Genomic DNA, 144179 nt, shown 5'->3' on the forward strand with positions numbered 1-144179 from the left:
CTTTTACCTCCTGCAGTAGTATGAATAGCAAGCTGGTTAATCAGCAGAGGAAATGCAAAGGAGCCCTATAAATTATTTAATTCAAAAGTGACAGGAAAAGATTATTAATGAGTGATACTTTCATATAATGTCCTCATGGTGAGACCACCTGTAGTTTAATGAATTAACATTGTTACCAGGATCTTTGCTTAAGACTTATACATTTAATTTGATTGTGTTAAACATGCCACTTATTTATCTTTATTAATGGGATTTCTATTTTTAGATACAGGACTCAACATGAGCAGTGGGACAATATAATCAAAAGTGGCTTCCATGATACATACTCTTTATGGAAAGAAGGCAGTTTTTTTCTCTGGGGATTCCTTTCATTCTTCAATTTTTCATCTGATCTTGCTGGAACTGCAAGTATAAACCATGACAGAATCACCATCTAAAGAGCAGAAGATTATAAAGACTAATTAGCTGATGCAGGAGGCTTGATCCTGTCAAGCAGCTTTTGCTTTAACTTCAGGTAATAATTTTTATTACAACCAGGGAAATGTTGTATTTAATTCCGAACCCTGCTCTGTGCAGTTATGTCTGGTTTTACCTACAGCTAATCCCATGCTTATAGCCACACAACAATATTGTCCTTTTCATTTCACTACTCTGATTTATTCCTGGTCTGTTCCTTCTACTTTCAAAAGTTTTGTCCATCTTTCAAAGAAATTATGGCACACCTGCAAAACATACAGAAATCGAGGCGTGAAGGAGATCTCTGCTCCTGCTGCCCTTCAAAAGCAAGGCTTCAGATTAGGTTGCCAAAGTCTCCATCAAGCCAAGGCTTGAGGAACTCATTTGTAGTGAGGGAGATGTCACCAATTCTCTGTGCACCCTCTTCCAATGTCTAACTTAATCTCATCATGATTTTTGTTTTCATGTATCCAAACAGAATTTCCCCAGAAGTAGCTTGTGTCTGTAGTGTCTTGTCCTGACTCCATCCATGCCTTTTTCCAGTTTATGGAGCATCAGATTATCAAGTACTGTAAATCAGCACAGTTCTGCTAGCCCTAACCACCTGCAAAGGCAATCCTGAGCATTCAGGATCTGTGCTTTCCCTACCCTGATGTGACATCAGAACAAGCATCCATGGGAGTCTCAGCTTGAGAGCCTGCAATCAGGGACCAGAGGCTACTACAGGTATCGAGCTGCCTGCCTCACTGACCTTCTGAACATCTCTGCAGATGATGTGCAGCAGGGCTACTTGGCCTGCAATGTTTGGGTTAGAGCCAGTCAGCCTGAAGACTAATCCATCTTCTGCAAAAGACACAGAAATGTCAGCAGGGTCCGACTGGAAGCCAAAGAAATTGTTCCAGCAGTCCATGACCCGCTGCCTCCCTTTCCTGAAGTACTGCAGCAGCCCTTCCTGCTACATCCAATCTCATGACCTCTTCCACATACTGCTCTTGTCAATTTTGTTCATGTGACAGAGCATGCTGGATTACACAGCAGAGAAACTGACAATGCATGGAGCCCACGAGACCTTCCACACAGCACCTCTCTTCAAAGCCAGCATATATTTCACCTGGCCCCTAGTTTATCCTAACCTTCCCCTAACTTATGTGACTGTTTAAAGAAATTTCCTGCTTGGGGTTTAGGGGGTTTAGAATTTGTGGGGGTTGGGGTTTTTGGTTAGTGGTGTTTTTTGGTTGGGTTTCTTGGGGTTTTTTTGCAGGGGCAGGGCAGGCAGTTCTTAACTAGATACTTAAAGCTTGGGTAAGGAATAAATACCTTTTTGATTATTGTTCAAATTCCAGCCAAACACAGCAAGACAACTAGAAAGGTCTTTTAGCAAACAAAAAGGAGGGGCTTTCCACAAGCAAAGAATCCAGAGAAGTAACCAGGAGGCAAAGGACCTGTCAGAGCAGTGAATGGTCACACTGTCAGCAGTGTCAGCAGTCCATCAAAGGCTGTGCTCGAACTGCGGAAGAAAACTGGAAATCAAGAAATGAAAAGGCTAGAAAAGACTCCTTTTGGAGACTCACCCACAAGTAACACAGTCCTTCCACACCCTCTCTCTTACCCTAGATGAGTGATTGATTACATGTGAGGTGCAACAGACAACTGGATATAGATTGCTGTTTCAATGAAGAAATGTGGCATGGATCTGATTCCCTTCAGCCAAGAGATGTGGAAACAAATGAGTTCAGCCCAGGCAACAGGAAGAGTTTATTAACACATAAAACTATACTTAAGACTAGTCTGAGGTCACATCAGTTGGGGTCACTCTTTGTTCATGGGTTTCCTGGGGGTACAGGGAAACACTGGCCAGAGGCCTGCTAAGTCACCTATGTTGTGATTTCTTCTACCCTCAGCTCACCCATGTGGCCATCATCCCAAAATTCCAGGTGTCTTCTTTTTTCCCTTGATTCTAACACTTTATCGTTGCATTTTTGCCATCTTGCAAATATTTTCATAAAACCTTGCACAAGACCTAATAGAAAATGTGAGCCCAACGAAATCTAAATGAAGATTTGCCCCAAACTGGAGAGTACCAACTTGAAAAAGTCCTATCTAATCTAGCAATTTAGAACAAAAATACATTTAAAAATAGTGTCTTCCATATTCCCCAGCAGAAAACATTAATTTAGACCACTTTTGAATACCAGTTTTGATGCAATTGGAATCAAAGAAGTTAAAAAAATACTGCACCATTTTCAATATTAAAAAATGTTGTAAAAAATGCTTAAAAAAAAGAAAAATCTTAACACCATTGAATCATTTACTCAAAACCCCATTAATTGGGAAAAGTTAGCTTTGAAAGTTTTTATCACTTTTCTTGCTGACTTGAACCCACAAAAATGACCTCACTTGTCTTACAAAAATGGTTGTTACCAAAACTGCCCTAATCTGAAAAAGAGCTAAATGTCAGGTAATTCAGGATCTAGAATGGCACTATGTTACAAATACAGATTAAGGTTTAGACACCTACAAATAATATTGAAATTATCTCCTGTCCAAATACCCAGATATTTTGATTCATTTGTCTTATTTCTTGAATTATGCTGAAGGCTTTCTTTTCCAACAAAGGATAGCAGGATCCTGAGGTGGAGTAAATGTTTTAATCCAAAAATAAAAGCAACATATTGTTCTATACACAAGAATGAGTAAGATGATCCACTCGTGGTCAAGCAAGTGCCTTTGGTAGATGTCCAGCCAATTTATTCAGGGCCTATTATCTTGTCTACAATATAAGACACAAAAAACCAAACCCTAAACATGGAAGATTTATCTTAAACAGTTTTTAGAATAGTTACATTCTTGCAAATAATTAACAAAGTCCCCACTACTCCAGTTAGGCATTCAAATCCACCTAGTGTCTTTGTTGACACCTCCCACATGTTCCCTAATGCAGCTGTGGATAAGATGGAGGATCCATACAGTTATTTTAGGAATATCTTCATCAGAGAACTGTTGCAAAATCTCACTAATGATGCAGAAATATACAACTGGAAATTTTGCAGACTGATGGTGGGGTTTACACTCCTTTTGCAAAAATCATCATGCAGTAGAAGTCAAATTTCAGGCACTCCTCTACACACACAGGGCATCCAACAAGTGCATGCCCTTATAACAGGCTGTCATTTATGTCAGTAACAAAAGAATGTGTCTGAAGCAAGTTTGTCATTTGAGAAAGCAGGTTCTATGATTTTGCTCTGATCTTCACTGTGTTCAAAAGGAGCACTAGATGCATTTTTGGGGCAGAAATTTGCTGCTCAGCTGCTGTAGAGGGGCAGTGGACACACAGGAATGGTTGGGAAAGGAGCTGTAGAGCTCCAAGGAGCCACAGTGACAGCAGAAGCCCCCCTTGAGGCACCCCCTGCTCTGGGTGCTGCCATCAGGGCAGCTCAGGGCCAGCACAGCCACACAGGATCTCCCATGCCCACGGGAGAACGTGGCCAGAACACAGCCTGGCCATCCTGGGCCGTGTTCCCACTTCCCCCACTGGGCCACATCCTGACCCTACTATGGACTAACACACTGTCCCAGCCCCAGGCTACCCCCAGAGATGTGCCTGGGGCCCAGGGCTGCCCAGTGTCCCCCAGGTGCTGGGCTCCTGGCTGGGCCAGTGGGTCCCCAGCTGGTTCCCCATGGCTTGGCCCCACACAGTCATTCTGGCTTTGACCCACAGCAGCAGCTGTGAGGCATTTTGTGTTCGGTTTGCACAGAACAACTTATGAGTTCAAGGCTAAAGAGCATCAGGCTTTGCATGAGAGATTCACCTTAACTGATTCTAAGGGCAGAAGCCACTCCTGAATGTGAGAGCCTGGTCCCACATGAGTCCCTTAGGCTCTGCCACCCAGCCTCCTGCACTGCTCCAGCAAGACACAGACTCCCCACAGCTCCTGCAGGATACCTCCAGCCCTTCCATAGAATGGGTCATCTCTCAACACCTCTGGAAAAGGAAACTACACTGAGCACTGGCTGTCTATATGGTAAAAGTGAAATTCCTCTTTGGTTTCAGACACTTAAATTTAGCTGTGACAGATGTTGCCATGGGAGACGAGTGTCTGAGCCTCCCATCACTGCCAGCAGACCTTCAATGAATACAGTCAGGGGAGGTAAAGGTCTGTCCAGGCAGAACTTGTTAACTCTTTGGTGGGCTAAATCACTACCTTGGGTGTCAGGGACCAGCAAGAGTGGGTCTGCTTTGGAAGGGGAGCTGGGATCCAAGGGTAGCAGCAGGATAGGCAGGGTGGAAGCCTTGCTGACACTGGGCACTTTTCTGGAGCATCCAGGAAAGAGGAGCTGAGTTGACATGGCAATGGAAACCAGGATTAGCCAAGAGCCCTGTGATCCCACAGGAATAACCACATCTAAGCTGGTTCTGAGCCCAGCCTGCCAAACCTGGATTCAGAGGGATTTGCCCACGTCCCTGGCAGTAAGCTGCACTGTGTGCTCTGATTAGGGGGTTGATTCCTCTGCCCAAGGATGGATATCTTGTTGTACATCAGTGTAGCCCTCCTGGTCAGCTGCTGCTTCAGAAGGGTTGGTGTCTCCTGCAGGTCCTATAGCATGTCTGCCAGCCCTGGGCAAGTGCATTTGATTCTCTGAGGGATTTCAAGTAGCTATATACAGGAGTTTGGGCACCAGGCAACACCACAGAGTGTCCTACTTGTAGGCACGCAGTTGTAATCACACCTAAATCCCACTCAAGGGAGTGCTCAGGTCACAGCTAACTGCCTGCACTCCCTCTGCCAGCAGTGGTGAGAGAAACGCTCCAGAGGCAGTTCAGCTCATTTCTGGTGAGTTGGACAAATGCCTCTGTAGAGGTGCCTTTCATCTTTAGTAGGGAAACCTAGATAGAATCACAGCATTGTGAAGGTTGGAAAAGCCCTCTGAAACCAGTGAGTCCAGCAGTTAACCCAGCACTGCCATCCAGCCTAAAGCTAAACCACGTCTCCATGTGCCATATTGAGACCTCCCCTGGCACAAATTGAGGACATTTCCTCTTGTCCTGTCACTTGCTACCTGGGAGAGGAGACCAACTCCTGCCTCACTACAAACTCCTTTCAGGTTGCTGAAGAGGGTTATGAGGTCCCCCAAACCTTCTTTTATTCAGATTAAACACCCCCAGCTTCCTCAGCTGCTCCTCATCAAATGTGCCCCAGACCCTTCACCAGCTCCACTGCCCTTCTCTGGAGATGCCCCAGCCCCTCAATGTCCTTTTTGTAGTGAGGTCCCCAAAACTGAACACAGCATTCAAGGTATGGTCTCACCACAGCCAAGTACAGGGGGACAATCACTGCCCTGGTCCTGCTGGCCACACTGTTCCTGGTATAAGCCAGGATGCAGTGGCCTTCTTGGCCACCTGGGCATATGCTGGCTGAGGTGCAGCTGCTACTGACCAGCACTTCCAGGTCCTTTTCCTCTGGGCAACCTTCCAGCCACTCTGCCCCAAACCTGTAGCACTGCATGGTGTTGTTGTGATCCACATGCAGGACCTTGCAGTTTACCTTGTTGAACCAAGACAGTTACCTAATAACCAGATAGGGTGGGATGGGATTGGTCCCAACCTTTGTTTTCAGAGATGTGGCTGTGCCAGAGATGACTAAAGACTAAAGCACATGATCCTAGTGCAAGTTCCTAGTGTAAGGACTAACTAACACTGAGGGCAGCTACACTGCACATACACCTGCAGTGTAAAAACCTGCATCTGGGTCTTCTCAGAAGTACCCCAACCATGGCAAAATTAATTCCCAGCGCCTTGGCTCCTGTCTGCATCCTCCTGGGAACTACAAACCAACAGCTCTCTGTTTTGTCTGCAACACTTGAATCATTCAAGAAGAAAGTCTCTGTGTGACCTAATACATAAAGGGCCCCACAAAAACAGAAAAGAAGAGCAATTTCCTCTTTTATTCCCAGTAATTTAGTTGAAGCAACCATCAGTCAGCAGGTGAGAGACTTTGGCTCAGTGACCCACTCTCAGCTCTACACACCATTTCTCTAAAGCCCTTTCCAAAAGCAGAGAGAAGAAAGTGCAGACAGAAAGAATACATGAGAGCATCTAATCAGCTGTGTAGAGTACTCACTTGAGAGAGGAGAAATTAGCACTTCAGTTTCTGCATCAGCTATTATTTATTTCATCAAATGGCTGCCTGATATAAACCACAAACATTAATTGGCACGGAGAGTTGTGGTATCAAAGTTCTTTGTTCTTGCTCTTATACCCCAAGTAACTATGGATTCCAGTGAAAAATTAGTAGAAATTACATAATTCATTTCCCTCTTTATATATCAACTCATCAAAAGCCTATTGAAATATTTCTTCCTGCTCTCTACATCACACACCCCCAGTAATCAGGCCTGGAAGTTTGTTAAGGTGACTAATACAACAATGCAGTATCTTGGCATGAAGTGAGGTAAAGGTGGAGGCTGTAACAAGGACAGAGAAAGACTCTTTTCAGTGGTGCCCAGTGCCAGAACCAGAGGCAATGACACAAACTGAAACACAGGATGCTGCCTTTGAACATCAGGAAAAACCTTTTCACTGTGAGAGTGACTAACCCTGGCACAGGTTGCCCAGGAAGGTTGTGGAGTCTTCATCCTTGCAGACACTCAAAAGCCATCATGACATGGTCCTGGGCAATATGGTGACCCTGCTTTGAACAGGTGTCCTCCAGGTCCCTTCCCACCTCAGCCGTTCTGTGAGCCTGGGCTTATTTCATTCTCTGGGTCTGGAGGAGCACCAGTTCTGTTGTCTCAATAGGGTTATTGAAGTGCTTCCAGGCTGTGACACGAGCTGTGACCAGCAGAACTCGGGCGCCAAAGTTTGGAGACTGCTGAAGATCCCCACAGAAGAGAGAATGTTGTAAAAAGAAAATAGATTACTTGGGCACATGACAAATTCTGCTTTGCCCCTGGGAAAACTACTGGAAAAGGTCACTGATTCAATTTATTTTTGACCCACTTTAAACTTTGTAAAAAGGACATTATTCTGTGAGCTCATTTACACTAGGCTGAAGAGCACAGTTAATATGCCTTGGGTGCTAATCATTTCAATTAACAAAAACTAATAATTTTGACTGAAAAATGTAAGCAGACTCATATTCTCCCTCACAGCCAAATGCACAGGGTCTCTATTAATTTCTGTCAACCCATGAAGTTTGTCTCCTCTCTTTGAGGCCAAACTCAGTGTTTGGCTGCAACCTGCCCTCTTCAAAGTCTCACCTGTCACTCAGCAGGAAATCCACAATCCTGGTAGTTGTTTCAGGACACAGTTTGTCCTTCCAACAAAGGGCATCCTGCTTTGCTTTGTTAGGCAGTCTTCCTTTCCTCAACAACAACAAAAGCCTTACATAATTAAAACTGTAGCTCTGTTTTAAGGTGTTTTTTAAAGGCATTCTGAAGGAATGCATTAACCGCATGGCACATAACAATGGGAGTGTAGAATTGTACACAGATTCTCCCTTAAACAGGGAGAAATGATGAGAAACAAATTGCTGTGCTATGAAAGCTGACTGTGAATCAGAAGCAAATTAAAGCAACCATTTTTCTGGAAAAGTAGAAACATAATCAATGGCATAAGTGCCAGAAACAGTTAATAGCAGAACTCTAAAAGGTTTGCGTTCTTATATAGCTCCCTCTAGCTTGGTAGCTGGACAAAAATATTTCTAAGTTTAGATCCATGATGATGAAAACTAAATATAGGATATAAAGCAACACTTTATGAAAACAAAAATCTAAAATTTTCAGCTGTGGGTGTCTTTGGTAAGATGTTCATTCTTTGGTGACTTGATGCAGATCTTAGTCATTTAAATGGGAGTTGTGGAACTAGGCATTTCTGAGCTCAAGGACATTTTATCCAGCTATGTCAGTGTGTGTGAAGATGTTCTGAACCTGCTTTTCATTTTCCCAAACCATTTTTAAAAATCTTCCTTCTTTTCTCTGCTTCCCAATTTAAACCTTTTTTCTCCCTGTTCTTATCCAACAAAGGCAGACTTGACTTTTGAATTCCACACATTTCCCATCTGGAAATTGTCTCCTCTTGCTACCATCCTCCTATATTTTATATGACCAGGAGGAATGATATTCTCCTCTAGGAACAGCAGAAAATACCACAAGGTGTTGCTCAGTGAAGTATTGAGTTTTTTGTTCCGTGTCATCTTCCAGTAGCACGTGGAATGTAAATTCACAAGTTGCAACAACAAAACAGGAGGAAACAAGCACTGCAAACAAACTCCTTCCAAAAGCTGGGGAAGTTATCACACAGCTCTGCCATCACAAGCTCCCCAGGAGGCAGAGGGCCAGCCTAGCTGTTATTTAGCTAAGTATGGCTTGCACATCTTTGAAGACCTCTCCTTCTCCAGCTGCAGCAGTTAAGCCTGTCCTTCAGAATTTATGTCATTGTTGGGGAGAGTCTGGTGGACATTATGTAGTGAGGAGAAGACACTTCATTATATGCATAAAGAGCAAAACTCCCCTAAAATTATTGGGATCATTCTATCATTATGGCCAAAGTCAGCCCCAAGTGCAGAAAGTGACAGTAATCACAGAACAAACACCACCCATACTGTTTCTGTCTCAAATCAAGAAGGTTCATTTCAAAGTTGTAGTGGTCACACTTTTCCATCTAAACTGTAACACTTTTTCATGAAACTTGACTCACTGGCAGCAGAATAAGAGCTATCCCTCTTTAGGAAAACAATACATGACTACTATTTCCTCCTATCAGTGACTAACCCCAATCAGAATTTACTCTTTTTATAAATATTCAGGTATCATTTGACGCAATGTGGAAGGAAGATGAATCTGAAACCATTTCTGGATGAGGAAGAATCACAAAGATGATCCAAAGGAGGCAAATGCACTCATCTGTTAGAAATGGGAAGTGAAAGCTCTACAAGGATGGAACACTCTCAAACTAGCTGTAGCATTTGATGGATCTTTTCCCACCCTCTGTGATTAATAGAATGCATAAGCTATTCAGTCTCCAAGCATTTTGCTTAAGGAAGCTTTGATTTGAAAAATGAGACAAGTGCTTCCAATGCTGTCATTGATAGGAAATTAGGTGATAGAAGAGAGCACATTTAAGCAGCTCTTAAATATTCATAATTAGAGCTGTCAAACTGCTATACAAGCTTCTCTTTCTCTTGCATTTACCCAAACGTTCTGTCAGGAGTAATGCAAACAGCAAAGCCAGGGGGATGTAACAATACTAAAGTTCTTCAGAAGTAATTGTGGGAGGAAAGAGTTAGGGGCTTGTTTTTTCTGGTCTGGACCACAGTACAGACATAACCATCAAGTCAGATAGATGTACCTAAATAATTTGCTATATTGTGAGGTTTTGAGTTGCTTTACCTTTGATGGATGGTGCCATCACAGTTCTGCTACTTCCCCTTTGTTTTGTGCAGTAACAGAGCATTTGACTCATCGACTTTTTGATTGTTTTCCTAGAAGTACATTCCAGGATGCTTCTTGTTGTGTCTCTGAAGCTAAAAAAATGAAATTTAAAAAAAAAAAAAAGAGAGATTAAAATATCAAAATAAAAATTATAGTTATTGTTTTCAAATAGATAATTTATTTGAATATTATGAAAATAATTTTTATTTATATAGATGTTTTGATTCTAAAGCCCCATACTGACAGAAAGGGCTCTCAAACCAGGATATCCCAAATACAAAAGCAGGCATACTCAAAAAAATGAGGGATTTAATTTGTTATGAACTTCACTAACTTCTGTTCTATAACTATTAATTTAGAAGAATTACAACTCAGCTCTGCTTTTCAGTAAGTTCTGTGCACAGTGTGACAAGAAGCTGCAGAGCTTCACCAGCAGGCATGAGATGTGCTTGAGCAGGCAGCAGCACGAGCAAAGCGGAGCCGTGGAGTTCAGGCTGTCCCTGACTGCACCGTGTCTCTGCCATCAACAGTCCCAGAAGAGCAGTGTCTCAGGGTGCAAAACCTCACCATTTGGTTCATGACTACAAAAACATCTTCTGTGAGCCCAGCTGCTCCTGCAGAAGGCACTCTTTGCTTCATTTATCTTATTTCATGCAGTTTGTTAAGGTATGAGTTGCTCCTGTGCTGGGAGGTGACACAAGAAAGCTACAGCTGCAGGAGCCCTGGTGCAGCTGAGGCCTTAACCTGATGTAAAGCACACTGCAGTGGCTTCCAGCTGCCTTCAGGGCCATTAGGCTGGCCCTTGAGGAGCAGAGAGGACAGATGGCCATTTGTCACCTCAGATATACAACCACTGCTGGGTCCATTTCTAAATTGAAAGAGAGTTATAAGGTGGACTTGAAACACACCTGGGAGGTAGAGAGCAGTACAAGGCAGTAATTGGTACACAGAAACATTGCCCTCCAGTTTTGGTACAGGAAATGAAGACAAATGGCTTTTGCAGTTGATGCTTCAGGAGGATGTATGCATAAAGAATGGAATTACTTCAAGACTTTTGGATAAGTCTGCATCCCTACACTAAAGAAATGAGACTAGCTTGTAAAAATTAAAGGGGTTGGCATCTCAATTCTGGGAGAGATCATACCTTTAAGGCTAGGGGAAAAATGACTGATTCACAAAACATATTGATATGGAAATTGATTTTGCAACAGGAAGGAATGAAAAATTTCAAATGTATGCAATTGTCCTGAAAGGGAGCAGAGTCAAGGACAGACTGTCCTGGTGGCAGATGTTGAGTGCCCCAGTGTGTCCAGCTGTGACATCCCCAGAAGGCAGACTGATTCACAGCTGCTCATCACAGACGTGTGAAATGGAAGATCTGGCAGACTCAAAGAAAGTGGCCCCTACTGAGGAACCAAGATCCAACCAAGCTGTTGGATCTTTATCCCAAAATGTGTGCACCCAGATCATGTCAGAAACTGGGCAAACAGAAAGGGGATTTGCAATGAAAGCAGGATGGGCTAAATGCATAGATAATGTTCATCCATGTCTGAAAACAGGTTGATTGAATGTGAAACTTGCAGGCAAGTATAATTTTCTATGTTTGTGATGGTCCACATCTTCAATGTTTTTGTGCTCAATCTACCATTTCAAAAGTCTTCCTTTAGAGTCAGAGGGAGGAAGTGTTTTCCCTTCAAACTGGACTGTCCTGTACCACCTTGCATCCTCCTCTACAACTCTGGGAAAACACAAGCCTTTTGACTTGCAAAACTGTAAATGACTCTAAAGAGGACTGGACTTTATGGCTTGTTAGGCTGGATCATTATGACATCATTTCTGAAACAAGCAAGACACTATTCCCTATCCCTTTGTTCAAGTGGTGGGTGAATACTGAAACATTTCTGCTGTCACTTTTTGATTTTATGTTATGTGGCTTCATGCTTATGAGCCTTAATTTGCTGATTTTTATAGCTGAAGTGTAAGGAAGACAGTCGAGCAAATGTCACTAGCCCCCCTCCCTCAAAAACAAAACAAAACGAAAAAAAAAGCAACCAAAAAAAGAACCCTGCTGCAAATACTGATTTGCATTTGTGAACAAATCCACTGGGATTACACTCCTAGTTTATCTTTGACAGCTAATCCAGTGAATTCTCCAAGGAGAAGCAACAGCAAATATGAGCAGGGAGCGTTGTGCTTCAGGCACGGGGCAGGCTCAGGTCTGCTGGGGAGAAGTGAAGAGGCTTTGGCCAACCCCTTAATACTGGACACACTTTCTCATCTATCCTGGCTGAGGTTGTGAGGGCACCAACACAACCTGACTTTTGCCAAGCCCAGGACTCCTTGCCCTCACACACACACCAGCAGCACAATATTGTTCAGGTAAGTCACACTGAGCTTCTGCCTCAAAGGATATTAGAAGAGAAAGTAAAAGCTACTGCAGACCTTTTTTTTGACCCCTACTTTCCCTTCATGGCTGGATCCAAAGAGCTGACCTACAGGTGTTTTAGGAATCACTCTTGAATTTCAGCAGTGAGAGCAGGAGCAGGGTGCAGCCTGGTGTTAAAACAATACATAAAGCACAGTTGTAGAAGTGCAGGGACACCCCTGATTTTAATGTTGTACTGAAATGTTTTACAGTGTCTTGGTCTTTGACCATGCAGAGTAAGCAGGAGAATACTGACAGTACTGTAGAAACACAGCAGCAGGGAAACAGCATGAAATCCAGAGCCACAGAAGACAACAGGAAATTTCTGACTGAGCTGACCTGGATCATTGGGTACTACCTGCTCACAGACATTTTCAAGATGTATATACTGCTTTTACACTGTCTCCCAGAGCACAGCGGTGCTGTACCTGAAAGCCCACAGCTTCAAAGAGAACAAAGAGCAGATATCTCCTCTTTCCCTCACAAGAAAAACTCATCCATTTTTTATGTGATTTTCTGCTGGTCCATTCTCTCAGCTGACTCATTCTGAGGTCAGACAAGTGCCACTGGCACATGGGAAGTGCAGAGTTCCACAGGTAGGGAGACAGGGCAGAAAACATCACCACCACCCTCTTTCAGCAGCCCCCAGCCCCTAAACCAGGGGAGGGTTTAGCTCTATCACCACTACACCCTGAAAGTCCCAGCCCATGAGTCTCCTGGCAGTGGATGGAATACATAATTCTGTCATGAGAAATTCCAGGTAGGACAGAAGATCACTTGGAGGAGGTCTGTGAGCATAGGGCACACTGGATAAGACCAATCTCACTGCTGTGCACAATCCCTTCTCCAGATCATAGGCTGGATGGCTGGATGACTGGCTGCATCTGGAACCTCCAGGTCAAGGACTGAAAATAGGTGACACACAGGTGGGGCAAGAGGGGAGCATTCAGCAAGGGCAGTCAAATCAGTCTGTCCAGTTTACTGGCCTGTTTTTTGCCTTTAACCCTCAGGAGATATGCAAATATTTTCAAGGAATTCCTTAAGTAACTTCATTGCCAAGCCCATTTATATAGATTCATCATCATCTCAAAGCACTGAATTGTAGCAGAAAAATAGACTATGAATACAAATTTTAAACAAGGGATGAAAAGAAAGAGGAAAAGAGTGTGGAGGAGAAAAAATAGCTTCCTCAGAAGAAATAAAAAGAAGGAAATGAGAAAAAAAGACTCTGGATAGGGAATATATTTCTCATACCTTGAATGGTCTCTACCTGTTGAGGTCCCACACAACAAAGACAGGATCATCTCACCTACCTGTGACACCTACTAATGAGGGCTATACTTGGGTTACTAAATTGTCACTAAGATTGCTGAAGAGAAACAAGCACTTCTAGGGCAAGCTTTGTCTTGCCTCAAAGAAGTTATCCGGAATATCTTGGTATATCTTGTTTCTCTCCACTGCCTCTACAAGAAGCCTGAACAACCAGCTCTGTGTGGCTTTCAAGAGTGTAAGCACCTAAAGCTAGTTGAGGTTACCAACACAGCAACATACCCCATGCTCCTGCATGGTCTCTTCTGCTTCTTGATGTTCCCAGGAACTCTTGAGTGCCACGTTTCCCACCTCCCAGAGAGAGGAGAAAGAAAAAGATGAAATGCTGCCAAGCTGAAGATCAGCTGAATGTTTTGGAAACCAGGACCTGGCATACCACAAGACACAAGACAGGCAGGCTTAGATGTCTCAGGGTATCACTGACACCTACTGCCAGTTTCTAACCATAAAGCCTGGCCAAGTAGAAACCAGTATATTCCTTCCAGTTTAAAAACTTTCAAAAATCATGTAGAAATAGAACTAACTATGCCACTTAAATTTGTAAAATACAGCTGCCTGTGGTAAACTGTCCTTCACGGGCTGAGTTCAGGTCTTGTGTAAATTCACCAAAAATCAGGGAGAAATTGTAACAGGAACAGAGCACAAGCCCTAGCAGAATGACAATAGCAGGCACATTAAGTAGCACGCTAATTCAGTTCACTAAACTGGGCTCTATCCCACTTTATTTAAATAATCAGAGCGAAAGAGACATTTATAGAATGACAAGTTTGGAACAAAGTTAGATTTAAACAAAACTGAATGAACTAAAAAGGTGCATATTCAGTTGGCAGAAAGAAATAGGCTATATTTGGATTTTGGTCAGAAATGCAAGGACTGTTTTTATCGCCTCTAAATATGGTAGCAGAACTCTGAGGTCCCCGGTACTGGAAGTGATTCTGGAGGCACATCCTCTTTGGAAGAAGATGAGGGTAATTTTCCACACATTTGTGTTTATTAATAGAGGGGGGGAAGAAAGACTCAAATGTCTCAGAATTGATGGAACCTTGTAAAAGCCTCAGAGACAGAAAAAGCTTCTCTTCTGAGCCTGTACTATACACTCTAGCAGGCATCTTGCATCAAAGCATTGCTGCCTTCAGCCATCCACCTCTTCATCCCAAGAGAAGTTGAAAAATCACCAGGAATCCCTAATGCATTTGAGAACATACTTCTGAATCTGTTTTCAGGCAGGTGTGAAGTAAAATGACATGGAGTTCAATTCCCAACTATTAGCTCAGCAAGAAACAGGGATGGTCCCAGTTTCTACCCATGGTGGCCTTCCAAAGGGTGCTAGCAGAACCCAGATTCCCTTGCTGAACAATTACATGGATCCATTATTTCCATGGGTTTGTTTTTTTTTTTTGTTCTTTTTTTCTTTTGTCTTCTTTTTTTCTTTTTTTTTGAGTTGACAGCCTGACTAATTGCTGGGTTTTGAGTTTTTTGGATGGATTTGAGCCAACAGCCAGGTGATCTTGAGCTCACCATGCTCTTCCAGCTGTTCCATGATGCTGTCTACCTACTTCTCACCTCCCTCCCCATTCCCACCTGCAGAGTGCAGGGGTATCAGCTCATCCCAGCAGAACACTCTTCTTGTTCCCTTCTATTCTGCATAGAAAGGTCTTCAGACAGACATGGCCACGGTTTTCAAGCTTATTGATTTCAGTGGAGTGACTTCAGCTCTACCTGCACAGCAGACAGAGTGAGGATGTGCACTGAGCACCACTGACGTGCCAGTGAGGAGCTCTGGGGTGACGTAGCTCTCTTATCACTTTTGTGCCACCTTGTGCCCTCCACAACATCTGTGACCTGAAGTTTCAGCAGGATGAGATACCTGCCAGGGCTGAAGAATCAGTGAAAATAGGAACATTGCCATGATCCAGAGGTGTGACTGCAGCACATACTTGAGTCACCTTCAGCTGCCAGCTCTGGTGCTGACAGCAATATTTCTGCACAGACTGTGCAAATCTGCCCAGGACCCTGGGTGAGCACTTGGCTGAGGATGTCCTCAGCATCACAGCTCCCTTGTTATTTGTACCCCAGCCAGGAAACTTCAGGTGCACTCAGGATGGAAAGCCAAGCCACAGTCCACCCCCTGAGCTGTACAACAGCAAAGGTGTAAACCAAAATGCATGGAACCTCCTGGAACTTTGGAGATCCAAATGCAGTTGTTGGCTTGCTGGATGGAAGGGATGCAAACAGCCTACACAACCTCCTGAAAACATCCTGTAGATCTACACATGCACCAACCCTCTGTGAAACAGTATCAGGTTAACTACATACATTCACAGAATCATTCAGAGGCTTTTAAACCTTGTGATCTTACTGGAAGAGGAGAGCTTAAAGCAGGGCATTTATTTATAATGAAGGCATTTACAGAAGACTCTTTTATCTGTTTACTGTGTGGTACCAAACGGAGGATTCTGCGAGCATGTGCATCGGATAACACTGAAAAATGTATCTACATTATTTTTGTTAAATATCTCACTAATGTGAAAGAAAGACTAAAGGTCATCTGTCAAATGTAGTTGTGAGGCAGGAAAAAAATCCTCTCATGTTTCATATCTTGAAACCTTTCAGCTCATGATATTTTTGTTGAACAGAGAAAATGTGATCAATGAATCATTCAGAGTCCTGTGCCTAATAATGGAAATCAAGAGTGCCTTTTGATGATGAGTTTAAGATGCTTTTATTAACCTGTCTCAAGATGGTTGATTGCTTCCTAATGTGATGAGATCCTCTCCGGCACTTGAATTTTAAATATTTAGAGATCTTTATTGTCAAATGCTTCCCAATAATACTTCCCAATAAATGAATTATTGTGCAAATTAAGCTCGAGGTAGTTTCTAATAAAACTCCAGTATTCTGTAAAGACTAATCATGTCCTACAAAGTACTTACTAAAATAAAGGTAACTAAAAAGAAGACACCTGGAAATTAATCAGGGATTAGGTAGATCTCATTTTCTTTTCAGAATAAGTTTCTGAGTATATAAATACTCTAATTTCTAATTCTAACTGCCTCCAGGCCTCCAGTTAAATTTTGGCTCACCATAAGAATGCATATGTAAGTAGAAATTAATTCATCTATGCTCAGGTCCTAAGGAGCAAAGCCATTTTCAGCCTTAATGCTTTCTGATACAAAATCTATTTTGCATCTCATTGACTATATAGATTACATTCACATTTGTTTCACAATTCTGTTACACAATTAGAGAAGTTCAAAGTGATGTCTTACTAAATGAGAATCAGGCCATTGCACATAAATTTTCACTCCTGTTTCAGGATGACAATTCCCATTTCATTTACACAAAAGTGAAAAACAAAGAAATCCATTTAAATCCACCGGACTGTACAAATGGGGAAACAGAGTAAGAAAATTTTAAATTAGATGAGATGAGGAGCAGTGTTCCACATTTAAATGGCTACATGCTTTGTAGAGTTAGAATAGACAGTATTTTGTTCGTACACACTTTTCAAAACTCTGACAGCTTAGGCCTTCTTCTTGAAAGACAGTTCCAGTACAAATTCTGAATTTATAAAAGGAACAGAGCACAGCTTCCCATTAGGGAAGCTTCCCAATAGCCCCAGCTATTCATGGTACAGGAGCTTCCCATACCCTGCTTTCACCTGGTGATATGTTAGAAGACAAACTATTAATTGAAAAATAGGCTGCTATCTGGTCAAATTCATTTGACTTTGCTTTATTGCACAGCTTTATGACATAGTGCTCAATTGTCTCATCTGCCATCTGCTTCGGTGTCAAGATGTGCTTTTTCCCAAGTGACATTCTGTTGTCAATTGCAGGATTCTTGACATTTCAAAATGTCTTTGTTGAGAGCTTTATGGTCTACTTCAGGTTTCCACAAAAAGCATTGTTGATCACCAATGCGGGACTTGCTGTTTGTGGCAGCCAAAGGGATTGGTCACCCTGCCTTTTCTAGGCAGCTCCCTAGAAAATTCTGAAGCTTTGCAGTCCTTTCTCCCAGTTCTTTGCCAGTTTCACAATTCCCTGCCAGTTTCACTTCTGAGTGAAGAATTCAGATGGGTTCACTCGGTCTGTTTGCTATTTTGCTCTTCACTTGAGCTACATGTTCAATATTCTTCTATTCATCTGTACAATGCAAGCACAATATCACAAATCAATGTTGGTTCCATTCCATGAGGCCTCAGTCATCTCCAGATAGGTCTGGACTGCAAGAGTTAATATGTTATTTAGATGCTCATCTTATTGTTCCCAAGATAATTTAATGTGGACTATATTTTACTGTGTATTGTATTATACTCTGAAGGGGGAACCTCTCACTAGGCAGCAGTTGTGCACAAAATAGTGTCATGAGACATGAGCTGAATATGAATCAAGCATGTGGTGCTGGAAAAAAGGGAAAAAAACCAAACCCAAACCATTCTTATCTTTTGGGGTACTAAAAGGAAGGCAGGACATTCATTGGCCATATTTGGGATGTATGTTACCGATTTTCATTTGGGGTATCAAAATCTAAGAAAGATGTAGGCACATTTGAGAGCTTTCAGGGGACAGAAAAAAGAATAAAAAGTCTGAGGAACCAACCACAAATGAGGATGGCTTAGAGGCACAATTATCATCACTGCAGCTTCTGGAGGTCCTTCCCTTTCACAGTGCTGCACACGTGTGATTTTTGAATTCTTGATGCAATCCTTCTAGCCCACAAACACCAATGTGTTCTCTTGGGAAAACTTTAAAAAAATCTCAGGAAATAGGTGGGAAAAGCTGCCTTCCTGTAGTCTCATTCACAGTTCCTGTGTGAGTATATAATGCAAGTTACAAGGATGTTACTAATTGTCTGGAGTATCTACATAATTTTTTTCCCCTTCCACACCCTTTTCAACACCTTAGCTTAATTGTACTCTCTGAGGGTACCTGCCTGTATCTTGCAGACACTCAGACAATTAGCAAGACCTTTGTACCTAACTCTGCCCTAACTGTACCCTCAGAAACAAAAAAAAAAAAACCCAGAGCAACTCTGGCCAGATGCTGTAAATCTGTGCATCTGTGCCCTTCTAATCAGTCTCACTGAGAGGCTGTGCACAACAGCAGGCTCGGGTAGCTGGCAAAGCTGATGTAACTCAAGGCAACACCAAGTCACACCTGTCAAGGCTCAGGCTGTAGACCTACAGTAGCAATGAGATAATTTGGCTTGTAAAAGCTTTCTGGATAAAAAATCCCACATAGCTTTCATAATGAATTTAAATAACCTCTCAAAAACTAGTTTGTACCGTACACAAAAAGGTCACAAGAGCACTTCTGCTTCCAGAAGTGGTAATTAACATATTATGGGGCCTTGTATTTTTTAATTCTTATAAAGTGACGTACATGGCCAGTGGTTATTTGAGGACTCTGTTGTACTAAGGTTAACAAAGAACAATTTTACTGAGAAACTCTATAAGGTGCATGAGTGGACTCATACTGAGAACAAATACACAAAGTGTCCATGCGAGGCGCTTCCCAAAAGTTGTACACATTGAAACATATCATACATCCAGCAATCTCTTTCAAATGTTCTGTTGGTAGCCATGCTCCTTCATGTTGATATCCTGGTGAGAATGCAGGGCTTTATGATTTTGTACTCAGTGATGTACACCACTGGAGAATTTTGCTTTCAAAACATGCAGTTAAACACAAACCTCACCTCAAACCCTTTAATCAGTAGGACTCATCATGTGGCTGAGTACCTTTTTGAATAAAGCTGCAAACAAGAGGAGTTTAGCTCCTGTTTTCCCCACCTAGTTTAGCTAAAGATGAAGCTGAAAGATGAACCAAGGTAGCAGTCAGAGTATTTTGATTTGTCTGAACAGCTCTCATCTACATTAGCTCTCATTATCTTGGCAAACCCCCTCACTGCCCACAGCATGTGGGAAACCTAGCCAAATTTTGCTCTTCTCTATCTAACGCAAGTCGTAATGTATAAGTGTGCTTTTAGTGCTACTACAGCAAAAGTTTGCTACAGATTTAATGTCAAAATGTGTTTTCTGGATCCTAGAAGCTCTATCATCCCCTCCATTTTCAGACAGAAGTATAATGTGATAGAAACTTTTCCTTGGAAACTGCTGTCGTGCCAGTCCCCTGAAAGACAGCAAAACAAAGAAGTATTTCAAGTCATTTCAGGGGCTTGTTCATCTTGGCTTTTTGCAAAGAGCAAGTTTGCAACAATCTGCTGAATTTTCCAAATTTACGATGAAACCAACACAGAAGCATAGCTTGTGTCCTGTTTGATCACATCTCAGCTAATCTGCAGATAAAGAAATGGGTGGGTTTCTAAAAAGAAGGATGCTCCAGTTCATAAAGCTCTTAAATTCATGCTTAATACAGTCTGCTTGGGCTAACATAAGTGGCTAACTTGGAAAACAAAACTAGCCAGCTGAAGGGAGGCAGGAAAACAGATTTGCAAGGATAAATTCTTTTTATATGTATGTAATTTTAAACTAGTGTAATTTACACAGAAAATGCAAACTTAAATGTGAAAGCATAAAAGCAAGATCCATTTTTTGCCCCAGAGGACAGCAATCAATACTGCAGTCAAAGTGCATTTTCCCTGTATGTAAAGAAAAGATTTCATGCCACCTCAAAAAACACTGCAGAATACATTGAGATGATGATCACAAATCTTTCAACTTCCAATCCAAACCCAGCCTTTTTCTCTAAATAGATGTTTGATAGTATCCATCTACTTTTCTTTTTGTTCAAATGGTTTGAGTTTAGAGGGTTTATTTAAAAGACAGGCTTTGTGTCAGATGTTTCCATCATAATAATCCATTGCCTGAACACAGTCTGTGAATATTCTCCATCCAGTCCTAAATCATTTACTGGGTTGTTTTTTTTCTTTCTCTAATCAGCAAAAACATAATGAGAATATTCTTTACTGGGAGCTGTTTTGCACAGCTTGAGTAAATTGGAATGAAGGAAAAGCTGTGATTATTCAAACCATTTATTTAAAGAGATGTTGCTCACCTCCTTCTTCCCTACTGATCTTCTAAGAGGCATTTATGAAGTATTTTTCCATGTAGCTTTCCTCTTCTTTCACCTGTAGAAGTCTGAGTGGAAAGCAATTGCTTTCCAATACACAACACTACCCACAGCAAACCTGCTGCTGGGATTTTCCATGATCCTGTAATTGACCAGTAACATCAATCAGGGTTGAGTCACAAGCTTAATTCACAACTCAACTATTTCTCAAACTTACCAGTACCTGTTTCTCACACTTACCACACCATTCACACTTATCCTGCATTTATATCAGGGTATTATAGGAAAGTTCAGCCTGCCTTACTCACACAATTTAGTAGGTACACTTGCTAAGTCCCCAAAAGTGCTCTGTAGACCTGCACCAAAAACTCATGCTGTGACACACCTGGACACTGAAAGTGCCTGCTCTGCCCACCAACAAAACAGTCCAGAGAGAGGATGCAGCAAGATTTCCTCACAGATCATGGGAATTCAAGCTTGGTGCATCACAGCAGTAATTGGAAACGCTAATGGGCATGATCAGGGTAGAGCACAGGCTATGGAGAGAAGCTTCAAATACAGAGGCAAGTAAGTAAATACAGTAGGGTCAACGGGCTTTGTAGATGGAATTGAAGATATCCCTGCTCGGTGCAGGCAGGAAGGACTAAGTGGGCTCTAAAGGTCCTTTCCAGCCCAAACTATCCTATGATCCTGCACATGCTTTAAAGCAGTGAAGAAGGAACAAGAGAATTGAATGAAAGTGATGAGAGGAAAACAAAGATCCAGGTGATTGTTTTTGTAGAGAATCCCCAAGGCACTCCAAAAGGCATATTCTGGAAGGAGCAAAGCAAGTATTTGAAAGCCCAGAGAGGAGGCAGGTATAGCATCATCTTCAAGAGAAAGGGAAGGTGTCCTTTGTCAGAGCCAGGGATATTTGGGCAGCTAGAGAATGTACATGCTTGGCTCTGTAAATGCTATAGAGAAAGGGGCAACAAGGAGCAACAATGCAGCTCAGCAAACATTTGTATTTCCATTCAGTACTGCACACTGACAGGAGTCCAAGAATCAAAGTTGTATGAGAAATCTGCAGGTTTTAAACCAACAGTTAACAGTGTTGTGGATTAAGTCATTCATGCACCCTTGGCTAAAGAAGCAAACCTTCTATTTTGTCCCTTTAATTTATCGTGTGAATATCTATATATTTATTTTCATTTTATTGCTCGCAACTACTGCTACACACAAATTTACCCTGCCCTGCTTTAACATTTCCTTAGTAACTCGAAAAATTACAGAATGACCAGTTCCCACAGTACCTGTAGGATTCTGGAAACTGAGAATCTATCCTGTTTTTTCCCCTATCATGTAGTGCAGTTGCTGAGGAGCAGAGGCATACTGCAGAAAACAAAAAAATAAAGATGCACTGTGCAGAACAGCTGATTAGGGTTTGTGGCAGTATGAGGGAGGCTCTGAGCAGCTCAGAGAGTCTCATCCCCTCCAAGGACTCAAGAGCCCTGACTGCAGATTAGAACAGGGATTTCCTGCCCCAGCTCTGAGGGTTCTGATTCAGCAGCAGCAGCAGCAGGGAGGTTTTGACCTTGTGATGGCCAACGTCAAACCACAAGGTTTTTGACCTTGTGATGGCCAACGTCATTGCTGCATCCAGTTATTCCCACTCCACCCATCTGAGATGTTCCCAAACCTTCTGCAGGAATGACTGAGCAGTCTGTGTAGCAACTTGTTTAGTTTATAGTATATTATAATAAGGTAACAGCAAATTGCTGCCATATTCCCTCAACACAGCAAGCTGTGAACTCTGCTACAGGAAGAGCTATGGGAGGTCTCTGCAGCTACAAGAGCAGTTAAGCCACCTTTACAAGACAGACTTCTTCAAGAAGAGGTTAGGTAGGATGCATAGGTACAAACCAGGATTGCTTCTCCAAGGAAAGCCATCCCTGACTGTGAGTCAAGCTGTGGCTGATTCCCTCAGGATAAAAAACTGTTTGAGAGATTGCTGTTCCCTCTCAAATGCCTAGCCTCGAATTCACACTCCCACCCCACCCCAGAAGCTATGCTGATTCAGCTACCCTGTGAGCATGGCCTGAAACGTGTGAATTGACTATGTTAATCTCCAGGACTTCTTTTTCACCATAAGAACTATTTTAACCAAATCTGTCGTCACTTGGTAATGATGTAGAGCCACAGCCCTAGGCTGTATGACATTCAAAATGAATAATACTTGTTTAACAGAATTTCTCCTAATTTACTCCAAGCCACAACATACATCCTAGGTAGAAGCTCACAGAAATTTACAGATGATTCTTGTCTTGCAAAATTCACCTGCAGTTACATGGGGTTGAAATCCTTCTTAATATCTTGGACTGAACTTTTAAAGTGCCCTATTTATGTGTACAAAAAATCCTAAACCAAGACTATTTTCCCATTTCATTAACAACTATCAACTGGAAATTATTAGCAAGACCTTGAAGTCTTTAATGTAGCTTTAAGAACAAAATGGTCTAAAACCACACTGAGGACAAAAGTCCATCCTGGCAGATCAGCCTTGCTGATGGATGGAAAAATGGAGGATAAAAAGTTACAAACCATGTTTGGGAAACCTTTCTCTTGCTGTCAAGTACTGCTGAGGTGTTGAAGACACCTTTGGCAAGCAGGACATCAGCAGGCACCTCCATGTCATCCAGCAAGGGCTGGGGGAAGATTCAGGCAGTTGAGGTCCATTAAATGGTTGTGGTGTGTGTATAAAATGATGCTCAGACCTATGTCTAGTCTCAGGTTCAAATTTCCCCAAAAGATTCCTGAAGATTCGTGGTCCTGAGTGCACTGTATTGTCTTGCTTTAAGATCAGGCCTCAGATTTTTTCCTTTACCAAAATCAATATTTGTACCTCTTGCCTATGTGAATGCTGTTATCTGCATAGGTTTAATCACATCCATGGGTATCTGTACATGCACATAAAAGGATTGGATTTTCTATTGAAAACACGTCCTAAGAAGGCCAGTGGCTGGGACAGGGATTATTTCTGACTCAAAAAAGCAAGAGAATATAGGGACTGGCATGGTCATTCCCAGCAGACATACATTTACCTTTCTCTCAGATTCATGGTATTGAACCTCTTGCTCCATTTACTTTGTCTTGTGTGCTTCTGTCAACAAAAATAAGTAATGACTATGGCCCATCTTTTATGTCATGGATGGAGACTTTCATGTTTCTCACTTCCAGTGTTGGAGATAATTCCAACCCAACCCAAGAACAGAGTAACTTGTTTTGTTCTTCTGTTTACAAGTGCAGACTTAGTCAAGGATAAATCTCTGAGCATGACAGATTTGTTCTAAAGAAGGAAATGTGTTCATTGGCTTTTTTTAACTTGTAGAAGTAATCTTATGCCAAAAAGTAGGTCTACTCTAGACAGATGATAAGAAGGACTGACCCTGGAACAGGAATGTGTTACTATGTTGCCATTCTTTCCATCACTGCCTGATAAAGTTCTCATTCTGTTCTTTAAATTATCCTAAAAAACGCCCAACAAAACCAAGCCACACCATTGCTGATATTTCCAATATTAAGACTGTGCTACAAGAAAACTTTCTCAAACAAAAATCAGGTCACAGTTAAGCTCATAAAAAAAGCAAACCACATCACAATCTGTTCTCAGTCTGATTCCCTAATGCATAGCAAGATAGGCATCAAGCACTTGGGAAGGCCTCAAATTAGCTTAGCTTTGTTTTGTTTACCCAAAATCAGTTCAGTGAAACCACACAGTCACAACCAGTCAAATGATGAAAATAGATTCTGGTCCACCCATCACCTTCCACAGTGCCTGCAGTCATCCAAATCTTCCTGCTATCTCAACAGCTATCTGTGTTCTGGCTTCTGCACCAAAAATCAGGCTCTGCTTAGTTATCCACTTGTAACTGCATTCCAAACTACCTAGTCGTAGGTTTTGGAACTAGAGCTATGGCCTTCTGACTTTCATCTGCACGGTTTTTGAGGGTTTTTTTCATAAATACAGCATTCTGCTATAATCACATGAAATCTTTGGACAGGAATTTAAACCTGCTCATTTACAAACTAACCAGAAATGTTTTGGAGTAAGCACGGATAATATCATCCCCATCAACACAACATGCTTAGAATTAAGCATGTCCCCTATGAGGTTCCTAGTAAGGCCTTACCATGGTGAAACCATGAGAAGGAATGGCCCTTTATCTCTAATGAGTAATATAATTCTTGTAATAAGAAAACTCTGACTACCAGATGGATTTTTGTTATACTGCTGAAGTCAACTGCCACATTTTATAAAAGAGGGTGCCCTAAATCTTTGTAGTTTTTTTTTTTATTCTTTACAGACAGTTTTTTTACATTATATGGACTAGTGACTAGGAAAGAGTCTGTTTAGCCAAATTTGCATTCCTCTGTTTTGTTATTTGGACTAAAAAGGCACTTATATGTCCCAGGAAATAGGACATATACTGAAATACATGAAATGTAAGTTACAGGGGTAAAAAAAAGGTATCAGGAAGCAGAACTGGGTCCATAAATTGTTGTACTTAAGATAGCTTCAGTGAGCAAACAACTTCTCCCTTTTACAAAAAAATCCTACAGCACAGATTTTTACTTCAAAATGTACCGAACAAAGTCAGTAGAAGGGAATTATTCGGAGAGAGTGTGGATATTTTAAGGGCACTTTCTACTATTTTCCAAAATTATCAGCACTTTGAGTTTGCCTGATAAAAGTGTTCTTCATAACAATCCTCACAGCAGGCTTATGAATTGATTGAATCATCTTGTAACTACATCTACTGCCATCCAGAGGTAATTGGCAAAAGTTTGAAGAGTAAATCTAAGTTAATGGTATCACTAACAGTGAGACATGAATCCTGTACATTAGAGCAGCTCCTATCAAACACAACCTTCAAGCTGCAGCCCAGCTGAACAGAAACTACAAAAATAAAAGTTAAGTAGAATAATTCATTATTCTTTCTCACAAGAAAAACAAACCTGATGGTATGTCACGTTGATGCTGTAGTTCTTTTGGTGCATCACATATATCTTGCATTATGCTTTCAAAAAATCTTTTGGACAAGTGTTTCTGTAAATTATACTCTGCCATATTATGTTTCTCATGCAGCTAAATTTTTCATGTGGTTAAAAAAAAAAAAAAAAAGACCCAAAACTCTACAGCCTTCTTCATCTCAAATAAAAACTGCACTTTGCAAGAGAATCCAAACCCTGCCTAGTCACCTCCCAGTAAAGAAAGCAAGAAAAGAGTACAGCATTAAGCACATATATGCACATACTGTGGCATGTATTTCTCTTGTTCATAGAGGTAAAGTACCTCAGAGAAATGGAGAGCAATGATTAAATTGCTTAATTATCTATGGATTGTCAAGCTCTGTAGCTGAGCACAACCAACAGGCAGTCTGTGAAATGTGATATTTGATATGCCAAAAGGAATACAGGAACCCCAGAACAGAGATGATCAAAATGAATAAACACTTCTAAAAAAATCATTCTGTTAAAAATTGCTGGGAAAGTCTTTTTAAAAAGCTGAATTAAACATGAGATAATAAAAACATTCATTTCCTAAAAGCTGTTTCTGTAACTGAACATTAGTATTACCCTTTCATCTTTTGGAAAGCCCAGATTTGCAGAAGCACACACGCATCTATTCCCTTGACAGAAACCATGTACCTGGTTGCAATCCCCAGCTCTAAACTGGGAGTACAAGTTCAAAGCATGGCTGTGATTACTGCAGTCAGGTCAGAAGCCCCTCCTCAGAATGGGACAGTTTCCCAAAATATCCATGACTATTTACAAATCTCTGTTTACAAATCTTTTCCAGTATTCTTCCAACCACCACTTCCCAACCACACTGTGAAATCACAAGCTGCAAACTCCAAAAGCAGGGTCATTCTCTGAATTGCAGATTCCTGGAATAAATAAAAAGGCTGGAATTCAAATCAACACAGCAGTTTCCAGAATGTAATTTTTACCTTCTAAGATTCCTCTACATGTTTTTAGGTAAAGAAAGAAGATCAATTCCTGGCATGCACTCCTGCTATTCCAGGAATAATCATTAACAGTTCAAGCAACTTTGGAAGTGCAAGAGATGATGTCCTCTCAGCCCAAAGCATCTACCTGAAGCATTCTGGACCTTGTACAAATACAGACCAAAAGAACTCTGAGAGTTAGCTGCATAAGGATCAAACTAGAGGGTGCCTGGATCAGTGTAAAGGTATTAACCAGACTTTAACAAAACAGTTGGCCTTGCAGTTCATAAGCTCAAATTTATGCCTAAATCTAGATAGTGCCTAAATCTAGAGAGTGCCTATGAACCTCTTCAAAGAACTGTCTTTAAAATTAGTTTTATCTGCAATTCCAGGTGAAAGTATGAGCTACCCAAGGCACAAAATATTATCCAATGCCATCTTGTGGTAAACAAGAAAATAGTCCATGCCAACCAGCTTGGATTTAAATGCATAGGGATTCTGTTGCTCCAAAGTACACAAATCATGCTCAAAACGGCAGACTTGAAGAAAAAAATTTCCTGGTTAGACTGTGGGTAAGTTGTCTTATGGTAACCATTAGAATTTGAGAATCATCTAATTGTCCTCACCTTGTTAACACAGCCTTTTGTTTCATTTCAACAGCACTGCTGTGGCATTACACTCAGAATCATTTCCATCACTCCAAAACTAATGTAAAGGCAAAGATGGGATAATAACTTGGAATAGAACTGTACCTTGTATAAAACCACCCATCATTGCCCTGCACTACAGCTAAGTGCTATCATGAGCTTGTTTTTAGGGCACCAGGGATCAGCTCAAAATATCATGGCCACACAAGAGCTATAAAAGGACTCTTCTGTAGCCCATTTGTTTAAAAATAGCATGGAGGTATCTCTGACCCAGCTGACCTTTAGGAGCACATCATATCACCTCACTTATAATTATGTCTGTTGAGACATCTGCCAGATGACACTGCTTCCCAAATGCTGCTCCTCCCTTCCCTTTTCTGTGGGGAGATTTACCCACAACACCTGTGTCAGTCTCCGTGGAGCTGCAATGCAGCACTTGAATTTTGATCCTGTGAGGAGCACTCAGTGGGACTGCTCTACAGCAAGGAGCATCAGAAAGAATCAGATGCTTAAAAAATTTATCAAAAGAAACCCCCCCCCCCCACACACACACAAAAGTTCTGTCACAGTCTCAGTCTCTGGATGCCACCACACATCCCTAGTGCAGGCAAAGGCAAGGGAAGCTGAAGGGCCCCATTGACTCTCTATGACGGTCCCACCACTCTGCTTTTGACATTTGCCTCCCCTCATGTCTTGAGTCTTTCCACATAAGTTCCACCTCAGCACCACTCATGGTGGCAGCAGGAGACAGATTTGGGGCCCCCCTGAACTCCACACAACCCCAGCCTGGGGGTCACTGGGGATTTCATCAGTATCATTGGTGATCATCAGTATCATAGGTGAAGGGTCCAGAAGGTGAAGTCCCATCAGAAGCAGACAAGGGAGCCAGGGGTATTTTGCCTGGGGAAGAGGCCCTGGGGTGATTTTATCCTTCCTTACAACTAGGCAAAAGGGGATTGTAGGCAGGTAGGGTTTGGCCTCTTCTGCCAGGCAACAGTGACAGGACAAGAGGATATAATCTTGAACTGCATCAGGGAAGATTCAGGTTGAGTATTGGAAATAATTTATTCACAGAAAGGGTGATTAATGGGTGGAATGGGCTGCCTAGCGGGGTGGTGGAGTCACTGTCCCTAAAGGTTTTTAATGAAAGACTGGACGTGGCATTCAGTTTCCTGGTCTAGTCGACATGGGGATGTCTGGTCACAGTTTGGACTTGATGTCCTCACAGTGCTTTTCGAGCCGAATTGATTCTGTGATTCTGTGACTGGAAGTGCATGCCCATAAGACTCGGCGGCGGGTCCCCTGGCAGACCAGGGCTCCTCTGGCAGACCAGGGCTCCTCTGGCACAACGCGGATGCGGCGGCCTCGGGCCGGGATGCGGGGAACCACGGCTCCCTCTGGCGGGCCGGCGCGACGGGACTACATTTCCCGGCAGGCCTTGCGCCCATCCCGCCCCCAGGGCCCGGCAGCTCGGGCCCGGCGGTTCCGGCGCGCTGACCCGGCGGAGCTTTGCCGCGCTCCGGGGCAGCGGCGCCGCCGCTCGCACGTGGAGCCGCTACCATGGCGGCCGTGCGGGTGGAGGCGGTGTTGGCGGCCGCCGAGGAGCAGGAGGCGGAGAAGCGGCGGAGCATCACGGTGGAAAAGGAGCTGGAGTTGGAGTACGACCTGGGCAATTTGCTGGCCGTGGACCGCAACCCCCCTCCGGCGGCGGCTCTGCGCGGGGCCGGCCCGCGGCGGGAGGAGCTGCTGCGGGCGCTGGCCCGCGACAACACGCAGCTGCTCGTGTCCCGGCTCTGGGAGCTGCCGGCCGAGCGCGCCGGCGGTGCCGGGGGCCCGCTGGTGGCGCAGCTGCCCGAGCCCACGTTCCGCCTGCCGCGGGAGAAGCCGCCGCCGAAGCCGCGGCCGCCGACGCGCTGGGAGCAATTCGCGCGGCTGAAGGGCATCCGCCGCAAGAAGAAAACCTCGCTGGTGTGGGACGAGCAGGCCAAGGAGTGGCGGCGGCGCTGGGGCTACCGTCGGGCGGGCGGAGACCCGTCCCGGGCCTGGCTGGCGGAGGTGCCGGCGGGCGCCGACCCCGAGGAAGACCAGTTCGCTCGGCTGCGGCGGGAGAAGCGGGAGCGGGTGGCTCGGAACGAGCTGAACCGGCTGCGCAACCTGGCCCGAGCCCACCGCGCCGGCAGTGCCGTGCCCGCCGCGCCCCTGCACCCCACCGGCCACCAGGACCGCGACGAGCTGCGGCGGGTGGCCCGCGTGGCCCGCGTCTCCACCGCCTCGCTCGGCCGCTTCCAGCCGCGCCTGCCGAAGGAGTCGGCGGAGCCGCCCTCCCGCAGCGGCGGCAAGAAGCGCCGCTTCGAGCCCCTGCTGGGCAACTTGGCAGCCGAGCGCAGCCGGCAGCTGGAGCTGCTGCGGGACATGGGCAGCAAGAAGCCGGTGCTCGACATCACCCGCGCCGTCAACAAGCAGCTGCGGCAGGAGGAAGCCGAGGCGGCCGCTGCCAACAAGGGCAAGAAGCAGTCCAAGCGCGGCAAGCGCGGCCGGCGGCAGCAGCGGCCCGGGCGCAGCAGCAAGAAGAGCGGAGCCCGGCGGCCGAAGCCGCAGCAGCCGAAGACTGCGGGCGGTGGCAGCGGCGGCGGCCGGAGAAAGAAGGCGTGAGGGACAGTGTGCGGCACGGGCTGGGGATGCCCACCGAGGCGTGGGAAGGGACTGTCGCTGCCAGCCTCCTGCCCGGTGCTCTGTACACACACGTATCTGTCAATAAATGCGTTCTGACCTTTCTAAAACATCCCGCGTTTGGCTCTTAGCTGATAGAGAAGGAGGGCTGTGTTCTCCATCCAAGGAAAATTGGTGTCCTGTGAAGGGAGAAGGGTGCCCAGGTTCCCCCCAGGCTGGGAGTGTCACAGTGACTTGTTTCACAGGTAATGTTTCACAGTTGGCCTGCAGCATTTCTGCCAGGACAAAAGCTGAGCAAAGCTCTTTTCAGGTAGCTGGGACTGGACTGCAGACATGGCCGGGAGTTTTGATGGAGTAGCAGCCACAGGTCCAGTTAAGGATGTGTATGCTGCTCTCTGCCTTGGGCAAGTGGCCTGACGGTGGGGCTCTTGCTCTGTAAATCAGCTTCTGCGGCTCAGCTCTGTGGTATTCAGGTTCAGTTACACAAGAAACATGGAAACTTACTGTAAAATTTATTGCAGGGCCTAAGAAATTGTACAGATTTTCTGCAGCATTTTGTTGATGAAAAAAGGTCAAAGCTTTCTGAGTTCAGCAGAAAAATGTTTGTATTGTACGGGTTAAAACCTAAATTTCTCCCTGTAGTAACAGTAATCCATCATTTTATAGAAATAATCTTACAGTATTTACCTAGCACTTTGAGAAATTCTCTCTTACTTCTTCCCATTACTCTTGAACTTTGTAGTGTCACATGTACACTTGAAATGTGTGGCTTAGCTGCAGGGAAGATGCTGTTCCCTGGTAAGAAAGTTAGTAAAACAAGTTTCAGTAATCTCAATTAAATTGGGTTTTCAAACTTTGAGGTTTTTAGTGGTTACTGATATTGTAATGTATTGCAAGTTTTTGAAAAAGCTGGGTGACTTAAGCAGTTTTCTTCTTGTTCTGTAGCACTTCAGTTAGGATGGCAGCTTCAGTAAAAACCATCAGAAAGCAAACCCTTTGTGCTGGGCAGCTGCTGAAGGCAGAAGGGCTTTGTACACCTTGGAGCTTGGATAGCATTGATGGACTGGCCCCTGCCCAGCCTATGGGCCTTGCACAAGCTGTTCTTTGCCTCTCTAGTGCTTCTTGCCTGTGTGCTGAGCTGTCTGCAGCACTGTAGGCTGCTTTGGACCTGTCAGTGGCATGAGTGGTCTTGTGGGCACAACCCTCTGTTATCAACAGAGGGACATGCCAGACCTCGGATCTTCCAGGCATTTCCATAGGGCACACCTTGGCCATGCTCAGCCAGAGAGAAGGGCTCTTTTCCTGTACAAATACACTCCTGATGAGAGTTCTGTGCTGCTCACAAGGCTGCTGGTCAAGTTTCTCCACCAAAATCCCATGAAGTGTGTTCATCTCCAGCAGCAAAGGGGTCACCTGAGCAGAGGTGCAGGTGCTTCACTGGTGTTGCCACTTTCTGGCTCTCACAAGTGAATGAAGGTTTTGTAGCTTCATTTAGGGGCCTGAGCAGGCCACTAACCTGCTTTTCCAAGCTCAGCACCTTGCAAAATCCTAAGTTTTAGGCTCATCTGGTCTGTTCATAGAATCATTGAATGGTGTGGGTTGGAAGGGACCTTAAAGATCATCTAGTAAAACACAAAGAGTATGCAAAGGCAAAATACTTTTATCTGTTACATTAGAAAAATGATGCTTTTTTGTCAGAATCCAATGTTTCCTTTGCTCAGTGCTGGTATAGGACTCTGCTGGCAGCTAAGCAACCTAGCTTACAGCTTAAAAATTTGGTTACAAAATTTTGATCCATCCTGCACTGTAATTTACCATGATTTCACAGAATTACAGAATTGTCATGATTGGAAGGGACCTCTGGAGATCATCTTGCCCGAGGCCCCTGCCAAGGCGGGGTTGCCTAGAGCAGGTAACAAAGGAACATGTCCAGGTGGGATTTGAATGTCTCCAGAGAGGGAGACTGTCACAATACGACATGAAATTAATGACACTCACACTCAGATGTCCAAGGCAAAAAAGGGGCAGTTTATTTCTGAACTTCGATATTTATAGAACTTCAAGAGTGACTATGGATTGGAGGATGAAATTGCCACCTCTCCAACCACACTGGTCAAACCAACAGTCCATCAATTCTCTCCTCCTCCAGAAAGGAATGTAAAACAATATTTATTTACATGAGAAGTGCATGAGAAACTCCATTACAAAAATGTAAACATCAGAAGGCTTAGAAGAACTTAGAAGAACAGAGTGACAGGAGACTCCACGACCTCCCTTGGCAGCCTGTTCAGTGCTCTGCCATCCCCAGTGTGAAGAAATTCCTCATGCTGAGGTGCAGCTTCTTGTGTTTTAGGTTAGACCATTCTCCTTGTCCTGTCACTGGGCACAACTGAAGAGTCAGAAAAGTATTTCACCTAATTTCAGAACCATAGGGTTTTTTTTATTATTTTCACTTTGCAATTCCATTACTTTCAATATTTTTCTGTGACAAGAACACAACAAGCACTCAGTCCTAATTAGTTTTTTGTCGCTCTTCACTGTCATTCTGTGCTGTCTGTTTTAGCAAACAGATTTTGCTTGCCTTAAAACAGGCGTGAGTTGGGTGTTGTCAACGCTGACCTCAGGGCCGTAGGCTGGGGGTGCTGAATGCGGACACTTGTCCCCTGACCCTGCGAGTCCCTCTTCGGGACAGTCGTGTGCCGGCTGCGGAGCCGGGCAGCGGCGCTGTCCCGGGAGGAGGCGCTGCCGCCGGCCCGGCCCCGTCCCGGGCCCCGTTCCCGTCTGTCCCCAGATCCGGGCGATGGCGGCGGGGCGGGCGCGGGTGTCCCGCCTGCTGCGGCAGCTGGAGCGGGCGGCGTGAGTGCGGCGGGACGGGGCGCGGGGGTCCCTCGGGGGTCCCTCCCCGGTTCCTCCCGGGTCCCTCCCGGGGCCGGCGGCGGTCCGGGGCCGCGGCTGGGAAGCGAAAAGCGGCGGCCGCGCCGCCCCTGCGAACCCTCCCGTGCCCGCTCCCGCTGCACACCAGCGGGCTCAGCTGCCGGCCCTTGGAAGGGGTGCTTACAGGAGACTTCTAGGACGTAAAGCTGTGGTTTTCTGCTTTAGTTTTCCCCCTTTAACCATACCTTTTTTTAACATTTTAACTAGTTGCCGGTGCCCGAGCCACGGCCACACTTATTCCCAAGGTAAGACTTAATTTGTTTCTCCAGAATAATTCGGTAGGAGGCCATGGCCCTGCAGAGGGCTGTATGTATCCATGCAGCCTGGTCAGAGGGTGCAGGTAACAGCTGGGAAGGAACAATCTAAAGGAGAAGATAAATAACCTGTTATTTTGGAGCTGTACAGTGCTAGTGGTTATTGTTGGAGAGAGTCACTGCTCCCACATAAACCACAGTTACTGCCTCCTGTCCTCTCCCTCCCCATATTGTGGGGCCAGCCCTTTGACCTGAACTTTGCTCTGGCTGTCATCACCTGAACCATCTCAACTTTAGATCTGCTTTTAGATACACAAGCGTTGCACCAGAAAAGAAACAGGAAGCGATGTGGATAAAAAGTAGCCTTTCACAAAGGTGTGTGTTGGCCTAGAGAATAAAATCTCCACAGGTTTTTTATACAGTCAGTCCCAAGAACTCAGCTCGCTTAGGCCAGGATTGTGGACTGTGAGCAGGGGAGCTGCGCTGACTTACCCAGCTCACCCTAGGAGGAGCTTCTGTTTGCATGGGCTGTAGGGAGGCTAGGAGAATAATTATCTGTCAGTCTCCAGATTGTTGCTAAGTCTCCAGATCCATTAAATATCAGTGGTTTGAGCCATAATTTTGGTAATGTGTAACTCTAAGTAGCATGGTGTCACATGCTTAGAACACTTCCTAAAGAATTGACATTGTCATTTTACATATAGAAAAGCTATTTATATGTTCAGATAACTGTTTTGCCCAAGACCATCCATACAGCAAGACAATAGTGCAGCTGAGAAATAGAATTTCATTATTTTGCTTGTCTTCTTGATGACCTACTCAGTCAATTCAAACGAAGCTCTTGCTAAACTGAAGCCTGAGTGAAGAACCCTCTCTGAAAGTTTTAGGCAGCTATAGAGTCTATAGCGTAGCAAGATGGTATCAGTTCAGTAAATCTCTAAATAAAAGGAATTGATTGAACTGTGACTATAGCTGAAAAAAACTCCAAACTTCTTTGTGTTTCTTGACAGTGTTCAAGGAAATTGTACAATTTTTGAACTCAGTAAAATTCACTCTGAAAGTTAAGTTTGATTCAAGAATGTAACAGCAGGGTGTCTATTATACTATCAGAAAGCAAGAGAGTAAATGGTTTGGACATGTCCTTAGCCTGTCAAATTAATGACTGAAAGTACAGCAGACTCCAGCTCCAGGAGAGGTCAAACATGTACAGCCTGGCAAGAGGTGGCAATGAAAGAGCTGATAGCAGCTGGCCTGTGCTTGAATAGAAAGTACATAAAGGGTTTCAATACATCTATCTGTTACTGTTGTGGGTCAGTGCTTCAGTGCCCCCCAGCGTGTCTGTAAGCCTCATTATCATGGTTTCACTCATTGGATCGGAATCCAAATTGCGTATTTTCAATTAATATAGCAGACGTAAGGCATGAGTGCAGCGGGAAGAGCAGAGTGCTTTGCCTGGTGTTTTCTGGGAGAAGAATGGGCAATTTCAGTTCATGCAGTTTGCTTTGCTCTATGGCAAAATCTGAATATGCCAGAAATTGAGTTTTGTGACAATTCATGCAAAAATGACATGGCAGAGATAAGCTATGACTGAAATACTGTCCTTATAAATATCTTCTAATTAAAGTTAATATTAACACAGTGATTCTTATTTATTATTAGCAGTGCACGCAGTAATTTTCTAGCAAATAGTTCTGTTTCACCTGCACATTCAGGACTAGGTAGAAGTAAAAAGAAGTGTAAATAACACCCGTTAGTATTGCTCCCATGCATACATAAGGTGTTCTCTATCCAGGTGCATAAAGAGGACATCTCATGAATTTGTCTTAAACATTGTTCCAAAGGTTGTCATGTAGCCCCTAAGCATTTCTAGCACCTCTCAGCTTGTATGAGTGCTCTACACATACTCAGTCCTACTTTTTTGTGTGCTGTTCTGGTCTTTGTAGACTGCAGACAAACTCTCATGCAACCTTCCTGCTAATCGGTTCAGTTTTTATAAAAAATTCTTGAAAGAACTTCAAAATCTCACTTGTTTTGTTGAATTATATGAGTCAGATCAAGTACTCGGATTATTTAATCTCAAGAACAGCAAGGGAAGAAATGGGTAACTGTTATCCAGACAAGCTGAGATGACCTGTGGAAATATGTTAGTGATTCTAAAAACAAAGGAATTGTCAGCTCTAGAGCTGAGAAACAGATTGAAATAATTTATTTTTTCCTAATTCTACTGTTTTATTTCCATTCCAGTTCCTGAACGGCCCACCCTGGGGAATACAGACTATGCATTTGAGGTAGATTTAATAATAACATATGTTTCCTTTGAAAGTCATGCAGACAATACCTCTTGACAAATATGGCACTTAACAAATATTTACATTATCAAATATTCCTATTTCACTTTGAATGAGTCAGATGCCATTTCTGTTGAGAAAAAGAAATGTTCTTTTTTTTATAGATGGCCATTTCAAACATCCGATATGGAGAAGGAGTTACAAAAGAGATTGGCATGGTAAGCTGCTATGGTGCGAGTCCATCACTGGTAAAAAGTTATTTTCTGAAGGGCTGCCAGTGCTATCAATCCACTTAATAAAGGAAAGCTTATATATGGTGTGGTCCAATGTATCAGCACAAAAAGGTCAGAGAAAACTTGGTTGAAGAACAGGAGCCTGGAGCATCAGTGGTCCAGTGGTATATGAAATGCAGCTCAGGGGATAATTGGGTCATTGATACTTTGCTACAAGTATGCACCAATGTTTTTCTCTGACAGGATATTTAATTCAGAAAATTTTGAATCCTGCTGACTCACCAGGATTTTCTCAAGATTGTTTTCATCTTTCTAGAGCTCATTAACTCAATCAGAGACTTTCTATTAAATTAGCTCAATATTTATTCAGCTCTCAGCTTGCCCTGTGTAAATGTAGAATTTTTGTTTCAGAAGTGTGAGATGGTTCACCTGAGTACATTGTTCCAGTGTGCTTTTATCACTGCCTTTTTTCATTAATCATTTTTCTCCTTTTTGGCATTTCTAGCATTAATAGATCTCTTTTTTATTTGAAAATTTGTGAAGTAAGATTATAGTCAGACAGTAAATGAAATTAGACAGAAACTGTCTTTAAACAGCACTAGAATAATTTATATGTATTGTATAGCTATTGTGACAACTTAGCAAAAGTTAGGATGTAGCATTGTTTTTCTTCTTTTTGCAGCCTCATTTTGATTTTTCATTAATAAATAAATATCCAGTATTACATTTTCAGTATTTTAATGCTGTGCTTTGGTAGGCAGTTAATGAAGACAGTCTGTGAAAAGGCCTTTTTTATTCTCACAGGAACTTAGGAAAAATATTTTAAAAAATTTTTTTATATTTTACTGTAGTTTAAAGTGTTCCATATGGTTCAACAACTTTAGTTTTCTTCTATCTTAAGACTTCAATGATATAAATTTGGCAGCTTTAAATTTTATTCTGCTTCTGTATTCTACATGTATGTGGTTAATGCTCTTTTTCTGCAGCTGTTATGGTCTTAAAATTTTTGCAATAACCAACTGTTTTTAAGTCAGGAGTTTATTATTATAATACAATGGTTCAGTTGATTTGGATTAGTGTTTAAATATGATGTGTATGATTTTATACCAGCTGTTTGGTTTTTTGATTCATTATTGTAGGACCTGCAGAATCTTGGTGCTAGAAGAGTTTGTTTGATGACAGATAAAAACCTCTCCAAACTCCCTCCTGTAAATGCAGCGTTGGATTCCTTGGCAAAATATGGTATAAACTTTCAAATATATGATAATGTCCGTGTGGAGCCAACAGACCAAAGGTACAAATTCCTTCTGACAGGGCATTTCTCCAAGTAGTGCCTAGGCCTTTACAGGATTCCATATGGCTTTTTAAACACCTCCTTGTGACCTGCATGCTGGTCTTAATAGTTAGTTTCCCTTGGTACTAGTTTTATCCTGACTAATTGGAAAATCTTTCTTGTGTCCTAAGTTTCCTGGATGCCATCCAATTTGCTAAAAAGGGAGAGTTTGATGCCTATGTTGCCGTTGGAGGTGGGTCTGTAATGGACACCTGCAAAGCTGCCAACCTGTATGCAGCCAGCCCTTCATCAGAATTCCTGGATTATGTCAATGCTCCTATCGGGAAAGGGAAGCCTGTCACTGTGCCCCTCAAGCCACTTATTGCAGGTAAAGCATGAGGAGAGTGTGTGGAGAGTTGGGGCAAGGGGAGGGTGAGTTATTCTACACTCCCTGATATTTCTACTGAAATCAGTTTACTGTGGCTGTTTCAGCTTCCTTTGGGCTAACTTCTCCTCTTGTTGTATTCAGTAGTCATTTGCTGTTTAATTCAGTGGAGGTAAAATCAGAGGTTTTATCCTGACTTTGTCTTGTTTAGCTCAGCTAGACTCCTTTACTGAGAAAAGATATCAAAGTAGCAGTTTCCCTTTGATCTGTTGGCTTTGGATCAGGGATACCTCCAAGATTTCCCGGGCCCTGTATTTTGGGTGTGGTTTTATTCTTTGAATCGCATTATTATATATTGTTTTATTTTTTGAATTGCATTATTATTATATTGTGGTTTTATTCTTTGAATTGCATTATTATATATTTCTTATAATTTGTTGTTACCCCCATTCTTCCTTTTAAGTTCCTACTACATCTGGCACTGGAAGTGAAACCACTGGTGTTGCCATTTTTGACTTCAAAGAACTCAAAGTTAAAACCGGTGAGGTTTTGGTGCTTTGTTTTGGGGTTGTTTTGTTTGTTTTGAGGGGGTTTTTGTGTGTTACTCAAGACAATTGCTTTTCCCATGTCTTTGTTATTTCCCTGCCTTGAAAAGAAAGGATACTGCATGTCATTTCAGGTGTCTTTTTTTTTTGATTCAACAGCCACAGGCAAATTTTAAAAGCTTAAAGGTTTCCTCCTTGAATTAAATTTATATCATATTAACATAATGAAATACCTATGGAATACAGTGGATTATAGTTTGAAGGCAAAACAGGAAACTAAAATCTTTCAAGTCTTTAAATGGCAGAAAATGTTAATTGCAAAGGAAATTTCTACTTATATTCAGGGTCAACCAACTGTTCCTTATTTCCTCTGTATTTTTCTTTCTACTTTTAAGACTTCTGTTTCTTTGTTGTGTAATTGCAACCAAATGTTCCTTTTCCTGACTTTGGAAACCTCAGGCCTGGGATGCTGTGCAAGTGAGGGACACTGTCTTCCTTTGGCCTTTTCATCCCTGGCAAATAAAGATTAAGGCTAAAATGTCATCTTGAGCTTCACAGCTGTTTAGGGTTTTGCTTCTAAGCATGTGGATTTTATACACCACACAGTTTGCAGAACTTGAGACCCAGATGGGTGTGCTAAGGAGGTCTGACAATAGCTCAAGAGTTTTCTAGTCCATATGTAGTCAGTCAGTCAGTCAGTCTGTCTCTCTCAGAGCTACATCTTTGCGACATGGTTATTACAGATGCTGAAGACAGCAATTGCCAATAACGATTGATTGCAGGTACAAACCAGTTTTGCCTTCTGCCTGTCCACAGAAGATACAAATCTAAGAATACTGCAGATGCCACAGACATTTTGCAAGGCTGCTCAGGGAGAGTTGCAGACAGAGAGAGAACGTTGTCTGGTATAATCCACTTTAGGCAAAAGTCTCAAGTCATGTAACTCTTTTAGAGAGACTTCCTCATCAGTTTACATTTATAAATAATCTCAACCCTCCCCTCTCTCTTTGCTTTCATGTTCAGACTTTCAAATAAAACATCTTTAACTGATTTTCCTCCCTTTGCACATTGCAGGTATTGCTTCAAGAGCCATTAAGCCCACATTAGGCATCATTGATCCTTTGCACACACTGTCTATGCCTGAACGAATAGTGGCCAACAGTGGCTTTGATGTGCTTTGGTGAGCTTTCTGCATAGGCTGATACTTGAATTTATTTAAATGTTGTATTTTTACTATGGTGTTTGTAGAAAAATATATTTTGAGAGCACAAGAGGATGATCTTTTTTTCTCTGTTTGCTGTTCTTGTTTAGCTGAGCTCTGTCAGACTTTCCTCTTCCTTAGTTTCACTGCCTCCCTCAGAATGTATGGAAACAAATCCTGCATTTGCAGAAATTTGAATGTTTTTGCAGTGCACTGGAGAAATTGTTTGCTTCCAGAATAGCTGTTGTCAGGGAAGAGAGTCCAGGAGTCCCTTTTTAAGGGATCATGGAGATAGATGATTAATCACAATTGTAATAGCATTTATCATGAATCACAGACAGAGCAGGGAATAGAGAATAAGAATTTTCTAACAAAAGCCATGATGTGTCAATAAAAATTCTTTAAGCTTGTGAGATACTAGCAGGTCTTCACCCAGCTATGGTCATCTTCAGAACCAATCTCAGTTTGCTTTTTATTTCGCACAAAATTTTATTAATCTCAAACCAACAGCTTAACTGTACAAAATACATTGACATTTGTTTTTGGAGAGAGCCAGAGCTTCCTTTGCTTCTGGGTGCTATGTATATTAAAGTATTAGATATGTAATGAAACTGTGACTTCTCAAGCAGGGTGAAGGACCTTGGCCTGCAATGTCTGTAATGGAAAAAAGGCATTTGTTCATCAATGAAAATGGTTTGTCTGTAGTTTTGTTCATCTTAATAGAGCCATATAGGCAGTGCCCCTTTTTTATGTGGTCAGATTCATGAATGAGACTATTGGCAGTTCCACTTAGCTTAAATATCACCCATAATTTTTTTAAGGTCAGTACTTCTGAAAGAAAAGTACCCTATGAAGTTTCCAGTGCTAAAGTCTCTTATGGTTCCTGTCCTACAGAAAGGAAAAGCACTTATTGCAGATGCACAGCCCTCTTCAGTGCAAAACACTACAGGTACTGGTGCATCCAACCAGGCTTTCAGCAGGTGTGAGTTGATAGAAAGGGACTGCGTTTAGATTGCCTTCTCTCTGTGTGTGAGAGGAAGGGCTCTGGAGGTGCTGGCCCAGCATTTTTCCCCTGTCTGTGGGATTGTATTTCTTGTTTCAGCAACCACTGGACGCCAGAAATAAAAAAGAACCTGCATTCAGAGGACAGCAGGGCAGGAAAGGGAGCTCTCCCCGTTAAGTAATTGATTTCTCCATCTTTCTGTTAGCCATGCCCTGGAGTCGTACACTGCTCTCCCTTACAACCAGCGCAGCCCCTGCCCCTCCAACCCCATCGAGCGCCCAGCCTACCAAGGCAGCAACCCCGTCAGCGACGTCTGGGCTCTGCACGCTCTGAGAATTGTCGCTAAGTACCTGAAAAGGTAACACACTTAACAGCCATGCCCCCTGCAGGGTGCTCAGTACACAGTGCCCCAAAAGGGGTGCCTGCAAGAATGGAAATTTTAGGCTAGAATGAGGCAAGCTGCAACATTAAGCTTCTGTTTTCCACCCTAGATTTTTATTAAATAAAGCAAGATAGTTTTCAGATATAAATCAAAATTTCAGATAAAATTGGCATTAGTAGTTTGTCTTGAGGAGGTAGCTTTTTAATGCCTCTGTGAATCTATTCTTGAAGTCCTCAGTTAAAGGTATTTCAAGCTGCTCAGTTCATATGGGAGAAGCATTTACATATTTTTTCAAGAACCTCCTTTCTATGACAGTATAAGGGAAATATGTAACAAACTGAATAAAATGCTGCTGATGTTACTTCTGTGGCCTTCAGTGTAAATTATGATAGTTGCACATCCATCAAGAAGGTAATAACATGCACTTATGAATGTGCAAGAGTATGCATTTATTGCAAACCTGCTGATTCTTAGAAGGCCTTCAGTTTAGAATAGGTATTGCCTTATCTGGGAATTGGTGTTGATCTCTGTCAATAAAGTTTTAGCCTCTTTACAGCTTTTGCATACCATGTGCGCTTCTATTGAAGATCAGTGTGGAGTTTTTTTGAAAGAACTTTTCACAGTACCTAGTGAGTCCAAATAGTTGGTTTTTGTTCCTTTGGAATCTATTCATGAGACATTTTTCTCCTTACTGTCAAACTGCACAAGGATTCTGAGGCATAGGAAGGCAGGGAATACTGTCTTCTTCCCACACAAGTGGTGGGGTCTAGAGCACCACCTAATGAGATGGTGAGAAAGCTGGAGTGATCCTGGAGCCACACACGGAATTTACCAAAGATTCTAACTAGAATATTTTAATTCACCACTGAATTGAATATGGTTAAATCCACTCTATTTACTTGGTTTATGGAAAAGTGAAAGGAAGTTTGCCCTTCACTGAACCAGTATGATCTACATAAGTGATCCACATGCAGGTTTGTTCTTTTACCAAAGCGTGGCTTGATTCCATTTCCACCAATTTAATCTCAGCTTATCTTTTAGATTTTTTGTGTATCTGTCCATAAAGAAGCCCTCTCTCCTTTCTCCTTCCTGAATCACCAATCTCTTTGTGAATTCATTGGTACCATTTGCCTCCATGGTGCACAGAGCCATCAGAAACCCCGAAGACCGCGAAGCAAGAGCCAACATGCACCTGGCAAGTGCTTTTGCTGGTATTGGCTTTGGCAATGCTGGTGTCCATCTCTGGTGAGTACAGAAAAATAGTCACCCCATCTGAGGTCAGCTTAGAGCTAGTGCTTGTTTCAGATTGTCAAAGACATTGCTGCCCTTATTGCTGAATGCAGAGTAAGGGATTGTAGCCTGGCCTGTGATGCTGAAGGACCTGTGTTTTGTGACAAACTGAAGGGCTCTTGTCATTTATGTGTGTAAGGATTGTGTGTTCTTGGGTTGTGATACTCAAAACCAGTTGCGTGAAAATTACAAAACACAGCCTTCTTTACCTTTCTTGGTAGTAAAAACAAGAGTAAGAAACTTCAATGACATTTAAAATGTTAGATTCCATGCCAGCTGTTCTGCAGTGACACAGCAGTGATGTAATCTTGAGTTTTTCCTGAACTGATGCAATTATCTGTAAGTTTGTCTGTGGGATAGGCAATCAGCAGTCTGAAATGAGCTGTAATTAATATTGCAAGGCAATATAGTTTCATTTGGATGAAAATATCACAGAAGCAAAGCCTAGAAGTGAATTGTGAGCAGAAGTTATTAGCAGTCATTCTCTTCAGAGACCTTCCTTTCATTCCTTTTCTTTGAGCAAGTCTACTTTTATAATTATATCTTAAAATTAAAGTTTCTTTTTCTCAGACAGTGTGAACCCATAGGTATGCAGACTATGATATTTTTGGCATATTTACATTACTTTAGGAACTGAACATCTTTCAGTTCAGTCAGTGAAGTAATATAACTTCACCCTCACAAAGTAAGGAGGTACTGTTTTTTACAGCTAGGTCCCTGAGGTGCAGAGGGATGAGGGCTGTCTGTACCTAATATCCACATCATACCTGTCCATACCTTCTGAGTATCTGTACTGAAGAGACTTGCATACTGAAAACTGACCACAGAAGGGACTGAACACAAATTTTCCACATACTGGGAGAGCTGCCCTAACCACTCTCTCTCTCTGCTCTCTGTTCCAGCCATGGAATGTCTTACCCTATTTCTGGTTTGGTGAAAACTTACAAACCAAAGGATTATAATGTGGATCACTCTTTAGTGGTAAAACTTGTTTATTTTCGGGGTTTTAATATACATTTCAAATATCTGTTATCTGTCATTAATGAGCATTAAAGTCCATTGAAGTTAAAAGTGTATGTCCTGTTGATGTGTTTTATTCTTTTTTCTTTTTTTTTTTTTTTCCCAGCCTCATGGCCTTTCTGTGGTGCTAACATCCCCAGCAGTGTTTGCTTTCACAGCACAGATACATCCTGAAAGGCATTTAGAAGCTGCAGAGATTCTAGGTAGGAACCTCTGTGGGTACAGTTCTTGTGTACAAATGGGAGTCTTTCCAAAATGACATTTTGGGATTGAAAAACACTGTGTGCAAGCAATTGTCATTGGTTGTTGGGAGGGGTTTAAGTTTAGAAAAAAAGATTCTGGAATTCGATGTCATGCAAATTAGGTAGAATAATGCTGAATTTTGATATTGTATGATGTGATTAGAGGAGCAAGCTGGAGAAATCTGATCCTTGGCTAGAAAAGTGGGCAGCTGAAATTAACTGGAGGTCTGTTGCAAATCAAACAAGAGTAGCTGTGATTGTCACAACTCTTGTCACTTTATGAAGAGTGTTACCACAAAGTCAACCAGTACTTTTGTTAGCTAAAAGGAAGTATTTTCCCTAACTGTATTTTCCTTTTGTTAGCTAAAAGGAAGTATTTTCCCTATTTCCCTTCCCTGCTGTAGCAGTGATTTAGAACAGTGATATTTTGAATCACTCCTGCTATTTTTTCCATGGCACACAGCTGTGGGTTTTGGTCTTTCTAATGTAGGCCTAAGCTTGTTTGTAGGTGTTGGAATTTCTCAGTGGCTGATGCCAAGGAAACCTTTTCCTGGAGTAGCTCATCGGTGGACACATATGTAATGGCTAAAAAGAGACTAATGAACAAAATGTTCTTTTCTGCTTTTTAGCAGAATAAAAGTGAATGCTGCAAGCTGACAGCTCATTTAAAGTTTATTTTGTCATACAGTGCCATGTTATGTGTGCAGCCCATCACCAAAGGGTGTCCTAAGAGAAAGGATAGCTCTTTATTATACCTCCAGCATGACCGTGTGCAATAAACCAGCTTCCAGTGATGTAGTCTCAGAGCTGTTAGCAGTCTAGCTGTGACAGCATGGCTCTGCACTGAGCTGATTTATTTGTCTAAGGTCAGGGGCTTTGCCTGCACTGAGTTTTGTGTCGTGGCTACACTGCTGCTAATACCCATGCTGGCTAAGGAGCAGTCACAGCTACATGCACAGCAGTGCAGGGAGTGGAGAAAAAGTGGTTAGGTCAACTCTCCTGGTATTTGGAAAATTTGTGTTCAGTCCCTTGTATGGTCAGCCTTCTGTAAGCAAGTCACAGCAGTCCAGTCACATGTATGACTTGCTTGTGTAAGTAATCTCAAAGCATTGGAGATCTCAAGAAGAATGGGACTTTATTATATACATTTTATAGTATTATATATATAGTGTAAATATTTTATATATGCTATATTATTTTATAGTATTTTATAGAGGGTGTAAAACAACATGGTCAGAAAAACTACATTGAGTGAAAGTTCTGTGTGTTTCATAAACAGTCTGTGAGGTTGTTCAGGCTTCCTCTAAAGTATGCTGTCCTGCCTATGGTCAAAACCAAAACACAAACTTAGCTGGAGTCATATACTAAGCTAATAAATATCTGTGTTCCTACAGCAATTACCCACAACTAAAATTAGTTGAACAAAATGTGTCTGGATAGCTGGTCAGTACAGCATATCAGAAATTTTCAGCTCTGGCTCTTGTTTTAAAACAAGTGACTGAAAAGCTGTTCCCTTAGGATTTGTGGTATTAACTTCTGCCATAAATTCTGTCTCTAAAAGTTCAGTTAATTTTCTCAGTAGAAATTTTAACTATTGTGTGCCTTGTTGGAAAGGGGTTCTGCTGAAAATATGTCATGTGGGATTGAATTTATTAATTTCCATCTGGGGTGTTTACTTCTGAGTGCACTCCAGAAGCTAACTGACTACAGTAGCTGATTCAAATCTGTCATGTTGCCAAATGCAATGACTAAGAAGGTATTTTATGACATGAAGCAGATCACTAAATAGTTATGTTGTGTGTATGTACAGCTGTGAATTTGGGTACAGCCAGAAAAAGCCTAATACCTCCCTGGATGGATTCTTAAACAGTTGAAATAGGTGTGCATGTGGCCAGAGATTTTCTAAGAGCAATTAAAGACTGATGTATCTTTTAAGTTGAGCAAAAAGAAAGTACTAGAACTATAGTAATATTTTAAAACTGCCAACCACATTTACTGTCATATTTTATCCTCCTCCCTTTCCCTTTTACTTTACTATCTGAAGATAGTGTGTTTATGTCTTAGTTACCCCTCCACAGTAAAACCCAGGATAAACTCATGGCACAGCCCCAATATCACAAGACTTTGTACAAGACTCTCTCATACGTTATTTATCAGTTTTTCCCAGACATTATTTACTACATTACTGCCAACCTTACTACCTGAATATCTGAGCTCTTCAAGTGAGCTTGTAGGTCTCCTGTTCACTTAACTCCCTTTGAATGTTACACTGAGCTGTGTGAGGATCACAGAAGATATTTTTCCTATATATTGGAAGCTATGTATTGCTCTTACTCATCTCTCAGTGTGGCACTTGGACCTAACATAGTTCTGGTGTAACATCACTGGGGTTACACAGAGAACCAATTTAGCTCGGGTTACTTTGAAACTTGGGTCTCCTGTTTAGACATACTTTTACAATTACTTTTAAGTAAGTCCTGAACATTCATTGAAGAAGGGAACACGAGCTATTCTGTAAGAAATATTTGTAATCTTTCGTTTTGTATTGGTGTTTTCATTACTGTTCAGTAGATGTTTCAAAGAGAGCAGTTCCTCCTCTTCAGTTCTACAGTACCCTACACAAGTCAGCACATATTCAAACAGCAATAAATTTAGAATTTACTCAACGTGCTGAACACTGCCCTGCTGTCTCCTGCCTTTTTCAGCCCACATGCTGTAGTCCTCTCTGTCAATGTGTAATTGAACAGAACAGTCCTCTAGATGTCAGCAAACCCAAGGCCTTAAAATGAAGTTAGCATTTGGCACGCTGTCCATACAAATAAATACCACTGATGTTCATGCTTTAGCTGCTTTCCTCCCAGCAGTTAGTCAGACTAAAAAGTGCTTCTCCCTGTAAGCACAGAGGGAAAGGAAGTTAACCTCATGTGGCAGTTAGTCTTTCTGGCAGCAGTTAACGTGCCTCTGATCTTGTTTTATTTCACCTTTCACAAACCATTCCAACTATAAAACGAGGACTGATTCCTCTTTTTACTTTATGTTGCTTTTAGGGCAGTGGCTGTTATGTATGGATATGTATTCAGCTGATATTATGATTAAATTAAGTCCAGGACAGGCTTCCTCTGCTCTCTCCACCCTACAGTCAAGGCATTATGTCTTATTTTAGGAGCTGACATCCGCACTGCCAGAATCAAAGATGCTGGGCTTATTTTGGCAGACACACTCCGGAAATTCCTATTTGATCTGAATGTTGATGATGGCTTGGCTGCAATTGGTTATTCCAAAGCAGACATCCCTGCATTAGTCAAAGGCACTCTGCCTCAGGTAAGACAGAGAGCAAAACAGTTTTTCTTGTCAAATAAAACAGAACAGATTTTGGAAAAAAAACCAGAAGTGCTTCTTTTACAGCAAGTTTTATTTCTATTCCTGCATGAAAACTATTTAAATGGAGAAAATTATGGATAATCAACTGTATATTGTTTCACTCCACAGCTAAAGTTTTTCTTTTCAGTGGGATGGAGTGCATGCTGCAGTTTTCACATGGATACAGAAAAAAAGGGCTAAGTTTTTAGTTTGGTTTTTTTTTTTTAATGTTACAGTTTTTAAAAAGAGGATGTTTCTCATAGGCCTGTGATATTTGTAGTAGATACTTCTTTTTCATAACTACCTCTCTTAATTATGTGTGCAGGTGGTCTATAGATAAAGCCTTAATACCAAGTGCTATCTGGTAAGAATGATCAAACTCACTTTGCATTAAACTTTCCATATTGAGAAGTTGCATTTTTCTTCGCAGATGGCTTTTTTGTTCCATTGACCCCCATCAGAATTTGAAATAAGGTCCCCCGGGATGATATAGATTAAACTTGTAATACCCTTTGTTGTTTCAGTGCCCACAAAGACACTGCAAAAAGCAACACACCACTCTTAAAGCAAAATCCAGAGTCTTCTTTGTAAAAAGGCAGTTTGATTCATATGCTATGGACCTAGGATTTATTCCCACCAAGTCGCAAGGGAAACATATACTATGGAGAAAGTAAAAATTTTTTAGGCCAAAATGTTATTCACTTTTTACAGCAGATCCTGTATAGTTCTTCTCACTCATAAATCTCAGAGCATCTTAGAACAGTTACATTAACATTAAATATTAATATTTCTATTTTATACCTGAGCAAGTGACACAAAGGTGCAACTATTTAGGATCACACACAACAGAGCAGTGACAAAGTCAGGAAGAAAACTAAGGTCTCTGAGCACCCATGAAGTAGGTTATGCATGTGCATTGTTATGGGCATTTGGAGCGTTTGTTTTGATAAACATATTTCTTTAAAACAAACATTGAATGCAAGTTTTGGTTAGCTGGGGAAGGGTTCTTCACCAAAAGATGTAGAAGGGTTTTTCTGTCTCCTTATGGCATTGGTGATTCATTGTACTATGTAAAATGAGATGACCTAATAGTTTCTCAGCCCTTATTTTTTTGTATGAGATGTAACATGATGCAAATGTATCAGTGTTCCTTAACAATCTGTTAGTAACCACGGGTTAGTCCATACAGTTTCTTTTTTGGTATAATTTTTTTGCTTTTCATCTTGCAATAGGTTTTCCTGATGTGAATGGGCCATTGCTTTGTAATACAGCAATGGCCCATTCACATCAGGAAAACAATGTGGTGCAGTGGTGATAGCATTAAAAAATTTGCCAAGTATATTCCATGCCATGAAGTGCAGGCTGCAGGGAAAAGTGTAATCTGACTGCTGGAATTTGGGGTGGGAGCTCTGTTGGGACAGACATTGAAGTTAAAACAGAATTTTATTTCCCTTCCTAAGCGAGGCTGTTGAAATTGATCTTGTTGTTCTAGCAGCAGCTGTTCTAGCAAAGAAGATGCAGTCTCAAAGTTCAAGGTGGCTGGGTGGTGGTGTTTGAGAGGAGATGGGGGCACTGAAAATAAGAGATTGTGGAAGGGGTGTTCTCTGTCCACTCACCCCCTGCTGATGTCCCGGAGGCAGCTACAGTGGGGCTGAGCCAGTGATGAGTCCAGAGCTGCTGGGTTTGGCACAGGACCAGAATGCACTGAGTCAGACTGAGGGGGCCAGGGCCTCACAAATACCAGCAAGCTTGTGCAGAGGTAGTGATGGTGCCTCTGTGTCCAGGCATACGGGAGGAGCACCCGTTTGCAGCCTTCTGTCGATAGAGCTGGGAAATGCTCCAGTCTGTCAGGCTGTCAGGCTGGCTGTCTCCTGTCATCCAGTGTGATTTTACAGATAAATCCAGACATCTCAGTGCACAGAGCTGCAAAACTGGCTTTGGCCCAGATGGTCCTAATATGATGAATTTATGAATGCTTGAGCACTGTGTTGTTATATTTTGCATATTATGAGTCTGAAAAAAATAACACGCTATTGCCCTAGTGCTGTTTGAATTTTCCATTTGGTTTCAAAACTGCATAGAAGAATCTTAGTCTTCTCTTTGTTTGGATCTCTGTGTGTAGTAGCACTGGTGTCAGCAATGGGGAGAGAGGTATCTTTTGATTGCTACTTATGCACCAGTAAAGCTTCTTCTGCAGGTAGAATTATGCACACAGAGCTGCACTTTTCAGACTCCTCACAAGCTGTGCTAACCACGATTATGAGCTGTGAATACCTCACAGCTGACTTCTCACCACTGTTTCACGTTTATTTTGCAGTGTGGTGGCCTGGCTTGCGTGTGCCCACATCCATCCTGCCCACAGTCACATCCCACGGGCCGGGGGAAGCACGCGGCTGCACCCCTGTGCTGCGGCATCGCCCTGGGCATGGGGTGGGCTCTGCTCCCAGGGGCTCAGGCAGGGCACTGGGGAGCCCCTTCCCCTGCATCCCACTCCCTGCCTCAGGCAAGGACCTCAGCAAATGATATCCACTCTCCACATGTGAAAAAAGGGGGAACTGTAAAGCTGGAGGGCAGCATCTTCCACAAGGGAGATGTTGAAGCAGGTTGCACCAGAAGAAACTCTTTCTTGCCAAAACACACCTCATCTAAAGATAATGTGTTCCTAGTGTGGGCCTGGACTCTGTCTTTGCAGACATCTCTAACTCTCCCCAGTATTTCAGTAAAAGTTAAAATCATTGCTTGTTGAAAACATCAAAGTTCTAATCATAACCAGCATGAGCACACTGATGTTGGGCCCTTTCAGCTGAGTGTTCCTGCAGTAACTGGGTACCTACACTAATGCAGTTCCTCATCCTCAGTAGCATGGAGCTTTTCTGAATTGCAGCTCCTGCCCTTGTGGTTATTTTGTCAAGCAGAGCACTAAATCACATACCTGAGTTTCACTGCAGTCACTGGGGCTTTAGCACCTGAACATTCTGTTGAATCAGTGTCCAAATGAAGATCAACCACAATTCCTTTGTATTCTGACTCTGAGGTGTGGGGCTGTTTATTAAGCAGTTTCATACTTTTCCTTTGCTGTGTCTCTTTTTCAGAGTCTGACTTACAGGTGCTGTTTTTTCTCCCCATTTACAGCAGACCCTGGGCCTTGAGAGGTGTAGTATTTGAGAGTCTTGGTCCCTAAAACTCCAGCTCCTAGTTCAGTGCTGGCAAACTAATTTTAAAATCCATATTCTCAGGATAATGTCCCCCAGTGTACTGACATCTGCAATGGAGAAGGCCCCTGTTTGCTGTGCTTGACTCAAAAACTGAACATCATTCTGATCTTGCTTTTGTATATTTATTACAGGGAATTTTAGCTTATCTATGTTCTTGAAAGTACTATACTGTTGATGATGCTTCAATTTAATTACTTGAATACTTATTTTGCAAAACTTTGTTATTCTCTCTGAAGGATATTAGTGTACAGAGACACATAGCTCACCTACTGTTTGATTGTTTTTATTGGTATCCATTTATAATCCAGTTTTTCTTTCATCTTGCAGGAGAGAGTGACTAAACTATCTCCACGTCCCCAAACAGAAGAAGACTTATCTGCTCTCTTTGAGGCTTCCATGAAACTTTATTAGCTTAAACATGTTCTGGAAAGTGTGGTCTATTCTAACACAGAGGTAGTTTCTCATAGATACGGGACTGAATTTGTTCAGAGCATGGAAGAATTTGGGTAACTTTAACTTCTGTTCCATTGTACACTGCCAAAAGGTCACGTAATTCATCTTTAACTAAACACTGCTTTGAAGTGAGGACTTGACTGTGGTTTCTTTCTTGCTCAGTTGTCAGTGACATTGACTTGCATAACAGTTGGAGCACATTTCTTGCATTACTGAAGGCTGTTTTGTGCTTCAGAGGTGGTCAAAGGTGGAAAAATGTTCTAAGGGATATTTCAAGCCATTTTGAAAGTTATGCTTCTATTTAAATTATCCATATTTTGTTTTAAAAAGTCATGCTAGCTAAGAAATAATGAAGGTCATTTTTAATTAGGGAGGGGAAGTCCCCTGCAGAAAATGTCAGCTTACTGTATTCTGTTCTGCTTTATCATCTTTCTACCATCTGTCTTTGCTAAGAAGCCTGTTGAACTGGGGTGCTTTTTCATTGTTTGATTAGGGAAAATCTGCACCCTTCATAGCTGTCTGTAAAAGACTGCTTGGAAATTTGGTTTGGGTTAAAATTCTGACAGATAGTTTCATATATTTATCTTTCCTCTTATAATCTCTCTAATTGTCATATATTTATCTTTCCTTTTATGCTCTATATGAGGTGCTCACTAGAGGAGCAAAACCAGAGTAAAGCATGGTCACACACTCAACAGGAGCCATGTAATAGCAAGACAGCATCCATCATGGTCATTCTGTCTGTCTGGAGGCAACATCCCCCCTTTCTTGCTGTGTTCTGTGGAAGGAAGCTCTCAGCTGTATCTTGCTTTGCTGAGCATCAATTGCTCCTGCTGAGCTCCTGCAGGTGCTGTCCCTCAGAGTGCAGTCACCAGCTTGAGGAAGTGGCTGTGTGCTGTGGTTCAATATTAAAAAGAGGTGGTGAAGCATTTGGCTGCACAGTGCCCCACGGGGAGCACTGGTTAAATGTGGGAATGAGCATGCACCTCTGAGCAGTTAACCAGCTGGTTGGCTGTCAACTGAGAAAGGGAAGTGGGGCAGGGAGAAAGGAAACTAACATTTTAATATTATTTTCCTTTATTTAAAAAGTCCACGTGGTTGTGTGTACAGTTTGTTTAAATCGGTTTCTGCTTCATGTTGGACTTTCAGAATTTGATTCATGCTGCTACCACAGCACAAGACAAATGAGAGAAGAGCCCTGTGACTTCTGGTGTTCTGCTGGGGAGGGAGCACTTTTCAGTCACCCTGTTGAAGAAGGAGGCTCTATGCTTGCACCTTTGTATTTGTGTATTTGTCTGATCAAACTAGTGCTGTCCTAGCATCTGAGGACAGATGTGTACTGGATATTGACACTGGATCCATTTCAGGGCTGTTAAAGCAGGTGGATGGACACTGGTTGTTTTTAGCATCGGAGTGGGTTTGGCAGCCATGGGACTGCACTGCCACTGTGTGATACACATGTGATTTCCATGTCCTTCTGAACCTTCCCCTCTGCTGAAATTGCCCACAAGTACTTCTGTCATGAAGGCTGATGTTGTAATAGCAAGGGATTTATTTCATTGTATTGTGCAAAGCTGAAATATTCAGAAAAAAAAATTGTCAGAACCTTTTGTCCAACCCTGTTGTTCAAAGTCAGGCTGGATGAGGCTCTGAACCCAGCCTAGTAAAAGATGTTCTTGCCCGTGGCAGGGAGGTTAGAGTTAGATCTTTAAGGTCTCTTCCAGCCCAAACCATTCTATGGTTCTGTATAAACTTTTGGCCGGTTTTGTCTTTCCACTCCTGTCTTTCTCCGGTCTGTGGTAGCAATACAGACTCTTGAAGAGACAATCTTTTTGTCCAGGAGCCTAATTCATGTCAGTCCTGCTGTGTTTGGGGGGAATGTACTGTCTGGAGAACTGAGCAGCATGTGATTTCATCACTGCAGCAGATCCCATCACTTTGATGGGAATGCTTTGGGAAGTTGGATAACTTCTTCCAGCACACTTTTTATCCTCCTTTTATGCCAGTATGGCAGTTATTGGCAGGCTGCATTGTCAACTGAAAGAACCTCACACTTAACTTCCTACACCAGGTAACTGCAGCCCCTGATGGTTCGTAAAATAAACCTCATACCCCCCTTGATACCCATATTTTACAGATGAGACAAAGAGGGTTATGTTACAACATAAGCAGATGGTGCTGTAAGAGGGGACATTTCTGTTTTCCTCACCTCTTTGGCTGCACCAAGGTCTTCAACTGCCTTAAACTGGTTGTGAAATCTCTCCCACGGATGTCAGCTACATGTGAAAATCTGTCTTCACCACCAATTATTAGTTACTAGTAGGGATTTTCTGAGGAAAAATCAAGAGAGCTCAAGTTGCCCCAGAATGCTGGATGTGAGTGATGATGTGACAGGGTGTCACATCCTGGCTCCTGGGCACTGGTAGTTTTATTCACAACTGAAGAGCTACATGGGGTTTTTCATGTATTATCTCACCAAATTACTCTGTACTGGTATTTCTGTGGGGAGCTGGGGTAACACTGTAATTGTGAGTGTCCAGTGGTGGTTGGCTTGTTCTTGTGTTACTGCTGTGCTACTCAAACCCTCTGTGATGGATCTGTTAGTTTAGATTGGGCTGAAATGCAAATAACAAAAATAAAGCTTGTTTGAGAGCAGCTTTTAAATCTGTATTCTCTGAGCTCTGTGCAGGTAAAGACAACCCAAAACCTGGCCCTTGTGATCACTCACTCAGTGCATTTACATTGATTAGATTAGCTTTGGGGTGCAAGTATGAACAAGTGCACATGTAGTGCTGGTGAAAATAGTTTACCAGCAGGTATAGTTTTATCTGGAGTACCAAATGAAAAACTCACTCACTTCATAAGTAGAGCCTGCAGGATTGCTGCCTGGGATTTATAGTAGGTACAGTAGTTGGTCCATCCCCTCATTTGCCTCACCTCTTTCCATAACAGTGCTGGTTTTCTCAGCAGTTAAAACGTGAATAAAGCAAAAAATATGTACTTAACATGCCTAAATCTTCAAAAACTCTCACCATAATCCTGTGTGAATAAACTTGGAAGAAACTACAGGTAGGTCAGGCTGCATGATCATTCCTCTTGCACTGTCTTGTGCCACGGCTGTCATCTTCTGTCTTGTGGTTGGCTTTCCATCTCCCTGAGACCTGAAAAAATGGAGTTAAGGGACACAGCCAAGCTCTGTCTAGGCCCTTTCCATAACCCCTGAGTAAATCTGCTTAGGCATCACTGTGCTCCAGGACACGTGCAGTGTGCTGGGATTCCACAGCTCCAACCAAATAAATCCATTTCCACATTAAACATCTCTGGGTAGAGAACTTAAAGGTAGAGTCTCCATTTTTCCTCCAATCATCCCTGAGGGCCTCCTAAAAAAAAATGAAGTTGATTTAAATCCAAGCACCATCTAGTGAATGCAGAAAGTGGTGCCACCATTTTCCTGATGTCTCCAGCAGCCCTGGCTCACATTGCACAAGCTGCCTGTCAGCTGCAGTGAGGAGAGGGTCTCCCACACCTAGCCATCTCTGCTAATCCTGCCTCAAGATCTGTGTTAATCTTTGACACACCACCTGGCCACCTGTAGGAGAAGAGATTCCTCTGAACAGTGGTGTTGTGAGACTGTCAGTGACCAAGTTTGCAGAGGTCTCAGCTCTCTTTGCACATGCCTATTTTTCAGCCTTTCTGTTTACCTGCAGTGTATGTATGAGAAATCACACAGGGTCAGTGGGTCAAAAAATGCTTAGTGCAGAATTTTCAGGTGTAGTGGTCCATGAGAATAAGCAGAATCTTCTGCTGTTTGCTCTGAATTTCTGAAAGAAAGTGAGACGAGAAAAAAAAAAAAAACTCCACACCTGGGTTATCATTAGGAAGGCTGCAGTTACCTTAGATGCAATATTTCTGAATGCAGTTTTATGCTTGCCAGATCCAGTCTTCCATGAACCCACTAAAATGCCATTCAGTTTCTTTTTTTCCCCATAGTACTGAAACAGCTGCCAGAAGTGAGTGGGTAGAAAATGTTGTCCAGCCAAAAAAAAAGAGGAAGAACATTCCAGCTCAATAGAATGTTAATCAGGTTCCTAAGTTAACTGCTTTGCTAGTAATAGGGAAGAGGATGAAAAAAATGCTCTCAGACTTTGGTTTCTATTGAAAAATCACATGTATCCCATTTTCAGAGAACTCTTAAGTACAACAAATGGCAGCAGATATTTTCCTTATTTCTCTGAACATAGGAACTAAAGGTGAAAATTAGTTTACATCCATGTGGTGGCATAGTTAAGTGAAGGCAGAGGAAATGAGACTTCTGTCCTCTGGAGCTAATTCACGTGTTAATTTGTGTCACTCAGTAGAGCCACACAGCTTGGTTCCTCAGCCACAAACACTGGCAGCACATACACCACCAAGGTCAACTGAGCAGCAAAGGAATATTGGGTGTGCTGACACTGTAGTCTGAGCTCCCATTAAATGTTTAATTTAACCTAATATTACTTCATCATGAAATATATATCTCATAGCCCAGAATGGTTTCTTGAAGGGGACCCTTTCCCCCATGTTCCCTAAATTGCAGTGACTTTGACCTACTTTAACAGTGCACTTGTGCTTTTTCTGGGTGTTTGACCATACAGCCTTAAATTAGCAAGTTGACATTGAAATGCTGATTTACACCTGCAGTCAAATGGATAACACATGTTAAAGACTGATTGTCAGCAGCTCCCATACGCTATCACTTCGTTCTCTGGCATTGTTTCTTCCTTTATGGGATTTAAGGACAACATTGGGTGGCATTGTTGTTATGGCTGTGGACACAGCTGTGGGGGGCTGACACTGTGTATGGTCTTTGTCATTTATCTAAAAGCTGACATCACTTTCAGAAAATGACTGTGAAAATTTGGATGTTGCTATATGTTTTAAGACAGCATTGGGAATAAAAAAGCCTTTTTTCTGGCATTAAAAAAAAAAAAAGCCAAGAGTTAACATTGAATAACTTGCTCTTCTGACCTTTTCACCTTAAGGAAGATTAATGGTGGTTTAGATCAGAACATCCCCCCTGATCAGGGTCTGAATGCTTTGGGGATTCAGACAGACAAAGAAAGTCATTTCACCCCTAGGTCACCAGCACAGACCTATGGTGTCTCACTAGTGACCACTGGATGATTGCTCAGTAGTTTATGTGCAAGAGTTGGTGGTCATAATCCATTTTCCAATGAATCAGTTCCTGCCTTGTGAAAGCTGTCACCATGTGCTTATCTAAGTAGCCAAAAATGGGAATTACCAGCCTTCATTTCATTTGCCTTGCACTGCTAAAATCTCAGAGCCTCTGTGTTTCAGGGGATCATTCTCTCTCCAGGAAGAGTTGTGCTGGTGCTGTTCTGTGAGTGGTGGAACCTCCATGTTCCCTTCTGAAGAGATGAAGCCTCTGGAGCACACAGGTCTCATTCAGGCACACTCACAGTGTCACCACTTGCATTTAGGACATCCTGGAATGTCATGTCCCACAGCTTTCCTGTAGTCATCTCCCAGATTTAGTTCTTGGTGTGGTCAAGCTGATGTACTTCACACCTACTGTACTTGTATTTTAAATGGAAGTCCTGAGATTAGGACTCCTCAGTTAGTAAAACTAAGCAGAGAGCTGGCAGGCAAGTTCTGATTGTAAAGTAACTCTCTGTGACTTCCCATGTCAGAAATTATAATGTCACCAACCCTAAAGCCCAATTCAGGGGCCTACCCAGCAGAGCTGAGCTAAAAACACCAAGGTGCCCAACAAAGGCAGCGAGGGGTTGGCTGACAGGCACTAAAGGTCTGAGTGTGTCCTTCAGACATATGAGTATAGTTGTTCACAGCTGAGATGTTGAGCCTGAGTATATAACAGGGTTACACATTACTGAGAGAAAAAGTTGGAGTGCTAGGAGTCTAGGAGTTGAGAGGATCAGACTTCAGGGGGACATCTAAGACGAGAATATGCATTTGAAAAATATTGTAAAAACCTGAAGGATGAGGAATCTAGACTTACATAGTTATTAGGTTCCATGTCCAGAGCCAGGCCAACAAAAACTCTTTCCTGTTCCCTTTTGGTTTTTTTTTTTTCTTCTGGGTTTAGCTCTGTAGTGTACTTTCCTAGTAATGGACAGAGCAAATGAACAGATTACAGGTAAAACTGAAGTAATAAAGGGAAGTGCTTAAGTGTAAAGGCCAACAGGATAAAGGAAAAGGACACGTAAAGATCATGAGTTCTGCGAAAATCAGAGATCTCAGAGGCTGCTGTGTGACTTTAAAAGTACTGACCTCTATGTAGCGTATAAGCTTGAAAAGCCTCTCCTATGTATTTGCAGCATTAATTCCTCTTGTTATCTGAGGTGATCTACTTTAATCAGATTCCTACAAACAAGTCAAGTGCTTACAGCAGAAGATCTTTGACACCCCTACTGGCAGCATCAGTGGAGAGGACAAAGACCAAACCAGCAGGAAGATCAGATCAATTGCCTCATCTCAGCAAAAATGATCTCAGGATAACTGGCATCAGAGTCCCCCCACTCCAGGCTCTTACCTGTAGGCTCCATGGTCATTTGATGTACTTTTGTGGTTGCACAAAAGATACCTCAAAATGGTCACGTTTCAAAGGCACAGCAATCCTGAAGCCTCCTCTGTCACAGTGCCAACTCCTGTGCTACCTTCTTCACTCAGATAACCTGAGTCTGGATCAAAAAGGGACTCATAAATCTGATCTGCTTTTGAGACTTCAGTGCAGCTTCTACTTCCTATTTTCTAAGTTGCTAGTCCAATGGTCTCTAGCCCAAATAACGATGGTCCTTGTTTTAAATCTAATCTCATTTTCACACAGAGATTAAGCAGAGGGGGCATTGCCATCTGATACCCTCCAAAGACCTTTCATCCCCACTGCAGCACATGTATTCCATGTGGCAAAAGGAGCTTGATGGCTGTGTGAGGACACACGAGATATGTAAGGTGACAGATCAGGTTGCCTTACTCTTTAGACTTATCCATTGGAGAAATCCTAAGTATTTTGTGCCTGGTTACCCAAGGGTAAATTGTACTGCATACAGTGCAAGACTCAGGATGCAGTTGCAGCAAGAGGGCTATCACTGCCTAAATCCAGGAACCACAGGACAAGCTTTGATTAATGTGCTTGTTTGCCCAAAACTGGTTGTGTTTATAGAAGGAGCCAATAGCCGAGATAATCTTTAAATGTTTTAAAGGAAAAAATTGGGAGTGAAAAAAACCCATCTAAAAATCATTGTGGCTTATCAGGGGAATAAAGACCTCACTGATCAATTAGCTTGAAAAATTAATAAATTCAGGACAAATGTAGTTCAAGATTAGCATCTTAATGAGCTATTGTTGTCACAGCCTGGTTTGGACATATCGCTCCTTTGTTGACATTTTTAATGCTTTCTGTGGATTACCAGTACATGACCAGTATATGAAAGCTTGTTAAGCCTCCACGTGCTCAACCTGGCCCTAGCTTTAATACTGGCTTAGTGCAATCCCTGCTGTTGGCACAAGCTCTGTGGGACTGGAACCTTGTGGTGCTGGGCATTGTGTTTCTACCTAACCATCATATGGACCTACTCAAGTGTGTTTTACAAGCTTAGGGCAAATTTGTGAATGCCCAATTATCTATATGTAACTTTTATTAGAGAAGTCAACCAGGGGTGATTTTTTTTCTTTTTTAGTATTTTCCTTCTTTTTTTCAGGATTCTGCAATATCTTTCTGTAACTAGTGGGGGGATGCTTTCAGCCTGGCTTCCAGGTCTGGCTGGCATTTCCTTTCCCGATTAGCAGAGAAGCTTGTGCATTCATCTTTTCAAACTGCAGAGCTCTTGCATTTCTCTCTCCTGGCTCCCTGTAGAGAATTTAAAGTTCAAAATGTTTTTTGAATGCCTCAATCATATTCCCATTAAGGAGAAATCTGTTACAGCAGCTTCTAGACAGATGCAAATTCACATGTTACGTTTGAAAATTCACCTTTAAGCCGTGCAGTGCTACTTCAATTTTGAACTAGTTTTGCTGTCTGCTACAATTGTGAGGTGAAGTTACTGATAGTGTATCTGTCTCTCTATTCCTTTCATTCAGAGAAAAACAAGAGATTTTGTATGAGAAACTCACTGTATAGTTTGCTTTTTTGGTTTGTTTTCCTTTTCGGTTATTTGCAGCTGTAATTCTGTGGCCCTAAACCAAAACAAAGCAATTTTCCTTTCACAAAAAAAAAAAAAAAAAAAAAAAAAAAAAAAAAAGCTGCTGGCATTCCATCAGTGGTTTAGAGTAGATGCCTGCAGTATGCATGTGCAGTTTTATCCCATCTTATTTTTAAATGGTTATCTGTGCATCCCTCTGGTTCACAATCCTATTCCAAAAATACCTGGGGTTTATCCTTATCAAATTGCCCAGCTAACAGTAAGAAATAGGCTCAAGTGGCTCAGTACAGAGTAGATTTACCTCTTATGCAACAAGGTACAAGATCCAGGGAGAAGCCAGAGACCTGCCTTGGGAAGAGCTTTGTCCTCTGTGTGCCAGGGAATCCCTTGGCAATACCCTTTGCACACATTGAGAGTATCAGGCTGCTTCCCTGCAACTTCACTGGAAGAAATCTGCACTGAAAAGGGATTCCTTTGTTCACAGAAGCCAGGATAAATAAGGTCTAGAGGTTTCTGATTCTTCATCTTAAATAATTGAAAGTTTTAATTACAGTTTTTGTAACCATATTTTGAAAATTGGATTCCTTTCAAGTTTACCAGTTCTGGCATACTTGGTAAAAAGGACAAGCATCTACATTTGTTTCTTCAAAATATGTCCTAACAGATTCAGTCTTTGGAAAAAGCACCCTTGCCGACTCCCCAGAGGGAATCTCACCAGTTTATTGGATTTTTCTGCCATTTTTACAAGGTTTGCTGAGTCTTCTGCTGTTTTGAAGTTTGTTGGTTTTTTTTCTTTCAGCCTCAGCAAGCATTCTGTCTTCTCTGCCTTTCCCTCCTTTCTACCCCCATTCCCAAGAATCAAATACTTCCCCTGTCCCAGACCTGCACATAAGGTTAGATGTGTGTTTTGTCAGACAGCATGTGTCTGTACTTGTGTCTGGAGTTCTCCTCCTCCTTCTCCAACTCCTCCTCCTCCTGCTTCCCAGTTGTCCCCATTCACCTTCGGTAACCTTGTTCTGGCACCAGGAAATGTTTTGATCCTTTACAATCAAGAATGAGAGTGAGTATTTGGCAAACTTCTGTATCACAGCCCACAGGGAGGAATTTCCATTCAAGGTGTTCACTTGGGAGTCTTAGATCAAAGATTTACCCCATGACAAAAACTTCTTAGGGTCTTCTCATGGCTGCAGTGCCACTGTGTGAACTAAGTTAACAGCTTATTCCTCACTTTAGTGGAGAAGTTTGAGCCTGGTCTCCCAACATTTTATATAGTTTGGGGAACAAAAAAACCAAAAAATATTCATAGACTCAAAAACTGTTTGGTTTTCTCCTCCCACCACAGAGTGGACTCTTGCTAGGTGAGTAGGGAGCTGGAAGGAGACACCATGTGAGATTGTCTGATGTGGCTCTGCAGGTCCTAGGTTGGACATTGTGGAGAGTTTCTTCTCCAAGTCTAAAATTACTGCCTACACTTCTTTATCAGGTAGCACACAGTAGAGTTTTTGTACTACACTTCCTGCAGATATAATTACACTTATTTCATAGCTAAACCAAACATTGGACAATTGCCCAAAATAGCTCCCACAGAGGCAGAAAAAGTAGCCCAATATGTGCAGGTTTTCTCTTGAAGCCACATTAAGATTTCATGCAAAACCCTGAGCATTCATAGTGCTCAACTACTCTGCAAGATCTGGACAAAATAAAGAAGCAAACTCCATTTCATGGACAGGGCAGAATTCATTCCCAGATGAGGATCCCAGATGAGATATATTGTTTCTGTCCTCCTGAGCCCTATTTTTCTGTCTGAAAGTGATGTGAGTGCCTTCCAGCACTCTCTGTACAGCGATTTGTCCCCATCCTGTGCCATGTAAAGGTGTGTCCAAAGCCTACCTGCCTTGCAACACAGTGAATGCCAGCTGGTGACCAGCTCTAGAGTGTTACTCCAGTCTCTACATCACACCAACCCTCAAAGGATGAAGAACCCAGTTCTTGTACTAATGTTAGACCCCATCTATGTTTTCAAAATATCTGTAGGTCATACCTAGAATTTGGAAAACAATGACTTAGGTCCAAAAGTGCCCGTCTTCTCATCAGACTCTCAATATCTGAAGATGAAATAAAGAGTGGGTTAGATTTGTTACAGCTTTTTTTTTTTTTTAATGGACTATTCAGTGCTGGTCTTCATTTTTTTTTTTTTTTTATCCTTTTGAAAGCTTTGAGAGCCTCCTGCATAACCGCCTCTGCCCCATTCAGTGCTGAATGGACGGTGCGCTGATCTTTTTCTCGGTGGGTAATGGATTTGGGTTGATTGCTTGACACGGGGACAATGGGGCGGTAAACAATTGCCTTCGCACCCGTGCAGCTCCCCATCTGTTGAGTGCCTGCGCCTTCAGAGGCAGCCGGGCGGGCACAGATGAATGCGCCAGCCCAGCCTGATGTTAATGACATCAGTCATACAAGCAGAACATGTGGCGCAATAAATCAAAAACTAATTGAACTTTTGGTTGATTATATTGCTGCCCCACTGCCTGCTTCGAGCACGGCACGGTTTGCTGGGACAATGCCCTCAGCTCTGCAAAGGCTCTACTGCTCCTGGACAGCAGGAGCCTACCCTGGGAGGTGACAAGTGACAGCAGCTTCTCTTTGCTCGCTGCTTTCTTGAAGCAGACACCTTCCACTCAACAAAAATGTTTCCAGGCTCAGGATGTCTATTTGACCAATATTTATTATTACAAATAAGAAACGTTCATCAATATGACAGTGACAGCCCATGTTCACTGGCACTTTCCATCTGGGACTGTTGGTGGCAGACATCTATAGGAGAAGACAGCACTTGTTTTTGTGCTAATTAGACACACACGCGTTAGTAATGAAGGCTATTCATTAGACTGATATAATTTAATATCATTATTCACACTTGAAAGTGCTCCAACTACATCAGTTGTTGGAGCCTGCAAGCCAAAATTTTCTGTCTTGGGTGTCCATGGCAGCATTAAGTCACCAGAAGTTGAGGGGGCTGATATTCATAGAGGTGGAAAGGAACAATTTCTGATAGGAGTATTAAGAAATGAAAGGCTTTGGCAAGAAGACCCTTTATTGAAGTGCATAAATATGGGATTAGACCCCAGAGCCATCAAGTCAGGAACCCATCCATGACTGAGCCACCTTTCCTCCCCTTGCAACTACAGATGTGCAGGGGGCACAGAGATCTATGCACAGTTGCCTTTCTTAGGCATCTGCTTTTGAAATTTTACTTTGAAAAACCCAGGATTCTGTATTTGTTTATGAAATGAAAAGGTAAAGCACAAAATGGTTTTCTTAATATACTAGAGTCATCTTCTCATTATGTGTAAGGAGCAAATTTTTATGGTAAATGTGTTAAAGTACACATTTAACCCAACTTATTTCAAATATCTTTGCGGTACTTCTGTGAACATTTGCCAATAGACTAGACTTTAATTATTAGCTATTTATTGCAGAGGATTCTCCACGCTGGTAAAAGCAAATGTAAAATAAAATGCTCCTATCTGAGTAGAGGCTTAAGCAAGAGCTAAATTAAATCTTTGTGTTAATATTATTCATAGAAAGGCAGATGGGAGCAGAAAATGTTGCAATGAAGAATATGGAATGAGATGAGATCACAGCATCAGTCTGTCCTTTGTAGATCTGGACAATGATCACAGAGCCAGATTGGATTAGTGAAACCTATTTACCAGAAGTTCAGAGCGGTTGCATGAAGCTGAAAGGCAGTCAGTAGGGAGAGGTGGAAAATGCACCAGATTTACAGCTGCAGCGATGAAAATTTAGAAGTTTTCACTGTGATTTCTTCCAAATGTGAGTACATCAAAATCTAACAACGGCTGTGGTGTTGTCTTTTAGAGGGGTGGGATGTTTAGCAGCGGGGAAATAGCTGAAGGGAGCAGCTCATCTGCTCTGCTGTGCCGTGCTCTGCCTGCAGCCCAGCCCTCGCTGCTGCTTTCTCAACCTAATCCATGCAGGTGCTTCAATATTGTGGCTCTGTAAAATCTTTACTCTGCCAAAACTGGGAGCTCTGGAATCGGTGTTGCTGTACCTATGAGGTAACTGCTAAAGTGACAGCTTGCAACTGTGTGGCTTTTCTGTGTAATAGAAAAGAGAATGAAGTTCTGCGAGCAGTTAGAAGTGGGTGAAGTGCATGAATGTTGAATTTAAGTCTGCTGGCTCAATAAGTGGAACATTTCCAAAGCCATGCCCTGGAAATGAATGCATGATTAACATTAATTGCTTCTAATGAAGAGTAAGAACCGGACAAAGCCCAGCCTGCATTTGATTGAACAAATTAGTTTAAACTCAATGGCTGCATATTTCAGGAACAAGAAAGCAGGGAAAAGCAGGGAAAACAAATTGTGGGGCCAGATCAGATCCTTACTTGCAAGCTGCAAGCATGAGCTCTCAGCTGCTTAATTTTGGAACGTAAGTGGAAATGACAAAGTGAACCATCACTGTAATTGTATTTGTTACCCGAAATCTGGGCTATACATACGAACATCCTTTTGCAGGCAAATCCACACACATCATCTGCAAGGATTTGTGCTTCCCTCCCTTCTCCAGCTCTCTGTAGAAACTGGTGTTTGCAGGGACAGCCTTGCAGCCCCACTGTTTGCATTGCTGCCATTGTATTCCCACCCAAGTGGGTCACTTCTGGCTACTTCTGTGATTCACCCTTCTTTCAATGCCTATTCAAGTAATTGCATGTTTGCTGGTCCTGTGACTTCCCTTTCATGCCTTGCCTTTCTTCAGCCCTATAAACCTTTTGCCACTCGTTCTGGCAGACAAGAGGGGATGAGGGACTGTGGATCATATGTACTCTGAAAGTAAGCAAATTTATTACTGTTAGGCACATTTATGTGTTTGTCCTTTTGCACTAGCCTGGGTAGCAGCTATAACAGCACGAGAGCACTTGCTTCTGGTAGAAATCTCTAAAAAACTGTACTTACACTGTGTGGTAAAATACCTAAAGTACCAGAGGGACAAGAAGATAATTCCATGCATCACTAAATTTTTCTGCACTTCAGTGTTTTGCTTAGAAGCAATTAGTTTAGTCCTCTCACAGTGAAATTCCAGAAGTAAAGGTGATGGAAACAGCTTCAAAAACAACTTACTGCATATTCCTAGGTTTAAAAAAACCCAAACCACCTTCATTATGTTTGCCTGGCTTTCATCCCACACTCAGCATGGTTTAAAATATAAAACATGTCCTGCAGGAGAAGACAGTGAGGATCCCTGAGGACATCACACGGTGCAGAGCAGACTGTAATCACACTGACAGCTTAGCACACTCCAGGCAGGCAGATAACTTCCTTGTGACAAGCTCAGTGTGGAAGTGCCCTGCGCTGCAACGGGCTGCTCACAGGGACCCTCCCATTTTCCTGTCCTGTTTCACTGCAGCCACAGCACAGGCCAGAATTTCCTCTCCAGTGGGCTCCTCATGCTCAGGACTTACATCCTCACTGGGGAGTGGAGGGATGGGTATTAGACACACACAAGCTGTCTAGGAAGAGTGACTTTGGTCTCACTGCCAGCTCTGCTTGTACCAGAGCCCTGGAAAGCCCAGACACTTGTTACTGCTGCCATCTGAGGAGAGGAGTTTGGCTCCAGCAAGGAGCAGCCTTGGATGACCTCCAGCTGCTTCCACAGCTCCAAAACTCTGCACACAGTAGTACACAGCAGTGATAAGCACTGCAAGTGAAATGTGTGCCAACAACCTAAAGGAAAGCTCACCTGGGGAGTAGGAGTCACCCATCATGCTGTGCCAAACCTTCCTGGCTCCTCAAAGCCTTGGGATTATACACAGAGCCTGAATAGGAAACCCCCATTCACATGCCTTGCCCCCAGGGTCAGCCTTTAGAATTGGAGTTAATTCTCCACATTTGGCAGCTTTCTGCAAGCCTGTTTCTGCCACTGGGGGCTAAATCCTGTAGCTCTGGTAGCAGGATAGATATGATGAGGGAGGGAGCTGGGAGGACCACAGAGTGTTTCTGGCCAGTATCAAGCCTAACTCAAACAAGAGTTTAAAGAGTCTTCATTTAATCCAGTAAAACCATTACCCAAAACCAATCATTTCAGTCCAGACAAAAGCTTGGCTTGTGGCCCTGGCACCCTGTGTATCTATTGGCTGGTGGTTCTATGCTTTTGGTGTCTTTGTGGGTCTAAGAAATAAAAAGTTAGACAAAGACTTTAGGGAAAATGTCCCTAGCTAAAGAACAGAACAGGTAATTTTGAGAACTGAAAAAGAAAAGATTAGGCTTAGTGCAAATGCTGTGCTGTGGACATAATGCAGTGAAAGTGCATCAGTGGCGTGAGGGTGTTTGAGCTTATTGATAAAAAGTCTCTAGATAAAATCATAATAGTCTTCATGTTAATGTATACACTACTCATTTCCTCCTGAAGTACTGGCAGGTGGGAGGCCAGATCAAAACTGAGAAAGGAGGAGGAGTGCTCCTCCTGGAAGCCTGTGGGAGAGGAGCAGAAACTCAGGATGGGCTGTGGCCTTGTCTCCATGGATTTCTGTATTGTGTAGCCAGAGCATGGTCTCTGAGATCACATCAAAAGGGACTTTTGGATTGTTTCTGCTGGAATCTTCCTTAAACCCTTTCTTCTCCCCCCTCTTCCTACCATGCCCCCAGTGAATTCTTGCAGAGGACTTTGGGGGGGCATGTGTCCACCTGCACAGCATCCTGACCTTGTTCCTGTTCTTCTCTTTGCAGCATGCAGTCCTGCCCGAAGACGAGCCAAAGCTTCACAGCACATCCTTGCAAAGAGTGTAAGAAAAATCTCCTTTCCTCTCCCTATTTTATTTTTTCCCCACATTCTAGTTGGCTATGCATACCCTCAAAAGTGCTGTGAGTAAATGGGAAGCAGATCTTCCAGGGTAAAGAAGGGCATCCATGTCTGATGCAGGGAGTGGGGTGGGAAACAGAAGGGGGAGTGCTGCAGTTTAGTTACAGAAGTGCTTTGAAACAAACCAAACCAAACCAAACCAAACCAAACAAAACAAAAAAGGGGTCGTGCCATGCAGAGCCAGTCAAAATGCACATAGTGGCTTACCAACACTGGCCATCTGAGGGAATCAGAGACTTCATTACTGTCCATAGAGCCTTGACAGTAAGTCCAGAGACACCTGCAGGAATGAAAAGTAAGCAAATCACACCAAATCATATCAGAGTTAATCAAGCAATAACAATAATCATGTTTGTCCCCTGGTCCCAGCAGTGCTTGCCTGCTCTTGCCTCAGCCTCAGTGCAGAGGGCACAGAGGAACCCCCCAGATTAAAATAACTGAGCATTTTCCATTCTCTGAATAAATGTCTTGCAAATTCAGCTGCTTTCACTCATGGGTGTGAGGTTTCTTGTCTTCAGAGACAGTTTTCCCTCCTGAAATCCACTTGACCCATTCACAACCCCTTGCACAATCCTTTTAGATGATTTGCAGGAATGACAGCCTCTTCTGCATATCAAAGCACTTCTTACAAGTTTGAGACTCTTCTGCCAAAGCATTTCTTCTCACCACAGACCTGTCTCTTATCTGGCACTTCGCTGAAGTATTTTTTGCTCCATGGCCTTCCCTTTTTCCATGCCCTTTCCTGCTTCCCAGATCCATCCTCATTTTCCAAGAGCTTTTCTTTGTATTCCTGATTCCCTGATCTCCCCACAGAACGGTAGGTTCTCCTGCTTACCACACTTACCCGTGTACTGAAAAAAACTCGTCACATTCACTCCTACCCTCTCTCTTGTTTATTAAAGCAGATCGCAGGATCCCAGTACATCACAGGACACCTGAAGTAGTCCCCAGGAAGAGCCAGTAACATGTCTGTCATTTTTTGGGTAGAAACTCCACATGTGTATATTTTCCCAAATTGTGACAGTCTTGGTTTTGTTGGTTTTGTCCCATAGCTCAGGCTGAGATTTCAAAATTACTCTTCATTCCAAAAGAAAGATGAGTCATGCTGGAGTGTTACCCAAAATAAGCCATTTTGAGATACCCCACTTTCATTTGTTAAACCTTTGGTATATTTTGTTTTCCATGCAATATAAAAACAGAAAAGTCCAAACCAAAAGTGAACTCTTCTGAATTGATGAAACAAAATACTTGGATAATTTTTTTTTTTTAAATAATACTTCTCGTAGAACTATTTGGCTGAAAAAAAATCAGCTGGCTTGCATCAAAATCAAAGGAAATTCTATGTTTGTTATCTTGTCCCAAATCTCAGAAGACAGTTGTTTCTACTAAATGGAAGCACCTAATATTTAATTTGGATTGGATCAGCTGCTGTGGCAGCGCTGTACTCATAAAAGCCTAAGAAAATAAGATAAGAAAGTCCCTGTTTTGTCACTATATTTTAAGAGGATTGGGTTTTTTTTCCTTTTGGGGCTTTCCTGACCCCAATTAAGGATGTCCTTTGATTGGCTCTTAGTCATGATGCAGGCAGCATCATGTTAGCAGTGGGAACACCAAGCCTGAGGAATGGTCTGCAGCTCCAGCTACAGAAACAAGGATGGCTCTCAAACCAAAGTGTTTGACTGAGCACAGTCAACTCTTAGACATTCCCCTTCTTCAATGGGATGCAGCTGCCTTGCAGCTCGTAAGCCGGCATTGAAGGAAATGCACATACTGGAATAGACGTGCCTGTGAGGAAGCTATGATTGCCAATTTCTAGACCCACAGAAAAGTTGCAGAATGATTGTTTATTTTTCACTTTTACATCTGCACCTGCAGTCAGAGCTGTAGAAATGCCTCAGCTAACATGAAATCTTCTGCTCTTGTGATTGCAGTGGATGCACAACTTTAATCCTCAGCAAGGACAAAAATAGCAACCAACGTGGACATCTGCCAGACCTTTTTTTTTTACAGCAGAAGTACTCAAGCAGTGTAGCATTAAGTGATTTAACATTCAAATTACTGACCGTGGGGGGTAACTTCCATCACATAAAAGAAACTCATCCCAAAAGCATGATAATGACTGTGGAAGGGTGACAGAAAGGAGGAAGCACCTTTTTTTTTTTCAGCTGAGTGTTTCACCAATATGTATGTTTGCAGTTGCTGTTGCCCTATGAAGAGTTTTTTGCAGTGGTAGTAGATCCTTCCCTTCTTCTTCTAGCCCCAAAATCCCCTGGGGAGAACTGTCTGGATACCAGTACCTGTCTACTTTGCAAAAAAGTAGAAAATATCCCTGTGCATGCTAGAGCTGCCACATTAAAAATCAGTTCAGCATTAGGTCATCAAAATATCTTAACTCTACCAATCTGGAATTTTCTCCACTAACAAGCACATTATTGTTCAGACCCTAACTTTCAAAGTTTTATCCAATATTTAATTGTCATCTTTTCTGGATGGTTGTTGTTTAGCAGTGGGATTTTCAGTCCAGGATCAGGGTGGTTGGAAGAGCCTCTCTGTGACTGCCCTGTGTCCTCTGTGCTCCTTCCCTCTGAACACAGCTAATTCCAGCAGGGGGTATGCCAGGCCTCAGTGCTCTCATGTGCATGGCAAAGTCCAGAAAAAGAGAGTTTGCTGGGCTCTGATTTCAGAGTCAGTGTCCTGCAAGCAGACTGGGCCAGTCAAAGGATTTACAGGTTCTAAAAACAGTAGGTTTTTAGAGAGCAGTTTGCTAATTCTGCATAGTTTGGCTGACTCTGCCATTTGCACAGATTTAAATTTCCTGGTATGTCTAGAAAAGAAAAGTGACTCCCAGTTGATCCTTCTGCTTTACCCTAGGTACCCTAGAGAAATGTCAGCTCCACTTTAGATCAAAACCAAGCTACAGCAGGTTTAGTTTCCTGACCTAGATAAGTCTTTACATATTACAGTAATGGGTGAGGTAACCAAAGTCGCTGTGAAATCTTGAATTAGGAGATAAGGAACTCCCAAAATGTGCTACAACCAAATGCTGCAAAAAACCAAAAAAAAAAACAAACAAACAAACAAACAAAAAAAATCCTGCTGAAAATATGTTATAGAGATTGCACTGTTGTTTCCCTGTAATGGAAAATGGCACTGTGACTTTTTTATACAGGTTCTGCTGCTTGAAGGTGTTTTGGCATTACTGATATCATTTGTAACAAGGAATCTCAAACACACAGGCAATGTGCCCAAATAATTCTTGCTATTAATCAAGATAAAAACCCTCTTCTTCTCCCCAAACTATATTTCATCCTGTGCAACACGTAAGCAGAATGTTTGGTGTCAAGTCCATGGTGGTTTACACTTCAAATAAGCCACTTTCAGGATTAGAGGTGACTGCAGCCAGCATCCTACTTACCAAAAATGCTCCTTCCATGGCAATGCAAAATAAGTGACCACAGGTGTCTTAGTAGCAGAGGGTTGATGACATTTTCTGTCACACACCTGCAAAGACTAAGTGTGACCAAGACAACTGGACATTTTTCCAGAGATGAGAAAAGCTGAGCTTTGTGGCATTCCTTGAAAGCTGGAAGAGCTTGATTCACACGAGGCAAACTCCAAGGGCTGTCATTAGAGACCCCTGCCAGCCACAGTCCATCATATTAGTCCTGATGACGGGCATCTCCACTGGTGCCACCATGGGGAAGGGGGTGATGCCCTGGTGAGCAGCTTGTAAGGTTCGTGTGGTCAGGGTGTGTGTGGACACAGGAGCTTGCAGCCTGAAGGAGCTGCTGCAGAGGGATGGGGAGATGCTGGAACTGCTCCAGGGGCAGCAGGGAGGGAGCCAGTGCCAACAGCTTAAGCAGCAACAGGAGGCCTCTCACAACAAGCATCACCACCCTCTTTCTGAAGCATTGGAGTAATGCTGAGGCTGAGCTCTGTTTGCAGCTCAAATTTGTGATCAGTAGAGCTAGGAGCTGGCTGCAACCTCCTTTAGCATGTGCTTATCTTCAAGGAAACCAGTAGTCCCTTTAACTGAACACTGGTCATGTATTTAAGTAATTTACAGCACATGGAGCGTGTTAGGCTGTGTGTCAAAATCTGCAGAAATAAGAGGAAACCCCTATCCAGCCATGGATTAGGCTTTAGTTGCCTTACCTGCCTTTTGTAGAAGTATTTTTGCCTGTTGTTGGGCAGTTTCTGCTCTTCATCCTACTAGTCAGTAGGATTTAGGTAATCTAAGCTTGTCCAGACTCCTGAGGGTACATGGACACAAAAGAATTAAAAGTGGTTAGGTTGGGATTTTTCTTCTTTCCCATTTTGGAAAACATGGGTTTGCATTTGTTGTAAAGTCTGTGTAAAAAATCATATACACAGAACATGGCAGATTATTGGCAAATTGAATTAAAACTTAATTAGAGGAAATGGACAATTTGGTGTGAGGGGACATGCTTGAATAGGGTCTTGTTTTTATCTTGAGTGTGTGTTAGAAGGCAGAGCAATAGACAGAATTAAGGCTTTTCCTAGGTCTACAGTGAGCTGGCCAGTTTCTGGTCTCACTCTTGAGGCCAAACAACTATATTTATATCTAAAACACGTAGACAGCAGCTGCCAGTCATCAGCTAGATGCAACTAATTGCTTTTCTCATGGTCTTCCAACATAAGTTAGTCTAATAGGAAATAGTCTGAATAGTTGCCACATGTCTTGTTTCCTTGTTGGTTTGGATCTTCACCCTGTTTAAGAGGCTCTCTGTATGACAGCAGCAACTCTTTAGGGAAAAATAAAAAAAACCCCAACAAAGTATATAACATTCTGTCCCTGCTGTTGGAACTTTGATCTTCTTGAGAAAACTCTTTCCAGACCATCCTGGAGAACAGTCCTGATGAATCCACTTCTTTGAGGTGTCTCCCTGTTTTTCCAAACTTACATTAGCTCTGGCGTCCTCAGTTGCCTGTGGCAGGACAGTGAGTGCCATGGCTTAGTCGTAATTGCTTAGAAAATAACTTGATTTTGTTCATGCTCGTTTTCAGAGACTGTGGGAGATGGAGGTAGGGGAAGGGGCTGATGCTCAAAGTTGCAGCTGTCAGTGAGTTTTGTCTGTGTGAGCCAATGTTTGTGAAAATTAATCTCTAGGAGCATGATTCCTCTCTGCCTCGTATTCTCTGTGGTCATTTCTCAGGTACAATATGTAACCAAGTTCAAAAGATAGGAGAGACCATAAGGAAACAGCATTTGTAGTTTGCATTGCGTAAGTTCAACTGGCTGCCCAAGATGTGATGCAATAAGAAAATAAATCTGAGGTATCTCAGAGGCATATCCTATTCAGTAGGGCTTGGAAAAGAGCACATTTCAGCCTCCTGGGGAGAATACAGAAAGGTGCAACTAAGTTTCTGGGTCCCAGAAAGACCCAGCAGGATTTTCCCACACTTCTGTACACAGCACAGAAGCTAGGGCCAAACAGAATTCCACAAATCCCACAGTCCCCACCTGACAAAATCCCCTTCGGATGACAGCAAAGCAGCAGGAAGAACAAGCAGCCTTTCAGCTCCCCCACGACCTCGAGAGAGCACCTGTTAGGAAAATTAATCCACACACACCAGAGGTTTATGTCCAAAAAGGAGACAGGGGAGTCCTTTCTGGCTTTATTCGAATACAGGGAGAGGCCATGAGGCATTCCCCCTGGGATCTCTCAAATTTTTGGAGGATGCAGCCTCCTTTTTATCCTAATTTCCCAGATGCGCTTCCCTTCTCACTTTCCCCATTGGCTGAGGTCCTTGAGAGGCACAGACTCCCTGATATGCCTGATACCAAAGATTTCCCTCTAATGTACAACCCTCCCTTTTAATTTTTAATTCTTACAGAATTGAGGGGTTTTTCTTCCCCATAATTTCTTTCACCTCTCAATGTCTAATTTCATTTATCATCAAACCTAAAGTTTTTTTGTAAAAGCAAATCTCTTTTTCCATTCATCAATCAGTGGAATCCTTCCCGTTCTTTCTTTTCTCTCCCAGAGCTACTTTTATCTCCCAGCAGACCCACAGCTTGTTTGCAAAGACAAATCCGCTATTCCTCTCACACCTGATGCCCGGGGCTGGGTGTAACGGGGTGTTTGCTGTCCCCTGCAGGTGGTGGCCATCCCGGAGCGCCGGTCCCAGCAGGGTGACCTGCTGCGTGCGCTGTACGAGGAGGAGGCGCGGGGCAGCGCGGGGCAGCGCGGGCAGCGCGGAGCCGGCCCCAGCAAGGGCCCTGCCCAGCACCCTGGTGAGTCCACTACTGTTGTATGGCACTAAAGAGTTTATCTAGTTTTGTTTCGCACTGGGTGACTGGTGATTTGCACTGAATTGTCTTTGTAAACCACTGAAGAGTTTACGTTATATCACATGGTTTGTTTTTCCCCTCTCTTATCACATGGTTTTTCCCTCACCCCATGTTGTCATCTTATTGCAGGGGTTCCATACTGTTCTCTCCTTATACACTGCAGAGGGGTTCCATACTGTTACCTCCTTATTACAAGAGTTTCACACCTTCTTGGTGTTTCTCGTGGGCAGCTCCTCAGAGCACTGACTCTCCTTCACAAAGTAACCAGCTGACTCCAATCCCCCTCTCAACCAGGCAACCCACTCTTTTATAGCACTCTTCTTCCCACTGGTTACAGCTGTATCCTGTTAAAGTCAGGCTTGTTCCTAATCTTTGATATTTGGCCCAGCTGCAACTCCTTAGGGGTAAGATTACTTTCTGCACTATTTTCTTATATTATATCCCTCTACAACTCCCAATAGCCCTGGTGGTGGTCTCTCCCCTGGTCAGTCCCTCCCCTCACCCCTCCTCACTTGTATCCCACTGGCTGTGGTCCTCTTCCTCCACCCCCCATTCCCTGGGTATAAAAGTCCCCCACAAGAAGGGGACAGTCTCTTTTCCACCTTGGAAATAAATGTAGGATGCTGGTCCCCACGTGGAGAAGAGTGCTTCTAGTCCTTTGCCTTTCTCCATGTAAGATTGTGTGGGCAGGGGTCCACAGCTAGCCGGGTTGGACCCGAACAGCCCATCCAGACACGGAGTCTGGCACCCAGAACCAAAGCCTTTCGCTCCTCCCTGGCTCCACAACGTTTCCAGGTATCGCAGCCAGCTGCTTATGCAGAGAAGCAGGCTCTTTATTGTGTACCTGGAGGATAATTCTGTGCTTATGAGAAAAATGCCAATCACTTGTTTTTAAAATTTTAAAAGTTGAATAGTAATAAAATGGTTATAAAAATAGTAATATAATTAGAGTGATAAAAATTTAGACAATTAGGATTTAGGGCAATACGCGACAATAAAAACAAAGAGTTACTGCCAGTCCAGGTACCTCTTTCTGGGCAAAATAAGCCTGAAAAAGGACACACGTTAACAGAGGATTAACCCTTAAAATCAATAGCCTGTTGCAGATTCATACACGTCATACATGATGCATAAATTCCATTCAAACAAAGGATTCTGTCTGGTCAGTGTCAACTTCTTCCTCTGAATCCTAACAGTGTCTTCAGGGCTGAGAGAGGCGAGAAGTTAGTTTCTTCTGATAATGGAGCAATAAATTCTTTTTCTCTGAAAGATTTAGATGTCCTGTGGGTGCTATCTCAGTGCAAGTCCTCTCTTTAAAAAAACTATCTTCCATAGCACAGTTTCTATTTTAACACTATATCATAACTTAAAATTATATTTAACACACTACTTAAGAAAATTAAAACAGCATAGCTTTCTAACATAACACATATAATATTAATTTTAATATTTGCAAAAAGCCAATCATAAAATATGCATTTTTCACACTTAAAATATCCAGTGGAATTAATGAGATAATGACGGTGGCATTGCTCAATTTATTCAGAGTCATAAACTCAGTTTATTCAGAGTCATAAACACTCCCTGACAATATTTTAGAGATGATATATTGTAAATTACTGTGTTTGCCTGAGTCATCTTATTATATAAGATCCCTGTTCAGTTGCTTAGGATCAGCTAGAAGATAATCATCAGGGATGGATTCTGGATGCCAGCCACAGACCTGATTTTTTGGCAACCAAACCTTGTTCAGCATATTTGTGAGAAACCGTGAAGGAAAAATAGAGCTTGCCAATACAAAACCAAGGAGATGAGTAAACATAAGCAGAGTGGCCTTTCAGCTCCTCCAACACTGGTGTGTTATGTTTGGAAGACTGAAGGTGGAGCAGGGCTGTGCAATTTCACATGGGATGGCCTTTTAACCAAAAACACGTCTTTTGCGCTCCTGTGAAAAATCAGCCAGATGCAGTCAAGTCGTATTTCTTTAAAGAAATCCCACAAGGCATGTTTTTCCTAGATAAATTGGACAATTGGATGTTAAAAGGTGCTAAATCTCTAAAGCAGGTCCACAAAGGTGTGTGTTCCTCACATTGCTGGTCTGCAACCACATAACCCACATGCACATAAGACATCCCATTAAGAAACAAACGAGACAAGAGTGGGGCCTGGGAAACTGGAATGGAAGAAACCGAGCCTGGGACCACAGGAAAAGATCTCAAAAAGATCTCAGGACCAGAGCCAAGATGTGGCTGAAAAAAGAGCAGGAGCTTCAGAACTGGAGCAGGGACAGAAGAAGCGGTGGCTGGGACTGGCTCCGGGGTAAAGGGTGGCAGAGAGCCAGAGATGCCGAAAGGAGGGACTGCTGGTCTCTGCTGTTAGGGGAGATGAGAGGTAAAGGATGACAGATAGGTGCAAACAAGAGAAAAGCTGTAGGAATCTAAAAAGAGGAGCAGAAAAGGGGGAAACAGATCTCAAAAAGGGAGAAAGGGAAATGAGTCGGCAAAACTTAGAAATTAGGCTTAAATTAGAACCAACAACAAACAAACAAAGAAAAGAACACAGATGAGGCCATGAGCATGTTTATTGTACCATCAGAAATCCTGCACAAACAGCAAAGCAGAACAGTCCATTCCAGCATTCTGGAAGTAGAATTCACACTGCATCCAGCCACCACTGCCCTGAGGAGAGCAGCTACAAACCTTGAAGCCATGAAGACTTTCTTTGCTTAGATATTTTGCTAAAAGTTTGCAAGAGCATTTTCTGTATCTAATAAGAGGGATGGGCTGAAGGGAAGAATCAGACAAAGTAAGAGAAAACAATACCAAATAAAAAGAAAAAATATGGGCATGAGCTGAAGCACTGCTGATCCACTTGCTGGATACTGTTAGTACCTAATATGCACAACGAGAGGAGGTAATTGCATTAACTTTGACGTGAGGGATACAGTAAGGTACCTAATGGAATTACTGGAGGGGGGTGGAGCAGGAAGAAGGAAGCTGGTTAGGATATTTATCACAGTCAAATATTGCCCCCAGAAGGAGGAGACAGTTCCAGTTGCTAAGTCATGCTGGAGAGAACACTCTAGGCAGCACCCTGGCTATTCCCGAATTTGCTGTTGTTATTTATATTCAAAATATAAATTTTTGTATTTTAAATAAATACAAAAAAGTAGTCAAAGCAGTAGAGAGGTCCACATTCTCCCAGCCAAATAGGAGGATTTGGCCACATGAAAAAATCTGGCATCCCTCACTCATATATTTCCTTGGCACAGTGGGCAGGAATGTCAGTGAGCATTTATCCATGGATAAGTTATCGGATGAGCAATTACTTGAAACTGAAGAGTAACCTTCAGAGCTGAGGACAGCAGAGAGAGAGATGTCACTCAGGCAGAAAGCTGGAAATCCCTCCCTGTGACAGGGTAGACATAGCACACATCTCTGTCCAGGTTAAAATAACTCCCCAGAGCCATACAGAAAGCAGACAATGATCTCCTAGGCAGGACAAATCTGCAGTGGGGGCTGAGTAGCAGCATTTGGGCTCTTTGCTTGTAGAAATATGTGAGCGTTTACAGAGGGGGAAAGGCTCCCACTTAGCTTGGTCTGCTAAGGGCAGCTCGTCATCTCATTTGAAAAGTCCAGGAGCAAGCTGAGAGACTTTCCAGAATGACTTCAGCAGCTCCACATCACAATAGATGATCACTCTGCTCTTTTGGCTATAATCACATCTGGGACTGTGACCTGTATCTGGGCTCTGTCCACATCTGGGCTTTACTGCACAGAAGGAGGTTTTTCATACAAGCTGTGCCAATGGAATAATTGCACCTAATATCATGTTTCTTATGCTTTGCAGCAGGAATTCCTGAACAAGAGTCATCCAAGTCCTATAACCACCTGTTGGATGGAAAATCTTTGGTAAGCAAACAGAGCAAGACCAACTACCAATGCATCTTAAAACCCTGTACCCATCAGTGAGTCCCACAGTAACAACACTCAGTCTGCTGCAGCACCTGCAGATTCCCCAGCCCTTGTTAAAGCTTGAAAGATGATTTATGCCAGAGGATCCCTTAGCTGGGAGCAGAGACTGGCACAGGACAGAGAACTGCCCCTCAGGACCCAGGAAGAGTGGTGGGATGGAAACAGGCAGGCTCCTGCTCTGGATGCCAGGCCACCTGCAAGAGCTGGGAGAAATTAGCCTCTTGTCTCTCAGGGAATTGCACAAATTGGGATAAAAATAATTTCTCAAGTGGAACAAACATCAAATAATTTGTTTTCTCCAGAATGCCAACCTGACACGATAATCTCTAAAGTCAGAAACATAAATAAAGAGTTGATGGGAAAATTATCATACAAACCCCCAAAATGTGTTCTCTAATAGACAGAAAAAATATTTTGGTTAAAAATTACTCACCTTTACTAAAATGTTTTCCCTCCCTTCTTTGTCTTACAGTGCCCCCCTAATTTTCATAGCCTCTACATTTAATAAAAACTAACATTTCAAAGAAAAATATATTATTTTGAATAGTTTCTCGCCAGCACCAGACCATGCTGTTAAAACTTTATGGTTTCAGGGGCTCTTTTGGATGGCTGAAGCATGCTTGCTAGCTGATAGCTGGGCTACACCTGATAAAAATGACAGTACAATACTTAAGGATAGTTAAAACTAATGTTATTCAGTGTAATGAGTCTAATTGAACCTACTAATAATTAACATAGTAAATTTCAAAGGATGCTTGCAAAACTGATTTCAAACTTCTCTAGGTCTTAGGAGACTTGAAAAACACACTTAAATGTACCCAGTCTCAAATTAATCCTAGGAGAAATAGCCCTAGAAAGCTGAAGACCAGTTATGGTAGTGACAATAATATGAACATTTTTTTTCAGGATTGACAGTAAAATCAGTAAGTGTGCTTATTGCCTGAAATAATGAGATCACCTCACAATTTTTGACATTTCTCTTTTCTATTTCTGGGCAACTCACACTTAAACTTACCCTCTTGGAGGATATGCTGTTCTCAGAGACCTGTTGATGGGGAAACGTGACTCAGCTCTGGCGGGCAATTTTTGATCAAATAAGACAAGGAGGGAGTGGATAATTGGACACTTGTAGGGCCGTGGCAGAACTGGAGCATAACCAGGGTGCCCCCACACCACAGAGCAGCACCCAACAAAACAGGGAAACTCCTCTGAATGCTCAAGGAGCTGTGAAGGCTGAGACATCGGCTTCCCAGGCTGCTCTGGAGGTGGGAGCAGCCAGAGGCAGGCTGCTCACTCTGCACAAAACCTCACTGCCTCAGGAAGCTAAACACAAAAACTAGGGAATAAAAAGTTTTGAGAGTGTCCCTTCTTTGACGGTAGGTGTAACTGTGGCTCACTCAAGTCCTGTGCTGAGCTCAGTGAGAATATTCACTTGAGCAACTGGCAATTGTGTGGGTGAGAGCTGGGCTGTCAAATCCTTAACCTGCTTTCTCTTGTTAAGAGATTTACAGCATTTATTGGTTTTCTTTCCTCAGATGAACCGCTGTCCCCACTCATCAGTGGCATTTCCTAATGATGTGCTTTGCCCTCCCCCAGATTCCTCCATCTCCAGTCGCCCATATCACGGTGAAAGCTGTGGCTGTCACGGGCTCGCCCACACGCGACCGCGCTTCCACGGAAGAGTAAGTCCCTTCTGCTGGGAAAATTAATCCACACACCCCAAAGGTTTATGTCCAAAAAGGAGACAGGGGAGTTCTTCCTGGCTTTATTCGAATAAAGGGAGAGGCCATGGGGCATTCCCCTGGGATCTCTCAAATTTTTGGAGGATGCAGCCTCCTTTTTATGCTAATTTCCTGGCCCATTTCCCTTCTCACTTTCCCCATTGGCTGAGGTACTTGAGAGGCACAGACTCCCTGATATGCCTGATACCAAAGATTTCCCTCTAATGTACAACCCTCCCTTTTAATTTTTAATTCTTACGGAATTTAGGGATTTCTCTTCCCCATTGTTTCTTTTATCTCTCAAAGTCTAATTTCATTTATCATCAAACCTAAAGTTTATTTGTAAAAGCAAATCTCTTTTTCCATTCATCAATCAGTGGAATCCTTCCTGTTCTTTCTTTTCTCTCCCAGAGCTAGCTTTATCTCCCAGCAGACCCACAGCTTGTTTGTAAAGACAAATCTGCACTTCCTCTCACTTCCAACCCTCCAGACATGCCTCTTGCTTCCCAAAGGCAGGGACAGATTGCTAAAGTTTATGCTGATTTTATTACCAGCCATGGCCATTTATACACCTATCTCTGTGCCCATTACAGCTCTACTTTATCACTAGGAAAAAAAAATCATCATAATTCAAAATAAAATTATTTTCCCCCTAAGAAGTCTGTAATATTTGCCCTAAAATGTGATTAGAAAATGTAATTATTGAAGAAAAAAACTTATGTCTTAAAGTCTAATTAAGGAACAGCTTGACCATAGTACAAACACACTTATTACCAGGCAGTTAACCCAGACGTGGGTCTGGGTGGGATTTGAGATGCCACCATTGTCACCTGAGGGACAGTAACTAGCTCATTGTCACAGAGTCCTCGCACTCCACGGAGATGGAAGTTCCCCTCAGCCAGTGGAGCTCATCCCTGCCGTGTGGTCCCTGGGCTTTGGTGGAAGGGCCCAGCTCTCTCCTTGGGCAATCCCCCCACTCCTTGTTGGGTGGCCAGTGCTAGAGAGGATGCTCTTGGAGTGGTCCCACTTGTAGGCTGTCCCCTTGTGTCAGTGTCCCCTCGGATAGTGAGGGAACAAGGGCCCCAAGCTGAGTGGTGGCAGCTGCAGCATCCCAGCCCCTGACCCACAGAGCCCCTGCTCATTCCAGACTTGCCAGTCCCAGGGCTGGGCCAGGCACGGCCACACCCTTTCAGCCAGGCCCAGGCACACAGGTCAGCCCTTGGTTCTGTGGGGCTGGTTGCCATAAGCAGGGAAGAAGGGCCAGGGAGAAGCACTCTGCACACACTTTGTGTTTTACTTGTTAGCCACAGGCAGCGCTGGAGGAAGACAACAGAGTATGACCTGTCCCTGCCACCAGGAGCAGAAGCTTCCATACCACTGACAGGAGGCAACCTGTGTGGGACACCCAGCCTCCTGAGGAAGATGTGGATGAAGCACAAGAAGAAGTCAGAGTACCTGGGGGCAACAAACAGTGCCTTTGAGGCGGACTGATAAGGCTCAGCATCCCTTGGAAAGGCAGAAGGTCCTTTAGCAGGACAAGGTGCTTTAGGATCAATGAGGGAACAGACACAGCACAGCTCATCCAGGAAAATTATATCCTTTTTTATTACTTGATGCCATTGCCTCAGAACAGTGGGAGAAAGGCAAACAGAGGTAAAAATGCTGAATATGATGGAAGTCAGTGGCCTCTCCTTGTTGCATTACACTAAAATCCCAGCTATCCCACTAGATTTACCTCTTGACTCAATGCTGAGACTGCTGCTGACCCGTTCACCATTTCCTATGTCCTCTCTGAATGAGCTCGGACTTGCAACAAGAGAAGCCTACGAAGAGGTTTGTGCATTCCTGCAAGGCAACAGGTGATTTCAGAGTGCCATTAAATCCCAGGGATCTGCTTGTGCACCACTGCCTGCCGTCCTTCCCCTCTCATATCATGAGATAAAAACCTCATCTCGCGATATGCTTGGCTGGATGACACACGCTAAACATCTCTTTTCCTTCAGTTTTGATGCTTCAAGGCAGGAGTGAAAGATGCAAAAATTCTAAAACAATTGGCCAGAACTGAGCAAGTTTGCAAACATATGTACCAAACTTTGCTATGTGACAAAGGATTTGTGTTTTAAGTTGTTCTGCCAGATCAAACTAGGAGCAACAGGATACCCTCAAGGGATACTTTTTGCTGTAGAACCTGCTTATAAGTGAAATGGTAGTCAGCAATTTACCCTCCACCCATGTGGTAAAGGATATTACATAAAGTGCACAAAATACCAGGAGGAAGGAAAGTATGTAAATGGTGCAACTAAGTGACTAAGTATAAGATATTTGCATGTAAGAGACCTGTGCTTATGAATAGATGGATTTAATGGGATTTGCTTTAAAAAATTTTCTCTTTTTTTTTTTTTCGATTTAGAAATTGCTGGTCAGGTCCCCTTCAGTTTTTCTCTCAAAAAGGAACAAACCAGTTTTATAAAAAAAGTTTTCACCACTGTTATGGACAATATTATTTTAGCCATGAGCAGTACTTGCCTTCTGTGAGTGCCCTCCAAGTTATTATAAAAAACCACTGGTTTCCCTAAATACAGAACTTTAAATATAAAGTCAGAGGAGGCGTATCTCCTGTTGTTTGTAGTAATGATGACCTCTGATCTAACCGCCCATGCACCGAGGCATAAATTAAAAATAAAGGTCTGACTCTGTGAAAGCAGCAGAGAGAAGGAGCCCCCATCTGCAACTTGCCTGCCTGCAGCCAGTGCAGTGAAATGCACTGGGATGCCATCACAGACAATGGCATGGTAGTGAGGGGCAGCTGGCCCTGGTGGGGGTCACCACCTCAGGAGTACCAGGGGACCACCTGGGTGGGAGGGAAAGACCACCAGGACTTCTGGCTTTGGGTTGAGCAGGGTGGAGCAGCACACAGGAGAGGTTTGCAGCTTGACAGCCTGAGCAACCAAAGTTCATGGAATGGGAAAACAAATGGAGCAGGCCAGTAGCTTTACAGAGCATATAGTCCTGATGGCTGCAAGGAGGCCAAAAGCAAAACCTATTAAGGGCATTGTGGAAATGGTAGTAGGATGGGGATGGAAGTTCTTACTTCCAAAGGTACTGTGGCTTTTCATACTGCTAGAGCCAAATCAGTCCAGAGAGTGCCAAGGAGAGAGAGGCACTCCATGAAATACCTCTGCCAGCCCTCCTGTTCAGCTCTCTGTCACTGCTCCAGTCACAGGCTCCTCCAGCAGACGTGCTCAACTGGCCAGAGGAAAACTTTGCACCTTGAAACCACACAGACTCCCTCTCTTCATTACCAAAGGTGAAAGTCCTTCTCTGGCCCAGCAGCCCCAGACAGGGAGGATCTGCTCTCCAGCTTTTATTTCTTGCTCCTGGGAAAAAAGGAGGACACAGTTCCTTGTGAACCACGTGCTGGCAGTGGTGACCCAGTGCTGACCATGTGCTCTCTGCCGTGGCATGAGAGAGCAATGCTGACACCCACTGAAGGCTGCTCACCTGAACAGGTCCCTGTGAGACAAGGGTCCACCCCACCTTCAAATTAGAGCCTGGCACACTGATCCTGTGTGAAAGTCTGAGCAACCTGACCCTGCCAACATCAGGTCCTCTGTGACTGAGCCAAGCTGGAGCCATGGTCAAGAGTTTCCTGAAACACTTTTTACAAATACCACTAACCACACTTCAGCCCCCTCCTCAGCCCACAGAACTCCTGCCAGAAACCCATACACTTATTTTTGCACACAAAGGTAAACCTAGTAAATTCAGTGGGACTGCTCCCCTGCATTGCAGTACATACATTCAAAGAGCTGGGAGAAGACCAATCACTGCTTCCCTTTTTTTGGTCTCATTTCCTAAACAAAGGAAAATTAAGGGTGATGGATGGACACCGGGAAAAGTCCATTTACTGAATTAGGTGTAATTGAGAGAGTGAACATTTGTGGTACCTGCCCTTGTAGTTAACATGGCCCAAAAAGTACTCAAACACAGTCCAGGGCAGCAAGAGTTTTGCTTGTGGAGGAAATTGCATTGTAGAAGTAGTATTTAATTTATTAATTAATAGCTTTGAGCAGAATGAGGATGAAGGTGGAGAGTATTAATATTTCTTCTTAATAATTGATGTATTTTGACATGTGTATTTATGCTTTTCTTATTTATTTATTTATTTATAATTTGGATCTACAAGAGAAGGAGCTATTTACAAGAAGCATATTTAATTTCCTTGTATTCCAGGAACTGCTGTGAAGATTTTTTGTATTGTAGTATTTATTTTATTGATTTAAAACTATGTTCTCTTCTTATTAAAAAAAACCAAAAACAAACAACAAAATAAACACATAGCATGTGGTTACATATGGATCTGAGACTTAAGAGTTTTTGGGAAGCATTTAGTGGCAAGTAAAAGAGGGTGTATGGTACTGAAAAAAGGTGAATATCTGATAGCAAAGAGCATGAAGGTTGTTCTCCAGAGCCTGAAAGTGTATTTGTGAGCAGCTCCAGTATTGTGCAGGTGACAGAGCCATTTCGTTATCAGATGTGCAGAGAAAAGCCCAGGCACTGTCAGCAGCTAGAAATCAGATACACCTGTACACACCTGACTTCAAGCACATCCCAGACACAACATTTGTGTTACCTCCCTCCTTTCAAATAAGAGTGCCAAGACAGAGACTCCTGAAAGGGATTTAAGGCTCTGGTAGAGAATAAAGCCAATGGAATTGTCAACAAAGTCACTGAACTTACCTCAAACACAACCCTGCTTAGGAGAGCCCCTGCTGAACCACAGCCCAGCCTGAGGTGGATGGCACAGGACCACAGGAGCCCAGCGCAGGGAAGGTCACTCAGGACTGCAAGTGGAAAGAATTCAGGATACAAGGAAAAAAGTTTATGGTGCAGGCATGGTCCATGAACCCAGACTTCACAGCTCCCCATTAGAGGATGACTTATTCCCTGCCTGCCACACTGCTCATAGTCACACAGCTCTGGTGAAAAGTTGCCACATTTCTGGCTCTTCCATTACAGACTGTGTTTGGTATGAGCAGCCAGGGAGTGTCCTCTTGGTGAGTGTCCACACCACAGCAGCTGCCACATTTTTTCCAGGACTTGGCCTTGGCTGGGAACTCGTCTGGGAATACCTGATCTTTAGCTGTGCATTAAAAATACCAGCATGAGTATGGAAGAGGATGTGGATGTGCAACATATTTTCCAGATGAAGTTGTACAGAAAGCTGCATTAGGTTGACTCCAGCACACCGTCAGAAAAATGTGAAAGAGCGATTACAAAAATAAGTGAACTTTACCATTTTTCCACCAAAGACACAAGCTGTTAACTGTGCAGCCAAAGGCATTGCCTCTGGCACTACCAGACACAAGCCTGATGTCATAATTTATAACATCTGCGAGAAGATGCATTTTTTCAGACATGTTTCATGTCGACTTATAATTTGGTGTTCCCCAGAACTAGAGACTGACTAGGGCACTGATCTGAAAGAAAAAGACTGCGTGATGACAGCCCATCCCACTTACAGCCATTTATAATTCATTTCCCCCCAAAAAAGATTTCTAATTTCTCCCCACCATTTCAAAACCATCTTTGTGACAGAGCTACTCACTAAAAGAGGCATAATTACTTTGCATACCACTTTATTTAAATAAACTGTAGTGAATTTAGGCTGGGCTAATATATAAAATAATTCCTACTGATGCATGAAAAAACCACATCAGATATGCCTTACTCGCCTTTCTTCCCCTTTTGCTCTCATTTTACAGGTCCTGTAGCAATTAGGGTTGCCAGAAGAGTCAATGACAGACACATCACTATTTGAGGGAATACCACAAACTTAATACAGAAAATATTTAAACTCAAACATTGACATCAGCAGAATAATTTTACTTCTGCAAGTTACCCAGTCAGAAAAGTTGCAGTGTCAGAACATGCACACACAAAAATTGAAACAAGTCAGATTTCTCTGATAAGACCCTTGATAAGAAACTCTACAAACAATACAGATGCCAGATAGACACTATTATCTATGCAAAGTTTTCAGAATCTCAGCATTAACTCTAGAGATGATTCACAAGTGAGCAGCTAAACCCTGAACCTTTCAGGTGAGTAATGATATCACTCTGGTTAGTCCCAGTCTCCTACTTATTATTACCTCCTGTGAGTATATCAGCAGTGTCCTGGTAAACCTTCACTCCACTGGTATCTTTTCCAACTCTTTTGCCAGCACATGGTGAGCTAAGGTGGTGAGTGCTTGTAGCCCCGAGGAAGCCCTGTAAAGATACAGGGTTGCCCCCATACACAAAGGCAAACATGTCTTTAATGTCAGTAGTGGTCATGACCCTGTGTGCCTGCTCCTGGGTGGGGGCTGTGAGCTCAGTGATGTTTGGTACCTCTGCTGCTAAGGGGTCTGTGTCTGTGAGGTGGCAGCAGTCTGCAATTAGTCTCTCTTACCATTTGGTTTTCACACTGGCCATACTGGGAACTGGAAGCTGAGTGAGTGGGGATAACAATTTCCCATTTTTTCACAACCTTTAAGACTGGGGCACCTCCCTCCCAGACCCCCAAGGGCAGTTATTAGGATTTGACATCTTTAAGTTTTGAAGGGGGAAGACTTAGGGCCATCTGCAGCAGTCTAACTTGGTGGTTGGTGGTTCCAAAGGACCACTGGCACCCCACATTGTCATGCCAAGCTCTCCTTTCCAAAACATCCACTCCCAGTAAACTTAATAGGAAGTCTCCTGTTGCCATGGTAACAATTATGGTACCTTCTTCTCCCAGTATCATAAGAATAACTGCAGTGGTAGTGGCTGGTTGTGACACCCCAACACATTCACTACAAGCAAGGGTGGGACAGCTTCTCAGGTGGTGGCATCTTGTTTAGTCAGGGCTGACACCTTAGCCCAAGTGTCCACTAAAAATGTTAGCACTTTGCTTTGGGGTCCAGGAGCTACCATCAATAGATGTCTCAGTTTCCACTACCAGTGAGCTGTCCAACATAAACCAACACAGCTGCTGCTCTCCTGCACGCCTCAAGGGAGCAGAGTTTTCAGTTTCTCTATTTTGTTTAGCACACTTTCTTCCCTGCCTGTGCCAATTAAAGGGGGTGTGCTCAGGCTCATATTACATTTCTCTACCCTTGTCTTCTTGGACATTTTGTCCAGCCATTGTAATACCACCTCTTCAAAATTGTTCAGGGGAAACCATCCATTACTTTTTACAGATTCCCTTCTGCCAACCTGGTGACCAAATTGCCTCTCATGAGCGGGTGTTCCCACCCAGCCTGATTGGCATGGGGAAGAATCCTTTGGGAAATCCTCAGAATAAATCAGGTGGCTCAGATTAGAAAAAAATATGAGCAGGAATATTGAGGTACTGCTGGGATCACCTTAGCATGCCTTTTCCAGCCCCAGTCCTCTTGAAGGTGTAGGCTCTTTGACTCTCTCAACCCTAACCCTAACCTAACCCCAATGGCAGCTTGACCCTGAGCCAGAGGTCCTCACTGCCATAGGTGGCACAGATTAAGGGTGTCAGGTGGAGCTGGCAATGGTGGCACCCTTCCTGGTGCACTTGCAATGCCTTTTCAAGTGCCAGTGTCCCTGGAGCTGTAGGCTCTGTAGATCTCTGAATCCTAAACCTAACCCTCAGGGCATCTTGTCACTGGGACTGAGGTCCCCGTCCCCATGGGCGTTCCAGATGAGAAAGATGTAGGAGCATCAATATTGGGTCCTGCTGGGATCACCTGGACATGACTTTTCCAGCCCCAGTGTTCCTGGAGCTGTAGGCTCTTTGACTCTCTTGATCCTGTCTCTAAACTATGTGGTACTCAAAACTTTTTTTAAGTGGCAGAATTCTTTATTTAAATATATGAGCACACATATCACTAATATAAAAACTGAAGTATTTAGAAAGGGAAAAAAGAGTTTAATATTCAATTCAGTGAGATGAAGGCCCAGAAAACCCCAGGAATTTAGATCAAAGGGGGACAACTCAGGATGAAATGGAAGCAGTGTGAATGAAGTGCCTCTTCTTAGCCATCAGGTTGGGGTCCCTACTAAAAGAGACATCCTATTTTACAGCCTTTAATTAATAAGCCCTGTGGAGTAGTACAGGGCCTCAGAGCTGTTCTAAAGGAGGCAGATCAATGCAGACACTGGCTGGCCCCCAGTCCCAGCCAGGTGTGTCACCACATCAGACCTCCTGTCCTGCAGATTCACCTGCCTAACATTTGACTCTGCTTTATTTTAGACTGATATTTCCCTACTGAGCCGTCACGTTTTGCATAGCAGAGAAACAGCAAAGGTAGCACACAATCTGTTTGTCTGATGCTCCCTTTTTTGGGGAGGATGGGGTTCACTGGACCATAAAGCAGAAGAGACATGCAAAGGCTTCTACAGCATGCAGAGTTCTTTATTCCTGTGTCTGACGAGGCACTTTTGGGTGAAGTGAGCCCTGGGGCAGCCGTGTTGGGAGCTGATGCTGCGAAACCAGACACGCTGCCTGTGCTGTGCCAGCACCACCAGAGGTGGGGCTCAGGAAACAACAGTCTCCTCACCAAAGGTGTGTCCTTAGTAACAAGGAACACAGTAAACATAGCAAAAACTTCAGCAATTACTGCCCACTTTGGCAGTGACCTTAAAGATCATCTAGGTCCAAACCCCTGTTATGGCCAGGACACTTTCCACTAGACCAGCTTGCTAAAAACCAGCCTGACTTCGAACTCTTCCTGGGATGGAGCATCCACAGCCTCTCTGGGAACCTGTCCAGTGCCTCACTACCCCACAGCAAAGAATTTCTCCCTAATATCTAATCTAAACCTAGCCTATTTCAGTTTGAAGTCATTCCCCATTGTGCTATCTGTATTTGTGTCAAAAGTGCCTCTCCAGCTCTCTTGTAGCTCCCTCTAGGAATGCTTCTCTAAGGTTTTCCAGGAGTTGAGTCTTCTCCAGGCTGAGCAGCCCCAACTCTCTCAGCCTCTCTCCATAGGAGAGGTGCTCCAGCCCTCTGAACATCTTCATGACCCCCCTCTGGACTTGCTCCAGCACATCCAAATCTTTGTTATGTTGCAGGGCCCCAGAACTGGTCACTATAGTCCAGACTGGGTTTCACATTACTTATCTATAATGAACTCCTATAAATGGTGCTCATCAACATTCAGATTCTTAACAACATCTATTCATTTAGTCTCAATGGCAATATATTAAAAAATCCAAGGCTGGATAACAATTTTATAAAATAATTTACAGATAGAAGTACCAAGTTATTTAGCTGACAACAACATACTGGACGTGGGTCATCCCATTAGCTGAAGAGACACAAATATTCCAGGGGGAAAAAAAGAATAAGAAATAAGCCTCAAATAATTTTCCTCCATGGACAAACCCTTTGACATGGACATTCCCAGTGGCTGACATGCTGGGCTCTTGTGCCTCGGTGCAGCAGCCACAGGCAGCAAAGACAAAGGTCTGTGCAAAGCTGATGTGGAGCAGGCAAGGCTGTGAAGGAAGGTTGCTGTGATCCATCATGCAGGGCTGCAAGGGGACATTTGTTTGTGACTGCTGCACACCACTCAGCTGACACCTGACTGATGCACAGCTCTGGCTGTGAGGCTGTTTTGGAGTCAGGCACGAGGCTCTCCCAGACACAGGGTCTCCATCTGGAAAGCAGAGATGCTCCTTGGCTGTGCAGTGCCTCAGGCAATGCCTTTCCTTCCCTGACCTTCACCACCTAAAGAAATGAGACAGTGTGACAGGGGAGTCACCCCAGCTGTGCAAAGCAGCCACGCTCTGGTTGCCAGCACTCCAGCACCCACCCTGCTCCCATCAGCGCTCCCTGTGGGTGGGGAGTGGGAAAGAGCCACGCAGTGCCTGCCTGGGGACCCCACGGAGCAGCAGCACTCACCCCATTCTGCCTTCCTCTGTGGCTCATGACATTCCCAGCTGTGTCACAGCCAGCCCCCCATATCTCCTCAGGCCAGGGAGGTCAATGCTTGCACAAAAGTTGTAACAAACATGTGGAACGGGTTCTGGCCCCACCTGCACGCCAGCCAGAGCAGCTGGACACATCAAGGGCCCCTCTGCAGCACACACCTTCAACTTGAGCTCCCAGGGTCACAAACACCTTCCTGCTGCTGGGCTAGAGACACTTGTGCAGTGAATGCTTAACCTGAACGATCAGTAAAGGTGTAGACATTCTGAATCCAAGCTCTGTGGGGGTAGCAGCCTCAGCCCCATCAATCAAGGGTCAGGTAAACCATTCCTCACCCAGTCCAGTTGCTAAAGCTGGCACCAGCAGCTCTGTACAGATAGCAAGGTGAAGAGGAAGCCTGCACATTCCAGCTGATAGCAACCCTTGTGCAAAAGCAAGAGACAGGGCTTATTAACACAATTATTGTTTTCAGCCAAGAGCAGCTGGCTTACAGCAGCCTTGCCACTACTCAGCAGCCCCCAGCAGACATCTGGAGTGTTGTAGGAGTTACCAGTGCAAACATCACACACCAGCACTGTCCTGACACAGAGCACAGCTCTGACACCAAGTCACCTTCACAGATTTTCTCAGCCTTCAGGTTGCCCCACTGGGTTGTCCAGGTCCATAACCAGGTTTTGGGAATGCCTCACCCTCCAGAAACCCTGCAGGGATGTAGGAGGGTGGTGGATGCTCTTCCCAAAGGATGGGAAATCCCTGCCCTTCCTTTCTGGATATACTGTAATGGAAAAAAGAGGCAGGAAAGCACCCAGGTGTGCAGAGGTAAATGCTGCTTTGCTTAGACACAGGCTCCATCTTCACATCTCTCCCTGTGTCACCAGCAAACCTGGCTGGCACCATTATCTTCTGACTCATAGGTGCCTGCAGTTCTCTCAGGAGAATGTCGGTATTAGCAAGCTTGCAAATTGCTGTTCTGCAAAACATTTAAAGCCTCAGTAAAAGCCGACATCAACAAAATAAAAATCTACCCCAGCTAATCCAAGTGCCTAAAAATAGGGTATAAAACTGCTCTGCTGTGATAAACCTACATGTATTTATGAAGTCACAGAATTGCATCCCATCCACTGAGCTGGACACTTCAACAATGGCTGTTAATATAAGATGGGGAAAAGTAAGTTTCAAAACTCAGAACAAGCATAAAGCGCACAGCTCCTGACAGCCCATGGACTGCTCAGTTCCCAGTAGTTCTTCTGAAACACAAAGCCAGCACATGATGCAGTCATCAAAATGCTGAAGGAGGCTCTGACCAGTCCTAACTGTGCCCTGCTGCCATGGAAGCCCTCTCCACAGGCTCCAGAGGAGGGGGCTCACTTCACACCAGAGGAGAACACTTGCCTTCACAAAAGGGACCCAGCAGTGCAAGCTTCAGCACAGTCTGTGTTTAGTTGCTCACAGTTTTGGACCTGATCCTTTCCATGAGGAGCAATATTTTTTCAAAGAACTCAAGGAAATTTGAACACTTCTTTTTTCCAGGATCTGACAAATGCTAAAAAGCCCTCTGTCCTCTAATCTCTTTTTTGATGCACCATAACAGACTATTCAACAGATGTTTGGGGTGAAGTTAGAGATCAATGAGATTATGGAGCCAGTTTTATGCAACAGTCAGGTCACCCAGTTACAGCAATCACTTTTGTCCCTAGAAATCATCAGGTCAGAACCAAAACCCTTTTAGTAGTTCTGCCACAGAACCCACAACAGAAGGAAAACTCCCAAGTAACCTCCTCAGCATCTAATTGCGCTCCTAGCTGGAGGGCTGTTAGTTTGAGCAGATTATTTCAGAGAGAAAGTAGCACACACACGAGCCCTGCAACAGCCCTCTGTGACACAGGATACAACAGCTGCCTTACAGAGAAACACTTCACGTGATCAAGGAGTTCTTGCCTCACACTTGCTGAACAGAGGGTAGGTGCTGTACAAAACCACCCACTGGCACACACACACTTTCCCCCTGTGGCTCAGCACCCACTCCCAAGTGACAGCATAGCTGTGTCCTGCTGGGGCACCGAGCCAGGGGACATCTGGCATCACCCTCTCCCTGCCAGCAACTCTACCACAAACCACCATCACCCACTGCAAAAGCACTGCTTTATTTCCTTTCATTTCCCATGAGGAAATAGCACAAGGTCCATCTCATCTGGGCGAATGCACACAGCTATTATCCAGGTTGCTGCATCCTGATAACCGGCACAGGCACGGACTCCTGGCTGATGTCACACACTGGGAAACCAAAGGACCTCCATCATATGTTGGAAACAGTTTTATTCAAAGTTATTCTATTGCTGTTCCATAAACATCCAGGATAGCTGGACATGAGTCACCTTGGGCTGCAGACAGCTGAGGAAGAGGCTGCCTGTCACCAAGAGCCCAGGCTGGTTGTGCACTGTGACCCACGGGTTGTACACCTCAGGACACCGGGGTTGCTTGCGCACCACACGCAGCAAGGCAGGGACAGCATGCCAAAAACAGCCCTTGTGTCTGCACCCTCATGAACAGCCAGCTCTGAGTCTCTGATTAGGTTTTATTTAGGTTGCACAAACCCCAGCTGGTTCTCAGTGCATGGTCCAGTAACTAAAATTCCTCATGGAAAACATTTCACACAGTACAATGTGCTAAGAAAAATATTCTTGCGAATGCATCAATATCTTCCAGTGCTACAAGGCATCCAGGTGTGGATTTAAGCCACTTTAGAAAGTAAAAATGAAATGTTTTCGAATTTCTGTCGGAACTCAGGACATCCCTCTGGCTGTTGTGGATGGCCAAGACCCCTGCCAGGGGGCTCAGAGACCCTGGCACAGAGCCCAAGACACTAGTGGTTTTGATTATGACCTGTGGAGCAAGTTACCAACCTTAGATGAAGATTTGCAAGCCATGAAAGTTTGATAGTGAATTTATCACGGGGTAAAAAATAGATTTTCGGGGGTTTTAGAATGCGGGTTCAGGTGGCAAAATGGAGGAATCTGGGCATGTCCAGCCATTCTCCTTCTTCTTCTTGGTCTCCATCTTCTGCTGTGATGTTGGCACTTTTAGATTGGTTCAGAGTAGAAGCTCACTCTCTAACACAGATGATAGGTATTCAAAAGTAATTATAAACATTGTATACATAGTTTTTAGTATAAAAAGATAACACCACCCTGGGGGCAGGAAGAGTGCTTGGAACTGTCCTGCTGAGTGGACCTTGGCTGGACAGGGGAAAGAATTTTATAGATAAGATACAATAAACAACCTTGAGACCGAGAACTGAAGAGCTGGCTCCTTCGAGCACTGGGCTGGGAAAAGAGATAATTTAACCTTTCTTGGGGTCACTCTGGCCAGGCAGAGACCCCGAGAATTTTCCCCCTGCACAGGCTCCAGGCCAGGTCTGTCAGAGCACCTGTGTGCCCCTGAGCACTGCAGGGACAGACTGAGCAGCACAGTCGGGGCAGTGCCTGCATCCCTCACCTCCCTGCTCTCTTCAAACCTTCACCAGACTTTCAGAACCAAACCCCTCCTTTCTCGCTCAAACCCAAACAGAGTTTTAGCATCACTGGCTGGCTGCTGCTGGGTATGAGGTCACAGCAAGGAAACAAGTCCAGCAAGTAACAGAGCAAATGAAGGTCACCGCTACAGAGTAAATCTATTGAGGTTTCTGAAGCTCTTTCTTCCCTCCAAGATCTGTGTTCTGCCTGCTTTGCAGCTGTCATATTGCTTAAGTAAATCAATAGCTAATAGCTTCATTCATGCTCTGTAAAAAGCCAGAAAGGCTTTTTGTTCTGGGTGATGCACAGAAGAAAAACTGTGGTCCATAAGTATTATGCTACAAAGTAGTCACTTCTATCCTTCTTTCCTGCCATCACACTCCTTGTCAGACAAAAAATTGCAACAAGCTCTGCCTGAAAATATTCTGTCCCCAGTCACTACGCATAAAAACATCTCCCAAATGATTTCTCAGGTTTTAAATTAAAAATGAAATAAAATGTTACAAATTAAATTTAAAAAATAAAAATAATGCCTAATAGGAAAAAAAAGTTACCAAGGTACAACAAGTGCTTTGGTTCAGCCACCACCTGAACTGTAGAGGCGTGTGCCTGTGGGTTCAGCTCCACATTTCATGACACCTAATATCAACACTCAGTACTGCTGGCACTTGAGGTGGTCTTGCTTGCTTAACTCTACAGATTTTACCTAAATCAGTATTATCTTTTTCTCCCATCCTGCCATAGTCAGACCTTGCAGAATCATGGTGAATTTTTTTCAACATTTTTAATTATTTGCATTTTTGACTGTTTTAGCAGAGCTGGCTCCAAGCACATTTGCAGAGCATGCCTTTGCTATGAATGCAAGCAGTGGCTAGCAATAGAGTTTAAAAGATGTAGAAGGATGAGGTAGACAAGGACTGCTGCTGACAGCCAGATCCAGTGCTTGTCCATCTGCAGAGTTGAGCTGCTATGGGGCAGGAAGCTGGGCTGGAGCTGGGGTGCTCACACCTCCCTTATCACAGAACCTGGCACCAAACCTTGGGAAAGATGAACAGGATTAGATGCTGCAGGTGCTTCTTCCCTGAAATTGTGCTTGCAACCACCAATTCTCTTCAGGGAAATATTTCTCTTCTTACCTTGCTGTAACCTGCTCATTTAAACCTGGAAAGGAAAGAAACCTGCATGCTTACTCCTGCCTTCCCCAAGGCAGGAGAACACAATGCTGACCCACACAGGGCCAGGCCGGGTTATAAACACAGACCCTGATGACTCCTGGGCAAATGTTTACCAGCAGGAAACATTACAGAATCACAGAATATGCTGACTTGAAAGGATCATTAATTCCAACTTTCAGTCCTGCACAAGACCGTTCAAAAAACTAATGACAGTGTCTGTCATGAGCTGAACTGATGCTCCAGACCTCAAAGTTCTACTGAACATGATTTCCAGAGGATTCAAATTCTGCAGCTATTTACAGACACATGGTTCAGAGCCATTCATATGCATGAGATGGGAGAACTTCAGGCAAAGAGAAACTTCCCCTGAAATGTTGTTGACACCCATGTTTGCTCCTGAGCCATTGCTGAGGGGGGGAGTCAGATGCCACACGTTGTCACCAAGCTCCTCAGGAGCTTTGTGGGGAGAGAGGCATCTGCTGCCAGCCAGCCATGGCTCTCTGTCCTCTCCTGGGCCAGGACCAACCGAGCCCCTGCGTCTGCTTGGACTTTTGCTGCCTCCACTGTGCCCTGAGAAGGGTGACCTCGGGTGACCCAGGGCATGTTTGCCATTTTCCCTCAGCCAGACAGACAAAAGCAATGGAAGATGTAATGTGTTTTGCACATTTGCCCAATGCAATTAGCAACAGGCTCTTAGCCGAGGGGCTGCATTGTCACACTCAGCTGGAGCCAGCTAAGCTGATTTGTCCGTGTTCGCAAAACTCCCCTTTCACAGGCCACTGACTATGGTCAAAGGACAAACCGATGAGGTCCCATGTTGGCCCCAGCTGCCAAAAGGTCCACCCCCTCCACCTGGCCCTACAGGGAGATTGGAAATTTCTCTCTCGCTGTTGGACAACCAGGTCCATGCTGCAGGAACTTCCAGGCTCCCTCATTCTCCTGTTCTGCGCTGGAACTTTTCTGCCCCAGCTTGGCTGGCCAAGTGGCTAAAACACCCGTGCCAGCACTGCAGGCCAGTATTTACAAACTATACAATTTACAAACACAAGCATAACCATCACTTACTTGGCCCAGGGGAAAATGCTTGCACTCCAGAGTGGTCACCACAAGGCACAAAAGGAGCATCAGCTCAGCAAACACGGGATGCTCCACACCCAGTCACTGAAAGTTTGCTAAAGATGATGCTGTATTAACAACAACAATAACAATAAAAAGGAAGAAAAAAAAAGAAAAAAAAAAAAGAAAAAAATGGGGGGGGGGAGTAGGGGAAAGAAAAAAACTCTCCTCTTCCCGCCAAAAATTATGCAGCAGCAGGTCCACAGAGTGTCTGCCAGATGACCCGCTTGTCACACTCATAATTGCTTCCCATCTGGTGTCTGGAGCACACAAAGCCTGGCCGTTTGCCAGCGCAGGACGACGCACAAACTGGCCTACTTCTGGTGACACGGGCCCTCCAGACACCGCTGATCCCCTGTTTCCGTATGGCTGAGGAGAACGTGGCATTCATTTGTAAATTGCCGGCGGCTGATTTATCCGGCTATTCGCACAGCTCACGCTTCCCCTTAGCTGCGCGGCGCAGCCCAAGCGCCGGGGCGAGCGCTCTCGGAGCCCGAGGTGCCACAAACACTCGCTGCCAGCGTGAGAAGCAGGCGAACAAGAACGCTGCACGGCCTCACACCGCTCAGCTTCGAGATGAGCGCTACCAACTCATCCCTACATGCCCATGGAAGCACATATTCAGCCGCTCCAGTGTACAAAGCTGATTCCTTTTCCAAACTCTGCCTTTCCTCCTAATACGTAGGCATAGCTCCTGCTGTTCAGACAGTTCCTACAAAGGCTTTTCAGATACTTTGTATCACTGCCTATAAGCAGTTTTCAATAAGCACTTTTCTCTGACTTTTCTTTGTCTGCTTTACTGGTATGTCCTATTCAGAATTTTTTAATTGTTTGCTTGTTTTTACTTAATGCCTGCTGGTGTAAAAGCCTGACACCCTCAGAAAGCTGAGCAAATATTCCTCAACCTATGGGACAGACCATTTTGAAGCAGAGTGCACAACACTATAAGGGGTACTCCGAAGCTCTCATGGTTTTGCAACCAGCAAACATCACTTTTGCAAGGAGAAACTATGACCATGTAATAGGTCAATGGTGGGCAAGGAAGCAGATGCTGAGTAAGCAGAATTCTCCCTCCCAGAAGAGAAATACACCCCTTCCCCTCAGACGGTGACACAGGGCAGCCACACGTGTCCACCACTGCCAGCCAATACACAGCCCGTTCCCATCTTGCTTGCACTAAGGCTGTTAACACCCATTCTCTCTGTAATCAGAGGGTGTGATGACACAGGAAATCAGAGGTCAGGTAAATAACCCAGAGGACTCTAAAAATAAGCCCAAATTAGAACGTAACATTTCTGTAAAATATAGTAGCAGGTAGACAGAACTCCCATTGCAATAGCAACTGCATCACTGGGGCAATACAGCCCAAGAGTGGGCACTGTCAGAAGGCTCCTTTCAGTTCTGTACCTCACAAAAAACACACACTGCAATGAAACACAAGAGAAAATGAAATTAAGAAAACCACACCACCAGCAGAAGCTGAAACTGAAGAATGCCATTTTGCACATCTCTTACTCCAGAAGCAAACAGAAGCTGCACTACTGAGGTTTCTTCGTTAAGGTGATGTAGTGAGTTATGAGCGTTTGGTTTTTTCTTCATACAAAAATGTAAGACTGTGTATAAATGTCCAAAGCTTACCTGTTCTTCCAAGACATCATGCTAGCAGAACTACAAGGATTCCATTGTTTTCTTTAGCTGCAGGGCAAGAATCCAACCCACTCAAGGGAGAAGCTGGCTGTCTCCAGGGTAAGCCACACACACCAGTATGCTGCAGCTTCAAGAAGGACCAACCTTTTGCCTCTGCTGGCTCAGAAACAGTAATCCACAGCTTCCTCATGAAAGTAAGCATTTAAGCCTGTAAAGCTTCAGCTTATCCAACGTCAAGGAAACTTATGGAAAAAAATTACATGAGGTCTAGCATTAGAAAACATCAGTCTATTTTCTGCCTAGGTACTGAACCTTCACCAGACTATTCCTTACAAAACCAAACAAAAGGATCCATTTCAGTTTCAAAATTTTTGTTGTTGGCATTGTGTGTCTTGGTCACACAAGGTATGATGTAAGCTTGGTCCATTACCACTCAGTATTAAAACTCTTATTTCACAAAGCTTCATTCACTCACAGCATTAGATCAGCTTTAGTTTGGTGCAAATCTAGTAGAGTCATTCTCAGGTAAAATCTGATTAACAGCAGTACAAACCGGCATTATTCTCACCAATCAATTCCTAAAGACCATTTCCTCCAAGTCAGACTCCTAAGAAAAGCTTCCCAAGTTTTCATACAATAAAACTTGGGATTGTAGCTCCTGCCAAACCTGCCTTACTGGTTGTCCATCTGCTCTACTTTGTTTCACTGAGAAAAAACACAGAAAAATGAACTTGCTACATCACTAGACTTTACTTTCCTCTACCTACACTTTGCCCCCATTTCAGACATCAGCAGCCAGCACAAACAAAAGCTCTAGTCAGTCCACCTCACTTGTCCCAAGTGATGGAAAACTTCACTTGCAAACAAACACAAGCATGTCTGCCGGTTACTCATTCAGTGGCTATGACAGCCAAATCCCCAGAAAAGCCCCTCTAACAGTCAAGAGTTTGCACATACAGCTTAAAACTAGATGATAAGAATTACCAGGACCTACTTCTGAAGAATTGGCTCATGTTAGTCCCTCTTGTCCTTTTCCTTCAACAGATTACCTTAGTTATCATTTATACTGTAACAAAACTGGGAAAGGAAATTGAAATTTTGCATTGAATGCCCACATTTCTATCAAAATAAGAGTTTAAGTCTAACACTAAATCAGATTAATACATTTATGTGATAACTACTTAGGGGAGGGGAAAAAAAAATCATACCGCATAGCTTAGACTTGCATTTACCTCCCAAGACTCAAGCACACATACTAAAATACTTCTATCCTACAAATGAAAGGAATGTAACTAAAGCTTTATACCGTCAGCATTCATCCCTCAAATTGTCTTCTACACATAAAAATTTGTGTTACACCTTTGAGAGACAAATATAAACTGATAATCAGATACAAGTAGGCTTACATGCAGGTTGGATTGAAGCAGGCAATGCCAAGGGACTCCATCCTGCTGTGTGACCCACTCATTTCCACATCTGCTGTGTCTGCCCAGTCCAGAAAACACAGGTCTCTTGCAGTTCCACAGGCACACATACATGCATGTTGCTTTAAGAGCACTGAGTGTTACAGTTTTCAAACAAAAGACACTTACAGTAACCTGGTACATAGATGCTTTATTTCTGACATTAACACGGTCTGTATTGTGAGATTCTCTTACATAAAAGAAAAGTTTGTAGTACAACAAAAACTAAGATAAACAAGGCATTTGTTGCACCTTATGTCAAACCTTAGAACAAAAATATGGTGTAATATGTATTTAGGTTTCATGCAAGTTTGGCTGCTGCATGTACAATTTACCTATAAACTGAAAGAAATGCAAATGCACACAACATTCAAAAAGTAATAAGATGCCTGACATATGAAAGATTAAAACCTTCCTGCTAAAGCAACAAAGTAGGAGTTAACTAAACGATCCAACCAATACCAACACAAATTTTGACTACTTACCATAAACCTATGCTTAAACTTGGTATAGGTAGCTTTGATGATACCATTTCTACTTCAGTATACCATCCAGATTCTAGATAGTCATTCTGTCCTAATGTCCGATTTCATTTTTTGTGAATTAAATGCTGTCTCCAGCATGACATGTTGCTGTTAAATCCATTCTGGTAATGCACACCTAAATCTAGTACTGCCAAGAATTCCAATTGACTCCTTTAAATTTTGCTAGGTGAGGAGTAATCCTGGCATGATGGGCATTTTCTGATCCCTTGCTTATAATAGGATTCCCGCCCCCCTTAAAATTTTGATGTGAATTAAAAACTACTAAAAATGTTTGTGCCTATTACTATCAGAGCCAATATCAAAAAGCTCATAAAAACAAGGATTGTATAAGCTTTGAGATGCTTTTAAAAAGTTTAAGAACCCATTACCTTCCTTGTGCCGCTCATCACATGTTAAATTTCTCCATTAATTAATTCTTCTCTACCATCTTTGATATTAAAGTGTTAGGAACACTTTCCACACCCTGCATAGTACTGGTTGATCTCATAAAGTTAACTAGAGAACCTGACATCATGTAATTTTACATACAGTGCATATGATGCTCGCTCTTTCCATCTCTCATAGCAGCAAGCCGATTCTGCCACGATCTGTAGCAGCACACCCGGGAGTGGAGAGGAAGAGTGTTTGAATTATAAATAACTAAAACTACAGTGTACAATTCTATTTACCTGTCAGTATTCTGTTGAGAGCACTCCATTATAACTTGCTCGAAATTAACTACATAAAAATCTCTACAACAAAAGCAAACCAAAACATTCCTTCAAAACCAAAAATAAAGACATAAAATAAGTGCAAATACCTAAAATAGGCAACTAAAGCAAGTGTTGTGACCTGTATACCTTTAAATAAGGACAAAGATTTTTCATAAATAAAAGAATGTTCTCTTTGCTCTTCAAACATTTAGTCAGTATATAATGGTCAAAGTTAAGTGCAGATAAATTGTTTTGAGATCCAAGGTGCCAAGTTTCTTTAAAAAAAAAAAAAAGGAATAAAATATACATATTGTAAATGCATTAGTTTTTAGTTCCTATGCAGGACAAAGTACTCCTCGGTCACATATAAGACCCCACCATTTCTTTCTAAATATATTTAAACAAGGTACAGGAACAGTTGCTGTATAATATAGGAATACCTTGTAATTATGTTGTAGACCAACATGATTTTAGGGCTATAGTGCAATCTTTACGTAGATGTAACATACAGTATAGATTTTTACACTTCACCACTGTAATTCTTCTGCTATTTCATATATTTTAAGCTTGTCCTTTTTCCATTTTAGCTGTTTTAACAGGAAACAACATTGGCCTCTAGACAACCTGCATACATATAAATATCTACATTTAAGCTTTGAAATGGAAATAAATTATAAAAACAGACTCCTTTCCAATTTACAAAATTTTGCTTGTTCCTACATACTGTACAATACATTCAACAATCATCTCATTTTGAGATTTATGAAGAAAATACTGATGCTTTACACTAAACTTAATTCACCCCCCTCTGTCTACTTCTAGTACCATTTGCAAATAAATATATTTAACACTGTAGTTAATTTCATTGTTTTGCAGCATACCAAAAAAAATTAGTAGTGCAACTTTCTATCCTTCCTTTGTACTCCTTTCCATTGTGTTTCTTTATATACTAGAAAAATGCTACATAAGCAAAAGCACATTCAGTCATGTATGTTGCTCGTTTGGAAACCAGTAACAACCTATAAACCTACTCTATATTGAAAATGCTCTAACAGATAAAAAAGCGATGCAAGTCAAAAGAATAAATATGAAAAATAGACCTAAAAACTGTATGTTATCAGTACTGCAATGTATTTTACCCTTCTTTATATTTTAGGGGGTTACTCTTTTAATATCTAAAAAATTCATTGCAGAACTGTTTGCAGTATCCCTTCGTAACGAATGCAAGAGCTTCATGTCTGTTCTTTGTCAGTCAAAAGAAGAAAGGAAGCTTTAAGGTAGCTTTAAGGTTTCCCTTGGCAGACTCTCTCAAAGACTTAATTCCCAAGTATGGCACAGGAATCGCCTTCAGCATTGTTTCAGTTTCAATGGAAAGAGATGGTTGTCAGCTGCAGTGACCATCACAGTATCAGAGACCTTGAATTGCTGTTGGTAGCTGTGTATGTGCTCAGATACCTTCTTGCTTGTTCAGTCATGATAAGCTGGTCTTCTGTTTTTCCATAAACAACTGCCTCCCAGTCACGACTTGGCTGCATAAAATAAAATTCTGTTAAAAAGTTCTTTTAACAAACTAAAATACTTAAGCAATTCTCATACAATATTTCAGAGTAGTAATGAATTATTAAAGCCTAGCAATAATATATTTTACTGAGAAGGATCCAGATTCAGATGTAGTACAATACCTAAAACTTGTGACAAAGCTCCCTCACCATCTCTTAAATCCAGCTCCCCAGCAGTGCATCTGGGTTATGCTTTGAGTTCAAACACACAAAATGAAAAACACTCTTCAGTAGAGTCTAACCAGTTCAACAATTAATACATAAAAGGGCAGCTAATGAAGTTATCTTCTCTTTGAATGTCTTCCTCTTTAAATGTGCTAAGTTCAACAGGCAGAAAAACACTTTACTGACAGCTGTCTGGAGACACCAGGGAGGGTAAAATGAATTGGGAACTGAAAAAGAACATTGTGAAGAACTTCACTGAACCAAGTGACAGCTGTGGAAGAAGGGTCAGATTTTTGGGGAATATATTAGAAACAGCAAAGGAACTGGGAATGACAATGATGAATGGAAGAATAATTAAGCTACTAGTCCTGCTTTTTCCATGAAGCAAAGCCTACATCTTCACATAAGGTACTGAATCTTGAGCTGATTCATTTCAGCTCCAAATTGGACCTGACACTGGCTGACTGTAGCATGATGAAGAATGCAAGATCCTCTCCCTCCCACATGGAGCTGGAAACTGATCCAAAGTATCAGTTCCACATGATTCACAAAGAAAATTAGCTGTTTGAGCTTCTCTGTAAATTCAGCAGAACTTGATTCATGGAAGGGACTTGGAGTTAGAGAAGCCACAAAACTGAAAGGGAAATTCTCCAGGAAAAAAGGAAAAAAGATGGTTCAATGAAAATATTTGTGAGTATACTATGACTAAGTTCCCCTTTCAAGTATTCTGAAGACCATACTTCTGGGACAGATAGATGTATTCACGTTTGCTACAATTTGCAGCAAAAGAATTTTTTGGGTTTTGTTTTTGGTTGGTTTTTTTTTTTTACTTTTAATATCACAATTAAATGAACTTTGTTCTTCTTCCTCATAAGAAAAGATCAGAAAGCAAGACTGTTGTCTCTCTACTTAAAAACATCATTGTTAAAGCAATTAAGTAGAATATGGAAGGTCAGGCTCCAGGTGTCCTGTCTTCTGGGTTTTTTGTTTTTTAATTTTTTCATTAATACAGAGTTGTAGATATTCTGAGAAGACAAAAATACCTTATCCATTAACCCCCTATGGGACAAACTGGAATTGACACAAAGGTCAAAGAAATCTCTTCTTAAAGCTGGTGATCAGGACAGAGGGAAAACTAGCTTCAATGGTTTTACCAGAATGGAAAATATACGTATGTAAAAGAACAGGCCTGCTACAAGAACAATTACCAAACAGAATCTGTGGATAAACTCTGCTTAATGAATCCCACTGGGCTTATTATGAAGAGTAAGCACCAGACAAATTTGAGAAACTAAAGTCCTAAAGAAGTTTGGTTTGCACCAGGTCAAGTTTTCTAACTCCTAGTCTTGGGCACCCAAACCTGTTTTGTTGGTTTCCTCCTACCCTGGATTTTTCACCCCCCATATCCAAATCTTAGTGAAAAATCAGTTTGTTTTACTGAAACAAAGTGTGAAACATCAGGGTTGTGTTTAAAGAGCTTCGCTAAGAATAAACACTTTACAGAAAAATGACCAACTTACAAGAAATAAGAATCATGGAAACACTGAAACCGGATCACTGGTTTCAACAATTCTAGATATTAGTGCAAGACAGAAATAAAGCAACACAAAATTTCTTTGTTAACCCACTAACAGAATTAACAGAATTCTTTGCATCCAGACCTGAAGAGTTTTCTCCATTTTGACATTTTTTGTAGCACATGCATTCAGTTTCTTCTTAATTACTGCATTTGCTTTGTTTGCTGGATTTGTATCCTGTTTTTCTGATGTCAGGTTACATCTGTTGTCCTGTATTTCCAACAATGGTGTCATTAATAAAGATGTGGTATATGCATTTTTTGACTATTGACAAAAAAGAGAGTAGAGAACAGGAATAATAATTAGTAGTAATACAAAAAGACTTCAAATGCTGCCTTCAGAGAAGCCAAAATGTAAATAAAGTAAATACTATCAGAAAGACCCTAGGGAAGAATCTGAAAAGAAAATGTAATGAAGTATATGAAGAAGTAGCCTGGTCCATACTGGGATCCGTAGTACAACAAGCAGCTGCTAGCATAGTTTAGGTATCACTGAGTGGACAGTTTCTTTACTCTAAAGCCATGCCACTCTGATATATTTTGTTAAGAACAAGATTTGATAAGGGGGTAACTACAGAACAGTTTAAAAGAAAAAATCACTTTCACGTCTAGGACAATCCTTGTGAAAGTAAGGACAAGGAGACTAGAATCAAAAAAGCAATATCACAACAATTTTAGGGGGAGGAACTGCTTTAAGAACTGAAATAAGCACTGTATGGATCCTTCCAGAAGATTTTTATGTATTGGCAATGTCTATGGAAATAAACATAAATTAATTCAGCTTCAGCATACAAAAGTGGAAGACAAATATATGTCAATTTTAAAGACCAAAAGTTAGTTCACAGTAACAATGGCTAAATATTTGCTTGCTTACAAAAACACCCCATTAAACTGCATTAAACCACCTTTAAGGATTTATTCTTCCTCAGACCTTATTCCTAAATTATCATCACATGGACACACAATTTCTACCTAAAGACTGGTATATTTTTCACTTTTAAATAAGGTACTACTACTCTCTCTCTTGCTAGGAGTGAATGCTCTTGTTGCACCAGCATTCCTTATAAAAATGAAGGAAAACCCAACTTTTCCGAAGTTCCCAGCCTTTAATGGACCAAAACATCAAGGTGTATCTTAACCTGGACTCAGTAATCCACAATGATGTGTCATAACAAGACATCACTAAGAGAACAACAGGCATTTTGGTCATGACTGGAAGGGCTGCAGCGCTGCTGCTCCTTCCAAGAGATGCTTCTGGGGAAGCTGGCAATTCCCACTAGGTGGCAGAGCACCCAATACCCAGCAGGAAGATTCCAAGGCTTGGCACAGAGTCTAAGAGGCACTTTAGAAGGGAATTTAGAAAATCAGCTAGAAAGGAGTATGACCTAAGCACCTTGCACTGGCTTTTTAAGGAACTTGGCTCCGACATCCTGTATACAGCCTTAAACTTAATCAAGAATTACAGACATTTACTCTTTGAGCATTAAACACATACATGCATTAAGAACTCATTGGAACGAAGTTTTCCTACAAGACTAAAGAGTAAGCTATTCAATTACTCCACTGAAAAAACATTAACCTTCTTTTTAAAGGAAAAAGGGATCAAAATAGCCTCATATCTGATTTCCTCATGTCTTGTTTGTTGAGGCAGAAGTACTCAAATTCCTTTAGGCATAGGAAGCACACAAACTTCATCTTTTACACGCTTGATATTTGTTCTAGTATTCCCCTACTATGTGAAGCAGGAAAAACATGCTGCCTAATATGCAATTAGGTATTTTCAGAACACATTTGCCAGACTGTCAAGCATGCACAGCACAGGAGCAAATGTCATCTTCCTGGTATATTACAGAAAGCTTCAGCATGCTGTGTATGCTAAAGTTTATAGGCAACCAGCATGGAAACAGCTTTGCTACAAACCTGTGAAGCATTCACATTATTTTACCTACTCTGAAGGGCTGAAAGGAAAAATTCATGCATGAATTCAAGCCCAATGCTCACCTATTTCTTAAGTACTTAAAACAATATTTCAAACTGAAGGTATTTTTCACTTTCTAGATGCATTAATCTATCAAGTTCAGTCCAAAAATTTATTTTATTGGGCAGAACAAAAGATACACAGTTCCATATTAAATTTTGTTGCCAGTGATACTCTTCACTTAGATTAGTTTGGTTTAATTCTTACCTGTACATCTAAACTATTATCTTCTGTCAAACGCTGGGCCCCAACTTCCTCTTTATCCTGTGGATCTAGGACCAGTGATTTTCTGACTTTTTTAGAAAAGTTGTGCTGAAATAAACATTTTGCAAAAAAAAAAAAAAAAGTAAAATATTCTTTCAAAGCAGTTATTACCTATTTGAAATTACTATTGTCATATTACCTCCTGCTTGCAGTTTTTATACAAGGTGTCATCTTCCTCCTTGGGAAATATATCTGTTCCAGTTTCCTCCTTCAAAACTTCCCTAATGTCTTCCTCCGAGAAGGCAAGTGGTTGTGACTAAACATTAATTAAAATTGAAGAAGAAAATACAGGAAGTCTATTAGTGGCCAGTTCTTACAACATTCTACTTTCAGCTAACATAGGCCAGAAAAGAGATCTTGCAAAACATAGCAAGAAAGGACCTAAGCTACCGTAGTTAAAAACCACAGGGCTACATTTCAAGGCTATGAAGATTATTTTAAGTTCATTTTACTCCACATTATTTTTAGCCAGATAAAACATATATATGCACACAATAATGCCTCAAAAAATGCAAGGTAGCATTAAAGAAGACAAACTACTTGTTTGCAAATGGTTATCCACTGATAAAAGGGATAAAAGTAATTTATATATACTAAATACCTACATAAACCACATATATGTATATATATACATGCATAAAAACACACTAAAAAACTGTACTGGAAATGTGTAACTGTTGTTGTGAAATGAATTTATACCAATTTTAACACAAATCTTTGAATAAGACATTGATAGTCCTAAGTACAGTACAGAATTTCACAGAAGCCATACAGATGGCTCCTTTGTGTACTAACAGGAGAAGAATTCCCTTAAGCCCTCAAAATTTGATTTTGAACAGGAGGTTAATAGTGGACAGAAACAGGAATGCCAAACCACTCCATTTGCATAGTGAGGGACTGTGAATCTATAGGGTAACACAGATGGTGCCAAGCCCTGTGGCAAAGTCTGAGCTACCTTCTGTGTTTGCAGAAAATAAGCAGTCAATATATATTGGCTGGAATCTTTTCAGAATTTGAAAAGCATATGTCTCCTGAATTCCAAAAGTTATTATGCATTAACATACCTTAGCTAGGCTAGAGAACAAAAATTTAATTCATTTGGAACAAACTAACAAAATAAGGTAACATTATCCACAGTCAACAAAACAAAAAAAAAGTGTGTGAAAGCCAGCTGAATCAGAGGATCATGAACTGCTATACTAAAATTTTGGGATTTAGGATGAAGAAAACTGCAAACATCACTCAAGTTTACCACACTGTGGTAAACACCTAGTTTCAGTCCTAGTGCTGTAGAAGCACCAAAATCAAAGAACAACTCAGCTCTTACATAGCCCAGAACATTCAAAGATAATACAGTTTTTCAAGTGAAATGTGAAAGTTGTTTAAAATAATGAGGTCAGTCATACTAATCTACAGCAGTTTGCTCTTACCAGATTACCCAGCTGGAGAATCCACACCCATTCATTCTCTGATTTATAATTTTTCTTTTGAAAAAATAGAATCTAAAGTATTAAAATTTCAGGCAATTATGCAATCGCATTGTAAGAGATACAGTTTTAGCAAAGATAGGCAAATTCAAAACAACTCACAAACATGAAACTGATGCATTTAAGATTACCGTGGATCAAATTATTATATGTACTAAATTATTATTCAAGAAGACCATGCCTTCATACTACACTGAAGGATACAAGTCTAACAACCAGATCCAAAGCAGCTTTGATTCACATTCCAGCTGTTCTCTAGGATAAGCAAATGCTTTTTAAGATCACACTGAGGCTTACAACACCTCAAAACCAAGAGGGCATTTAGACTTCAACAAAGGAAAGAAACATATAATCACATACCATAAGTCTGAGGGGACCATACTTTTTTTCCTGAGCAGCCAAAGCATTTTTAAAAGGAGTTGGTGTCCTTGGTGTTGAACCCAAAAGAGATCTTCTCATTGTGGGACTTCTAAAACTATTAAGCACAGAAAAGCATTCATATGTGCATTTTAACATTTTAATATTTTATCATTAGCAATGTAATAAAATTAATCTAAGAAACATTTAAAAATACCTTTATTTATACAACAGATATCACCACCATGCATCTGAAAGTACTGAGATCACCATAGCATTACCCCATGTGTAATAAACTTTAATTTAATAACACCACCAGATGTTTAATGAAATAAACCTACCCCACATTTTCCTTTTGATCTTGTGGTGTCATTTCCTTGTGTAAAGGAGTTGTAATAAGAACTTTCTGCCCACAGATTGGAGTAGATGTAAATGCAGGATTTTCAAAGTTAAACTGTTCATTTCCAGAACAAGTGTTGAAAAACTAAGCACAAGAAAGGAAAAAAAAAGCAACCTTATAGGACAAAATTTCACCATTGTGCTGAACAGCAAAACCCCCCAAATTATATCTGAAAGACTTTAGCTGACAAATCCCAATACTCTATTCTTGACTTACTTATTGCTGAAACCTTGATTTTCTTCTTAAAATCCCTACTTCTTAATTAGGTCACAGAGACAAAAGGTCTCCATCAATAATTATTTGCATAAGAAAGTGTGAGCTGAGACACAGGTTGCCACTGCTGCTACCGCCCTCCCCATTAGTCTTCAAAAGAGAGGTTGTTTAACAGTATATTTTTAATATATTTACCCTTATGCAGATGTTTTAAGAAGTTTTTTGACATATTTATTTAGGCTACAATGTACTACTAGGGAAGAAACTACTTACAACTTATAACCCACCCCCACAGTCTTCACATTTAGCCCTATTTCCAAATGCACTCACCTGTGATGGAGAAAATGGTAGTGTTTTCACTGGCGTGCGCTTTAGTGCAACATTGACAGAATCATTACACAGGCCGTCGTTCAGCTCAGTAACCGGGGACTGCCCAACACGCAATCTCTTCTTCTTTCTCAGGATAGCAGGTGGATTGCTGAACTTGCTTAAGTTTGAGGTTGATGAAAAAACTGTTTCCTCATCCCCACTGATGCTGCTGTGGTTTTTGCCATCAAGCATAACGCCGACATTATACTGGCACTCAGCAGCCCCTTCGCTGTGTTGGAGCCGCATTAGTTTCACTGGAGCTGGCTTGACAGGGGATACAACAGCCTCGGAGAGCTCAAAGCACGTATCACTCCATGCTACTGGATCCTGTGGGGCAGGATGCAAAACACAAGCAGGCTTATCCAAGATTACTTCAGAATGTCCAAGCCAATCTATCAGCCCACTACCACCACAAGCCATATCCTGAATTATTCTCTGTGTCTTTCATACAAATCATAAAACACTGGATATTTTAAGACACAATTCTTTTAAAAAAGGCAATAAAGCAGTTGATAAGGCAGAAATTATAGACTAATACAAAATATGGTATTTTACACATATTGCATATGCTGACACTCCTAATTAAACACTTATTTTTAACAAGGAACTCAAACTTACAATTTCCATAAGATCTAGTGCCTCTGCAAATTCTGGAATGGTTTGTAGAGGTGTTAACATTCTATTTGCTTCTACACCCAAATACTTAGGTGGTGAATTCTGTTGAACAGGTGTGATGCGGGTCTCATCCATGCTGTAGAAATTACTTGTTTGTTCCTCAAGGCTACTTAGTGTATTAGGCATACAATCCTCCATGATAAAATTTCCAGACCAACAAGACAAGCTTCCAGCTTGCTAAAAAATTATGAAGAAACATGTTAATCTCATTCAACTTAGAGGCTGAAAAGAGTCAATTATGTGACTGTAGGGTGGGAATAAAAGTAGTCTGTGGAAAGACTAAGACAGACCAAGTATAACTATTCATTTTGGCATTTTCAAATACTAATTGTCTGTTTCAATTAAAGAAATTAGTCTTCTCTTTATATTAACACGCTCAACATTCTCAAATTGTGTAAGATTTTTATCTTACCTTACATTCATATCTTATACACACTCACAACTTAGGTAATTATGGGCTGTATTGGAAGCCATCTCTGATGCCAAGTTTCCTGAGTACCTGAACACCAGTATATGAAGTCATCTTCAGTACAGAACACTGAACTTCTAATTTTAAGATTAGAAAATGTTTCTAGAGTGTGAAATAATACTTGTTTGATCTGTTTTTTTTTTTTAATGCAGATTTTGCATTAATAGTTAAGTAAACTTCTAAAAGGCTATCCCACTTTAGTACACTACTTAATACCCAAGAAACAAACTTTAATTTTCACTGGAAATCTAGAAGTAAAACAGATGCTACTAGATAAGCAGAACTGCACTGTTTCAAAAGAATGCCAGGAATAACTCTGCCATATAAAATCTGAAGTTCACCTGTAACCTAAACTAGTGATCAATATGGTTGAGTTAGTTAGGTGTCTGATATGCACAGCCCTCTGAAGAAATCAGTGACTGCCATCTGCAAGTCACCCTAATTCTACAGAATTAGGCAAAGTCCACTGAATTTACACACAAACTGTGCACAGTGCATATTTATTTAGTGTTTGTCATGTCCAAATGTGAATATTAAGTATTGCAAGCACTCACACTGAAGTTCGAGGAAAATATAATCTACAGGACATTTCAAAATCAAATGGTGCAAAACCCATTATTTTTCACCTCTACTGGGCATAGGATCAATATTGCTGATCCATAAAACTGAATGGCAATATCAAACATGTCACCTCCTGAAGAGGATTAAAATACCAGGTCTTAAGAACTGCCAAATCACTGGTCATATTGCTGCTGTCTTCACAGTTTAGAAAACTGCACTAAAAATAAGTTGTCTCAGTTCTAATATATAGATTTTTGATTTCCAATGCAACAGCCATAGGTTTGATTTTAGAGGGTCAGGTGAAAAAACACCATACTAAAACCACACAACCGTTACTGAATTTCTGAGGATTAACCTCAGTAATGCAAATTCAAATATTTAGAGAAATTTACAGTCCTTACAGAAGACATTTGTTTTCTTCTGATTTCATTCTCTGCTGACATAAGTAGCAATTCAAGTTCCTTTATTTTCTTTTCTTTATCAGGATCATCATCAATAAATGGCTGCTGAAAAATTTAAGAAAGAAGCCATTACTATTTTTTACTTCCACCACCTCTTCACAATAAAGATTCTGCATTATAACACAGTTGTATTTTTAACAGGAATCCACACAGAGAGGGAACAGAACTGTTCAGGTTGTATCCCATTTTGCAGTACAGAAGTCACCCACAACTGAAACAACTCCAATTACCAGGAGATGGATCTAATATCAAAGTGGTGTGTAAGGTGGTATTTTAACTGGATTCTAATATGGCCTGTAAGTTATCTGTGTGCTAAACAACTATTTAAACTAAAGTTACTATATTCTATCTTAAATAGAACCAAGTGCTGGCACACTGGTTTGTATGTTTGCAGTTTCTACAATTCTGTGTTATTTATCCTCACTAAGTGTGCGAGAAAGTGTTTCAAACCAGCATTTTCTGACCCAGTATTTATACAAGCAATCCCACCACTACTATCAGAAAAGAAAATTAACTAATTGGTTTTGATTGGTTTGCTTGTTCTTAACCTCCTTAATACCTTCCATTATTACTATAAATATAGGTGAGGATATATGCTATCACCAGTTTAGAGAGTACTTCAAGGAGCAGAAAGTATCTTATACTTTTCTGTGTAGGGCAATCCAGACTGCCAAAAGCCAATTGAGGCTTTGTTGTGACTTGCATTCCTATACCATTATCAGGGAAGAAAATGCATGAAACAGATGACCTGCACAGGGAAACTTCAGATTAGGTAGAGAGTTCTACAGAATTCCACTATCTAACACCAAAAAAAAAAAAAAAAATCCATGTATTATTCCCTGTGTCTTCTTTTACTTCTTTTACTAATTGCAAATAAACAAGAATTCTTCCAAAGCGTCATATTAGAAACCAAGATCTATATTCATTCTGCACCACAAGAGGAATTTCAGATATATTCCAAGTGATGCCAAAAAAGCATAAGGAAATAATACATCCAATTTCTATTTGTTTTAAAATTCCTTAATTCTTCAGCATTTAGAATGCTGCAAAAGGGCAACTGATTGAAAGATGTTTATCAGTGAGAAACAAATAAAATCTAATGAGAATAAAAGAGCAAAGCCAGAAGTGAAAGTCACAGAAAGTTGAGTTTTTCAGATAGGGTTATATTTATTACAAAGATGTAAATAGTAAAGTCTTGTCTTTAAACCTCTCATAAGCTAGGTAATACTAATATAGGTCACAATTTAGCCGCAAGATTTAACAAACAGACTATGTTTTAAGCCGTATTTCTGTCAGAACCAATGCATCTGGGATATAGAAAGCTTCATTTTTCCTACATAAAACTACCAACTACACTAACAAGCTTACTTACAGAGGAACCAATATAAATGTAGGTGAATGATAAAGACTACCAGTCATTTTGAAGATACACATATTTTCATTTTACTGAATAATACTATGCAGTAAATTCTCTTTAATTTATTAAGGCTGTTAACAACTTACCTGAACTATGTTGGAAGAAGATGGAGCATGTTCTAGACAGCTGCCTTCTGGTGAGGCATACTGATATGCTGGAATCTAAAAAGACATAAAACATTTTACAAACCCTCAAGAAAATGAGGATATAAAATCAACTCTAGTTTATTATACATTAATTATTTATGGTTTACAAATCCTGAGTTGCCATAAAATCACAAAAATACTCAACAGATCTTCAATCTTTCATGTGTGTTTCTTGTTTCAAACCAAATCAATTATTTGAAACTGGGAAATACTTATTGTCTTAAATTTTGTACTTACATGTGTCTGAACAGGCACATAAAATTGATTCTGAGTGTGCAAGTGTTCCATAGTCAGACAAGGTTGGGGCTGAAGTTCAGCAGAACTAGCGCTTTCAGACTTTATAACACTTTGCAAATATCCTTCCTGTTCCACCTTTCTTCGCATTGTTGAATTCCAGTGATTTTTAATTGAATTATCCGTCCTAAAATGAAAGCACAAAACAGTGACTTGTTTCCAAATCTCAAAATTTAATATATGACAAAATTGACAGGGTTTGTACAGTAGGTTAATCTGAAGCCACAAATTCAGAAAGCTCCAGCAGCTTAGACCGAAAGTTCTGTAATCAGTAGAGTTTTGGCATAATGACTAGAAAGCTACTCTTTTTAGAACTTCCTTCTACTAAACTTCAAGTGTGCCAGAAATTAAAAGCAGAAAAGGAGAAAGACTTGCCAGAAATTAAAAGCAGAAAAGGAGAAAGACTTGCTTCTGACTGCAATCACAATGAGGAACCTTTTTTCTTAGATACTTGGAACAGTTTAATGAACACATAGTTATTTACCCCTCTGCTATAAATTTGCAGTGCAGGTAGCTAAGAAAATCACTTTGCTGTCCCAAAACATAATAAAGGCACTTTGGCTGGTGTTTGCTACTGGAAGACATCCCTTCTAAAATTGACAGCCTGCAACCCCCGTTCTACATTTTATGTGCAGCTTTGTGGAAGAACATCCTACTACCTCTTCATGCCCTTGATCATAGATATGATAAAACAGGCATGGCATTTTGACAAGCAGGCTGAAATCACTGAAAACACTAAACAAACATTAAGGTGAGAGTAGACTATAACTGCATTACTGTCTAAAACACTAGCATTATTACTCCTAGTCTTAGACAGAGGTACACAGAAACAAAAATTGGTTAAAGCCCCGTTCTCATTTAAGGGCACTCCAAGAAGTATTCCCCTTTTTCATCCCAGTAGTGTTGGACTCTACAGATCTCCCAGGTCTATGATCTTTAGCAGTCTTTAGCTAAGTGTATCAGATTTATTGACAATAAACAAGGGAGTAAATAGGAATTCTTCTGTCAAACTCATCTTTCCTCTCCAAAATTCTATTTAGATGCAACCCATTCTCTTCGCATTCCTCCAAAGTATTTACTGTGAGCCGTGGATTGTGCACTTCATCAAAACACAACATTTTTAAGCACGCATCCCTCATTACACCAAGGTAACAAATGCTGATATTCCTCAGGCACAGCAAGACAGTTACCTCTTCAACACATAAACTGAATTCAGAAAGGGACAGCTTAACACTGAATTTCAGTAAATGGTACAAGGTAAAATAATTATTTCATCAAACTGTTCTCACACTAAAATCTTGTTTTCCACAGCAAATCGGCAGTGAAACTTGAAAGAAATAAAAGGCAAACAAGGCATACAATTAATTCTTAACTTAGAGACTTCATGATAACCAACTAACTTTGCAATGCATGACTCCTAAGTCTGGACTTTTGAAGGTTACTAAGATTTTCTTTTACAAGTGTCCAGTTCAACAAGTGCTACAAACACACACAAAAAAAAAAAAATTCAGATCTTAAATCAGGAAAGTCACCATCAAATGCATATTAATGAATGCACTTGGAGATCAAGTTTGATATCAAACCACTTTTCTACCACTGCTTGCAGTTAATTCAGTTCAGTTCTGTTACAGAGGGTTTTTACGCAATCAGGAAGAATCTGAAAACACCCACAAATGGTTAGAGCTCTTTTTATGGGTTTGACATCTTTTTAAGAATACAGGTCAAATGTGAAAGATTTTTGGCATCTATCAAGATAACTATGTTTTGATGTAAGTCTCAGCAGATGCTTTCTAACGAACAAGTTACGATTTGAAAGGGTACTGAGATGAGTACTTTTCATATTCCAACGTTTAACACAAATAGAGTTGAAAAGCACCTTCCAGGAAGCAGTTTTGCTATTTCAGCCCATCGGTTTCCCAAACGCTTGTGAGCTTCATAGATTATTCTGTCCTCTTCTTCTGTCCACGAAGACTTTTTTACCTCAGGATTGAGATGGTTATGCCATCTTTCTCTGCACTGCTTGCCTATTCTTCCTTTCAGGTGTTTTGCAATTAGAGACCAGCGCTTTGGACCATACTTCTGAACTAATTCAATAACCTGCAATACAGATGAAAGCACATTACAATTTCAGAAACCTAATTTACCTAATCAAAGGCTGAGAACAGTGATAAACACACATTTTAGAATAGCAATCTAATAGGCAACAGATATCAGGCTTAAGGAGGCACACAGTGACTTGCGGGTTTAAAAATAATTTTTCAAGAAATCAGAAATTACTAACTCCAAATTCTCTCTTATTTAGAATATAAGTGTATACTGATGAAAACATTCATTTGGAAGTTTCCTTTCCATCACCCACTGCATAAGCTGACATTAGGAAAGGACAAAAAAGAAACGGGTAAGCAATTCATTTGACTATTTTCAACAATTTCATATGAGAAAAGCGCCACGCCTCTACATCTAGAAATGGAATGGAGGCTGGGAATTTTTACAGAGTAGAAGCTCTTTCTTAAAAGACTAATGAGAACTGTAAAAATAATAGATTAGAAAGACCATATTCATAAATTGGTAAACAGTAGTTTAAAATATCTTAGAACAGTTTTAAACAGTGGGAACAAGAAACAAGTTTGAAATACCACAAGAAATCTGTATTTGCATCTCCCCACCAGGCAGTCCAGGTTGTGCAGGCAAAAGGCTACAGTATGGATTAAAAACAGCTAGGTGAAAAAGGAGCCTAAACCACTGATAGCTTCTTTACACAAAGAAATGGTTTCACAGAATATTCTGAGCGGAAAAGAAACCAGAAGGATCATCAAGTCCAATGGCCTATACAGGATCACTCTCCCAACTTTGGCATTATTAGCACTATGCCCTAACTAAATAAGCTGATCTCAGGGTTGTAACAGTAGGTTATGAAATAATTTCCCTTATTCCCGAACCCTTCAAGTCTGGTGGTGTTGAGGAACAAAATATGTAAATGAGACCTTTAACCTTTAGTGCTACAAAGAGATTCCCCCCTCACTTGATAAACTAGAGTAATTCAGCCAGCAATCTCACTAATGGGAAATTAAATGCTTGAGCAGACTCAACATTCCATCTACTTAGGAGAGAATTTTTTTCTTCTCATACATCATAATGTAATAAAAGTATACATGTCACAAGACGCATCAGACATCAACTATATGGAAATGGAACTTAAAAAAAGTACACATTCTTAGCAGTCATATGTCAACTTTATTAAAAAGCAGAGTATCTATTAGCTTTTGTTACCCTTTGATCTTCTTCTTTAGTCCAGGGACCTTTAATCAATTCTGGGTTTAGTACCTTCTGCCACCGATGCTGGCACTGAAAATCCGAACGATTCTGAAACAGTTTTAGAAAAGCAGTGTAGCTGTTATACTCTGAAATACATAAAGCTGTAAATACATTCTAGCATGAATTATTAGCTTATTTCAAATTAAAAGACTTATTTAGAAATTTGTTCTAAGTATAATCATTAAATTCTCCCTTATCATTTCTTATTTCATTTACTCATTAAAAAACTCTTCTCTGGGAAAAAAAAACCTTGCATGAAGCTCTAATTTAATTATTTCAATGTACTAACTTGATTATCAAATTTAGAACTTACTCATCTTTAAAGAAAAATTTATATTTGTCCTCATTACTCCACATTTTCTCTGAACTTTGTGGTTGATCTATTTTTGACATTATCTATAACTTAAATAAGGGGAGGAATTTTTTAAGGAAATACTTTTCCTTTCAAATAAAAGAAAACACTTTTCACTAAATCCCAAATGAATGTATTCTCAGCTCTTTACTAGAGTGTTAAGGAAAACAGATTTAGATCAAATTTAGTTAACATATACTAATTAAACAACCTTGTTTTTGCTGGTCAGGACAGATGGTGCTTTTCTGTAGCTTCACTAAGGATCTTTTGAAATATTGTTCCCAGTTATGAAAGAGAAGTAACCTTCACTTAGCCTCCTAAAAACTGTCTATATGAAAGGGTTGGTCCAATGCTTAGAAATATACAGGTAAGAGCCTGCCCCAGGACAGCATACTTTTTTAACACTGGGACATGATTATTTACTTGCTTCAGAGCAAGCCGTTGGATAGCAAGTACCAACTGCAAGGTTTTCCTGGTCTTGTCAACCAAGTAAAGGTGTTACCATGCTAAGATGAAGTTAACGTAGCAGTCTGCAAGACCAGAAAAAACACCCAGAACACTAACACCTGAAATTACACTGTTCACAGTACCTTCAAGCTAATCACAAGTAGTAACTGTATGATTAAAAGCATGCTACAGTTTTTTGCAAAACATCATCATTTCCTGTTGAAGAGAAACTGTAAAAAACAAACTCAATATAGAATAGCTGTTACTATTTGGACAAAACCATTTTAAATTGTGGCCTTATAGTGCTTTTATCTTCTAGATATTTCTGAAATCATAATATGATTTGGAGAGAAGAGCAAAGCAAATGATAGAATGAAACAATATAATTGTTTCAGTTTGCCTTAGCCACAAAAAAAAAAAAAAAAAATCAAGTGATTACAAGCTACACTCTCACTCTTGAGAGTGACCTTGAAGCCATCTTCACTTTTTTCAGGCAGAATGGAGGGAAGGTTTATCTGTGCCTAGTCCAGCAAAGAAATGAGGGTTTAAAAGCACAGCAGTTTGAGAGCCTTTACAATTCAAAATACTCTTGGCTTTCCTAGCAAAAGACCATCAGCAAAAAGTGTGAATTACGCCAGCCTCAATTATTTGGCTGTTGCAATACGTCACCCAAAAAGGCTGTGCAGGCTCCATCCATGGAGATAATCCAAGCCAAAGACCTGGGCAGCCTGACCTTGCTTGAGCAGCGGCTGTGAGCCAGATGACCTGCAGAAATTCCCTCCAACATCAATGATTCTGCAGTAGGCACCTGATTATGCACATTTCTTGCGATAACTGGGGAACGTTTTTTTCAACCTCACTTGGGCCCAGCTGGACAACAGGTTTTTTTGTCTCCAGAAGGATTTTTTTTCAGATGGAGAATTTTTTACTAAACTGTTAGATCTGTTAAATGCAACTCCATGCTATACATGCATATCAGTATCACCAAATGTATTTTCAAACATGTTAATATAAAAGCTTTCTGATTCTCTTTTGCCATCCACTCATTTCACTGATTTTTATAAGGGAATAAGGTACATGTAAGGAATATGGATTTGCCTATGCCCGACTTAAATTTAGAAGCTTTGAGTTTATTACCTGATATCTATATTTTTCCACTTGGAAAAAAAAAATAGAAGCATCACAGTTGCACAAAAATATGATGAGAACAATGCAAAGTTATAGTTGTTCAGCATTTAGAATTCAAGTCCTTTTTTACCTTACAGTGGAAGTTCATACAACCACATCATCCCACACAATATTGTAAGAAGCTCAAAGGTAGAATGAGGTGCAATTTTTTTGATTTCTAATATTTCAATATCCAATACCACTTCTAGGAAGTGATTTCAGCCTTATATTCCACAGCAGATATTTTATAGCATTTGTTCCAAAGAGAAACAAACACCATCAATTATAGTTGTAGGTACTTTCTACCATTACCTCAGAAAAGCAGTCATCACCATAAAAAAAAAAAACCCAAACCCAAACAAACAAAAAAACCCCAACAAACACACACAAATAAATAAACACATGTGCCCCCTTGCCTATGGCAGATAAGAAATTCATCCTGCTCCTTTCAAGCACTCTTTCAGATGCAACCCACTCTCCTAACTTTTTCAGAAGCAACCTGTGAACTGTGGCTATAGCCACCATGAGTAATGGAACCAGTAAGATACAGAAATGCATTCCATAATGAAAACAAATAACAAGTGTGAACACAAAGTATTTTTAATCATTTCAGACTATCACTGAAGACTGAGTCCATCAGGTTTTTCAAGGTCTGAGCTAGATCAAGTCTGTTTTAGAAAAACCCTCTAAAATACCTTTTATTATGTGCTTCTGATTCTATTTCACTTCATTTCCAAGCTAGACATATGACCAAAGTAAATAAATAAGAGAACTTAACTGAAACAGAGATTCAACTTACTTGTAGATGACTAGCAATGAAAGCCCAATCATCTGTACCATTTTGTTCCACCAGCTTCTTTAGCCTTTCATCCTGTTAAGACATAACCTCAGCCAATGAATTTTACATGCTACCCCAATACAACACTAAATAATAATATATTTCATGAGCTAAGAAGATCAGGTAGGGATCAAAGTAAAACAAAAAAAAGTATTACCTCTTCACGAGTCCATTTCACCTTGCTACATATCTTCTTCAAACCTTTTTGCTGTGGTACTTCATAGTCATGATCCATATATTGAAAGTCATCGTCTTCCTCACTACAAAATACATACAACATGAGTGAAGAAGATCAAAACAGAGTTTAAAAATACCTCTGAAAAACTTTTTTTACTAATTACTTGCAGCTTTTTTCCAATCTATACATATTGTTCTAAAATGACATATGGGATTTGCACGATCACAAGGTCTGCCTCTAGCAGTTCACCATGTCAAATTACCAAATTAATTTTAATTTCAAGGCCGCACACTGGACACAACTCCTTCCAAGACAAGATTTAAATTTGAAGTAAAAACTACCTTTTAAGATTCATGTATTGCTAATACATTTTTTCATCTTTATTTTACATGAATGAGCTTATAGAGTGATGTTAGGCTGCAAAATACATTCATGAGCCACCTCCACAAGTGAAACAACAAACACAACAAGAATGTTAAGTAAGTAAATCTCAACTTGAGATTTCATGTGGGCTCCCGACTTGACTAAAAGCGTTGCCGCGGTGTTACAGGAATTAGATACAAATCTTTGAAGACAGACACGTTCCAGAATAAATAACTTCGGCCTCAGTGCTGAGCCCTAAAGCGCAGAGAGGCAGGGCAGCCAGGTACCTCTGCGACTCCGCGTAGATCACGCTCCATCTACTGGAGAAATGCCGAACTCCACATTGTGCATAAACAAAGCCTTCCGAACAGGCGGCACAGGGAAGTGCTTCATGGAATCATCGCATAAACTTGTGTCAGTGACTCATGTTAGCATAAATTCAAACACATGTGGAAACCTAGCTCTAACAACAAGAGCTGCTGTGCCCCTGCATTAATTATACCAAAGGCACAAAGAAGGGACTCCCATCCAAATACATCACTTAAATTAAAAGCAGTTTTACAGTGTAATTTTTTTCTTAATTTTATTATTGGTACAAAGCATGATAAAAATATCATAAATTCAGGTTCAAAACAAAAATTATTTCTTCTCATCCTTGACAATTACTTCAATTATTTTAATCAAAAGTATAAAAAAACTCTTCCCCAGTAATGAAATTAACCTGTGCTATGGACGATCTCTCCATTATTTTCTAGAACATGCAATGATCAGCACAGCACGCTGATTAACCACTTACACATTATTTGTTATTTCCCATTAAGTCTGTTCCTGTCAGCCACCGAGGACATACTTTATTCAAAACCATTACCACAGGATAGTAAGTGCTCAACTCCTGCGCGCTTGTTTCGCATCCTACACCGCATGTGCATTTGCCCTACTTAGCTTCATGATGCAGCAGGAAAACATAAGCAAATTAAAACTCTGCTGAGTCGCTGAAAGACAAGACAGCAAACTTGTGGGAAGGTCAACAGCAAGTTCTTCATCATACTTTGGGAAAAAAAATGAGCTCTAAACACTTCAAGAGGTTTGCATTAAGTGGGCTAAGACTTAAAAAACCAAAACTTAAACTCAGAAGTAACACTTTTTTCTGCCTTTTGACCAACTCCTCTTTTTTCTTTTCTCCACAGGTATTTGACAAACTTCAGGGATCTATCTTAGGATATTAATACCAAAATACACTTCTCATAATACCATTTCATACCAAGTAGGCCATACAGTTCACGTAAAACTAAAATCAGGCCTTCTTGTAAAGCCCTTTGTCAACACGACCTCCTCACCCACTGCAGAGCAAACTAGTTCGTGAGCAGTCTCCAGTAAGGAGAAAAGTCAAGGGGATTCAAAAGCAGAGAAGGGCTCCATGTGCACGGCAGTGACGCTGATGAGAGCTCCAGTGCCAGAGCAGGTGGGGGCCCCGCCTGGGGGCAGCTGCGGTTCAGAGCCCTCCCTGGGAGCTCTCTGACCGCACGCGTGTCCCACAGCCACAGCAGTGCCTCTGCCAGCCAAGCAGGCACTAACCTCTCTGGCACCTCCATTCCACCTGAACAACCACCTAGTCCTGAGTCTTTCTTAGACCAGTGCTATGACAGACTATAAATCAAATCCTGATTAATGAGTGGGACTAGTATTTTAAGTTTCCAATTAAAAAGACGAGATTTTTAAACACATGGGGTTGTTACAGTTCCTTTGACAATTCTTTTGCAGTCATGAAACTGCTAAAATACTGCACCAAAGTGGAAGGCATTCACCAAGTTTCATCAAATAAGACATCTGGGACAATAAAGTACATATTTTGTGAGATCTGCGCTAGCTGTCCTTGCAATTCTGAGTTGAGGACCATTAAAAGAAAAAAATCAAGCTTGCAACTGTAACAATCAAGAAAAGTTTAACATTAAATGAATGTAAGATTAAACTTAATACCATTTGGTGCAAAACAATTACACTTTCTCCTTACTTCACACCTAGATCAAAAGCCTTGAAGTCACTTTCATGAAAACTCATAGCTTCAATGATTTAGTTTTGGAGATACCATCATCAGACACTGACACAACATCCGCCCTGGGCTACCGATCTCTAACCAAACCTTCCTCTGCTATCCACAACCCGCTGTACTTTCAATCACGAAATCAAAGCACTCCACAGCCATGGGAGATCATACAATCTAAAGCTTGACAAAAATGAAACTACTGTGTGTAATACCACAGGTGAAAGTCCCTTAAACTACAAAATACTGATCAGGAGTGCCAAGAAACATGCTGCCTCCGAGCTATTCTTGGAGACAGCCAAGAACAGATAGCTTCAGCAGTCAGGCTCTACAAGCAAAGCCCTTTGTGGCTTACACAACTAGAACACCAAAGCATTGTTTTCTTGTTTTATCTGCAGCTTTTCAAAAAAATACTCTCTTATAATTTTTCCCATGTCAGAGGAAAACACAAAAGCAGTTTTAATATGCATAACTTTGAAACCACCCCCAATTCAATGAAAGTATACATTCACAACAAACCCCAGATGACACAGATAACTCACCCAGTATCCTTTACTTTCCCAATCCCAATCCTTCTCTTACATTTCTTTATAACTTTCCAGAAACTGATTTAAGACAGAAATAACCATAGCAACAAAACATATCTCCAAGATCCACCTTCTGAATACAAAGCAAAGACACACCCATTCTCATATCAATATAACAAAAGATGTATGAAAGCCACCTAGGGCAGCTGCTGGAGACCTTGTGCAAAACGTGATCTCTCAGGAATATTTCAGGCTAGACTGTGATATCTTCAGTCAAAGAATATATCAGCTGAGAAAAAGTAGCTGCATAGAACATACTGAAAGAATCAACAGGCCCAAACCTTATATCAAGGCTGTGCCAAAGCTACTTGGTGGGTGAAAAGGAAAAAGTGTTACTCCAACAAAAAGAAAATAACAAGCACGGAAAGCTACTGCGAAGACAACGTAGTTGTTACTGACGAGCAGTTGCCCAGGTAAGCTACAACAAAGACGACCTGAGCGAAAGCACAGAAGTGAAAGCAGCTGCCAGGGGAAAGGCGGGATTTGTACCCGAGAGGTGGTGCCCAGAAGTCCGAGAGGAGATACCTGCGAGGGTGCCGGAGGGGGGAGGGAGGTGGGCAGTGACAGCCAAGGCCGGGGCGGTGGAAGGAGGCCGAGAGCAGCGGTGAGGGGCGGGGCGGCACCTGGCTGGGATCCCGGGGCGCGGGGGGAGCACCTGGCCGGGATCCCGGAGCGCGGGGGGAGCACCTGGGCTCGGGACGGCGGTGTGGAAGGCAGCACTGCCCGGGAGGGGATGGGGGGCAGAAAGCGCAGAGCGCTCTGGTCCCGCACTCACCTGCGCCGTCTCTCCGCCATCCTCGGCGCGCACCATAGGGGGGGCCGCCACGGCCGCGGGGCGCAGCACGGAGCCCCCGAGCCGCCCGGGCTCCCTCTCTCACAGCCGGGCAGGGACGTAGGAGGGCACCGGCGGCTTAGAATGCCTCTAGCCGGGCAGGGATCCTCCCAGGGCAAGCTGCTCCCCGCGGTGCCCGCAGCGCCCCGGCGGCCGCCCTCAGCCCCGGCCCGGCCCCGGCGCGTCAGGCATGGCTCGGCCTGGCCGCTGCCCGCAAGGTCGGGGCGCGCAGCGGCCCCTTTCTCTCCCCTAATGCGCCTCGCTCTCCGCTGCTGTCAGAGCTGCCGCGGGCTCCGGCGGCGCCCGCCGCCCTCCTTCCCTCCGTCTCCGGGCCGCTCTGCTCCGCTGCCCTGCCCTGTGCCCGCCCGGCCCCCGCCGCGCACCGGCCGCCGCCACCGCCGCTCGGGCTCAGCCGCCGGCGCTCGCGGCGCGCTCGGCCGGTGCCGCCCGAATCTCGCGCGCAGCCTCCCCCCCGCGAGCCGCCGTTTGAATCTGCGCAGGCGGACTGACGCCCCATTGGCCGCCGCCGACCGCACGCGGCTCCGCGCGCCGGGCGGGAGGGGGCGGGGCCTCGCGCCGGCGGGCGGGCGATGTGACGGGGCCGGGGCGGGGGGAGCGGGGCGGCCCCGTCGCAACGCCCCGCCGCGAGCGCCCGCGAGCCGCCCCCGCGCCGGCGGCAACGGCGGCGGCTCCCGACGGCAAAAGAGTGAGAAAGTAACGGTGGGGCCGCCCCCGCGCGGCAAAACCGAGCGTCTCCTTCGAGCCGGAATCGAACCAGCGACCTAAGGATTCCCGCGGGCCGCGCCTCTACAGTCCTCCGCTCTACCAGCTGAGCTATCGAAGGGAGCTGCCTGAGTTCTCTACTTTTGGACTTAAATCCTTTTTTCCGGCTGTCGCTGGTGACGTGCGTTGTAATTGGTGTTGGATTTCTCTTTCCGAGAGCGGCTGGAGCACGGAGACGCGCCCGGGACGGACACATGGAACTGCGAGAGGCCCAAACTGGCATCGGCGGCTCCTGCACCCCGGGCCCTGCTGCCCGCAGGTCGGTCAGCGCAGGGGGCGCGGCGCTCTCGGCTTCTCACGCTCCCGCGCCGGGGCGAGCTGTCCCGGCGGACGAGGGCAGCGCTTCCCGCTTCCCTCCCTTGCCGAAAAACCCGGTCCTGTCCTTGCTCGCATGCTTAGGAGACGGTAGCGAAGCTTCCCATCAGCCAGCCAGTGCTCTTACGGGCTCCTGCTCCTGCCACGGCACGGGACTGTTGGGAAGAGGCCCCCCCAGATAGAATCAGGTTGGAAAAGACCTCTCGGATCATCAAGTCCAACGTATGACAACACCACCGTCAACTGCATCACGGCGCTGAACACCAAATCCAGTCCTTCCTTGAAAACCTCCACGGGCAGCGAATACACCACCTCCCTGGGCAGCACATTCCAATGTTTAGTCACCCTTTCCGTGAAAAAATTCCTAATGTCTAACCTAAACTTACCCTGGCACGGCATAAGACTGGGTTCTGTCATCCTGTCACTAGCTGCCTGGGAGAAGCTGAACCCCACCTGGCTACAGCTTCCGTTCTGGTGGAAACACGGCATCTCATCCTCGTGTGGCTGTGCTGATGGACACGTGGACCCCACACAGCTCCTAGGAGAGCAAGGTGGGAGCACCTGCTTTAAAGACGGGTGTTGGCAGCTGCACAGTCAAAACAACCCAGAAAGGGTAGGGACAGCATTTAAAGCTGCTCAGTCATGGTGTTCACTTGACACTGGAGTGCTCACATCCGTCACAGGAACAAACCATCACTTTTTATTAATTGCAATGTGATTTTTACTTTAGTGGTCCAAAGTAAAACTATTCCATCACTAAAACCAGCAAATGGTTTCTTATCCATCATCTTCTTTCCACATACATTTTTTTAAATTGTTTACTTAAGGAAATTTGCTGACCACCACCACCACAAAGGCAATGACCTCCTGAAGCTGTCACCATCGTGAAGTAAAAGCTATATTCCAGCAGAAACTCTGTGTGTTCTAGGTATTTCCCAACACAAGTCTTTAGCTGGAACTATTGAATGATTGGGGTTGAAAGGGACCTTAAAGATCATCAAGTTCCAGCCCCCACGCAATGGGCAGGGATACCTTCCACTGGACCAAGTTGCTCAAAACTCCATCCAGCTTGGCCTGGAATACTTTCAGGGATGGGGCATCCACAACTTCTCCAGGCAATCTGTTCCAGTGCCTTACCACCCTTAGTAAAGGGTGATCATTTTTTCCAAATATGTAACCTAAACTTATTGTCTTTCTGTTTGAATCCATTCCCCTTTGTCCTGTCACTACATGAGATGTTCCAGTTATGCTTTAAATTGTATTTAAAGAGAGGTGCTCCACTCCCTTAATCATCTCTGCAGCCCTCCGCTGGACCTGCTGCAGAAGCTCCTTGTCTCTCTTGTCCGGAAGAACCCAGAACTGCACACAGCCCTCCAGATGTGGCCCCCCCAGTGAAGGGGCAGGATCACCTCCCTCCCCCTGCTGGCAGTGTCCTTGCTAATGCATCCCAGGGCACCACTGGCCTTCTTGAGCACCAGGGCACACCGCTGGCTCATGGGAAGTCTGTTGTCCTCCAGGATGGAATACACAGAAGTTATCTGAATAAACTAAGCCGTGTATGGAGTCCGTACATCCCCAGGGCACTGTCAGTGTTCCCGGTACATCCCCCCGGCACTGTCAGTGCTCCCGGTACAGCCCCCCGCCACTGTCAGTGTTCCCGGTACATCCCCCCGCCACTGTCACTGCTCCCGGTGCATCCCCACGGCACTGTCAGTGCTCCCAGTACAACCCCCCGCCACTGTCAGTGTTCCCGGTACATCCCCCCGACACTGTCAGTGCTCTCGGTGCATTCCCACGGCACTGTCAATGCTCCCGGTACATCCCCCCGCCACTCTCAGTGTTCCCGGTACATTCCCACGGCACTGTCAGTGCTCCCGGTACATCCCCCCGCCACTGTCAGTGCTTCCGGTGCATCCCCGCGGTCCTGTCAGTGTTCCCAGTACATCCCCAGGGCAATGTCAGTGTTCCCGGTGCATCCCCAGGGCAGTGTCAGTGTTCCGGTGCATCCCCACGCCACTGTCAGTGTTCCCATTGCCTGCGGGCGGGAACGCCGGGCTCGCAGCGCCCCCTGCACGGGCACGCGAGAACTACAGGCGGCGGCACAGCCCCCACCGTACGGGAGGGCAAAAATCCAGCAAAAACCCAGCAACAACCCAATTTCACCCTCTCCACAAACCCACCGCTACAAGGGCGAACTAGAATCGTTGCATCTTTCACAAAGAAATTTAAATCCTTGAGGGTTTTATTTGTAGTCTTTGTTAATAGGTCTTCAGCACCAACCTACATTCCCTGTGATGCTCTTTTAGTATCCAGAGATGACAACGCAGCAGATTTCCCCACATCAAAGCTCTGACAGGAGTCTTTGAACTACAAAAGCTGTAATGTAAAAGTAATAAAAAACACCCTGAGACAGGATTTGTGTCATCAGCCTCATACAGTATGAAATGGCAGCTTTTAGCACTCATTTATATTTAATTCACAGTGAAAGGAGCCTGAAATAAAAATATTATTGTCGAAATAGGTGCCTTCTTGTATATTTCCATAGTAACACGTGTGATCCTAATTTGCAGGAAATAGATCCTGAAAGCATTAGCTGAAGCAAATTGCTAAAATAATAAGCACTGATGGTCCTGTTTTTAAAAGGAATAATAGCCTAAAGATGTAGTTTGTTATGACATCCAGTAAACATTCTCCTTGAAGTACACCAGTAAGCACATACATGCCTCACTTTTCTTTCTTCTTTCTTTTTCTCTTTCTTTTGTCTCTGTTTTTCTGTCTTTTTTGCTCTTTCTTCTTTCTTTTTTTCTCTCTTGATTCTTTTTTTTTCTGTCTTTCTATGTCTTTCTTGCTTTCTTCTTTCTTTCTTCTTTCTTTCTTTCTGTTCTTTCTTTCTTTCTTTCTTCTTTCTGTCTTTCTTTCTTTCTTTCTTTATTTCTTCTTTCTTTCTTCTTTCTTTCTTTCTTTCTTTCTTCTTTCTTTCTTTCTTTCTTTCTTTCTTTCTTTCTTTCTTTCGTCTTTCTTTCTTTCTTTCTGTCCTGTGTGACAAGGTCTAATGTTTAAAGTTACTTTTGCTCCTACATGATTAAAAAAAAAATTGAGATGCATTCTCCTCTCTCTGTCTCTTCGTAGCTTCTAATAACTTGACAAAACCAAGCCAGAGGTCTACTACTCTCTTCAGAGACCTTTTAAGAATGTAGGCACAAACAGACACTGTCTCTGTAGCAGGACTTGGACTGTCCCCTCCCCTCCCACCCCATCTGAGCTGTCATGGCCCACAAGCCACCAGACTCAGTTTCATAGGCTTATGACAGGACACTCACCAGCCAGCAATATCTGGGTCCCATTGTGCAAGAACTGCTTTCTGCCTTGGTTTGCCCTGCCCAAGACTCCCTTGTGACAAAGGACAGGCCAGTTCCAGCCTAGATCCAAAAAACGTGACCAGGTGCAAAGACATTGCTGCAGGTTCAGGGTGTCAGGAGGAGGCAAATCATAGCTCATGAGTCACAATGGACATACTTCCAGTGGCATTTTGTGCCACTTTCCCATTACTTTGGAGCTGTTATTTGAGTCTCCTGACAAATCAAAACGAAACACTTGAATCAGCTGTTGGCATTTGGATCTTGCTTGGGTTTTGTAGTGTTGCCCAAGTATTAATGGCAGTGGGCAGCACATTTTCATAGACAGGGACACTTGCTCTTACCTAGATAATTCAAAGGGCAAAGTGCCCTGGAAGAGAGAGTAATTGTTCTACCATTTGTTCCATTATTTATTCCTTCTTGTTTAGTTTCCTGCTGATCTGCAGGGGGAAAACTTCTATTAGGCATTGATCATGACCTTAACTAGCAGCAGATTGTTCCTGCTGGGCAACAGATCCCTCCCCATGCAAAACTGATTCTTCAAAAAATGTCACCAAGCTGCAGTGGATGAAGGTACCACACTATAAGGCCATGTATTAAGTCTATATGTATACTATTTTTTACTGATTCAATTTGGTGAGAGTTCCATCTGTTTCCTGATAAAACCTTTCCTTTAGTGAATAAAAAATACCAGTCATGATCCCACTACCTCTTGTCACAAGGAAATGAGAGAAAAAGTCTGAAGTCACATGTAGAAGTTTGTAATTCTTTGCTGCTATGCACTGGAATCTCATTGTGAATTCAGGCAGCCAATTTAACGTTTCTCTGGACAATGAAGCAGTACATGGATGTTCCCTGGGAGGCACAGGGCTTAACATCACTGACTTGAAGTTAAGAATAATCAGTCTGTCTTAAATGTTCTCTCCGTAGGTTGTTTGGAAACCTTACAACAGAGGAAGCCAGAGTCTTTGTGAAGATGATTCTCAGCACAAATAATCAACAAGGCAGGCAACTTATTTCTTAGTATGAGAGAAGAACCTAGAAAAAATCCTACAAAGTAAAATCAAGAATCAAGTTTTTTTAAGTGTGGAAAACAAGAGGCTTATTTCCTCAGCAAACAGTTTCCCAACCAATTGCTGCTGGTCTCACAGAACTAAGATCTATACAGTAAAAGAAATACTTGATTATTTGTAAAATAAAGAAAAAGCTCAGAGTAGGTGACTTCACAGATCTTTTACCAGGTATTCTCCCTATAGTAGTTTTCAGTGCTTTATTACCAGCTGCTCCAATGACTGGAACCTTCAGAGCTCAGCTCTGGCTGAAACACCAAATATGTCAATCAAACCACGTGTATCCATCAAGTCTTCAGCCCAGCTGCTTGACTTGGTCTCGATTCAATGTCACAGCACCAGCACTCAGCAGTCAAGGTGTTCTTCCTTGCATCATCTTGGTGGGGCTGAGCTTCCTCTTCATGTTTGGAGAAATTCCCAATGAAGAGCTTCCTCTTCATGTTTGGAGAAATTCCCAATTAAGGATACACACCAGATACTCTTTTAAATTAAAATAGTTTTTTATATGACAGCACCTTATTATCTGCATCTGTTCTGTGTCTCAGTACTGAAGATTCCAGCCTGTCATCTGTACTCCAGTCATGTCACAGCCAGTTCAGGGAAGCTGCAGTTCAGAATAATTTCAACTTGCTATGTGCCTTCAGTCATACTTGTTCTTGTTTTATTCTTTTCTTTTTCTGCTTGGTATCAAAGATTCTGAAAGACAATATTCTGTTCATGGCTGATCTGATTTTGTTGGACTTCTCTCTAAATGCTTCTTATAACATTCTCCTAAAATGTTAAGTCTTAAAGGATCAGCCCCTTCACTCTGAAGAGTTAGCAAGTTCTGGGCACTTTGACTCAACCTATTTACACAGCCTCTTGCAGAGGGGAAGAAATACTGTTACCTTTGCCTAATTCAATTAGTCTGTGTTCAGACACAGAAGAAATGCATGTACTTTATGATTTCATGAATTTTACTTTACTGCATTGACAGTATTCATGCTAGAGTAGGGAGGGTGGAAACAAAAGGCTTAGAGGCTACCATATCACAAAAATACCAAAATAATCTATTGTATCTGTATGGGCTCAGAATTTATTCTGGTGCATTAACCTTCCTGACAATCATGCATGCGAAACATCTTCCATGTTTCCAAAGCAGCCTAGCAGCCTTTATCAGCTTATCAAGGAGGCTGTACAACTATTGAAAGAATTCTGAGATGACCTTGAAATCAAGCCTTGGACTGAAAAAAACAACCACAGTTCCCAGGCTCTGAAGATCAGTAAAGCACCTCCAGGGATATAGTCCTGCCAGAGACCAACACTAGGATCCTCTTGCACAGAGTGCAGGGAAATGGTGTCATTGCACAGCTCAGATGGATGCTGTCACTTTGAAACCAAGCCCTGAGCCTCACCTCATCTGCTGTGCAAAGTACAGTGGCAGCTAGACTGATTGACAGCATTCCTTTAAAGAGACAAATTTCATTTGGCAATCACATCCCCTATAGTTTCAATGGCATGAGCATTCACTTAAATGAGGCACTGTACAGGCAAATATTAATTTTTAGGGGCTGAAAGTGGAACAGCCTTGAATCAATGAAAGAGGGAAAAACATTCTTGAGTTTACATTCAGACATTACCTATCATCTTGCTATCAAGTCTCACAATAATTAGTAATGATACCACAGCAAGATTAGATTATAATATTTATCTCAGTTAACAACCTTTTTAATTTCTCAAATTCCACTTGTTTATTTTGGAAATTATGGAGAAATAATTTTACTAGTTCTGGTCAAGTATGCAGTGTTTTTAAAAAAGTATTTCACCAATATATTTACAACTCTGGAGACCAAAGGGGACATATGCAAGTCACCTGTTAATCAGGTACCAGCATTACCCTGCAGTTTTAGAATTACACCCTAGCAAGTCATTACTAGAAATGCAAGAGAAGTCAATTTAGTTCTTAAATATTTATCAACTCCAGGAGTAAACAATTACTCCTAAAGAAAGGGACTAAAGCTATCAGAGCCAGACTGAGCCAACTGACAGGCAGGCAGCAGTAACAGTGTCCTGGCAACTGCCTGAGCTAGATTCAGGCAAGCCTAGATTCAGCCTAAATTCAATAGTATCCTGGTGATAGATGAAAAGCACTTGCTTGACTTTCTACCCAGAAATCAAAACTACTTTATAAAAAGACCAGTGTTTTGATTGCCAGCTTTCCAAATTAGCAACAAGACTCCCAATACTAATTACAAAAATAGGAACCACACAGAGAAATCTGCCAGGATCACAACCAGCACTCCCAGAGGTGCTGGCCCCTGCTGCTTGCATAACAGTAGTTTGCCTCTTTGTCCAAGGCAGTGTTGTTCCCATGCTCTGCAGAATTCCAGCAAGAGAAGAGAGATCAGAGGGTGCTTACAGATCCAAAAGACTGCATACCTCCATCCTGGCTCCACTTCTCCAGGCAGAACAGGTGTACGTGAAAGGTCTTCAGTTACTGTAAATGTATTTTCTGAGTTTGTGAAAAGGTGGGAGTTTATGAGAGTTTACAATGTAGAACCTCAGAGTTCGGGTTGGAAAGAAACAAAATGTCAAATAACAAAAGGTTATTTTCACAGTGGCAATAGACAACTGGGAATTTTTGGGCTGCTGACTTAATGGAGACCTGAGAGTCCAAAGTGACCAGACTAAGGAGGGAATGGGCCAGCTCAGCTGATGTTGAATTCAGGGAAGAAAATAAACAAAAAAAAATGTTGGTGAATGTGGCAGGGTAAAGAAGTGGTTACAGTTAGGAAAAACAAAGGGAACAAAGAAAAAAATAGTGGCATTCAGTTTTTTCCATTGTACCGTGCCTTGACTTTTCTTATTTTGAAAGCCAAAAGAAGTAGGTACTCTTGACCTTTATTTTCTGCATCCCTCTTTGCTGCCTGCAAAAATAATTGTTATTTCCAGCATCTGTCTTAGGAAGACAGGAAGGGCCTTATTCTAAAGAAGACACAGTGGAGAAAGGAGTAGTGTTCTAGTATGTGCAGTGATCAGGTGTAGGATTTGGTATGCACTGAGCAACGCTTGGGCAGATTTAAGCATACAAATAGAAATTAGTTATTTCATTCCCCACATGTTTTAAGTTAGGCTCTTGCTTTTTCTGTGTGTTTTGACTTTTTTCTCACTGCCACAAAACCTACATCATCATGGGGCAATGTGTGGTAAGGTCTCACCCCTTCTCTCCCATGGGGTTGAAATGTATATATTTGGCAGCTTCTGTTCCTAGGAGAAAACAAAGGTGGATCTCAGGGAAATCTCCAGATTTGGAGTGAGCCACTGCAGCCTCTAAATTTCCACCATGGAGATGGAAGAACATAAAACATGGTTGCCTACCAAACAACAATGTGAATTTTTATAAACACTGATAAATCCCTAGGCATCTTCTTCTCTTCTGGATATGCAGGTAAATACTCCCATCTCCCAGCAATCTCCCTCCATTCCTTTCTGTGCCATAAAAAGTTTCTGTGCTTGCAATAAGGTTTTCTTACACGTCAGTTTAATTTGTGTGAAATTCAATTATTTGTTGCCTCTTACTGTCTCTAAGAGGCACAGTATAAATAGAGGACAATAAACTTGCAAAAATATCCATGGTAAAAAGGATATAGACTAAAAGTTCAAGAGACAGATGAAAAGCAAACAGGAAAGGCAGCCCAGTGTCAGAAGACCTCCTGAGGATTCACAGCGGCGGCACAAATGCATGTGGGAAAGGAGAATTTAAGATCAGGAGGTAGAGTCTGGCAAGTATTGCTCTACATTTACACAACAATGTGACAATCTAAAAGAAACTTCATTTTAAAGAAAATCTTGTACAGTGACTTGACAAAGTAGCCCATAAAATCAAGTTTTCTTATTCTGAAAGAAGTTGCACTTGAAGTATGCCTTGTGGGAAGTGACTGTACTTTGCATCCAGCCAGACTCCACAGACTGTTGGCTAATAAGAACCACAGCACCATTTAAACCTTCTTATAATTTCTAGTGACTTCCTTCCATCTGCCATCTTTCTTTTAATTTTTCACTTATTGAATATGAGTTTCCAAACAGCACAGACCCAGTCCAGACCTACAGGATCACTTTAGAAGTGAAATTAGATTTGCTACCAGCAAGACAAGCCACTAGAAGTATTATTTCCAGCAGAAAACAAAATTAGGCAGTCTTTTAAAAACAGAGGTGGATGAAGTCCAAACACAAGTCTGTGCAGCTATCTCATAATCAATGTTTTGCAGTAACAGAACAAATAACAGTCTTTTCTAAAACCTCTTAAAGTGCCTGCAAGTTACTGCAAGAGAGGTCATGCTTACACTGAAGCCTAAGTCCTCTGTGTTAACAGATGTTCAGAATAACCCAATATACATCAATTTCAGTAATTCAAATCCAAATAATCCATTTCAAACCAGCTGCAGCAACAGGGTTTCTGCAATGTCAGCTTGGCCATCAAGTCTACTGTGAATCTAAACACCTACTTTTCTTTATCCATTTCTAAGTAATAAATACTCAAAACTACACAAGCCAGTAGAAGCCAACATATATCAAAGCCTCTACATCAAGCAAAGCAACATGATTTCAATTAACTTCTGCAGACAGTATAAGGTGTTTGAATTGACTTTGGAATACCAAAAGCAGCTTCCATAACTTGCTACACATGCTGATGAATATCCAAGGTTCACTCTCACCCTGGCCCTAGGGATAAGATTGTATTTTGAAGTTTTATGGTGACAGGAAGATGGGGTTTTATAGTGATGTTACAACAGATTTGCTGTGAACATGCATACGAAAAAACTGAGACAAACCAAACAAACAACAAATAACAACCCAAATAAAACAACTCCAATCCAAAATAAAAATTTAGACAGATATTAAGACTGTACAATTAAGTGTAGAAGTAAAATGAAAACACTTGGAAAGCACACTTAACTTTGTTGCTTCATACATTCAGTACTGTTTTTGGCTAAGATGATAAGTACTGACTGTATTAATAAAGATGAGCAAATTTCTAGCTTAGCATTAATCATTTAAGCTTTTGAAACACAAATCTTCTGAAGGATAATTTTCAATTCTTCATGATATGACATGCAATCAAAATTAACAGTGTATTTACACCCATAATTTTAAAGAATGCTTTAATGCTAGCACACTTGGAATTAAAGCCTTTCAGTAAATACAGGAAGAAGTAACACAAAAGTTTTGCAGATGGGTTTTATGGCTTGTTTCTAGGCTCAGAAGTCTTGATTAAAGCCAATTTGTGAAACAAAGTACCACATGTAGCTGGTGGGAAAACCATAGAGATAATTTAGATAGTTGTCAATATGTTCATTTTAGAGTATTGACAAATTTTCAAAAGCATAGTTCTTCCAAATTGTACTATTCATACTTGAATATTCCATGCACACATTAAAATTTTGCTTTGAAATACACTTTGACCAACATTTCAAATCACAGATTGCAAGGTATCTTAAATGCTGACTTGGTCAGCATTTTTCTACATCTTCTTCATGACATCTTTGGAAAAAGAAAAAAAAAAAATTCAAGTCTTGAATTTTGGTCTCAAATATATGAAACATGCATGGTTTAGAAATCTCTCAAATTCAAAGGTCCTACGTGTTCAATGAAATATTTAGATTAGGCATGAGGTCAAAAAACCCAACTTTTTTTCTTAAAGAGCTTTTCCCACAAAAAAATTATTTTGAAAAGAAGCATTACTAAAGGAAAATGGGTAACATCAGATTTTACTTTTCTAAGAATTGTATCAGTTTTTCAACCTCTGTACTAGTATTCATGTATGCACGTATAATGCAATTTATATGCAAAATGCAGAAATTAATACATTTTCAACTGACTCATTTTGTAGGCAAATCAGCATTAATGAAACAAGCTAATGTGTGAAAGGCTAGATAAAAATTACACCTTACAAAACCAAAGCAGATGTTTCAACTTATAGTTTTAATATAGCAATCAAAGAAAATTCCAAATACTGTACAGTGAAGTGTAGTATAGTACACTATATACTGTTATAATACACTATTGTTACATTACTGATAAAAAAATCAAATATAATTAGTACAGCAATCACAAATAGAACAAACCAAACCTTGCTGGATAACAGCCAGTACTGTGAAGATGGTATAGTTTCTATGCTAATTTATTTTTAATTCAACATGTAAAGCACTTACTTTTTAAAAAGATTTTTTTCTAAATATATACACTATTTTAATTCCTATTTATACATTTTAAATAGCATTCCCTCCTAAAAGTGCACTCTTTCATTTCTTGGCAATAATCCTCATCAAATGTAAAATAACTCTGAAAATACCACTCTTGTTTCAACCTTTTATTGCTCAACCACAGGCATAAGGGCTCAGAGGGAATCCTGCATTCTAAAGATCTTAAGCAACTTCTTCATGAAGCTAAACTGATATCCACAAGCAAAACAAAGAAACCACTCTCTGTTGTGGCTTTTTAAACAAAAGGATTAACTTCATATTCATATTATTATTATTTTACAAAAGCATGTAGATTCTGATATTTAAAAATAGGAGCCAAACAAATGTAGAGATAACAGTGGCATCTTCTTAAATCATTCATTTTCCATACAACTCAGATTGAGCATCACTCTCCCAACTGTAAACATACCAAGAATTTTGTTACTTGGCATTTTCAGGGCATTGAAAAAGTAACAAGCAACTCCACTAACCCTGTGACAATGACAACAGATTCTACTTTATGAAAGAGTGTAAATCAAGTATTTTGGCCTTGCAGGGTTGTTAGCACACAGCCCTGTGGCACTGTGCCTCTGTGACAATGCTAAAGCATTCTGTCAGAGGCAACGTCTAGCTTGTATATTGCAGCCAGCACAAGACTAGTAAACTATATGGAATTCACAAAGCCAACAATGCACACAGCTGTCTTGTGACTACAACAGGGAAGACATCCCAAATGCATTTCTTTGATTTCATTTGAATATCTGCTATTTATTCTCCCTCACTGAAATGCAAACAATTCAGAGAGAAACAGCATTACCAAAAAGTCAAGTAAGCAGCCAGCCATTTGAAGTAGTAAAAGTCTTGGAAAACTGATCTGTTCTCCTAATTTGTTCCCATGTGCTCATCAGCAGCCTAGTTCATTTCCTTTTTTTATTTTTGTACTAGGCCTGTATTTCTAGCAATCATCTTTTCTTTGGGTTATACATACTAAGCCATAGTAACATTTAGGATTTTCTAATAATGTGTCTTCTTTGCCATGAGACACAGCATAGAAGATCCTTGGCCTTCAGACATGAAAGTAATCAAGGTGCGTACTCGTAACAACCTCTTTCCACAGGCAATTTGGTAGCAAGAATTTGGGTTGGTTGCCTTTACTTTTCAAGAAAAGGCACCATTCTTGACATTTGAGAAGTCCTATAGACACATCTTCTCATCCACAATGAGCCAAAGTCTTCCCTGCCCTTGTACCCCACCAGCATTTTCCTGACTCTAACAGGGAATTCTAACAAGCACACTGGTGCTTCTTGGGCAGGCACACAGATTTGTCTCCACTTACATTTGCACTCACTGCCAGCAACCAAATGAAACATCTGTTCAAACTTACACTTTGGTGTTCTTTATTTCACTTCTCCTGCACAGTCACACATCTCACTGGCATGTAGATGAAGTTTAGCTTCACTTGAGAGTATCAAGAGCTATCTATCTTTCTCAAAACCACTGATATTAAATGCATGAAAAAGCTATGTGAGATAAGAACACTGCAAAGAAATATGCACAATCCTGCCTTCCAGAATTCACACCAGAGATCTTGTGACTGACACCATTTTACCAGTCCTGTGAGACCATCTTCTTTTAGGAACTGGAGGGTTCTGGTCTACACGACTGGAGTGGGCCCGAGATGACACTAACGGTGAGTCAAACAGAGCTATTATCTGTTTCTATGCCTATTTAGATAAGAAGGAAAATGTCAAATTACTGCTGAAATGGGAAGCGTGTCAAAACTAAACCAAGCCTTCCTCTTTAAACAGTAAAAGGCACACAAACTTCTGCAGTCTTACCAGAAAGGCATGAAAGAAGTAAGCATTTTTTCCTTGAAATAAGAATGATGGGCAATAAATATTTCAATTTATTTCAAACTTGAAATTCTCTCATATACACTGCTCGCTCATTATTTTTCCAGCCAAGGAAGACTTTTTTTTCCCTTAAAGAAAAGGTTAAAACTATCAAAGCATTGGTTACCTGGTCTAAAATGCAAGAGATCCAGGAGATTCGTCCCCCCCAGCCTCTCCTGACTGACATTCTTTCCCAGAACAAGTCAGTGCTATACTTTTTTAACACTGTGACAAAGCACAAGCCTCTACTCAACATTTTCTATATAGATGTAGCCTTCAGCGAGCTAGACTGATTCATGAGAGACTAAATGTTTTCAGAAGTCATGGCAGGCTTCCAGGTGCTGCATGTGCATCCTGTTTCTCATTGAATAAGCCCTGCCAGTTAATCAGTGCATCAGCAAGGTCAGTTCTGGCAAGCCAATTACTTCATACATTCCAAGTTTCCAAATTGCTAACTTCCCGGACAGCAATTTGAGATCTTAACATTTTTCATTTATTTGTGAAAATGTGGTATTTATATTTTACCTCTAAGTAGTGTATGAAATCATAAAATATTTGTACCATCTACATAAAAAGTTAACCAACAGAGTAATTTTAATTTACTTTGACAAAAGAGAAGGGCTATTCTTTAAGCAACTTGCTTCATTTCAGTTCTACATACAAAAATAAATCCTTCCCCATGGGACATTTTATCATACTAACACTTAGAACTGTTTAAGTGATTAGAAATGTAAAAAGTGAGGAGACTTTCCTGAATACAAACATATACAACACAAACCACATTTGTGAACTGGTAAAAACCTACATGTGCACAAACACAGACTTCAGTATTTAAATGCTCTTAATTCCTTTGACGCTGTATTAACATCTTTTCATCCATTCAATGTTATTTTACCATGAGAAGAAGCAACAATAGTGCATTTAAATGACTATGAAGATAGGAAGCAAAGTGCAGTATCAGAAACACATTCCATCCTTAGGGAGCAAGCACAATGGCTGCTTCTTAAAAACTAGCACTACAGTCTGATGAACACACTACTTCAGTGGATACCAGCTCTATTATCACTGATGCAGGGAAATCTGCAACACAAACTGAAGTGAGGCTGAGAGAGGTGGGTAGTCTTTATAGACATTGAAACAGCTTGTATCCCTTGTTCCCACAGAGTAAACAGCGAGCTTCTAAAAGCTCAATTATCACCAAACACTTTAGGATAATGTGTGTTAGAAAGTCATTTCCTTCCAATAAATTGTTAATTTGCTCTTAAGAGGACAGCTGTTATTTCATTTTTGCTATTCCTAACCAATGCTAGCAATCTAAGTCTTCTAAAAGAAATGCATTTGCCATTGAACATTTGCTCTTACTTGCAATTGCCAACTTCTCTCCTGTAATTGTCTCAAAAGTTGCACAACCACCTGACCAGTTTGGTTTTGGGAGGAAATGCTACCAAGAGAGCACCAAAATGGTTGTGTTGGCTCAGACAGCCAGGCATAACCCCACCACATTCAATGTATCTTCATCATATGCTATGTGGTCTTTTTTCTAACTTGCTTTCTAATTGACAATAGGAAAACTTGGACTTCAGTTTACTAAAGTTACACATATTCCAAGATTTCTGAGAGGAGGATATGAATGAAAAAGTTATTAAATTGGAGAAGTGCCAGCAAAGTGTAATTAAAAGTACTGTATACGCTGCATTATCAAATTGAGCAGAAGTTTAGTTTCAGTTACTTTCTGAAATGTATGCCTAATTTATGACAATAGGGTATTTTCTTATTAGAATTAAGTACCTGGGACAGAATTAACTTTGCCATGTTTCTAGTTTTGCCTGTTCTAGCCCTTCCAGTAACCTTAAGCTAGCATGGTAAGAATCTTGCATGGGCTTAAATTTTAAGACTTCTAAGAAATTAAAAATGACAAAGAATTTTCAAGAACCCACATGTACAGCAGATAGTCATCTCAGTGCATTTCCTAATAACTAATTTACAGGTAACAGAGCCAGCCTGGGCAGCAGTATGGTAATATTGAAAGCTATTGCCAATCACATGCTTATCATGCACTGAATAAGATGATATAATCTTTGACATACATACAAGATTTAATAACTAATCACTTTGTGTGGCCCAGCCAATAAACATTACATTTGAACAGTAATTTCTTCTACCCTTATTAGATTTTAACCTATCAAGAGTGATCCATTGGCTCAGTTGCATTAGTGATTCCTGCATCTTGACTATCCATCTCCTCAAGCTCCTCAACAGAATTTCCCTTTTGTGCTTTAGACCTTGCAGGGAATGTTGTTCCCACAGAATTCACCATGTTACCATCAGTTGATTCAGTATTCAAGTGTTCAGTACCACTTGGTGCAGAGAATGATTCGGGTAAGGCAGCCTGAAAGCTCCCAGTTTTAGCAGTTGAACTCACTGCCTCTACTTTTCTTTGAGATACATCAACTGATGCTGACTGCTCTGTATTCTGATCCCGCAAATGTCTATCCATTGAAGCCTGAATAGAAGAGACCATTTCCTGCAACTTTTTTCTCTGTGCCTCAATCAAAGTGGGGTCAAGCTGCCTGCTGTCTCTCATTGTCACAACTCCCGGAGCAATTCGAATAAGCTCACTGTTACCAGAAGCAGCTGTGAATACAGAAGGCTCAATTTTAGCAGAAGGACTGAAGTCCGTTTCTGTGCTATGCTTTCTTAAAAGTGGTGTTTCCCTGGCTCTTTGATCATGTTGTTGACTACTAGATGCAGTTCCTAGGGAATGACCCTTTCCTTGAAATGCAGTTATGTTATGCAGTTGTTCAGATTTCTTTTTCACTACTCCACCACTACCCAGCTTCAGTATTCCATGTGAAGGACTTGCTTCCCTGCTTCTTGAAGCAGCTTCTGCTCGCACTTGACTTAAGGCCTCTTTAACCAGCTCTTCAACATCGGGACCGATCGGGAAGTGCCCAGCAGCATCCACACACAGCTCTAGTCTGTCTTCTGCTGCATTGTACACAAAGTTTTTACCAGGCAGATGTGGAAAAGTGCAGTGCTTGCCATCAGCCAAACCTATAAAGACAGGAAAAGTTATTCAAAGCACTAACATATTTTAAGGCATGCTCTGAACACACAGCAATTACTGTATTTAAATTTACTGAATCAAGTATGTAAAATCAAACACTGAAAGTTACTACTATGGGAGAAAAAAATGTAGGCTTTTAAGCCATACAAAAACCACAGCATGCTGCAAAGATGCTGCTGCCTTCTATGATGACTCTGATGAAGAGACAATACTGTACTATTACAAGATAAAATGACCACACTGCTACGACTTGCAGTTCTATGCTTGCAGAAATGTTAAACAAGCCAAACCCCATCACTACCACCACCCACACCCCCAAAATCACACAAAACTAAACCATCAAAAATCAAAACCCGAAGTCTGACAAGGAGAACATTTCAAAACACTATCTGAAGAAATATTATCTGAGACTACTTCCACAGTAGTTAGAACTGTAGTAGGATTTCTGGTTGCCTAACTGCTGTTAAGCCTGAGGAATTTCAAACTTGCTATTTTGTCTTGTTCTCTGAGAGGAAGTGTTGCTAGATTAACAGAAGTGTTTCAAGCTTACTGTATTTAGTAGTCCCAGATATTATAACTATTAACCTTTACAAAACAAACATAAGGCATAATATTATTGCTCTGCTGTTTGTTTAATTGTCCCACTTACAATTTGACCAATCTGTTAAAATTGAGAGTTCACTAGATAATTTTAAGTTCTGAAGTTTCTGTGTGCCAAAAATGGACAACATTCAGTTTTTACAGTTTATCATCATAAAACACAAAATAACTCTTTCATCTCTGTCCCATGCAGGCTGTGGTAAAAGCAGTAAGGTATCACTTCAGTGATGGTGGCTTTCTATGAGTTAAAAGCTATCTGCAGATGAAAGCTTGGCTGGAACCATTCTCTTCACTTTAGTTCCATCAGTTATGCATGGAGAGCTACAATGAAAACAACACAGTTTAAAAGGTGCCAGGAACAGGTAAATTGTTGGGATTTTTCCTCCCATTCTAAAAATTCTTGAAGAAAACCATCAGAAATTATTCAGAAGGGAAGAAACAGAACAAGCAAATTCTATTTCTGTATTACCAAATACAGTGCTTTCAAAATGAGTATTCTGGGCAATAGTGGAAAAGGTCATTCAATGATTTGATTAGTTATTAAACTGTTTTCATCCTAATGAACCTACTTATTAATCTCATCCTCCACAGCTTCTGATTCACATATGCACAACTGCAGAGGACCTGCAAATAAGATTTTATTCTGAGAGCTTCAGACATGCAGCTCCTTTCTTTACATATCCATGGGAACCAATAACCAAACAGCCAAAATGAAGAACAGAATTTAATCTCGAACACCTACCTGTCTAACTTTGCCTGAAAAACATATTCAAAGTACATAATTTGGCAGCTCAACTTTCATTTGCAAAAGAGGGAACTGAAGCAATTGCTATGATTGACCAAAACTGCCTCTGAAACTGCAATCCCAAAATCTCAAAGACCTTAAACAAGATCTATTAAATCAAGTTTCAAGCAATTAACAGTACCTACACTTCACAGACAGCTTTGTTCTTAAGGTCCAGTGTAATAGGTGCATTATTACATTACCTAAAAGATTACAAATAGGTAAGTAGCTTCTTAAACTGGAAAGATGAGTCAGATTGTTGCATACTGGAATTGTAGAAGTGTACTAATGCTGAAATAGCAATTGTACCTACCAAGACAGTCTGTATTTGAAACTTTTGCACTTCTCTGTACACTGGCATTTTACACTATTATCTGCTACAGCCTTATTTCTCACACAGTGAACTGGGAGAAATGGCTTTTAAGTTAGACATTTTCTGTGAGTTGGGTTAAAATTCCTTGGATTCATTTCAGGATTTCAAATCTGGCTAGCCATTAATTGGTCAAAAATACCCTTTCCATCAGGCACTGTTTAAGCTGACTCACTTTCCACAAACAATACATCACGTTACTGTACAAGCATAGTAAAAGAAGAAAAACTAAAAGGAAACATATAAGACACTTGCATGCTAACTTTATTATCAGGCTAATAATTCAGTGAGAGGTAGTGGGCATTGAGTATATCACACATTTTAATTTATTTCCAGAAATAAGTAAGATAGAGTTAAGGGTGATAAAACTGCCTAAGAAAAAAATCAAATAGCAAGAAAGCAGTAAAGGGACCATTATAATATCTGAAATCAAAACAGCTAAACTGTGAATGCAAAGATTTCATCAAGAAAATAAACTTTGGGAGAAAATAACCCCTTAGTACTTTCTTCTCTAAAGAAATAGTTGCTATTTTTTGTGGGCAGTATTTTTAAACCCTCCTAAAAATCAAATGCACTCTACTTGCTTGGTTATTCTGTACAGAACCCAGGATGACACACCCAGCAATTCAAGAAGGGGATGGATAGTTTTGCTTTTAAACAATAATCTTTAACCAACCATTTCCATTTAAAACATGCAGTACCCTGTATAAAATATCTACTAAGAAGCACAAGGTAAACTCCTTATCCAGTAAGCATCTAAAAGTAAAGGAATAGGTGTTACGATTTTCTTGTTGTTTGATCTTTATAGAAGTAAAAGATTAAGAAAACAAAAAATCAGTTAAGTTTTTTTGGCCATATTGTCACTAAGAAAAAAAAAAAAAGAGTTGTTTGTACAATTCAGGATGTGGAAATTTCAGGAAGTAAGAGTTCTAAGTTCAATGAAATAGGTTTAGGCAGATTCCCTAGTCTTAGTCTGTCTGAGGGAGCATTAGGACGTCTCCAATATTTAAGAATGAAAATTTACCATAGTAATAGAACTTAAAAAAATATATTTATGCTTACAAGTGACTCAATACCATTTACAGTTTTCAGGATTTGGAAACAGAGGAAGGAAGGAATAAAAACAAAACCAAAAAAATACCTGTTGTTTTCTTCATTATGCTGTAGAAGACTCCACCCTGCTGAAACAACTGAGGAAGCCCCTTTGCGTAAGACCAAACATCTTCTCCTGTAAAAATCAAACACAAACATTAAAATTAAACAGTTGTATTTTCATATTATAGGCAATGGCTGAAAATGTAACTCCTTAAATAAAAAGTTGAGTCCTCACTCTCTTCTATGCAATTAAGAATTTGAATTTTTATTGCAAATGCACAGAACACGAGCCTAGGACATTGAAAATCTTTTAGAAAAACATACCACTGTCTGCAGGCAAATATCCTACATGATCTAGAACAAAGGTTCCCAAATTTTATTTGATCCAAGGTGCAGCTCCTGGTTCTTTGCCAAGCCTTAAATATGAGTCTCCATTCCCCTCCTACCTCTGCTTTCAACATTAAACTAACACACTTCCAAAATTCAAGCACATATCCTTGCTCATTAAAATTTGAATTCTATATCCCTACACCTTCTCAAAAATCAGAGCTCAATTTCACAGCTGCCACACAGTAGACTTAATACTGCAGTTGAGACACAAACGTCCACCCAGGCAGCTGCATAGAAGCTGTGTCTGTACCTTGCTTTTCTTGAGAGTTAGAAACAGAATACCAACCATGAGGCCCTGGCAGTCCTGTATAACCAGCGTTTCTCAACAACGCCAAAAATGGCATTGAAATGTGACAACTTTAAATGCCATGGAGAGAAAAAAAAAACAAAACAACCACCTAGACTACATAAGGAAAGGAATATAAAGAATACAAAAATTGGGTTACAGTGATGGAATATCAGTGACCTAACAACACCTGCTCAATCATTTCAGATATGCATTTTGCCTGTACCCTTTCCCTTATTTTGCTAACCACTTACCTGCTTCAGAGAAGTGACATGTGCTGTAGCTGTCTAAGAAGTACAAACAGAAAGTTCTGATAAAATCTATTCTCCTCATGCAGAAACAACTACTGTGCATACACATTTTCAGAAAAAAAATTGGTTTTCCCACTTCCCATCAAATATATAAGGAACATATTAGACAGAAATTGCCCCCTTCTGTAGGGATTGAAATCTCAATAACAACATCTCTCAAATTTCTATTAAGATTGGAAAATGTAAATCTTCAACTATAGTTAACTGGTAGTACTACTTGGCTAGAGAAAGCTGGAATGTGTGAGACTGTAAAATATAACCCACCAATACGTCTTTGCTTGCTGTTATAAGGAAAATAAAAGAGCACAGGAGGCACAGAACTCCCTGCTCATCTGTTCCCCCACAACTGTCACTCACCTCTCCACTGCAGGCATTACTCAAGCCCCCATTCACTTTACAAAAGTACAGTGCACATTCACCACATTCTGACTTTGGATGTTTTAAAGACAGGAGACCAATACAATCTGATTAATTTTGAAAACATTCCTTCAAACCATATATGCTCAGGTTCATTGCATTCATTCGCACATCAAACTCACAAATTTGGACTTTGCTTCGAAGATGAACATTGAAGTAATAAACCAACTGCTCTTCTTATTTTCCATGGTCTACTGAAGGAAGTCTTCTATCACTGATACCTGTGTCCTTACTCTCACTGGCAATTTCAAATGCACCTTCCTGTACAGTGTCTCCAGAGCATTGCTGCTGTGCCTCTTCCAAGTCTCCCTGATGGTTTAAACACTGCCCAGAGGCACCAAAATAACCACTGCACTGAGAACTATCAGAATACAGCTGTCAGTCCACTGAAGCCTGAAGAGGCCACAGCCAGCAGGACTCCATACTAAGGACTCCTTTACTGCTCCATTGAGCAATCCATTACGATTTGAAGGACTCCCCTTCATTCCACAAGACACTTACACTTCCAAGGACTTACAGAAGCCCAGTCTTAGAATTACTGACATTTTCCAAGGAAAGATTTGTTGTGGGCATGATTTTTCAAACCTTGCACAAGGGAAGCATCACTGTTTAGACAGCCTTTTATGCAATACTAACAAGTACTACATGCAGGAAAGCATGGAGAGCAGGGCTTACAATACAAAAGCATCAGCCACTGGAAGAAATACTAACTAATGACACTGTTTTGATAGACCTCTCCCACTGGAAGACAAAAAAGCCGACAGTTACAACTGGACTTTCCCAGATCAGAGGAACTAGTACATGTGACTCAACTAAACTAGATTTGAGGTTTGCACATTTTTGTTGCTATTGAGTTTTACCGTTTGTTTTGGATTTGTTTGCCATGGTAGCAAGATGTTTATAGGTCACAAGTTAATTTGGATGATCATTTAGTTAGATTAAAAACTCCCTCAAGACGCTAAATTTATCAAAGAGATTATACTGTTCCTACTCCAGTACACACTTCCTCAGACGAGACCCCAGTCCCAGAACATTAAGGTATGGGAACAAATCAACAGGCCTTGTTCACTGATATAAATTAGCCTACAGCTGCTGCAAGCCCAGGACTATCACTTCAGTCAGCAGAGAAAACACACAAAGTGCAACACAAATAAGAAACTCAGTTGATAAACATGTGTTATGGGGAAGTTCAGCTGGCTTCAAAGCAAGCTGTTTAATTCCATGAAAATCCTGGTATCACATAATACATTAAATTTAAACCTGGCTATTTTGATTTCTTGTGTATGGATGAATTCATCAGTGAAAAACAAACCAATCAAAATAAGTTCATATCTGGCTTGCACATATTCAGAGTGCTTCTGCAGGGGTGTAATTAAATCCGGTTTAAAATATATTTTAAATATGTTAAGGCAAAATTCCAATTCCTTTAGTAATTTCCCTACAGAATTCTGCATTTTGAGCTAAAAAAAAAGAAGAGAAAGCTTTACTTTACAAAAAAACATGCATAATATGTTAATTGGTCCAGAAATTACAGTATTTAATTTCCCAGGGCTTTTTTAAAATTGTATACAGAAAAACTTAAGAACATGATCTAAAACTCTAATAAGTAGCTGAGACCAGAAAAGAAAAATTCTAGTAGCTGAAATAAGAAAAATTCTTCAGTCTACAGGAGACTCTGTATGAAAGAAAATGTTTTAAGCACACAGAATGAATGATTATGGATGTTTGAAGACACACTTCCACTACAGGCACTGGGGAAAAGAGAAGTATGTCCAGCACAATGAGCTATCTCAAGAGCATCTCCCCTCTACACATTCTAATCTCACAGTATTATAGGAATGTTTTTAGCAGAACCAAGTTACAAAGCTGGCTCTCAGACCTTTGCAGCAGTTTTAAGCAGTACAGAAATGCTGTTGAGAAAAACTAAGACTTCTTGTCTCAAAAAGGCTGAATATGCCACCTTGAGGAATTGCCACCCTTAAGAAAGTGCAAGGACTTAAGAAATTTGTTAATCTGTTGAAAAATCACAATTGTGAACAGTCTAGTAACTAGATTTCTCTCACAAGTATTTTTTAAGGAAAATGAAGATCCAATGAGAAAAGTGATGATATAATAACAGCATCTTACTCAGTAGTTGCATAAGGTTTAATGACTGGTTGGTTTATCACTTGCTGCTGCTTTTACTTCTATTAGTAATGCACGACGGATGCAGCCAGAGAAAGGTGAGATAAATTCTATTCTAACTGGTGCTCTTAAAGCAGAATCTAACAGTAGTGATGGCAAGGACAAAAAGCCATTCTTGCATACAAGATCAGCTCACAGTTTATGGATAAGCACCTGTGAAATAATAACACACCTTAATGTTCAAGTAACCAAGATCTTTTTAAAGCATGCCAAAGTTTTTTGAAGTCAGTAACTATACTTCCAGCAGTATTTCCTGCAGACAGAAAAGCACTCTTTAAAGCTTCATCTAAAATTTAAGACAACTTTCAAACCCAATTTTTTCCTGCACTTTGGAACTGGGGTATAAATGTCAGTGTGACGAGGGGAGTAGTGATTCAGCATACTATCTCGTAAAAGACACACGAGTGAACAATCACACTTGGAAAAGAATCAAAGTTCTGCTTGATGAACTTCCGACATACCACTCTGTGATTACGTAATTGTTTCGTTTCTGAAACATCACATGCTTTAGCCACACCAAATCCCTCCAGCAAAAGAGAAGGCTCCCACAAAAAAAAAAAAAAAAACCTGTAAACATGACTATTCAACTGGTTCATAGAGCTGAATGTATGATAATTACAGTTCTACTTCCTGCCAAAAAGCAGCAAGAACTGTGAAACCTGATGAACAAAATACACAAACAGGGGTCCAAGTCTCCCGAGTTCAAAAAGGAAAAAAAAAAAAACCCCACAGGCACCTGAGAAAAGTCCTTTTGTCTTGAATTATTCAAAGTCAGATTTACATGACTGATAATTTATAAGTATAGTTTTGCAACCTTATGTCTAACCTTTGGAATTCAGATCCATGTTTAGATTCTTTCAGTTTCTCCTCTGTTTATATTCTGAAATAGTACTTTTCTAAAATCTTTAAAAAGACCAGATCTTCATTTAAAACTAATGGATTACGTAAGGAGAAAATGTCAAGTTGATATGCTTAAACCAAGGCAACTCCCTGTGGGGCCAAATGTCAGGATTTCCTCCAACTACAAAGGTGAAAATTTGTTCCTCAAACTTCCAATGAGCAGACTCTCAGCATCCCCTTCTCACCCCTGCTCTGAATTTATTTCCTGAAACCTGAGGGAGATGTAGGAAAAAAAAGTCTGTAGCTTTCACACATGCACTTCCAATATGTGCCTAATGAAAGGCAGGAAAAACAGACAGGACAGCAGAGGCAATGCAATTACCTCTAAACTTCAATTTTTGAAAGAGGACTTTGTAGCAAAAGAAGAACAAGCATCTCATATACCTCATATATACATTTCTAAAAGTCACTGACAACATATTAAATGTTCTTCTAATAAAGGA

The 144179-nt window shown here is 41.7% G+C and overlaps 5 protein-coding genes and 1 non-coding gene across 9 annotated transcripts in view; 3 read left to right on the forward strand and 3 right to left on the reverse strand.

The window, feature by feature from the left end:
* Nucleotides 1-28784: 28784 nt before the first annotated feature.
* On the forward strand, nt 28785-30089 carry RRS1 (ribosome biogenesis regulator 1 homolog). Its single transcript, XM_030232205.2, has one exon. The coding sequence runs from the start codon at nt 28868-28870 to the stop codon at nt 29957-29959; it is 1092 nt and encodes a 363-aa protein (XP_030088065.2). The 5' UTR covers nt 28785-28867; the 3' UTR covers nt 29960-30089.
* Nucleotides 30090-32756: 2667 nt separating this feature from the next.
* ADHFE1 (alcohol dehydrogenase iron containing 1) lies at nt 32757-50188 on the forward strand. Its single transcript, XM_009085688.4, has 14 exons — nt 32757-32833; nt 33119-33156; nt 35410-35453; nt 35618-35671; nt 36826-36980; nt 37151-37347; nt 37808-37885; nt 38964-39069; nt 40299-40451; nt 41622-41720; nt 42668-42746; nt 42892-42988; nt 46191-46348; nt 49930-50188. The coding sequence occupies exons 1-14, from the start codon at nt 32778-32780 to the stop codon at nt 50011-50013; spliced, it is 1398 nt and encodes a 465-aa protein (XP_009083936.2). The 5' UTR covers nt 32757-32777; the 3' UTR covers nt 50014-50188.
* An 11799-nt stretch (nt 50189-61987) lies between these two features.
* On the forward strand, nt 61988-78598 carry VXN (vexin). The gene is made up of 6 exons (XM_018914729.2): nt 61988-62051; nt 64964-65019; nt 71220-71355; nt 75265-75323; nt 76983-77068; nt 78412-78598. The coding sequence occupies exons 1-6, from the start codon at nt 61988-61990 to the stop codon at nt 78596-78598; spliced, it is 588 nt and encodes a 195-aa protein (XP_018770274.1).
* A 17479-nt stretch (nt 78599-96077) lies between these two features.
* Nucleotides 96078-119957, reverse strand: MYBL1 (MYB proto-oncogene like 1). Of its 4 annotated transcripts, none has more exons than XM_030238170.2 (16): nt 119639-119957; nt 115852-115954; nt 115656-115727; nt 112846-112938; nt 111452-111672; nt 109519-109702; nt 109222-109296; nt 107659-107763; nt 106171-106404; nt 105514-105879; nt 104912-105054; nt 104574-104688; nt 102866-102982; nt 102670-102774; nt 100570-100749; nt 96078-98713 (listed from the first exon to the last, which is right to left on the reverse strand). In XM_030238170.2, the coding sequence occupies exons 1-16, from the start codon at nt 119656-119658 to the stop codon at nt 98585-98587; spliced, it is 2262 nt and encodes a 753-aa protein (XP_030094030.2). In that variant the 5' UTR covers nt 119659-119957; the 3' UTR covers nt 96078-98584. The 4 variants fall into 4 exon arrangements, with proteins under 4 accessions (XP_030094030.2, XP_030094038.2, XP_030094042.2 ...); XM_030238178.2 differs by having other exon boundaries at nt 107659-107760; nt 119639-119788; XM_030238182.2 differs by lacking the exon at nt 107659-107763 and having other exon boundaries at nt 119639-119788.
* A 492-nt stretch (nt 119958-120449) lies between these two features.
* Nucleotides 120450-120539, reverse strand: TRNAY-GUA (transfer RNA tyrosine (anticodon GUA)). Its single transcript is given in 2 exon segments — nt 120450-120485; nt 120503-120539. It is a non-coding gene; the product is annotated as a tRNA-Tyr (tRNA).
* A 10622-nt stretch (nt 120540-131161) lies between these two features.
* The window catches only part of VCPIP1 (valosin containing protein interacting protein 1), a 15989-nt gene continuing 2971 nt past the window's right edge, over nt 131162-144179 (reverse strand). The window contains exons 2-3 of the mRNA XM_009085660.4: nt 139295-139381; nt 131162-136386 (exon numbers count right to left, since the gene is read on the reverse strand). Of these exons, the coding sequence (XP_009083908.1) occupies nt 135515-136386; nt 139295-139381 (959 nt within the window). The 3' untranslated portion in view covers nt 131162-135514. The remainder of the gene's footprint in view (nt 136387-139294; nt 139382-144179) is intronic.

Source organism: Serinus canaria, chromosome 2 (assembly GCF_022539315.1).
Source record: "Serinus canaria isolate serCan28SL12 chromosome 2, serCan2020, whole genome shotgun sequence".
Classification (NCBI taxonomy): domain Eukaryota; kingdom Metazoa; phylum Chordata; class Aves; order Passeriformes; family Fringillidae; genus Serinus; species Serinus canaria.

What these genes read in the sequence shown, in the direction of transcription:
- VXN (XM_018914729.2), top strand. Translation starts at nt 61,988, where the DNA reads ATGCACCAGATTTACAGCTGCAGCGATGAAAATTTAGAAGTTTTCACT. An exon ending in CACTGTGATTTCTTCCAAAT is followed by an intron (nt 62,052 to 64,963) that starts GTGAGTACATCA and finishes TTCTCTTTGCAG; the next exon opens with CATGCAGTCCTGCCCGAAGA. An exon ending in GACCGCGCTTCCACGGAAGA is followed by an intron (nt 77,069 to 78,411) that starts GTAAGTCCCTTC and finishes TTTACTTGTTAG; the next exon opens with CCACAGGCAGCGCTGGAGGA.
- ADHFE1 (XM_009085688.4), top strand. Translation starts at nt 32,778, where the DNA reads ATGGCGGCGGGGCGGGCGCGGGTGTCCCGCCTGCTGCGGCAGCTGGAG. An exon ending in GTGGAGCCAACAGACCAAAG is followed by an intron (nt 36,981 to 37,150) that starts GTACAAATTCCT and finishes TTGTGTCCTAAG; the next exon opens with TTTCCTGGATGCCATCCAAT. An exon ending in AGAACTCAAAGTTAAAACCG is followed by an intron (nt 37,886 to 38,963) that starts GTGAGGTTTTGG and finishes TGCACATTGCAG; the next exon opens with GTATTGCTTCAAGAGCCATT.
- MYBL1 (XM_030238170.2), bottom strand. Translation starts at nt 119,658, where the DNA reads ATGGCGGAGAGACGGCGCAG. An exon ending in ATGTGCCTGTTCAGACACAT is followed by an intron (nt 109,297 to 109,518) that starts GTAAGTACAAAA and finishes ATGTCTTTTTAG; the next exon opens with ATTCCAGCATATCAGTATGC. An exon ending in GAAGAAAACAAATGTCTTCT is followed by an intron (nt 106,405 to 107,658) that starts GTAAGGACTGTA and finishes ATAATTTTTTAG; the next exon opens with CAAGCTGGAAGCTTGTCTTG.
- RRS1 (XM_030232205.2), top strand. Translation starts at nt 28,868, where the DNA reads ATGGCGGCCGTGCGGGTGGAGGCGGTGTTGGCGGCCGCCGAGGAGCAG.